At 40.9% G+C, this 140,120-nt stretch overlaps 16 protein-coding genes across 19 annotated transcripts in view; 4 read left to right on the top strand and 12 right to left on the bottom strand.

The window, feature by feature from the left end:
* Nucleotides 1-17,823, top strand: part of dock10 (dedicator of cytokinesis 10) — a 55,419-nt gene extending 37,596 nt beyond the window's left edge. The window contains exons 32-54 of the mRNA XM_030778697.1: nt 420-536; nt 927-1,047; nt 1,187-1,308; nt 1,608-1,722; nt 2,301-2,367; nt 2,658-2,705; nt 7,284-7,388; nt 8,164-8,319; nt 8,556-8,640; nt 8,991-9,128; nt 9,359-9,541; nt 10,083-10,193; nt 10,368-10,583; nt 10,841-10,898; nt 13,096-13,202; nt 13,357-13,479; nt 13,600-13,713; nt 14,916-15,062; nt 15,248-15,458; nt 15,628-15,818; nt 15,966-16,066; nt 16,396-16,534; nt 17,756-17,823. Coding sequence (XP_030634557.1) covers nt 420-536; nt 927-1,047; nt 1,187-1,308; nt 1,608-1,722; nt 2,301-2,367; nt 2,658-2,705; nt 7,284-7,388; nt 8,164-8,319; nt 8,556-8,640; nt 8,991-9,128; nt 9,359-9,541; nt 10,083-10,193; nt 10,368-10,583; nt 10,841-10,898; nt 13,096-13,202; nt 13,357-13,479; nt 13,600-13,713; nt 14,916-15,062; nt 15,248-15,458; nt 15,628-15,818; nt 15,966-16,066; nt 16,396-16,534; nt 17,756-17,803 — 2,823 coding nt within the window. The 3' untranslated portion in view covers nt 17,804-17,823. The remainder of the gene's footprint in view (nt 1-419; nt 537-926; nt 1,048-1,186; nt 1,309-1,607; nt 1,723-2,300; nt 2,368-2,657; nt 2,706-7,283; nt 7,389-8,163; nt 8,320-8,555; nt 8,641-8,990; nt 9,129-9,358; nt 9,542-10,082; nt 10,194-10,367; nt 10,584-10,840; nt 10,899-13,095; nt 13,203-13,356; nt 13,480-13,599; nt 13,714-14,915; nt 15,063-15,247; nt 15,459-15,627; nt 15,819-15,965; nt 16,067-16,395; nt 16,535-17,755) is intronic.
* A 10,631-nt stretch (nt 17,824-28,454) lies between these two features.
* Nucleotides 28,455-36,686, bottom strand: LOC115815051 (guanylate cyclase soluble subunit beta-2-like). The gene is made up of 16 exons (XM_030778021.1): nt 36,678-36,686; nt 36,279-36,352; nt 35,981-36,075; nt 35,415-35,575; nt 34,886-34,985; nt 34,230-34,421; nt 33,890-33,964; nt 33,622-33,725; nt 33,260-33,476; nt 32,619-32,939; nt 31,592-31,740; nt 31,178-31,324; nt 30,822-30,976; nt 30,300-30,517; nt 28,961-29,086; nt 28,455-28,624 (listed from the first exon to the last, which is right to left on the bottom strand). The coding sequence occupies exons 1-16, from the start codon at nt 36,684-36,686 to the stop codon at nt 28,455-28,457; spliced, it is 2,313 nt and encodes a 770-aa protein (XP_030633881.1).
* A 1,839-nt stretch (nt 36,687-38,525) lies between these two features.
* cul3b (cullin 3b) lies at nt 38,526-48,005 on the top strand. Of its 2 annotated transcripts, XM_030776626.1 has the most exons (15): nt 38,526-38,749; nt 41,956-42,153; nt 42,599-42,712; nt 43,108-43,268; nt 43,361-43,475; nt 43,621-43,849; nt 44,123-44,268; nt 44,472-44,648; nt 45,260-45,430; nt 45,548-45,655; nt 45,829-46,050; nt 46,335-46,469; nt 46,701-46,887; nt 46,991-47,136; nt 47,400-48,005. In XM_030776626.1, the coding sequence occupies exons 1-15, from the start codon at nt 38,687-38,689 to the stop codon at nt 47,529-47,531; spliced, it is 2,304 nt and encodes a 767-aa protein (XP_030632486.1). In that variant the 5' UTR covers nt 38,526-38,686; the 3' UTR covers nt 47,532-48,005. The 2 variants fall into 2 exon arrangements, with proteins under 2 accessions (XP_030632486.1, XP_030632487.1); XM_030776627.1 differs by lacking the exon at nt 41,956-42,153.
* Nucleotides 48,006-49,791: 1,786 nt separating this feature from the next.
* On the top strand, nt 49,792-53,925 carry fam124b (family with sequence similarity 124B). Its single transcript, XM_030778019.1, has 4 exons — nt 49,792-49,865; nt 50,653-50,684; nt 50,935-51,728; nt 53,191-53,925. Exons 1-4 carry the CDS (start codon nt 49,792-49,794, stop codon nt 53,923-53,925), a joined length of 1,635 nt encoding a protein of 544 aa, XP_030633879.1.
* Nucleotides 53,926-56,477: 2,552 nt separating this feature from the next.
* mmp28 (matrix metallopeptidase 28) lies at nt 56,478-69,530 on the bottom strand. The gene is made up of 8 exons (XM_030778018.1): nt 69,486-69,530; nt 69,081-69,157; nt 65,499-65,695; nt 61,816-62,037; nt 60,578-60,823; nt 57,536-57,685; nt 57,063-57,230; nt 56,478-56,885 (listed from the first exon to the last, which is right to left on the bottom strand). Exons 1-8 carry the CDS (start codon nt 69,528-69,530, stop codon nt 56,485-56,487), a joined length of 1,506 nt encoding a protein of 501 aa, XP_030633878.1. The 3' UTR covers nt 56,478-56,484.
* Nucleotides 69,531-72,571: 3,041 nt separating this feature from the next.
* Nucleotides 72,572-80,251, bottom strand: taf15 (TAF15 RNA polymerase II, TATA box binding protein (TBP)-associated factor). Of its 3 annotated transcripts, none has more exons than XM_030777603.1 (16): nt 80,159-80,251; nt 79,565-79,598; nt 79,259-79,307; nt 79,087-79,153; nt 78,870-78,975; nt 77,722-77,840; nt 77,418-77,556; nt 75,683-75,717; nt 75,030-75,062; nt 74,749-74,858; nt 74,454-74,583; nt 74,246-74,335; nt 73,868-73,943; nt 73,664-73,746; nt 73,274-73,418; nt 72,572-73,093 (listed from the first exon to the last, which is right to left on the bottom strand). In XM_030777603.1, the coding sequence occupies exons 1-16, from the start codon at nt 80,166-80,168 to the stop codon at nt 73,054-73,056; spliced, it is 1,266 nt and encodes a 421-aa protein (XP_030633463.1). In that variant the 5' UTR covers nt 80,169-80,251; the 3' UTR covers nt 72,572-73,053. The 3 variants fall into 3 exon arrangements, with proteins under 3 accessions (XP_030633463.1, XP_030633464.1, XP_030633465.1); XM_030777604.1 differs by having other exon boundaries at nt 77,418-77,553; XM_030777605.1 differs by having other exon boundaries at nt 73,274-73,405; nt 73,660-73,746; nt 77,418-77,553; nt 78,870-78,969.
* A 959-nt stretch (nt 80,252-81,210) lies between these two features.
* porb (P450 (cytochrome) oxidoreductase b) lies at nt 81,211-101,092 on the bottom strand. The gene is made up of 16 exons (XM_030776853.1): nt 101,058-101,092; nt 98,119-98,308; nt 91,647-91,695; nt 91,126-91,254; nt 90,699-90,848; nt 89,036-89,160; nt 88,632-88,721; nt 88,104-88,202; nt 87,494-87,610; nt 86,670-86,788; nt 86,189-86,370; nt 85,603-85,752; nt 85,199-85,466; nt 83,203-83,348; nt 82,970-83,055; nt 81,211-82,822 (listed from the first exon to the last, which is right to left on the bottom strand). Exons 2-16 carry the CDS (start codon nt 98,292-98,294, stop codon nt 82,678-82,680), a joined length of 2,031 nt encoding a protein of 676 aa, XP_030632713.1. The 5' UTR covers nt 98,295-98,308; nt 101,058-101,092; the 3' UTR covers nt 81,211-82,677.
* A 3,305-nt stretch (nt 101,093-104,397) lies between these two features.
* On the top strand, nt 104,398-107,017 carry sbds (SBDS ribosome maturation factor). The gene is made up of 5 exons (XM_030777191.1): nt 104,398-104,576; nt 104,936-105,065; nt 105,290-105,490; nt 105,802-105,966; nt 106,354-107,017. Exons 1-5 carry the CDS (start codon nt 104,449-104,451, stop codon nt 106,480-106,482), a joined length of 753 nt encoding a protein of 250 aa, XP_030633051.1. The 5' UTR covers nt 104,398-104,448; the 3' UTR covers nt 106,483-107,017.
* Nucleotides 107,018-107,836: 819 nt separating this feature from the next.
* Nucleotides 107,837-108,493, bottom strand: LOC115815048 (claudin-4-like). Its single transcript, XM_030778017.1, has one exon. It carries the CDS (start codon nt 108,491-108,493, stop codon nt 107,837-107,839), a length of 657 nt encoding a protein of 218 aa, XP_030633877.1.
* Nucleotides 108,494-109,434: 941 nt separating this feature from the next.
* On the bottom strand, nt 109,435-110,067 carry cldnj (claudin j). Its single transcript, XM_030776637.1, has one exon. The coding sequence runs from the start codon at nt 110,065-110,067 to the stop codon at nt 109,435-109,437; it is 633 nt and encodes a 210-aa protein (XP_030632497.1).
* A 2,389-nt stretch (nt 110,068-112,456) lies between these two features.
* LOC115813661 (claudin-4-like) lies at nt 112,457-113,128 on the bottom strand. The gene has a single exon (XM_030776189.1). It carries the CDS (start codon nt 113,117-113,119, stop codon nt 112,457-112,459), a length of 663 nt encoding a protein of 220 aa, XP_030632049.1. The 5' UTR covers nt 113,120-113,128.
* Nucleotides 113,129-121,466: 8,338 nt separating this feature from the next.
* Nucleotides 121,467-121,994, bottom strand: LOC115815046 (claudin-like protein ZF-A89). The gene has a single exon (XM_030778016.1). The coding sequence runs from the start codon at nt 121,992-121,994 to the stop codon at nt 121,467-121,469; it is 528 nt and encodes a 175-aa protein (XP_030633876.1).
* A 4,628-nt stretch (nt 121,995-126,622) lies between these two features.
* Nucleotides 126,623-127,255, bottom strand: LOC115813622 (claudin-4-like). Its single transcript, XM_030776139.1, has one exon. The coding sequence runs from the start codon at nt 127,253-127,255 to the stop codon at nt 126,623-126,625; it is 633 nt and encodes a 210-aa protein (XP_030631999.1).
* A 1,749-nt stretch (nt 127,256-129,004) lies between these two features.
* On the bottom strand, nt 129,005-129,766 carry cldnf (claudin f). The gene has a single exon (XM_030778015.1). The coding sequence runs from the start codon at nt 129,764-129,766 to the stop codon at nt 129,005-129,007; it is 762 nt and encodes a 253-aa protein (XP_030633875.1).
* A 1,779-nt stretch (nt 129,767-131,545) lies between these two features.
* On the bottom strand, nt 131,546-132,181 carry LOC115813689 (claudin-4-like). The gene has a single exon (XM_030776237.1). The coding sequence runs from the start codon at nt 132,179-132,181 to the stop codon at nt 131,546-131,548; it is 636 nt and encodes a 211-aa protein (XP_030632097.1).
* A 2,298-nt stretch (nt 132,182-134,479) lies between these two features.
* On the bottom strand, nt 134,480-135,100 carry LOC115813643 (claudin-4-like). Its single transcript, XM_030776167.1, has one exon. The coding sequence runs from the start codon at nt 135,095-135,097 to the stop codon at nt 134,480-134,482; it is 618 nt and encodes a 205-aa protein (XP_030632027.1). The 5' UTR covers nt 135,098-135,100.
* Nucleotides 135,101-140,120: the final 5,020 nt, after the last annotated feature.

The raw sequence follows: 140,120 nt of genomic DNA, 5'->3' as shown, positions 1-140,120 counted from the left end.
TGTGTTTTTGTGCATATTTGTGTGTGTGTGTGTGTGTGTGTGTGTTTGTGTGTGTTTTTGTGCATATTTGTGTGTGTCTATGTGTGTGTGTGTGCATGTGTGTGTTTGTGTGTGTGTCAGAGATAGAGAGAGAGGCCGAAGGGAATGGGAGGAGAGAACTGGTGCTGAGTTGAGAACACTCTGAATGATCGCCCAAAGATTAAGGCTCTGCCAAAGCCAACACTGTATAAAGCTGTGTGTGTGTGTGTGTGTGTATCAACATTTTCTCTGTTTCCTTTTCCCTGTCTCCCTTAATATTGCTCACAAAGTAAGTTACCCTTTCATAATGCAAACCAATGTGGCTTCATCACTCTCTGTCTGTCTCTCTCCCTCTCTCTCTCTCTCTCTCGTCTGGACGTCTGTGTCACATATGTGTATAGGAGAAGCAGGCGCGGATTGCCTCTCTCTACCTGCCTCTGTATGGCCTCATTCTGGACAACATGCCACGTTTCTTCCTCAGAGATCTCTTCCACATTTACCTTCCCTCCAGTGACCAGGTAACCAACACTCTCAACCTCCGCAGTTTCCTCCGAGCCTCACTCAGAATAGCTCAACAACAGGGCACCACTGAGTGGGGAAAAAAAAAAAAAAAACGACTCAAGCCTTAACAATCCATATCCGTCTCAGAACTGGAAATAAAATTAGCTGTCACTCCGACATCGCCCCAAAACGTCTCATTTTGACGGCGGTTATATTTAATCCAGGCCTCAGACTCTCTTGAGGAAAGTTTTCCAGACGCACCTCCTGAAACACGCTTCATTCTGATCCATTTCTCAAACTCTAGCCAGTTTGACACTGAATAGAGTTGTCTCTTTTCCCTGGTTTGGTATGAAACTTTGTTCTCTTGGCTGAGACGTGTTGTGCTGAGCTTTGCTCTGGGTTTACAGGGTTCTAGAGATGACGTGAGCGTGGGAGGGGGCGTGGCCACAGGTCAGGTCCCCCACATACTTCGCCATGGTAACTCTGTGGATGCCTCCTTCTCCAAAGAGGTGCTCAACTCCATCACAGGTACAGAACCATATGTGTGAGTGTGTGTGTGTGTGTGTGTGTGTGCGTGCGCACGGACATTATTGTGTGTTCGTATGTATGTACGTTGGTATAAATAACTGCTTCACCTGACTCTCTGTGTCTTCTCTAATTTTCTTAGCCTTTTCATCCTTAGCCATCTCCACGGCGAATCACACTGACTCACGTGGCTCTCTGATCAGCATTGAATCCAATCCCAGCAACAGTGACAGGAACAGTGAGAAGATGGATGGATGTGAAAAGGTGAGACCCCCCCCCCCCCCCCCCAAAAAAAGTATTGTCTCCCTCTGTCTTTTTTTGTCTCTCTCTCTCTTTTTCTTTTTCCCCAAAAATGAAAAGTAAAAAATCTAATCAAAAAAGCAAAAATTCAATTTCATTTTGTGATTCCAACAACAAAATAATTTAGAGGAGTATCGCTCATAATGGTAATGAATCCTCAGAGAGGTCTACGACAATTTTCTTGGGGTGTTGTCTGTTGGTGTAACCTCAATGCACATTTTAAATGTAAAGTACAATAACATTGGGTTTTTTTCCAATCCCAGTTTGCCAGACCGCAGTCTCTTATTGGCTACGGCTCACGTTTCGATAAACTGGACCAGGCAGAGACTCGCAGCTTGCTCATGTGTTTCCTTCACATCATGAAGACCATATCAGAGGGTGAGTCTTCAGGGCCTGCCCTGGTCAGGTCCAGTACATGACTGCCAACAGCTGTCCTCTAGAGTCCACATCAATCCACTATAGTAAACCACATGGGCTACTATCTACGTTAGCACACTGTAACTTCCCACAATCCTCCTGCACCCTCTGTGGTTAACTATACTCATCTACTGTCCTCTCCAATTCACAGTAAAGCAGCACTTTCACGACATTCTGCTTTTATTGACCATAATCCACTGCTCTTCACTGCAGGAGCCTAAAGCCTATTACAACTCCCTTCAGAATAACATATTTTTACTCTGTAATTTCCTATAATGCTCTTGAGCGATGATGTTCACGTTGAGTCCTGGAGACACTTAGAGAAATGATTAGGACTTCAGCTGAAGCTGAAAGCAGCAGGGTGCATAGTCCATAAGGTTAGCTCTGATAAACACTGCTTTAAAGGGATCTTCATAACTCAAATACTGTATAGCACTGGCTGTTTAAAAGGAGGTAGCTTGGGAACTCAGTGTTGGATACGACCTTGCGCTGTTGAGTGCTTTAAGTGACGATAATGCTGGTTTTCTCTGGCCTTCCAGATGTCTTGCTCTCCTACTGGCACCGTGCGGTCCATCAGGAAATCTCTGACTTCTTCAATATTCTAGAGTGAGTAACCCCCTTCTTCCGTGTGATAGATGGGTAACGGATTGTTTGTGTGCGTGCGTGCGTGTGTGTGTGTACACCTGTGTGTGTGTGTGTGTGTGTGTGTGTGTGTGTGTGTGTGTATTTATCGGTCTACTCTGCCAGACAAACAATAATTAAAAAGAGATCATGTAGATTTGTGCTCACACATGGACACACACACATATAAACAAACACAGAGAGAGAGGGGGGGGGGGGGGAGAGCAGTCCTTTATGTGTGTTACTTACAAACTAATCCCTCGACATTTCCACAGGCTGTGTCTGCAGCACTTCAGATTTCTGGGAAAGCGTCAGATAGCCAGGTAAGTTTTTGCTGTGTCATTGTTCAACACTGTTTTTAGTGTGTATGGTGTGTGTATGCGTGCATGTGCGTGTGTGTGGGCGCCGGTATATGCGTATACAAAGCTATGAAGAGTGTCCAACGGGATCTCTTCCAGCTGTCTCCCAGTTTGCATTTCTCATGGAGAAGGAGACAGAGAGGGAAGGAGGGAGAGCACTGTAAGTGAGAAAGAAATAGGCAGAGGGATTTCGGAACTCTTGCCAAGCTTGGAAAAAGAAGAAAGAGAGGGAGAGAGAGAGAGAGAGAGAGGGAGAGAGAGATCCCCTGCTGTCTGGACCGAGGGGCTAGAGGGAGGAGGAGGAGGGTGCGGGGGAACTTTTTGATTCATAGCACGTACGCGCAAATACACACACGCATACGCATACACACACGCACACTCACGCACACACACATATGCTTTTCACATATGAAGATTTTCACATAGCCAGCAGACACTGAGGGATACAGTTGTCTGTGAACTGCTTGTTTGTGTTTGTTCATTCTGTTCTTTGGATTCTTCATCAGCTGCACAGAACTCCACAGTCAATGTCATTAGTCTGGCACCTCAAAGATCAACAGTAGGAACAGAAATACAGAGGAGAGAGAGAGAGAGAGAGAGAGCGAGAGAGAGCAAAACAGAGACAGAAAGAGTTAGAGAGAATTTCTGCAGATTAATGTATCATCACAATATCATATAAAACAGAAATCTTTCAACTACACCCATTTCAATGCATCAAAAAAAAAAAGCTAATTCATTACCACTGGCTGCACTGTTTCCCAAGGTCTCTCATGGCTTTGAAGTCATTCAATTCAAACAGTAATTTTGATTTAATAAGACATTTAAGAACTGGCCCAGCTTTCAGACCAGGCCTCTCCTCCGTTCTGTTCCTCCCCATCAGGTTGGAATGATCCAAAAGAAAAATTCATTTATTATTATTTATTCTTATATTGCTGAACTATATTTAAAAATAAGAATGGAGCCATGGATGTTAAACAACTCTCTGAGCAGATGAAACTATGACAACAGTCTTTTTACAGTCCAAACAGTGAAATATGCTTTTCTTCTGATCATAGTGCGCACATTGCTGCAAAAGAAAATTGCTGTGGGATTTTAAACAGATGCGAAAGCATCAATAGAAGCTGGCCTATATAAAGCTCGCCGCTGGAGATAAGCACAGTACAGCCAGATAAGAGGTGACGAGAGCGTGTGTTCAGTAGGCCAAACTCAGCCTAGTCTGTAGCGTTCAGACGTTTGATTGCCCTCCTAACACAGGGAAGCTCTGTGAGGACACCTCTGGCCTCCGGTCATGTTTCACGAACTACCAGCTTCGAACTACCAGTAAACAGTTCTCAGGAGCCTTTTTCCTATTTTTAGGTCTGGTCCCCGCACTCTCCTTAAAGTGTCAAACTGTCCCCGCTCTTAAAAAGGGCACAAAAACCAAAGTGTAGCCTCTTTAGTGTCCGTCAGGAATAAAGCTCTTGTTATTCAGTGAGGAGTGACATTGAAAGAGTCTCTCTGTGTCAGGCATTTGGATCTAAGCAGCTTTCTCATCAGAAACTGGAAACAAAATGTAAGCCCTTTGCTTGTTCGGTATGTTGGACCTTGCACCACCGCCACCTTTTCTGAATCGGAATAACATGAGCCAAGTAAACCCCCAAGTATTTTATCCTGTTTGACTTTCTTCTCCATGTTAAACTGCCAGGTTTTGCCCCCCCACCCCCCCTCCAAACATTGCTTTCCCCACACACTCGGTCTTTAAGCAACAAAGTATCACTCTGTCACTAGTTTATTTGTGATTTGGCACTGCTTAAATATGTTTAGCTGTAATAAACATGGGCAAGCCTTGCCAAATCACAGGCCCCTCTCTCTCTCTCTCTCGCGTGTGCCCTGACGCGCTGCCAGGGATGTTTGTTTATTCATATACGTCCAGAAATCACATAAGTCATGCAATTTAGTGCTTAGTTCATTTAATGTCAGGCCTTCATTAGGGAAGTGTGTATTTCTGAATGAATGCTCTTCAATGTGTCATTCTCTGTGCAATGCAATTCTCCCCGCTATGAAAAGTCACTCCTTAGGGCCATTCAGTTTTATTCAAAGAGAGAGCGAGAGACAGAGAGAGAGAGAGAGAGAGAAGGGGAGAGAAAGAAAAACTGGTTTGGCAAGTCTGATAAAAGAGTGTTTTTTCCTCAGTCTGTCTGTCTGTCTCTCTCTCTCTCTCTCTCTCTCTCTCTCTCTCTCTTTAGCTAATTAAATTAGCTCCCATATCCTCTTGCTCTGAATGAGTGGGATTATTTCTCTTTTTTGTGTCTGCCAACAAAAGGCAGAGATGGCAGGCTGTAGTACTATGTCAGGCATTAGCAGAATAAAGACCATCGGGTTTCTCAAACGACACCAAGGCCACTGCTTAACATGCATTTCTAATACCAGCCAGAGAAGGATTAGCATACTCTACCCCCCCCCTCCTCTCTCTCCCTCTCTTTCACTTCCTCCATCTCTCTCTCTCTCTCTCTCTCTGTCTCTCTCCCCGTCTCTTGGAGGTATGAAAATGAGGGCTTTGATGCTAGGCTTCGGTCTGTATGGGTTTTATTTTTGAAGTGAGGCAGTGACTTTTGCTCAGCATCCTCTACTGTTTGAAGGTTACTCTGAGACTTACTCCAAGAGCATATTCTGTTCCAAAGGAAGCTGCTCTTTTTGCTCTCTCTCTCTCTCTCTCTCTCTCTCTCTCTCTCTCTCTCTCTCTCTCTCTCTCTCTCTCTCCCCCTCTCTGCCTCTCTCTCTCTCTCTCTCTCTCTCTCTCTCTCCCTCTCTGCCTCTGTCTCTCTCTCTCTTTCTCTCTCTCTCTCCCTCTCCCTCTCCCTCTTTCTCTCTCTCTCTCTGTCTCCCCCTCTCTGCCTCTGTCTCTCTTTCTCTCTCTCTCTCCTTCTGTCTCTGCCTCTGTCTCTCTCCCTCTCCCTCTCCCTCTCTCTCTCTCTCTCTCTCTCTCTCTGTCTCTCTGCCTGTCTCTCTCTCTCTCTCTCGTTTTACCTCTGTGAACTGTACATGTTTCCAGCAGAGTGATATATGTTCCTTCATAAGGCAGAGACAGTACGTAATATCTACATGACACAGTAATGATACTGAACGATACAGAGGATAGAATTATACGCTACGTTTCATCCACATACAGTTTCAATGTGGTATATATTTCATATGTATCACATGCAGCTGTTGTTCTGATCTAGTCCATGTACCGACTTTACGCGCATCAGTTTATCTCCACTATGCTTGAGTCAGACTTCACTCTGTTATACACGTCTACGAGCGGAGCCCTGACATTAATCAGTATACAGTATGTCCGTATGTGTGTACACGCACGCGTGTGTGCGTGTGTTAAATGTCCTCTGTTCTCTTCTCTTTCCACTATGCATGTTATTCACTCATTTATTGACCAGTTAATGGCCCCCTCTCTCTCTTTTTCTATCTCTCTTTCTCTCTCTCTTTTTCTCTCTCTCTCTCTTTCTCTCTCCCATTTTTCTCACTAATGTAGTCTATTGACTGATCCGTTTTTTTGTTTTTTTTTTCCTGCCTGTTTCATGTGTGAGAAAGCGTGATGCAACAAATGTAATACTGCTACGTCCTGACTCACACTCACACATTTTCCATCAGCCGCTCATAAAGGATCCACTGTCAGCTCTTAGTGACTACATTAAGCACATTTATTACTTTCTTTGTTTATAGCTTCCATATGTACACATGGTATCGTTTTTATTATCAGATCTGATGCTGAATTACCTGTGAGTTTCACATAAAGTGGTCTTGCAATATTTCATACTCTTATGGTGTATTATGTAGATGATCTACAGAGTTATGTAACCGTATACTGGTTATTATTGCTCATAATGTTTGGCAAAAGTCCCAGAGGAAATCAGTCCTTCCTTAACTTGGTTTCGTTCTTTACTGAGTATAATGTATTTTTATCGTATTGCCTCATATCAAGTGTATTGCCTCGCTGTATTGTGTTACGTGTGTGTTTTTATGTGTTTGTATTTTTTTCGTGTGTGTGTGTGTGTGTGTGTGCGTGTGTGTGCAAATACCCTGCGTTGTTTTGCTTTCTTTCATTTTCTTCTCATACACTCAGTCATTTGTTTCTGTACTCATTCTTTTCATCCCTCCTTCTGCACACTGCAACTTTCTCTTATAAACACGCGTTACTGCCTCAGACGCTCACTGAAACCATATCTAGACCTTTACGAAACGTAGCCTCCAAACGAACGCTCAACACATTAGACATCACATAAGGCACTTAACCCCTCCATTCTATAAGCTAACATCTGTTAATGCTTCAGCCTAACGTTAAATGAACGTCAAATTAACCAACCTCGAACCTGATCTTGCCTGCACTTGGTTGCTTGAGTCTCAGCTCTTCGTCCGACAGTCCGGCCCCGCCCCTTTGCTGCGGTATCAATGGGGATGAGGGGGATAAAGAGTGTGGGGAAAACTGATGATAATGATAATGATAGTGATAACGAGGAATGTTGGGGCGTGTCTTAACCCTGCTGTCATTGGCTCCGTTGTACACAGGAAGCTAGCGGCCGCCCTAAAGCTGGCGCAAGCCACGCAGAACAATGGCACCCTGAAAGGTTCTAACACATCCTCCCAGTCTTCCACAGGGCTCCTCCCACAATGGTAAACACTCCACAGCCCGCAACCAATAGCAGCTTCTTTAACAATGATATATACGCTTTATACGGTAGTACAATCATTTCCCTTACAGTCATAGCAGAAGACCACAGTTATGTTTTTATGAATAGAATTGGGAATGGTGAAACGTGTTTTATGTTGTAATATGAGCTATTTAGACACTGAGAGGGAATATGTACCACTGTCTAGTTCTTACATACACACGCATACACACACACACACACACACACACACACACACACACACACATGCAGACCATGTGTCCTTGTGGTAGTCAGAAGTTCATCATTTTTCATCGTAGTTGTCACCATTGTGTTGAAGAAGGCCCAGAAGTGTGTCCCATGACACAGTGTGGCTGCCATTTTGTCTAACCAACACATCCCTTACTGTTTTGTCTTATGTGTAGTGTGTTTTGGTTTTTTTGTGAATGACAAGTCTCTTGTCTTCTTTATTCTCCCTTTGTGGAAATGAAACCCTGATATGAAAAGTTATCTAATATCCTAAGTCTATAACCCTTGTCAATACTGTCACAAGAGCGTAGGAAATGATTAAGACAAAAGCACAAAATGAAAAGAATCGGTACCGTTTAAAATCAGTATTGGACTTTTTTTATCTTTTCTTCACACACTGAGGTGTAGCACACACATTCAATAGAACTGAGAGGAGTCTATGAAATGAAAGTGATTTGTAATGAAATGCCTTCTCCTGTTAAACGCATTACACAACGTTGCCTCTTCCTCCTCATCCTTACCTTACCCAGGATGCTGTCAAGCCAAGATGGGCACAGACATGCTCGTTCCCAGACCATGCCCATCATTAGGGGCAAGAACGCTCTGACCAACCCCAAACTGCTGCAGATGATGGAGACAGGTAATGCCACAGCCAGCATGAACACTAAATCAGACCCCAGTGTTCAGTCTTTTCCTTCAACACTGCCTGTCCCACAATACCCTTAACACGGTCTGTAAGAATTTAAGCTGATGAGGAAATAACTGAATTGATTCACCTGTGTGTGTGTGTGTGTATGTGTGTGTGTGTGTGTGTGTGTGCGTGTGTGCGCGCGTGCATGTGTCTGGGTGTACGTGTGTGTGTGTGTGTGTGTGTGTTTATGTGTGTGTCAGATGGAAACGTTCCTGAGGGAGACACCTTGAGCCCGGCTGACATTGAGGCTAATCTGTCCACTGAAGTAGCCCTTACAGTGCTGGATGTATTAGGACTCTTTGTTCATCACCATAAGGTCAGTACTGACCCACTCTCTTGCATGTAAATGTCAGTAAGTGTGTAATGAAGGTGAAAAAAAAACCAGATGAAATCTTTTTAGGGAAAGCAATGACTGTACAAGAATAGCTGGGCTGAAATTTCATTTTGAGGCATGCTGCTGAAAATGAAATCAAATCAATCTGACTGAGCCCTATGCTAATCATATACTGCCCCCTGGTGGAAAGTGAAGTGAATGATGATGGTTTCCAAACGAAGTATCAGTACGGTCAAATTACTGTTGACATAATGAGTGTATTTGGATGTTTTGGATGTGTGTGTGTGTGTGTTTCATAATGCCTGACGTGTACTGCGTTTTCTCTCTTTCAGAAACAGCTACAGCAGGATGAAGGCCAGAACCCTCTGATGAAGAAAGTGTTTGACACGTACCTGCTCTTCTTCCAGATTAATCAGTCCACCACCACTCTCAGACATGTCTTTGCCGCCCTACGACTCTTCATTCAGAAGGTAACAATACGCTGCCTTCGCCAAGGCACCCAGTCACACTGCCTGTGCCGGAAGACATTTTGTGAAGCTTGTACTGCTGCTCCTCAGAACTGAAATTCAGCCTTTACTTCAGACACCGTTTTCTCTGAAAATCTTTTCCTGTTCCTTGAGGGCTTCACTTCCTCCACCAATTTGTTGGTTTTTTTTATATTCTCCTCTCTCTCTCTCTGTCTGTTTCTCTCTGTTTCCAGTTCCCCTCGGTGTTTTTCCAGGGAAAAGCAGACATGTGTGGCTGTCTGTGTTATGAGATTCTAAAGTGCTGTAACCATCGCTCCAGCTCCACTCAGACCGAGGCCTCCGCCCTTCTCTACTTCTTCATGAGAAAAAACTTTGAGTTCACCAAGGGCAAATCTATCGTCCGCTCCCATCTGCAGGTCTGTGTGTGTGTGTGTGTTTGTGTGTGTTTCAATATATTCAGCAGAAGGCTAGGTTTGTTTTAGTATAGCATGTCTTCCATCGTGAATTCTACAATAAAAAATCTTCAGTAACCATCCTTTTACGGGACCCCTGCATACAGACTTTCATTCAGAAATACATTTATATGCTTGAATCACCTTTTAAAATAACTGTCCATGATCCCTGTTTTATGAGGCCATTCATCATCTGTTTCACCTCACTGATTGGCTTTGCAAATGCATGTCACATATTTCATGCCGATTGGCTAAGTGCCAAGGTGAGACCAAGGCTCCTCCAGCTGTCAGCTTGGCCGTGGACCAGCATTCGGACGGCTCATGCACTTCTGTAGTTGTGTCTTCTCCCTTTAGAAGAGAAAACTGACAAACTACAGAGCCCCCCTCCCCCCAAAAAAGAGATGAGAAAACCAAACAATCCTTTCACACAGCCTGTTTCTGTCAGACTTTGTAAATGGTTATTAATTCATTCCCTTTTTTTCCCCCTACTCCTCTGTTCCTGTAGCTCATTAAGGCAGTTAGCCAGCTGATTGCAGATGCGGGAATTGGTGGCTCGCGCTTCCAACAGTCCCTGGCTATTATCAACAACTTCGCCAATGGTGATGCTCCGCTCAAAGTAAGAATCTCGTCCTGCTCCAACACTCCAGACATAAACCTAGCCATTGGCTGACACTCGCTCAGTCATATGCGTAATACACGTCCATACATGTTACATTATATATTACATACGTTACATTCGTCTGTCGTGTTATGTGGTGTCAGAAGTGGGATTTCTGCTCTGTCTCCTTAGAGCACATCCTTCCCGGCGGAGGTGAAGGACCTTACGAAGCGGATCCGCACGGTTCTGATGGCCACGTCTCAGATGAAGGAGCACGAGAAGGACCCGGAGATGCTGGTGGACCTGCAGTACAGCCTGGCTAACTCCTACGCCAGTACACCTGAGCTCAGACGCACCTGGCTGGAGAGCATGGCCAAGATCCACGTCCGCAACGGAGACCTGTCAGAGGTATGGCTCTTTATCCTCGATGGGTAAATAAGGACTTAGACAAGATAAGACAAATAGGCACTAAAATGGCACTAAAAAATATTGAAACATTTTATTTAATTTCTAAATCTAGGTTAGGATATTATCTCACTGTGTTATGTGAGCAGCCTAACCAAATGGCTATTGTCGAGAAAAGACAAGTTTTTTTTTTGTTTTCACTCAGATGTTTATCTCACTCAAGCATCTGCCTAAATTTTCCACCCTGTTCTCTGTTCCAGGCCGCCATGTGCTATATCCACATCTCTGCCCTCATAGCAGAGTCACTGAAGAGGAGAGGTGAGCGCCCCCTGCTGTCCGTAAACGTTTCCGCATCTGCATAGTGCCTGCCACATCGCTCTTTCTCGCTGTTTGTGTTTACGTGCCTACACGTGCGTGTTGTCGCGTCCGCTCGATTTCGATCGCTCGGCTAACGTTGCAGACGCGTGCTGGGCGAGCTTGCTTGGGTGTGCTGGTTAGTTAGTGCTGGCTGTTTTTCTGCCGCTCCGCGTCCTACTCTACTGGGTGCCTTTTACTAGCAGAGAGACAAACAAGATTACACCCTGGTATCTATGTTTTTTTCTCTCTGTTGTTTCCCTTATGGATTGTTGTCAATAACATAGTTGTTGTTGTTTTTAACATATCACCTTTCGATATTGTGATATGCTTTTAACTGATCCGTACTAAGTAGGATGCAATGTAAATTTAGTTCTCAGTATAGAGATATGAAGAAAACAGATCACAACTGTAAACAAGCTTTTAAAGTAAATTAGATGTATAAAGGGAAAAGATTTCTTAATGAAGAGTAATCTTCAGAAAACAGATCCTAATTAAATGATATTCTGTTATCTTATTTAGCAGTGCAGTCAATGCAGTCGTCCGCATGTAACTGTACAATATGTTTGATTTTTATGTGTTTTTTCTATACTTACACCGATTTGCTGTGATATGGTAGAGTGTGTGTGTTGCTGTAGCTGGGTGTTGGTCTGTAGCATCTCAGTTTACCAGCATGTGCATGACTAAGCATGAGATGTATGGCTGTCCAAGAGCATTCTCTCTCTCTCTTTCTCTCTCTCTCTCTCTCTCTCTCTCTCTCTCTTTCTCTCTCTCTCTCTGTCTGTCTTTGTCTCTCTCTCTCTCTCCCTCTCTCTCTCTCTCTCTCTCTCTCTGCCTGTGGCGTTGTGTAGCATGTGTTTGTGGCATGCGCTCATACGTAGAGCTGAGAGCTGAAAGGCAAGTCTGTAGAAGAAGTTTGAAATGTGTTTTATTTTTAAACGAATCTCCTACACCTTTACAACCACAGGTTACTGGAAGCCTGACAAGGCCAGGATGTCAGCAGTAGGCACGGAGGAGGCCAATGTAATTAACTGTAGCCCCTTACTAACCCCACAAGACGGAGAAAGTGAGTGCCCCTCTGCCACGCCCCGCTGCTTCCCCCCAAAGGATGACCATGGTGCACTAGTTACTGGTTATACTGGAGTGAATATTGCTCATGGTTGAAGCAGGTCTTACCATGTCTTTTCTGTAGGTCAGAGAGGGTAATGTTGTAAGCTGACTCTATAGAGTGAGGTCGTTTATGGTCTTTAGAGCCATTCCTTTGGGGGTTGTGCTTCATAGAATTTTCCAGAAAAAATCATAGATGAATAAATTCTCTTTTTTTAATGTAAGCAGACATATTATCATTGTTTTTGCTCATATTTTGGTTGACTGCATAAGGCATTGGATTTATCTCCTACAGACAGGTACCTCCACAGACACTCTCTTTACTGCACTTGTGTAAACTATATCTATAAATCACTCTTTTAATAGCTTTTTCAAAAAAGAAAAAGCTATGTGCACCTTTGTTTCTGTTTTGTTTAGTTTGATATTGTTCACATTGTGGTCCAGAGGATGTGTTAGTTGATGTGAATAGGTGTGTGTGTGTGTGTGTGTGTGTCTGGCTCTGTGTTTGTGAGAGAAGGTATGCCCACCAAGACACTGAATCACTGTTCTGTCCACTGGCCCCAGTTCACTGTGCTGTAATACTTGTGTTTGGCTACAGTAAGATTACTGCATGTCTCTGTGACTCACACTGTCACAGTGTCAGTGGTGTTGCTCCATGTTAATGTAACACAGTTATTAGTTCAGTTACACTTTGTGAGCTGATTAAAGAAGAGAATGGATAAATGAAGAATGAAGTCATTAAATAGTAATGATAGTGCAAATGGTGATGGTAATACATTTTTTACCTTTCCTTTCAAAAAGTAGCCATAGTCATAGTGTATTAAAATGTAAAAACATGAAATGAGGATAAAAACAGCTTACGAAACGAATAAATAAATGAATGAGTAGTTGGAGGGAAGGATGGATGGATGGATGGATGGATGGATGGATGGATGGATGGATGGATGGAAGGCTAAAGAACTGTGTTGATGAATGAATGTAAAGTTTGCCCGTTAATGAACATTAGTGTAGAGACGTGATGTGCTGTTCTCTCTCCCTCCGTGTGAATGCTCAGCTTCTTTCTGCATGGGCTGGGCTGCATTCATGAACATCTCACCCAACGTGAAGGAAGAAGGAGCCATGAAAGAGGACACAGGCACGCAAGACACTCCTTACACAGAGGTAATTACCTACTCATCCCAGGTCCAATTAGGACTTCTTTTCTACTCCACCAATTAATCACAGGAGCTTAATGAATTATGCATTCTTCATTGAGTCGTTCATTCCATCACTCTCTTTCTCTCTCTCTCTCTCTCTCTCTCTCTCTGGTATGTAGGACACACTGGTGGAGCAGTTGGAACTCTGTGTAGATTACCTATGGAAATCGGAGAGATACGAGCTTATTGCAGATATCAACAAACCCGTCATCGCTGTCTTTGAGAAGAGACGAGACTTCAAGGTGAATTGATTTTACTGAAAAGAAAAAAAAAACAGATATACTATGTACTTTTTGCTTTCCGTTACTGTACAAATTTCCCAATGCGGACATGAACTCGTATATTTTCCAATGTTTCCACAGCGCTTGTCTGAGTTGTACTACGACATCCACCGCTCCTACCTGAAGGTCACAGAGGTCGTGAACTCCGAGAAGAGGCTCTTTGGCCGATATTACCGCGTCGCTTTCTACGGACAGGTGAGAGAAATACCACTTCACACATACACCATAATTATTAATGGTCGTGTTTGTGTGTTAGTTTGACAGAAAACATGTTATGGATGTATATCCACACGCTCCACCAGCACATTGCTGTGAACAGGCGTATTCTAAGGTGAATTATTAGTGTTTCTTTAATGTTCGATGATGTTTTTTGTCGAAGTAGTTCTGGAGCGGTGCTGTTCACAGTGAATGAGAGAACAGTGATGCAGTGTTTCAGCAGAGCTGGAAAAAATGTACGCTTTCAAAGCGCCAATGACGTGTCAAACGCCAGAGGGAAAAAAAAAAAGAGGAGTTTCTGTGTCTGTTAGGAGAGACAGTTCCACTGGTCGTTTTTATCGGGCTTTTTTAAAGAAAAAAAAAAAAATACCCCTCAGCCTCTCTCAGTCTCTTTAATTGCTCCGTCTGTTCTTTTCTTCTTTCGGTGATCTATGTCAGGCCGCGGTAAGTTTTCTTTTCTTTCGTTCAATTTCAGTTTCCAGGCTCCCCCTTCCCCCCCTCTTTTTTCCCACTTTCTAAATCCCTTAACTCCTCTAACCTCCCTTTAAACGGCATAGCTAATGACCGTCTACACCTCAGCGTATACATATCAATACATGTTCTTGTATGATATGCTATACCTCCTTCTCTTGGCCCCTACAGATTCCTTAAATATGAGATGAACCTATAGAAATAGGCGACAGGCAGAATCCTATTTTTTTTTGGCCAAATTCAGTCAACTAATCCTCATCGTAATCAGAGAAGTGTCCTAAAGGTTTGATCTTAACCTTTTCATTGTCCTGGTCTTTGATCTGTGGTGCTTTCAGAACGGCTGCTGTGACATCAATAATGAAACGGTGTAATAATGTTAGCTTGTAACGGGGAGGTTTGTTTTAACAGCCAGCTTTTGTGTCGGCTTACCTCGCTTTAATGAAGTGTGGTCCATTATGAGGTCAGAATAGAGTGAGGCATACACACACGCGTGCACACACACACACACACACACACACTCACACAAACATGTCTCCTTATGTCTTTCTCTCTGCTACCACTTGAGGACACTGTAGATAAGGTCTTGAAGACAACACCAAAGCTGCACATCTAACTCAGCAATGCACACACACACACACACACACACACACACACACACGCACACACACGTACATAGACACGGAGTGATTTTGGGTTTGTGTGTTCGTCAGGGCTTTTTTGAGGAGGAGGAGAGTAAAGAGTTCATCTATAAGGAGCCCAAGCTGACAGGCCTCTCCGAGATCTCCCAGAGACTCCTCAAACTCTACTCCGACAAGTTTGGAGCCGACAATGTCAAGATGATCCAGGACTCCAACAAAGTGAGTCTTACGCTCCTCTTTCTTTCTCATTCCATCTTTCTCTACCTCCTTCCATCTCTCTTCTAATCCTGCCTTTCTCTCACTGTCTTTTCTCATTCTAGCATCAGAGTTTTATTCCGTTTCTTCTACCTCACTGTAGACTCTTTGAAGATTACTCGCTAATGCTTTGCTGTTTTTTTGCTCAGGTCAATCCCAAAGATTTGGACCCCAGGTTTGCGTACATTCAGGTAACGTACGTGGTACCCTACTTCGACGAGAAAGAACAACAGGAGAAGAAGACGGACTTTGAGCATCATCACAACATCAGTCGCTTTGTCTTTGAGACGCCCTTCACGCTGTCTGGGAAGAAACACGGGGACGTGGAGGAGCAATGCAAGAGACGAACCATACTGACCAGTAAGTCAAACATGGACCAGTCAAGCCCTCTGTAATCCGTCAGTCTCTACTGGTCAGGTAACGGGCAGTTAGAATTACATTTCTCTCTCTCTCTCCCTTTCTCTCTCTCTGTCTCTCTCTCTCTCTCTCTCTCTCTGTCTCTCTCTCTCTGTTTCTCTGTCTCTCTCAGCGAGCTCTTCCTTCCCGTATCTGAAGAAGCGTATTCAGGTGGTGGAACAGCAGAGCACAGAGATGAACCCCATTGAGGTGGCTATCGATGAAATGAGTCGGAAAGTTTCTGAACTCAACCAGCTCTGCAGTATGGATGAGGTCGACATGATCCGTCTTCAGCTCAAACTGCAGGGCAGCGTCAGCGTCAAGGCACGGACACACACACACACACACATACATGCACACGCACCAACACACACACACACACACACAATCCATCGTCTGTAATTGCTCCCTCACTGTACTGAAAATGATACAGGCCATCAGATGACCTGACCATGTGGTTCCTCTCTCCAGGTGAATGCAGGGCCCATGGCTTACGCCCGAGCCTTCCTGGAGGAAAAGAATGCCAAAAAATACCCCGACAACCAAGTCAAACTCCTCAAGGAAATATTCAGGTACTCGTCTCACTGATTTTCTGTTTTTATTCTCCCTCCACGTGTTTTCTTCCTCTTCTACCCTGTGTCCTTCATTCTTCCTTTCCCTTTTCTCATCCACACTGGTATGACAAGCACTACAAACAGTGTGACCGACCATCAGCCTCTAAACAGCCCCAACCAAACAAACAGATGCCCACAAACCATCAGTCTACCCAGTGTCCTCTCACTTTGCACACTGATCACAGGCTTTGAGTCAGACAGATTCTAAAGGACGTCTCTCTCCCTTTCTCTTCTCTCTGTCTCTCTCTCTCTCTCTCTCTCTCTTTCTGTTTGCGGTGGGGTTGCAGGCGCTTTGCGGAGGCATGCGGCCAGGCTCTGGATGTGAATGAGAGGCTGATAAAGGAGGATCAGCTGGAGTATCAGGAGGAGATGAGAGCGCACTACAGGGACATGTTGACTGAGCTCTCTGCCATCATGAACGAGCAGGTAAGCAGGCAGCACAAAACACTGTTTCGCACACAAACACACACACACTCTCACACATACGCACACAACGCATACGCACGCGCATCACGCATACGCACACAAATGCACGCACGCACGCGCACGCACACACACACACACCCCACACTCACACACAAGGCAACGGCTTGCAGTTTAGGTCATACTTCATCTATCTGACATTATGAATAAGAATTTATGTGTTCTGTTTTTCTGTGTCATCCCCTGTCTGCTCTGCTCGTAGAAATGACATCATTTTTTTGTCATGTGTTACAACACAATGGTGTCTTTTGTTCAAAGGCATGTGTGTGCACATTTTGTGTGAGTATATGTATGTGTGTGGTAGGGTTTTTGTGGGGATGGCTATGAATCTGTTTTTTTGTTTTTTTTACCACACTTGTTTGCTTATATTTCCTCTTCCTGGTCCTCTACATGCCTTCTTTATGAAGTGTCTTTTTTTCTCAGCCCAGCCATTCTTTTGACCTGTCATTCTCTGACACGCACAATAAACATGACCACAGATCAAATAGTTCTCTTTTCTCATTTGTCTGTGTGTGTGTGTGTGTGTTGTCTCTTTGTCTCCTCATTCATGTCTGTCTCTGTGGCCTCAGCTCTCTTATAGCAAACACTCCTCCAGTATCAACACCTCCCTTTCTCCCACCTCACTCTCTGCCACAGCAGCAAAATCTGGTATGTCTCATCTTCGGCCAATCACTGCCCTTCAGATATTCTCCAACCAATGGCCTTTCTCCTGTTTTCTCTGTTTGTTTGCTCAGTCTGCTTTTGGAAGACTTTAAGCTATGGTCTTCTGTGCTGCACCAGTCTGTTGTGCTTGCCGTTATCATTAGCTTTTATTATTATTTTCAGTTCATAACTTAGCATTGTTCTGCTATTTTAGGTCATATTGTATTCACTATATTATATGACTTTGCTCTTCTCACATTATGGTAAATTATTTTTCATTTTGCCGAACACCACACTGATTATAAGTAGTACTGAGTGGATGTTCTGGTACGATAAAAAGTTTGCAGTTAGCAGAGAGCACATAGATAATTATGAAATCCTATTGATACTACTATTTCAGTTTCAATAAGCCCCTCCCACAGTGTTTTAAGGCCCCTCCCACATTGTGTTTCAAGCTCCTCCCACATTGTGTCTGCTGACATGGTTCATCAAACCGCCTCTGTTTCTTTCTAACCTTCACAGATCCCTCATACAAAACAGCCAGGAACGGACCGATCCAGCGCCTGCTGATTAGCCAGTAAGGAATGCTGAAAACTGCCAATATCCTCCAGGACATTTGACATTTGGCCCAAAAAAGCGGCTGCCAAATCCCCATTTCAGTGTTAATGTCAATATGAGAGAGCGTAAGCTTAGAAACTGTGACTTTGTGTGAACTGGAAAAAAAAAAAAAGGGAAGCTGATGGAAAAATTTCAGAGGTTTTTTTGGAACTGTCAGTGTCAAAGTTTGCAGCCCCGCGGATGAACCAGGATTCTGCACTGATCTGCATTTTGATTTTGAAGGCAGTGTCCTTATGTGCACTCCCCTGATTCCTGCAGTCTCCTACACACACACATACACACACACACACGCACACACACACACACATAGTCTCACACTCACATGCAGTATGCCTTCTCTCCTAGACCCTGTCCCTCTAGAAAACAGTGACCTTAATTAGCTTGGGGTGTGTTCAACTAAGCAGTTGTTGTTGTTTTTTTTTCTCGTGGTAAGTTTTTCAGTACTGCAACTATAGGTGAAACTTTTAAGGATACTTTGAGACTGTTTTAGAAATTTTAAGGGCATAATTATCTTTTTTTCATTACATGTACTACAAATAGTCTTGTTGAACACACCTCTAGTTCTTGTATGAATGTAGAACAGTTCCACGTTACCACATTGTATCCTAACATTTTGAAAGTCCCAGCTTATAGATTTTGCAAAAGGAAAATTGCTGTTTTATACCATTTTTACGACTGATAATGTGTTGTTATTATTTCATGTACTGTTTTAAATTGTAAATAAGAATAATTAATATTTAAAATGTTTCTTTTTATATAAAAATATATAAAACAATATATGAAATTTTGTTAGATAAATTAAAAAAAAAAAGATTGAATGAACTAAAATTTTATGTATAACATTCAAATAAAATTTGTTAATGTCCATAAATGAGACCAGAAAACCTTTTCTCCGAACACAATTTTGAACAAAGAGAAACACCATTCAAATAACGGCCATTATCTAAATGGTGTCTTTCTTTAGAGTGAACTACAGATAAACACAGGGTGCAACAATGAAATTAAACATGAATTATACATAACTTACATATAACTTGAGATTTGTCAGTAATTCTGTGTAATTTAACTTAAACATAAAAGTATAAGTAATGGTTTCCCACAATGGTACAGTTACTAAAGGATTTAGTAGAGCAGAGACAGACTGTGACAGATTATGCTAGTCGTTCCATTCATACATTCATTTTTGTCTGAACTGCTCCTTTGAAAAACACCATTGACTCAAAACAAGATATTTTAGGATGATTATATGAGCTTCATTTAAGATAAAAAGGCACAGCATTTTGTAGGTTTAGTTTAAAACCTCGCCTTTTCCTGGTAACAAACTATTTACATCTGGCCATCCAGCGATCTAATGATGGCTAGACTTCTTAATTAGATAAGTATGAAATTAATTTTACGAAATCTATTAGCGGAGAGAAACCTTGGTACTTTACCAAAACCACTCTTCCCAAAACAGAGCTAGACAGACCACAGAATCACTCATTTCAATACTAAACATCATTTGCATTCATATTATCTAAAGCAACTTTTTTTTTTTTTTTTTTTACCATTTTGGTAATGAGAAGCTTTGCCAGTCGCAATTACCCAGCTGTGTGCGGTTAATTTCCTACTGCGTCCTTTTGTGAGACGACACGGCGTGGTAATTATAGATAATTGCTGAGCTCTTCACCCGCTCAGTGAAAAGATGTGTGTGAAGTGGTAACGCGTGATCAGAGTCTTCCTTTATATGATCTGTCAGAGCCTTTGGGAAACGAGGAAACAAAGGCCTTTTTTACTTTGGAGCTCCTATCTGACGATCCCTCAGCAAAAAAAAAAAAAAAAAAAACAACAACAAAAAAAACCAACACAGACTCGTCTCCGTTCTTTGAACGATTTCATCGGGGAGGTCGTGTTTTGACAGAGCGTAATTTTCGCCCCGGTCCGTGTTGTCATAGCATCGGGGTGCGTCATGATCCCGTTTATTCCAGTTGCGCCGGGAATACGCTTTTGTGGATTTTGACTTGTAGATTATGAAAATTGCGTGTTTATCATTTTCCCACAGCCACATTCACATGATATTTAAACAGAGAACAGTAATCAAACAGGCCTGTGCCAGGAGTGGCTGTAAGGAAGACGCGTGCCTTGGGCCTAAGTGCATTGTTTGAGGGTTTTGCTCGCAGTAGTCAGGGAAAGTACTAGAACTACGGAACCACCCAGCCTTCAGATAACGAGTCGTCAACATCTGTCTCTCTCTGGGACTTGGACCGACCCAACAACCCTCCGGTTTCTGGTGCGGCACCACGTCAATTTTTAAAAAAAAATACGTTCTCAAATATTCCCCATGAACATTTATGCGGAGGCTGATAAATCACCCTTCTGAGAAGTTTTGTGGAACCTGTAACAAAAGCCAGCGGTGAACTACATGCTTCAGATATACTAGCATGCAGTGACCTTACCGTAACGTGTTTTGGACATTTCTCCTTTTAACAGGAGTTGACTTGCTGACCTTTTGTCCTTCAAGAAGTGACATCATTCTGAGGTTCTTTCATTTCTGTATTGAGCAGGATACCTCAAGGAGTGCTTCACTGAAACAGTGACTTCAAAGCAGGCTTTATCAAAGGGGTCAGACTGGCTTTGATCCAAAGGCCTTTCTGACTCCAAAGGTAAAACTGAATCTACTAGGTCAGACTTGTGAGGCCCTCCATCTTTCTTAAAGAAGAAATCCATATTTTTTTTATACCGGAGAATATTTGTTCAAGCTTTGACTGTTTTCCTAATGACTGCTCCATTTCAGCTTTGGTCTTTTGTCATTTAGATGTTTCAAGGCATCTGTGGCTGTCTTCCAGCAATGCTCATAAAATCTGTGCAAATATACTCTGAGAGCAACCGGCACCAGCTTATATTCACGAACGGAACGGTGTTTCATTTTTTTTAGCCCTGAATATTTAGGCAAATATTTCTGTAAAAATCGAAATAACGAAGAAACATACTCTAACAATGCGGGAAGCAATCCAAAACGATACAAACATATGAGAAACTCATGAAAAGCAGAAAACAAGTTAAAACCTCCTTGACTGTTAAACGTGTGCTTGGTTAAAGTTCCCACAGTAATGTTTGTTGATGGGGGCTAGGGCAGAATCATGCTTATTGTCAAATGAGTTTACTTAAGCCGACAGTTGTTTACATTGGCTCACCAGCCAGACAGACAGTTTTAAATCACCTGATGTGGTTCGCTATGTACACACTTGAAAAGTAATCTGTGAGGTTTGTTCTTACAGTGCATATCATCCTCAACAGTCTACCCTATCAGTTTAAGTATAGGGCAATTCTATACCTCCACTGTCTGTCTTCCTCTCTCTCTCTCTCTCTCTCTGTCCGTGTGTGTTTCAGCTACTGTAGCAGTACGACTGCATTTGAGCACTTGGCTCTGATGAAATGTAAATGTGGAGGACTTACAAACATACATGGGCTCAAAAGTCTGTAAGTGTGGATAAATCCACCGGCGTGCTCTTCTGAAATAGGATTGAGAGAAGGAGCCTGCTGAGACTCTGATTTCCACTTCAAAGTCAGAGAGATGCAGAACAAAGTCAGTGGCCATATTCAATTAAGACTCCGAAATATAGGAGACCCCAGAGGCATCTCTCTCTCTCTCTCTCTCTCTTTCTCTCTCTCTACCGTCATCTTCCCTCTCAACTTCCCTCTCAGTTTCTCCCTCTCTCTCAAACAGCCACATACACACACACACACACACTTATTCACTCTTTCTCTCTCAATTAGTCTTTCGATTTCACACAATATATCTCTGTTGCTTTGGCAGCCAATTTATTCCCACTGTCCGTTTACGACCGGCGGCTCTGACATTCCCGTCCCGTCACTCATTTTCCAATTCACTTCTTGAATCTCTCATCACAATCAAAGCCCCATCAGTGGAAAAAAAAAAGACAAAAAAAGAAAAAAAATAAAGGAGAGGAGTGCTTGAGACAGCACCGTCAGGTCTCATTGGCACCACACTGAGGGAATCAGTAGGGGAGTTTTAATGAAGAGAGAGGTACTCCCTTTGATACACTTCTCTCTCTCTCTTCTGATCTGACTCGCACGCTTTGTCACTCTTTTCAACTCTTCCCTGACTTTTTATCTTTTCAGCCTGTCCGTTAAAATTGCCTGCGCCCGCCGTACGGATGAATGTCTGCGGATGAAGCCAGAAAGGGAAAGACCCATCTGTTTTTCAACCGTTTGAATAAATTATAGCCTCTAGAAAATGAATTCATCAACCAGAATATTTAAAAAAAAAAAAAAAAAAAAAACAGTCCTCTATAACTGAATGCGTCAGTCTTTTATTAAATGTTTTATAATCACTGGGACGTAGAGTGCGTGATAGAGTAATGAAATATGTGGTAGATAAAAAATAAGTCAATCTTAGTCTTTATCGCTAGTTTTATATTCTCCAGTATTTTTGATACAGCTCTGTGAGATTCAGTACATTAAGATCAGCCCACTCTAGGTAGCAAATCAAGGTTATGAAGTGTTTCCTCAGGGTTTCTGCCATGTTATAACTACATTTGCCCTGGAGGTGTAAACCTATAGTGTAGTCTATCCTAAACTCTTTTTCCATCTCACTGGTATAATTACAGCCCGTGGAGAAGATGGGAACAGAGTACCTCTTTATTAATTCATGCTAAACCCTGTGCAGCAGAACCTCACATAGAAACAGGTTAAGTGGACCCAACATCAACAAAAACAATGCACATGGTCTTTGTGTACACGGGCTGTGCAACTGCTGCACCTTCTCTTTAGGTTTGTGTTTACATGTATGCACGTGATCATGGTCTGCATTCACGTCAGTATGTATGACTACATTTGATGAAAGTTTTGATGAAATATTATAAAGATATTATGTATGTATAGAGGGGTATGACACTCTGCCTTAATTATAAAGTTCTGTGAGCCATCTTTAGTCGGGTGAGGAGGGGAACAGAGGAAGGGGACGAAATCTACACACATACTGATCCCCCAAACTTACCCCACTCCCATACACTCCTCTCCAACTATGGGCCTCATAGCATGAGGGTGATAGAGTTTCTATCCCACACAGACAGACTCATGCATGATTCACACTCATTGAGACACAGGGGGGAGAATCAAGTTGCTCCCTGTGCCAACAGCACCGTGGCCTGGATTCAACACACACGCACAGTTAGCCATGGTAGCACCAAAACAGTGATGGCACTGGAATGTATGATTTATTTTCACCTTTTTAAAATAATATTTATGCACTTTTGATGACACTGAGGAGATGGTCTGAAACCTCTTACCCTAAAAGGAAATAATAATTAAATAAAAACAAAACAAAACAGAGCAAACTGAACAATCATAATTGCAGTGTAATCTAACTTTAATGACTGCAGTTTTAATATAATCTGCACTTATCACAATTACATGTTCAACAGAATTGAATAGAATCAGTATGTTAATAAAACCCCAATTCAAATACTGTCTACAATTAACAGTCACTATTGAAACACAAATAAACCAATAAGCTAATTACGCAGAGTGTTCCAAGTGCTCCCTGTTCCAAGTGCTCTAAGGCTTTGTTGTGCAATATAGAGACAGTATTTATACAAGCCTAAAAATTAACAATCTGAGTCTAACACTACACCACCGATAGGCCTGTGAAGTTTTTGCTGGCAATACATTATTCATACCTCCAAATATAAATTAATATGTCATAATAGTACGCCACCCACACTCCTAAAAGACAGGTTGGCGGCGATGATCACATGACCATTCAACTTTTATCTTGGCTGATGTATTCACTGCATATGTATGTCAGGGTAATTTGATGTAATTTTCTCCATTGAGGGTTTAGTTGGGCCCTTTTGTTTGATGTTTATTTGTGGAGGTGTGTTTATTGTGTGAATCAAAAGACACTGATTCTTTCGGGGGATTTATTAACATGTGTCTGCAGTGTCATAGCTCTGCAAGGCTCTTCACTGTGGTTTCACGGTCTAGCGTCAGATTGTGTGTTCCGCGGATAAGATCACATTGTTATTGGCTATGAAGGAGAAAGCCCCTCTCCAGTGATTTTATAGAGGACATGACTGCATAAAAAACAAAGTAATATTCACTCAGTGTCATACAAAATTTTATTCTCACTCGTAGTAATATTTAGACCAATATATTTACATTTAGCTTTAGACCAACAGTTTTCTTAATTGATTGACCATGTCTCTTTGAAACAATATTCACAAGAAAAAAAAAAATTATGTAAAAACATAAATGTGTTTGACTGAACGCAGAATGCAGAATACATGACAAGAAGCTTCAGATACATGGAACAAAAATAAATGCATCCATTAAAAACAGCTGTATATAGCAAACACTTCAAAATGGCACAAGAGATCAACAGGTCAAAATGACATATTTTATAGTGCATTGGTACCATATTACAGCAAATACTTTTTCATATTTATGTTGCCACATCAAGTCCAGTCTATGCCGTGTGTTGGGACTCATGCTATCACAGGCAGTAGAATTTACTGGTCTGCTAAAGACATTGCTGTTTTGTTTGATTTGGTTCGATACATTATGAACATTACGTATATTATGAGTTGTATATTATATGTTATTTTGTTTTTCTTTCAGTCCACGTATAAATATACGTAAAAGGCTGTACGTAACTATGTTACAGATCAGACTCGGAGACAGGTATGTTTGCAGGAGACAGATTTGTTTGTGTCTGTGTTTTGTAGCAGCTGGATTATTTGTTGTGGCACCTGAGGATTGTTCGGTTATTGTCATAGTGTCGCGACAGAGTGCTTTTCATGAGGCCGTGAAAGAGGATGAGAAATGAGAGGAAGAGTGTAGGCTTGATGAGTCAGGCGTTCTCTGGTGACCTGCACTTCTAAGGACAGGAACAATAAAACCAGGGACAGCGGTGACAACACTGATGCGTGGACCGTGTGCGTGCCAAAAGATCCAGGAAGTGTCTGTTTAATTATTTATACGTCAGAGAAATTAACCCAAGCCATTTTGCTTATAATTTCCTAAAGTGGATGAACCACAAATAATCATCTTATAACATGTGAAATCCTCTTGTCAGAAGTTAATCCGCTGCATGGATTGCTCACAAATAATAACGCTCCATGTATCCAGCAAAACATATGTGCTGCCCTGTTCATCCTTATTAAAAACACATTAAATTGAATTAGAAATCTGTTCGATTTGAGTTTGTATGGAATGCTTTAATACCATCCTGTCCTGATGTTCAGACCTCTACAACTGGTGACATGTCGACCATTGTTTACTTTGTTTCTAAATCAGTCACCCCAACTGTGTGACCGATGTACAGTATCGCATCGCGTAACAACGGCGCTTGATACTTTTACAGATGAACAGATGAAATATAGGCTGCATCGAGAACATTTTAGGACACATGCGCGCTGAGATGTTGCTCTGGAGTTTTCTGAACACAACTACTGTTTGGGGGGAAAAAAACAGCAAAGCACATTGTTTTCAACAGCTTATTTTGCCCTTCTGATTTATTGTTGCTTTACGTTGACTGAGTTAATAAATTATTGATAAGCTCGAGGAGGTGAGACTGCGCATCGTTTGTCTTGTCTGCCTCTCCGAAAATTTGATGAACTTTTCTTTTCATGGGGATCCAAAATAAATGATGATCAGACCTAATTTACTTGTCATGTATCCCCTCAGTCTGATAGCTACAAGAATGCTGCGTCTCTATGGTTCGTTCTAAACAAAGCAAGTCCTGAAACTATACACCTGTCGGCCGTTAATAAAACATCGCTATGTGTCCCGAAGGGCCGATCACCCGAACCCTTCCAGCTGTATAAGTGGTGAAAGGCGACATAATCTCCCCGGGACAAGATCTCGACTGAGATTGAAAGATACAAACACAGAGAGCCAGGACAAGGGGGAGGCAAGTGGACGGGGCTCCGTGTTAAAACCGTTCTCAAGCGCGCTGCACTCGCATGAGTTATAGCAGGAGAGTGGGATCAACAGACACTACTGGAAGACTTTCAGTACCATGGATAGCAGCCGGAGCCTTGCGCAGGTCATCTTCGAAATGCAGAATGAAATCAAGAAGTTGGAATTAGAAAACAAAACACTTCGTGGAGAACTACACTGCACGCCCTCGCCTTCTGAACATGCAGAGCAGAATGCGTTGGCACCGGAGATCCAACAGAGAGATGAATCGCTCGATTCTTTGGCCCATGCTAGTTTAAGGCGAAACGTATCTGCACCTGCACTTGAGGGGCAATACAAAGGTAAAAATTTGTTTGGAGGTGACCGTACTGCAGGCTTTTAAACGGTTTATTTTTAAACGGTTTAAACGGTTTATGGAAATGATGCATATTCAGAAGAGATTAACTAATTGAATTCAATTTAGCCACCAGTCCTGTTTTAAATGAGCATATCGTAAAAGCCACGCGACTAAGTACGTATGCTATTTGTTACCTTGAGTAACTATGTGCAAATTCATGTCTGTTGACAAACACATATGATTTAACTGAGGTTCTGCCTTTCGTGTCCTTTAGAAAACATTATAATGACTGTCCGGAGGTATTCCATATCCTCCAACACGCTGAACGCCTCCCGTAAGAGAGAAAACCTGAGCAAGCCACAGAGGGATAGCGAGGCTTCGGCAGAGAGCAACAGTAAATGGGCCAGACTACATGACAGTGTTCATGGACGTCCGTCCAGCACTTTCAGTAACCAGGTTACAGAGGACCATAACAGCGTCAAAGAAAGACTAAGCAACAGGCGCTCCCTCCAGGAGTATGTCAACAAAAACAGGTGAGTGTCGCGTAATAGAATATATAAAAGCTAATGACACAACTGAGATATGCTTTAATAAGACCAAATGGGATGTAGCCTATAAAAAGCTTCCTAAATATCCATAATTTGTTTTAAAAGGTTAATAGTTTTGGTTAGTGTTGCTAAATCCTCTTATATGAAAAATTTGTTATCTTTTTACTAACTTTTTACATTGTAGGGCCAAAGTCAAGACTGTCACCTTTCTTCTACCTGTGGACGACATTTACACCAACAGACCTGTTTTAGGCAGTTGTTTGCCTGACCGGAGCTCAAGTCTCAACGTGATAGCGGAAAAAGACTCCTGAACTGAAAACACGCAGGCTACAAAGAGAATGTTGTATCCCTGTACGAGTGAAAATAAGGCAGGGAGAGATGAATGGGATGGTGGCAAAGCTAAGGAGTTGGTCAGGTTGATTTAACTCCCTCGCTTGGCTGGCAGCTTTGTATTTTTTAGGTCAGCCTGACGCCTGATTGTTATCATACCTGACCTCCACGTAGTGACTCCGATTACAGATTTTGTTTCGAACGTCCATCCGGGCGCAGCAACTCTACTCTGCTCACGGTCTTGCTCCATGCGCCGTCAACTCCAGCCTCCCGCGAGTATCGGATATCCAGCGGATTGCCCTAGTGTCAAATCCTGACGAGACCATGCGGACACCGCAGGTGACGACCGCTGAATGATACTTAGGTATCACTGGCAGGTGATGGCATCCAGAACTATAAATCAGAGACATTACTTATTCACGTTTGCTTGTTTCTTCGAGGCTCGCATCTCTAAGAAATTAAATTACAGCTTGGCCTACTTGTCCATCTTCTTCAACGATACTGTGGCTATTTGTTCTTTAAGTTGGTTAGAATAAAATTTATTTAGAAAAGTGCTTTTGAAAACTGCAGTGTCCTGTTTTAGCTGAGACTGGTGTGATTAGTTTAAAAAACAGGCTACATATGGGCTTAAACTAAACCTGGATGGAGTAAAAGTGTGTAAAGAAAAAACCCAAGAAACACATTCAAGATGCACTGAACTCATTTTACTGTTTTAATTTAACATATTAAATTAGAAGTGACCAACATTTTTAAGTCAATTTGTCAAAATATGTAGTCAGTCATTACAGTCTGAACAAACATTTAAACAGAAATCATCAGGACAGCAAATGGACACCAAGTATGAGCACGAAATATGTTTGTTCAATCACAAATACACAAATACACTATTACATACATTACACTGAAGCAGAATATTCCTGAATATTTGCTGTGCAGTCTGAAATAAATTTCAGAATGTAGATTCCATTACTGTATTCCCAAGTTTGTGCAATACGAAAAGTGGAGTTTGCCTCGTAAAAACGTATTTCGTAACATATGCCAGAAGGTCTCAGACCCTTTTCTTATGTTTTGCCTTTTGTTTCAGCAAAGAGCAGGAGTTCATGCTTAATGTCTCTATTCCTTGGAGACTGTATCAACAATATTGCCCCCCCCCCCCCCCCATATACAATGTACACATGTGCTTGACTCATTCTCCAGTGCATCTGACTGGATGGAATAATACAAGGAAAACTGCTACATTTGAAGTCACTGTTCAGTACCATCAACATTATCGGTAAGCTGAAAGTAGTGACAATCGTCTCCGTAGCGCTAGGTAACCTTTTCAGACACTACGGCAGTCTTTGATAATCAGATAATCAGCTGCTGAGCATACAGCATTGTACATGTATCACTGGGATAGAGTGTCACAGAGGGCAAGTTAATCTTTTCAGAGTCCGCCGAAAAGAATCCGCGTTCACGCCACAATTCAAAGCAGGGAGCAGAATCCACTCCTAATGCGCTTGTGCCGACTAGGAACAGGGAGCTGAGACTCCGTAACCTCACGGGATGCTATCTCTCCCATCAGCTTATACTCGTCATCCTCTGAGCGTTTTTCACTGTGCAGACTTCCATAACTCGCAGAGTCCCGAGGTTTACCTGTCAGTCAGAACAACCCAGATCTATATGAACTAGTAGTAATAGAAGTTTTTTTTTTAAATGTAAACTTTAATAATTGTTACCATTTTCACATCTCAAGATATAGCTGAAGAGATAATCAAGCCAGTCTTATAGGATGTCCTGATCAAAAAAAGTATATTAAACAACGGTTCTATATATTTTCCACAAATTCATGTAGGAGGCTGAATGCAAATGTTGGATGAAAAAGTTATGAAAATGAAATTAACTACGTATCAGAGGCTTATTACTAACAGGGCAATATTTTCTTTTAATTTTGTAATTTAACCCTAATACATGAAAGGAAGACAGCACTACCTGTCAAATTGTTAGCACTTGGCTGGGATTCAGTGAACTGGGCAGGAGGTCTGTTGTCAGTTAAACTGTCTCCGTATCTCATGGGTACTGTAGGACGGCTGTCTTCACTCTGTATTCTTTGAATGGCTAGAGATATAGAGATATCACAGAGAGATCAAAATACAAAAAGGGGAGAGAGAGACCGAGAGAGAGAGAGAGAGAGAAAGAGACAGAGACAAAGAGACAAAGAGAGAGGAAGAAAGAGAGAGATAGAGCAAAAAACATAAGACGTGGATATTTGTGAGGAAAAAAGAGAAGGAGAGTTTGTTTGTGAAGCAGCTGATGAAAGAGAGCAATTGAAGAATAGGGAGAGGAAATACAAATAGAGTAGGTATTCAGTAAAGTACATTTGTTCAAATAGCAACCACATAACTGAATAAAGGGATTCATATATTTTTCTTAATGAAAAATGCTCTTAGGTAGAAAGAGAAGAGAAAAAAAGGCACAATGATAAATTCTGATAGCGTAAAAAACAGGAAGCTCTGAACAAGGAGCCACTTCACTGGCCTTCCCTCACTGAAGTCAGACAGAAATGTCGGGCATCATTCAGAAATGAAAAGTCCGTCTGATTCTGTCTTGTTTTCAGCAAGCAAGTCTGTTATTCTGTCATTCTGTCGTCATGCGTTATGCATTACAGGAAGTTCCTCAGCCCTTGCATAAACAGCCTATGGGTAACCACATCTGCTACTGCACCAAAATTTGACTCAGTCACTCTTCAAACAGATTTACAATCCCTTATGTCTCATTCACTCAGATAATAACCGAAAGACTTTCATGGCCATTCTATTCAAACCAGATCGCCTGAGATCGCCCTCAAACGGCAGCGTAAGCCTGAGTGTCGCAGACAGTGCAGATGGTGCATGGATTAAAATAAACTGACAAGGATGACAACAGAGCATAACAGAACAGTTTTATAACAGAAGATTATGTGCCAGGTCATTAGTTTTATCTGACCCTGTTTAGGTTTAAATTGCATGGTTAGGCTGATGATTAGTATTAGATGTTGAACAGTATTCATAAAATTAATTTGGGCCTAAGGAAGCAAATGTAGGATATTTATCACCATACATTTATATGTTCGTTTCATGCTTAATACAAAAACATCCAGTGCTTTAGCTGCCAATTCATTTTGTCTGTAATCCCCCACTGTGGAATCAAACCAAAAATTCACAGTATTTCAGCCTGTCCTCTTAGTCTCCAATCCATTTGAGATTAGGGCATGCTTAATCTCTTCATTTCATACTCATGACTGTAAATAGAGGGTATTTAATCACTGAACCCAGTCAGAACGCAGGCACACCTGGTACACCGGGCCTGTAGCGGGCTGGCTCAGCGCCGGCATCACGGCTGGACTGGACCGACTCTCGACCCGAGTCGGCCTCTCGGACAGAGCGACCCATAATCTGGCTCTCTGTGGCCCTCAGGTTCCTCCGAAGAAAATAAGTATGCATCTTCCCTTTTCCCTTCACCTCAATCTCCCCTCTCTCCTCCATCTCAAAGCCCTTGTCCCTCAAAGCCCTGTGAAAAAAGGTAGAGGGTTCATTTTGCTTGGAATTTTCACAGAATTTGTGACATTTTTTTGTGTCTCAAAACTGAAACTAAATAAGTAATTAAAAAAATATATTTTCAGACGTGTTACAAGCCAGACGCCACTGAAATGATCATATTTGAAATCTGAGCATACAATGTTATATTTTATATATGCTGCATTCTTTCTAGCTATGACACGTTAATTCAAACAGTCCATAAGAAATAGTCTCTTAAAGGTGCCCCATTAAAAAAGATGTTGGATTCTGAATTCTAAAGACATGTTCATACTCACTCGTAGGCAGTTGGGCTGAGATGTATTTTGTCAGGGAGTCCATGACTCTCCATACGGGAGGCTGTGTTAACCGTGTCTCCAAACAAACAGTAGCGCGGCATCTTCTCCCCCACCACACCAGCCAACACAGGTCCACAATGCAAGCCCACCCTGATCTGGAACACAGCGGAACCAACACAGGTAAAAAACAAACAAACATACAAGTACATTATCTAAACAAAACTCATCAAATCAAGTGTTACCACACAGGATTTGGTTGGTGTTAATATATGATAACGTTGCTAGCAGAAGTAACAGGCTTAGAAGTCAGAATTCAAAGCTTTGTTCCCACTCGGTTGAGCAGACCTGAGGTTTACCTGAATGGGACCGCCTGTGACAGGGTTGGTAACTTCTTTAGCAGCTATAATCATGCCCAGGGCAAAGTTAGCCACACGCTCAGCATGGCTACAAACAGGAATCGGTACACCACCCACTACCATGTATGCATCACCTATTGTCTCCACCTTTGATATGTGAGCAAGGAGAGACACACCATCACTGTGTAAAAGAATGTGAAGAGATAAACTTGCACAGTTGAATGTGTGGCATAACTGTAATTTATTGCGTACTGTTTGTGATCTTTTAACTGATAAGTAGTAAAAACTTCCACCTCTGCATTTGCAGAAAAGGTTCAATCAGTTCAACACTGTAGCTAACCAAGAGAGCAACTACATTCTCCTGCATCTCAGAATGCATGTAGGCATCTAAAAGAAAAGAAAACGTTGTCTTACCTTATAAACATTGTGCACAGTGGTGAGGCGGTCGAACTTGAGGTACATGGAGTTTAGCATGAAGACAATCTGAATAGGTTCACACTCAGAGCAGATGTTAGTGAATGTCACCACATCACTGAAGAGGATGGTGCATTCCTTAAACTCTCCTACACAGAAAGAACAACTTTTCAATCAAATACTGCTGGAGTGTCATCCAAAGACACTTAATTCCTTTAGGGACACTTTGGAAGACCGTTCAGTTAAATTGGCGACTCAAATCATGGCTGCTCTTGGAAGAAGAAAAAGAACGGATTTGTGGACACATTTTAGCCATAATATAACTGAAAATAAAACACACTACAAACAATGTGGGTGCAAAATCGGTGGCAAAAATGCCACAAACCTCATTTGACTAAAATTTGACTAAAATTTGTACAGTTTTCATTGACTAAAACTAGACTAAAACTAATAATGATAAAAAGACTAAAATATGACAAAAAACGAATATGACTGACAAAATCCACTGAACGTTTTCAAATTTTTGAGTGTCTAATATTTGTTTGCAAAATAACATTTAACACATTTGTGTGTGTGAGTGTGTGTATGTGTGTGCGCACGGGTGTGTGTTTCAGTCATTGTTTGAAGTGTTTATGTTTTGCATTCTGGGCTTCAAAGAGCCATGGGTAGCTAACTATGTGGTAGTGCATCAGTAATCTGCTGCCTCTGTCTTCATTAAATATGAAACATGTTACAGCCCAGCCTGTGGAACAGTCAGGCACACTCCTTCTGATCTCTCTCCAGTCTGTCTCCACAGCACTGACAAGTGAAAGGACTGGAATCAAACTCATTTTATCAACTAAGTAGATTCCTGTTCATGCCTGACTTTTACAACAGTATATGAATACATCACAGATGATTCACCATATTAACTTTATCCTCTTTCGCTTGTTAACGTTACATTTGTGCATCACTTTGGAGGCCAACATTTTCACTCTCTCTCCCTCTCATCACTGCATCCAACTGTCCTCTCCTCCTTTTTATTCACCTGCCTCCACTCTCTTGCCCTCCTTCAGCTGGTTGGCCACGTGTTTAGGGAGCATGGCATAGAGGAGGTTCTCTGTCTTCTGCTTCTCCTCCTCTAGGTGCTGAGAAAGGTGACGGAGCTGCTCCTTCTTGCGCTCCAGCTGGTTTGAAAGCTCTATCTCTGCCAGTCTCTGCTGGTTGAGCAAGATAAGGTCACGGGTGGCATCGTGGGGAGCGATGTCTGACAGATGCATGTGCCGCTCCTCCAGCTCCAGCAGGCTGCGCAGCAGAGGGGAGGCCTGGTACAGCATACACTGCAGAGAGTCCATCCACAGCATCTGACCTGCCCCAGGACACAGAGAGAGGGAGAGAGAGAGAGAGAGAGAGAGAGAGAGAGAGAGAGATTATTTGATAGAGGTAAAAAGGAGGGGCAGACAAAAGATGGCACAGTTGGTTTAAACAGTTGGTTTAATTTAGAATTTCTCCATCAGGGTTTGAAGGAACTATAGGGATAAGGTGAACAGTATCCGTATTTTGCTCTATATTGAATATGGTGTGTGTGCGTGTGTTTTAAATGTTTCTGTGAGAATCTGTATTTTAAAGTGTCTGTGTGTTGAAGCATGGATGTAGGAATGCATATCTCCCTGTCTCTTTAGCATGCACCTCTCAGCTCCAACATGGGTCGGTCCTTCCAGAACTCGGGCATCATGTCACGGCGTGTCCGCAGCACGAAATGGCTGTTGATGAACTTCCTAATGCTGGAGATAGTGAAGGTAACCTCTGGGTGCTGGATAGTGAAATACTCATCTAAATGGATGTTCATGGTCTGAAGCCCAGGGACAATCTTCTGGATTGTCACCCCTGCCTGCCTCACCCGCAACTGAACGAAAAGCATCCACAATATATGTTTCCAAGGAATTTTCTTTAATGCTCTACATTTTTAAAATTCGTTACCAACGATTGCTTGAATAGTAAACAAACTCATTGTGTTCCATGTAAGTATCTCATAAAACTGTTTCACTTACTTTCTGATCAAAGACAATATGGAAAGGGAAAGCATTGCAGAACGTCTTTAAGTCGATGCAGATGTTGTCAGGGTAAACAGGTTCAAATCCCCTCAAGAGTTTGCCTAAACAGAGTGAAAATGAATCAGAATGGAAAACCTTAAACTTGGCTCTTAGTTTTGGGCTTTTTGCCATTCAGATATTTTTTTTATTGTTTTAAAATCTGAACATAAGTAGTAGTTCAGATGAAATACATACAAAATGAAAATTTACATGCACTCTATATTACCCTTTCCCAGTCTGACCAAGCCTCTCACAGTTTCCCAGTGGTTTCGACCTTGATGCCTCTTCTGCAGTGAACTTACTTCCTACAGGGTGAATGGATACAACAACAACAACAACATCAACAACAAACTATACTGAAGTTATAACTTCACATAATGCTGCACGGTTCTCAAAACACCAAAAAATATCTCCTGTAGATCATCACTGAGGACTTGATTTGTTTTGGTTCAGCTCAGCTATTATTTTTTATCATGTTAACGGAAAGTGTTGGATGAGATATGAAGTATAGCAATTTGCAATCCTTTTTACCTCTGTGTTTGGGTGAATTGCGTTGCGTCTGCAACCCCTGGCTAGATTGCGCTGAGTCGGTGATGAAATAGATTTGAGGCAGACTTTATCGGAGGGGGCTGGTTTCTGGGTAATGAGGAAAACAATGTGTTCTTTCTTTCCCGTCCTCTCCACCTCCTCAATCTGGTTCACAATCTCCATGTTTAATTTGCTGTTGAAGAAATCTTTTGCCACAGCTCCAATAATGCCTAAGGAAGTCACCGTGAACAGTTCCTCATGTTAATTACACACATTATGTCTGGGAATAAAGGGAATGTTATGACAAATCGTATAAAGTGTAAGGCTCCGCTCCTGCAGGTTTGGGTTTGTGTTCAGTACGCGGTATCTTTTCTCATCAGCAACTTCATCTCTTTTTCATGGGGCTTGAGCCACGTGTTAGCCATTAGCTGTTGAGAATTCAAAAATCTAAGAGGGTCACTCCTCTGGCAAAACCATATGGGTTAAATTGAATCCAATTCTTAAAGGTGCCGTTCAGTTTTGACCAAACTTTGGATATCTACTCAGCAACAGCGGTAGTAATAGTAGTGGGGGTTATCATTAGAAGTGGGCAAATAGTAAAAGCAATAGTAAATGCAACAACAAAACTAATTTACGGCCAAAACTCATTTTTGGTCTAGACTGCACAGCAAGTATGGTATGCGAGCTTGCTCACCAGGGACAATATGACAGAGTCCCCTGCGATCTGAGTAGTAGTGTAGAAGCATTGTGTCATCACTGTTCTTCTCCACACGGAAAGACGGTGCATTCATTTCCTGCAATAAAATCAGTCTCTCAACACCCACACGCTTATTAAAAACATACATTATTCGAAAATACTGTAAATGAAATTAGAATGAGGAATAAACATATGCATTGTCATGCTAACTCTGTTTCAGTGTGGGATCTCCTTAAAACCCTCTAAAAATCTACATGTGTTGTACTTAGGTATATTTGATGAAAGGAAACAATATTTGTTTTTATCTCATTGTGTTTAATGTTGTTGACTACAAATCAGTTTATAAAACTGTGAAAAGGAAGGAAGAAGTGTATTTTCCTTTAGTGGTTCATCTCGCAGCCCATTATTCATTTTCCACCCAAAGAGATCATATTAAACATGGTCTTTGATTGAAATTCTCCTTGAGAACCACACATCTGAATATTAATGACTATTCCCACACCTGTGGGCAGATTTCTCACTGTACCTTATAGGAGAGAGAGAGGTAGCCATGGAGCGCATCCAGATTCTCAATGAACTCAAACAAGGTTCCCCCCAGAGTTCGTAACATGTGGTCATATCCAGATCTTTTACAAAACTCAAAGAAATACTCCCCAAATTGTCTCAGCACCACATCTGGTTCAACATCTTTGAACAAACAAATTCACACATAAATGTTACACAAATATTCATATAAATATAAACAGAGATAAAAACATAAATAAACACACAAAAAGCAATCAAATAATACAAACCATTCACATGTAGTTTTGTCATCATTTGATTTTGTGTTGTTCTGTAACTGGTATAATTATGGTGGGTAATAACAAAAGTGATTGTATGGCTAGTTATCTGTTTTTAACAAGTGCTATGTCAAGGCATCAAAACATGTCAAAGTAATGTAACATTTACTATATTTATTTATATATCATTCTTTCATTATTAAAGATATTTCAAAACATTTCTAACAATTTCTTTGAGCAACTTTTTTCCTTGTTTAGTTTTTTATTTCTTTTTCTTTCTTTCTTTTTTCTTTTCTTTTTTTTTTTTTACCCAAGAGCTTGCAAGCCTCTGTCACCAGCCGCATAGTGATATCATCTTTGTACACTTCATAGGTCATAAAAGTATCTTGAACTCCTGCTTCGTCTCTGTAAAAGCAAACATATGAAAAAAAAAACATACAAACTAACCAACATGTTTATAATCAATTTGGAGGTGGAGAAATGAGTCTGCGACGTACATTTTAATCCATTCCACGGCCATCAACGCCACCTCTAGGATAACGTGTGCATCCATTAAAAGAGCAATCAATTTAAGCCAAGAGTGTAAAACTGACCTACAGAATAGTTACCTGAGTTTCTCCCATGTTTCTTCTCCAAATTTATCAATGACCAGTGACTTCAGACACGTGTTGATAAAGCCATACTACCAAAGATGGAAAAATTGTAGAATTCAGAATGAAAACTCGCGTGATTTTAAACATTGATTTTAAACATGTTTGTACATTTGATTTGATGTACAACAACGTAAATCACACGCTATGGGACAATAACCCGATACTGATCTGCACAAAACTATTCAGACATAACCAAAAGGCTGTGGTTTTAAACAAACTGCAGTGCTTGTGGATCCGCGGGTCTTACCATTCTTTGCCCTCGTTTCCGAAATATTCTTGTTGCACACCTCAAAAAAACTGGTTTCCCGTTTTTCTCTTAACAGCTGTATGGATTAATATCATATAATCAAACACCTGCGCCATAACTCGAGTTACCGAATGATGCGCAAAATAAACAGTCCTCAAATGAACTCGCAAGGCAAATGTGTCTAGGTCTTATCCAGCGTCTTTATAAAAAAAAGGAATCAAACAAGACGATCGATTCCGCTGAATCAAGAAAAGATATTTTACATCTTCAAGCGTGAAATTCCCAATCCAGATTTGAACGATCTCCTCTGTTTGTGCAAAGGCGCGGGAAAAGAAATATTAAGCAAGAGCTGACCGGACATTCGAGGTGCTGAAATGGTTTTTGGAGTGAGAGAACCTCATCACTAGCTCTACTCCCAGTTTCAGTTTTTTATTCTCAGCAGATTGCAAACAAGAACATTGAGGTAACCACTGTCACTGAATGAACATGGTAATGCTTAAAATGGTATTTTTTATAAGGAGAAACTTATATATATATAGGTTAATGTAAATGTATGATATGGGCTATATTTGTGTTCTCCATATATGTCTGTGGACATGTAAATTAATGGGGTGTGTGTAACTGTTAGGCATTTGAGGCTACCGTCGCGGCGGGATACGAACACACACACATATACATATGTATATATATATATATATATTATCACAAAAATACAATTAGCATATTAACCGGGTCTTCTCTTGGCCAAATATTACGACAACGTCCCAAAAAGATTCACCCTCTCCATCGTGATGAAATACTGGTCTGAGCATAATCACACATTATTTTCAGTCTCTCCTCCAGATAAAATGCATGTTTGCTTGGACTCGTCCCGACAGTCCTGTGGCTGCAAACATCTAATAAAACGGGTCAGTAATGCAATAAATATGTTCAATCAAGGTTTAACCCAGTAAGCCATGTAAGGGGGAGACAGCAAAGACGTAAGTAGGACTATGTTATAAGTCTCTGAGTAGATCTTCTTGATTGATTGATTGATTGACTGACTGACTGACTGACTGATTGATTGATTGATTGATATTGCTCACAACTTCACTACATTTACTGTCGTCAGTCATTTTGCAGCTGTCTCTATACTACCCATACCGCATGTATCATAGGGGTACAAAATATTCAAGTAGTGAATCATGAAAGAGTTCGGTGTGCCCTTTGTACATAGACCCATACTAGGGAGGGGACCTGGGGAAGCAGCCAGTGGTGGGTAATTTTCAGTCAGGGCAGTTTCTATCCATTGCTACAGATTGCTTCACCACTCCCCAACATTTGAGAATGGGAATACTTTTGGTTTCAATCTTAGTGACAAAACAGTGGACGAAAACGTAGTTTGCTATGTATATGATTAAAACAAATACAAAGTGCTTTTTTGTTTAAAAAAACTGAACTGAATTAATATTTTGGGAGTTTTCAGATGAAGTCTGGAACGACCTAACGTCTTGGTTTTTGTACAAAGATAAATAACTCACCTTAATACATTTTGATTTGATTACTCATGAGCCTACAGCTGATTATATATTGTTATCGGTCCCCTCTTATTTTCAAGTAAAGGCATGAATTGAAATTTTCTATCAAAAGCCCAATTTTCTAAACTAATTTTGGAATTCTTAAAAATTTAGGAAAAACTGGAAGGTTGATAGAACTCATTTATTTATTTATTTATTTATTTATTTATTTATTTATTCATTAAAGTTTACCTAAAACTCTAACGAAAATGAATCCCTGAGATTTGTATATGATATGTGTTGGCCTCCTTCTCTCGTGCTGTTGCTGTGCTTTTCTACGTGCTATTTGTATATTGCTAAAAATCCTTCTCCATAATGTGTTCTCGCGTGATGTGCAGAGAGTAAACCGTGTTCGGTGAGATCTGCTCCTCCGCCATCATTGAGTGGATAGCCTAAGTAGCTAAAGTGAGAGGTGGCAGTGGATTGTCAACAAGTCCTAAGAGAGGGGACGCAATCTAGTAAAGAAGGTCAAGTGGAAGCTGATCAACGGCTCAGTCCCCTGTCCTTATCTCGAGAAGACTTTCATGTGAAGACAGTGAACACCGGAGACCTAGCTAAACATGCCCAATCTCAATCAAGGCGGCGCCAAGAAGGACACCAAGATGAGGATACGAGCTTTTCCTGTGAGTATTAACCGCAGACAGGACTCTTCAGTCGGTGAGCCCATTACTCGAGCGCTGGGGATTTTCCTAGGGGAGTCAGACATAGTAGGCCTGTAACGCTCTGAACAAAGTACACAAACACTAACGGTTAGAAGATGCTCCCAATATTCACATTGTGTTTACAGTATTATTACATTTGCAGTTATGAAATCATCGTGAATCTGGCCATGTGACAAATTTAATGTCGCACCTTTGTCCAGGCCCCCATGACACTTGTTTTTAGGTCAGTTTTTAACGGATGGCATCTGCTAAACTGGCTAAGTTAGCAAGGCTCAAGTTTTTAAATTACAGCAGATTGTCGGTTAACCGTGGTTTAATGCAAATGACAGAGTTAGCTATGCATTAAAAGGCTGCGTTCTTTTTGTTTTACGTTGCAGTTAATTGTGGATTGTGTTTAGGTTGTCTGTATGAACCCAACGACTTTGTTGTCGTTGATAGGCTAGAACACTGCTCTGCAAATCCGAGACTGACATTTTAGTTCTGCACGAGTTGTTTGGTAAAGGGTAGTTGGATAGTTAGTTATGACTGTATGCTTGCCTAGTTGATGTGTAGTGCCATCAAATTTCAGGTAGATACCGTAACATAAAACATAGCACCACGCATTTCATGTTTAAGTCACAGTTAACATTGCTTCAGGAGCTCCGACCAGTATTTGAAACCGCTTGTCTTATTTTGTCGCAGACTGTGCGGAAGCGTATGTTGGTATCATCAGAAGAAGCTCCAAAACAAATTATGTAGATGTAGCCACCCTTAGAAATGTGGAGAAAGTGGAGCATTGGCTAACCATGTTACCACCCATAACAGCGCTTCTGACGCCAACAATTTGAGTCAACCGAGTTAACGTTAGAATACTATTGAGCAACCCGTTATTGGGACAATAGCTGTGCACAGCTGATGCTACTTTGGCATAATTTATTTATTTCAAGAATCGTACGTGGCAGTTTGGTATTGTTATGACTTAAAGCTTGTCTGATAAGAAGGTTTGCAACCTGTATCTTGTGACAGTGAGCTTCAGTAATACCTTGCACAAATCCCATCTGAATTTCTCCAGACGCCAGTGTGATATTGATTTTGTAACTTCATTTAACATCAGATATCGGTTGTAACACCGCCTTCTCTAAGTTAATAAATCCGTATAATTTAGTGCAAAATAATTGATATGAACTGATGAAATAGTGTAAAGGCCTTACATTTGTACTTACCATTAATTTAGGACGTCAAACCATTAAAAAACTGAACCAGGCAGATATAAATGTGTGCCTGGTTTGTGTATGTTCAGCTGATACGTGAGTGGGCTCTAAAATATGAGGTCAGAATGTTTTTTTGTGATTAAACTTAGCACATAAGCATGATGCTGAAGTATTGCTTGGTATCTCGTTGCTTACTTGTATTACAAATATATGAATGTGTCTTGATGAAGTAAGAAAGTTTCTTCCAACTTCATGAATCAAAAGTAATCCAGATTTTGAAGGTTGTCATGATTTTTTTTGTTCATTTGATTATCATTATTAATATAATGTATCTCATGCTCTTAGTAATGATTGCACTTCTGCGATGGCGGTGCAGGTCAGCTCACGTTGAAGGCTTCTAAATGTTCTCCGGTTCTCTTAGTGTGATCACCCTAAAAAAAAAAACCACAGCCAGATGCTCTTGACTTAAGTGAACATTTGACTTAGGCTATACGTGGAGCAACAAGTCAGAAAACAATTGCCTGTATAGGCTGTCTCAAGGGACCAGTTGTTTCTAAGAGAAATAGGCCTGGTTTGCCCCACCCCAGTTTAATCTGCAACTGACAAGATCATGCTAGATTGAAAGGAAGTGCAGTACCTTCAGTAACTATACCAGGGCTGTCTTTGCTCAACAAGATCTTAAACAAAATTTCCCATAATTGCTAAGTTTTAATTAAAAACTGACTTACCATCAGGGTGCTGTAGGTGATGGTAGAGTTAATGAAATGAAGCTCAAAGACAGAGTTGGAAGGTTTTTTTTTTTTTTTTGGCTGTCACAATCTGAAAAGGCCAATAGAAACAAATGATCTCTGTTGATTTATGTATGCATCCTCTCCCACATTGTTCACTCAGGCTCTGTCCTCATTCATGGAACTTCATTTTGTGTAATCGCACTTGCCGCCTCTTTATCCAGTTTTCCTTTTGAGGACACTTAATTGACAGCGGCACTTGTCACAGATATGGGCAAGAGGCCACTTGTTGTCACCTCTGAAGATTGTTCTTGTTATGCTCAATTGTCTGAGAGCTGATGCAATTTTCTCAGAAACAGTTGGGGTTAAAATGGAACCAGGCATGAACACTGTCGGTTGTCTTCATTTTTTTGCATGATTTGATGATGGGTATGGAAGGAAATTTGCTATTTGTTGCATGTGAAATTGATGTATTCCATTTTATTAGTTATAATAACATCTAGTTAGTACTTGCAAACAACTTGGGCAATACATTACACAGTAATTGAAAACATTAGCGAAAGGTACACATTTATACTTGCCATTTGATAAAACATTGTTACCTATATACTTACAGAGAAAAGTAGAGTTACTTAATTTACAGTGCTACTTAACTCGGCTACACAGTAAATATCCAAAGTCTCTCTACTGCGGTCGAATGTAAATCTCAGTGTGAGCTTAGCTTATAGAGAATCAATAACGGTTCTGTGTCTCCACCCCTCTGTATAGGATATTACACTTGAATGTAGGACTGTTGCATCATAAAAATATAGAACAATGAGATACAGTATGTAATCACAACCACCCCCTTACCCCTTTTTACAGCACACGTATACAGTACCACCATTTTAGCGTCAGTGTTTTTTGTGATAATGCAAGCTTGCAACATTTTCCAGCAAATCACAATTCACTGTAACATGCTATTTGTTGTTCATTTATTTTTTAACTAAACAGATTCACTGGAACAAAATTAACAGTTCAGCATTTAGATGTTTTTTTGTCAATTGGAAAAAAATACTTGTTACCTCATGGACCGCTCTTTCCTCGCGCTCTCTTTGTATCAGCCTTTTCACTCCAAGGTACAGTTTAGCAAAACTGCATCAATAATGTGTGGATTTATTTCGTCCTTTGGAAATCAAGGTAAACTTTGGCACTGTGTTTCCCTCTTGCTCACTTACTTACTCAGTCAGTCTCTCTCTTACCCTGTCAGATGACCATGGATGAGAAGTATGTGAACAACATCTGGGACCTTCTGAAGAACGCCATCCAGGAGATCCAGAGGAAGAACAACAGTGGGCTTAGTTTTGAAGAGCTATACAGGAACGCATACACCATGGTGCTGCACAAACACGGCGAGAAGCTATACACAGGCCTACGAGAGGTCGTCACCGAACACCTCATTAACAAAGTAAGAGCCGCATCTCACGGGACCTCATTAAAACGCCACCGCTCTCAGCTTTAGGTTAAATATAGAGGGTTGAGGGCTGTATCTTTACATGGAAGCTGAATGTTACCACTCTGTCATACTTGCTTGATGTGAGTTTTCAAATGAGTTTACATGCTGTTAAATTGCTTACTAGCTGTGTCTCTTGTAAAAAAAAAAAAAAAAAGGTAGCATTAAACAAAAGTTAATCGAGTACCTCATCAGTCGTCAGCCGAAGTAGCTTCACTCACTGGCCACTTGTCTTTTGACCCTGAGTTCCCAGAGATTGGGCTTGTTCTCATTTTTGTTTTAGATGTTTCAGTAACATGCTTCAGTACAGAGACCTTGAAGTCACTTTGTGTAATAACGTCTGCTAAACGGATAAATGTAAATGTAACTTTTCCTTTATTCAACCTCTTGCCTTTTAAAGGTACGAGAAGATGTCCTCAACTCTTTAAACAATAACTTCCTCCAAACGCTAAACCAGGCCTGGAATGATCACCAGACAGCCATGGTGATGATCAGAGACATCTTAATGTACATGGTGAGTTGTTACTGCCGTACATGTTCTTATAAACGTTTCACTTTGATCAACTGATTGAAGGATTTAAAATTTTCAGTGGTTCAAATTTCGACTCAAACGGTACGTGGCATGCATGCAAAGTAAAAAGTAAAAAAAGATCTCAAGGATTATGTGAATGTTCGTTCATTTTTAAACCAAACATTTCATCTTTAACTAAATTATAGAATCCGAGCTTGTCGACGAATCCTGGTATGATTACGTCCTCAAGTTTTATGTCATCCAGCGTCTTTTGTTACTCCATCACTCTGCCCACAACCATTCAGTTGTTGACCCGGAGGTTAAAGGCGGACTGCTTCGACCGACGTGGTCGTTGTTGGTCTGGTAATGACGGTCATCTGATTCCTCTTGTCTCATAGGACCGAGTGTACGTTCAACAGAACAACGTCGAGAACGTCTACAACCTGGGTCTCATCATCTTCAGAGACCAGGTGGTCCGCTACGGCTGCATCCGGGACCACCTGAGGCAGACCTTGCTGGACATGATAGCTCGCGAGAGGAAGGGAGAGGTGGTGGACAGGTGGGGGTTTTGGGCTCCTAGTACCATGGGTCTAATGCTGCATCCTGGTGTCCTGCACAAGACTGTTGATACTGAAAACTTTCGTGTTACAGGGGCGCCATCCGTAACGCCTGTCAGATGTTAATGATCTTAGGCCTCGAAGGACGGTCAGTTTACGAGGAGGATTTTGAGGCACCATTCTTAGAGATGTCCGCTGAGTTTTTCCAGGTCTGTGAGAAGAACTGGCATTGGTTTATATTTGAACATCAGGAATTACAACTGAAATTGGCTTCTCATTAATGTTGAATATGTAAAAACCTTCGGTGACGTTTCTTTAGGACCAAAACATTATTCTGTCTTTGTGTCTTATCAGATGGAGAGTCAGAAGTTCTTAGCAGAGAACAGCGCCAGCGTGTATATAAAGAAAGTTGAGGCACGGATAAATGAGGAGATTGAACGAGTGATGCACTGTCTGGACAAATCCACAGAAGAGCCTATTGTAAAGGTGGTGGAGAGGGAACTCATCTCGAAGCACATGAAAACCATTGTGGAAATGGAGAATTCCGGACTAGTCCATATGCTCAAGAACGGAAAAACAGAGGGTACTGTCAGACTTAGAGAATCATTTGTAACAAGATTCAAGACTCCTTTTATTGTTACATCTCATCATACAAGTATAAGAGAAACAAATTCTTGGGTTTCGGCTGACATTAGATTGGGTGTCGGCTAACGTTAGACATCTGTGAACCTGCATTTGTCCTAGTCTGAGATAGTGAAGTTAGCTTTTATATCTTGGTTTGCATATGGTTTGCTTAGTTTATTAATCATATCTGCTATTTGTGTGTGTGTGTGTGTGTGCGTGTGTGTGACTGCAGATCTGGCGTGTATGTATAAACTCTTCAGCAGAGTGCCAAACGGACTGAAGACCATGTGTGAGTGTATGAGCTCATACCTGAGAGAACAGGGCAAGGCTCTGGTGTCCGAGGAGGGCGAGGGCAAAAACCCTGTCGACTACATTCAGGTATTTACAGGTTCATACTGAGTTATATGTGGGTCGTGCCTCATCGTAAGTTTCATTAAACTGGGCACTTTTTTGTATGAAAGATTTATTCGGTTTGTTACCCCAGCCCACCCATACCATACCCTCTTTCCTTTACCTGGATATACACGCTGTTTGTCACGTCGTGACATTTTTCTTTTCCATTTTCACTCTCTCTCTTTAAGGGTCTGCTGGATCTGAAGTCCCGGTTTGACCGCTTCCTGCAGGAGTCCTTTAATAATGACCGGCTGTTCAAACAGACCATCGCCGGAGATTTCGAGTTTTTCCTGAACCTGAACTCCCGCTCGCCCGAGTACCTGTCCTTGTTTATCGACGACAAACTGAAGAAAGGAGTGAAAGGAGTGAGTCAGCTCTCTCTACAGCATTTCTCTGGCTCTCCCCCCCCCTCAGGGACTCTCTTAGGTACACTGTGAGTGCGAGGATTTGGAAAGCGGAAAATCACTGCTATGGACGTTGGCTGTGGTGACCAAGCATTTTATGATGTGTCACCTCTGAGCCACTGGGCACAATGAGGACAGAGAAACTCCCTCTTTTCTTTTGTCTTATCTTCTTCCTGGTTCACTCCATCATACACACCTTGGTTTACTCCTATGAAAGCCTACCCTGATAGTACGCTGCGTCTGTCATTATATTTTGTGTTGGTGTGAAATCATAGTATCGTGTTACAGTAGAAAGCAGCTTGTCCAGCATTCATGCTTCATTGTGTGATGATCATTGCATTAATGAGGAACTGGGTTGTGATTACATCAGGAGACAGTCCCTGATACCACACCAGTTAGAATATAATGACCAAATTCATTTTAATGGCACAGCTGGTATTTATGCACTTATTTGTTCAGAATTTGCATGCCCGAGCTGTATTTTGTCATCTTAACATTCCTGCTCTTATTCTCTTTTTTTCCTCTCTCTCTCTCTCTCTCTCTCTCTTTCTTTCAATCCTTCCTCCACGTAGCTGACGGAGCAAGAGGTGGAGTCCATTCTGGACAAGGCCATGGTGCTGTTTAGGTTCATGCAGGAGAAAGACGTGTTTGAACGCTACTACAAACAGCACCTTGCCAGGAGACTTCTCACCAACAAGAGTGTGTCTGATGACTCGGAGAAAAATATGATCTCCAAACTAAAGGTGAGGGCCAGTGTGTTAATTCAGCTAAGCTGCTACGAGTACATAGCTTCAGAATTACTGCCCGTCAACAATTTTTTTTGTTTGTGTTTGTGTACTTACATGTGTTTTTCTGTGCAGACGGAGTGTGGGTGTCAGTTCACATCTAAACTGGAAGGCATGTTCAGAGACATGAGCATCTCAAACACAACCATGGACGAGTTTCGCCAGCATCTACAAACGACCGGGGTGAGAGAATACTTCATCTTCTTCTTCAGTTAGCCTACTGATATTTATTGGAAATCGAGCAATTGAATCTTCATGTGAATATCCTAAAAATATGTCTTATTGTTTATCGATTGAGGGAAACTTGAATGTCGCTAGACGATCTCTTAGATGTGTTTGAACTCTGCTCTTTACAGGTGTCTTTGGGTGGTGTTGATCTTACCGTGAGGGTCCTGACAACAGGTTACTGGCCCACACAATCAGCAACGCCCAAATGCAACATCCCACCTTCGCCAAGACACGCCTTTGAGGTCTTTAGGAGGTTTTACTTGGCCAAGCACAGTGGCAGGCAGCTCACACTACAGCACCACATGGGCTCTGCAGACCTAAACGCCACCTTCTACGGACCAATCAAAAAGGTACATGCTCTTTCATGTGTTCATACAGAGCAGTGAGCAGCAAGGCTCATGGCCAACTGCACACAAGAGACAGATCAATAACTTCTCTTTTACTGTGCATCTGATGGGTCTTTTTTGTTCGTTTATTTGTTTCTTGGTTTGTTTGGGGTTTAAGAAGTGGGGAAAATCCATTGCAGCCTAACATCTTTGTCGTTTGTAAATGAGCACTGCATTGTGACTGTGTCGAGGCCAGATGTTTTTCACACACCATTTTTTTTTCCTGACCCCTCCTTCACTTTCTTCAGGAGGATGGCTCAGACATGGGGGTTGGGGGTGCCCAGGTAACAGGCTCTAACACCAGGAAGCACATTTTACAAGTCTCCACTTTCCAGATGACCATACTCATGCTCTTCAACAACAGAGACAAGTCCACTTTTGAGGTACAGCTCCTTATCTCTAGACACTGCACATTTCAGCCCAAGCAACTATGAGATTAATAAGAACCCCTTTTTAACGATACTTCTCATAAACACGCATAAGTTTTACAGCTGATGTGTCTCCACGCTATCTTCTCCCTCACAATTCCCCTTCTGTCTTCTCTGTCTCCTTTTCTCTCTTTATCCCTCTGTCTTTCTGCCTGTCTCTCTCTCTCTCTCTCTCTCTCTCTGTAGGAGATCCAGCAGGAAACAGATATCCCAGAGCGGGAACTGGTGAGGGCGCTGCAGTCACTGGCCTGTGGAAAGCCAACCCAGCGCGTGCTCACCAAAGAACCCAAATCCAAGGAGATCGAGAACGGGCATGTGTTTACAGTCAACGATCAGTTCACTTCCAAACTGCACAGAGTAAAGATTCAGACAGGTACGCGCCTCCACTTACTGAAGGGCTTCTCTTAAGTGGATATTGAGTGTATGACACCATATGTCTGATGTTGTCTTTTGTCTCTTTGGCCTGCCTCGTCCAGTCGCCGCTAAGCAGGGCGAGTCGGATCCTGAGAGGAAAGAGACGCGTCAGAAAGTGGACGACGACAGAAAGCACGAGATTGAAGCAGCTATCGTCCGCATAATGAAGTCCAGGAAGAAGATGCAGCACAATGTACTAGTAGCAGAGGTGAGTAAGAACAGAGGCGTCTACAGAGGAACGTACAGAAAGCGATTATAGCGTGGTTCATAATAGGCAGTTCTCCATAAGACCTTGAGGGAGAGTGGGAAATTCCTTCCCCCACTGATAAAGCTGTGTGAAATATGTAACACTTCATTAGCTGATTAGCCCAACCGCTGACGTAGCTAAAGTAAATATTGGCAGTCTTATGGGTCCCAGGCTGCTATAAATCGCTTTAATTTAATTTTTTTTTTTTCTTTTTTTGTCTCCAGGTTACCCAGCAGTTGCGGGCCCGGTTCCTCCCGAGTCCTGTGGTCATTAAAAAGCGCATTGAAGGACTTATTGAGAGGGAGTACTTGGCAAGAACGCCAGAGGATCGCAAAGTGTACACATATGTAGCATAAAGGAAGAAAAAAAAAAAAGAATGAATTCAGTGAAAATCTTACAAGGAGTGCAAGAAAGAGTATTATTTCGGGACTATGTTACCGCATGAACTGGGACGACTTGTTTTTCTTTTTCTTTTTTTTCCTTTTTTTTTTAATTTCTAAAAGATACTGGGAAACACTGAGAATCAACATTTTTTTTTTCCTTCTACACACAGACTCGTTCTGAATTCTTAGTGATTCACGTAAGGCCTTCCAAAGCCTTCAAATAAGCTGGATCAGATCCAGAGCCGGGCTTATTCAGAGGGCTGCCGTCTCTATGAGAGAACTGAGTGTGAATGCACTACACTGTTACACTCCAACCTTGTAAACAAGACATAGAAACAAAAATAAAATGCACAAACACACAAAAAAAGGGGTAACTATTGGCTAACGCTGGTTGGTTCTCTGAAGACCGTTCACTTCATTACTGACAAATGCCTTCCCAGATTTTTTTGTTTGCTTGTTTGTTTGTTTGTTTGTTCTTCCCCCTTTTTTTTTTTTTTTTAAATGTCAGTGTAAATGTGTTTGTAGTCACCACGATGGTTGTACAGGTTGTCTGACTCTATTGGACATGCGTTTGTATCCGAAGGTTTTTGGGTTGGAGCAGTTTGAGGTGTTTCTAAGGGTTGCTGGTGTAGCTTCAGCGCATGCTTTTTCTGAAGATGGATGGAGTAGCACTTAGAGCTTTGGTTTCACAGACGACAAATAGGTGTTGTTCAAAATCAGAGGAACCAAGAGTTCTCAGTTAGCTCGGTAATATTAAACCAAAAGTCAAGACTATCCCAGTGGAATGTTCTTACCTTATATGTTGGATAGTCTTGACTTTTGGCTGAATATTTTTTCAGCTAGGTGAGAACTCCTGCTCCATAGTGTAATCCCCAGAGCTTGACTATATTCTGAACTGAGGTTCCCCATTCAGAGTATAGTTTGGCCCTGGAGCAGTCTTAACCCTTGTTTTGGAATTTCACCCAGAGAGTTTGAATATGATGGGGGTTTGGTTGTCTCTTTTCTTTGTTTTTATTTTATTATTATTTTTTTTTTGGTCATGTTTGGCATGGCCATTTGTAAAATTTAATTATTAGCTTTTTTGGGTAGGTTCCTTCAAATGCAGTTCAGACAAAAGAGGTTGGGTTTTTTTTTTCAGCATTACAAGAAGGAACTTCTGGAGCACCATGTTTTAATGTGTATAAATTGTAAAATAATTGTTATTGTACTCACTGCTGAAGTGGACTGTACAGGGCCTTGTTTTCAACATATTAAATGTAGAGAAAAAAAAGAAAAAAAAATCCAGAATAAATGGATTTGCTGCTTTGGGTTTGCCCTTTTGCACTGTTCCTTGTTCTCACCAACCAGAGAGGAATTCTGTATCCGCACTGTTTTAGTTTCACAATATTTGCTTTGCAAAAGAACACCCAAATAAGCATAGATTGCCTCTGCAAGAATTAATCTAAGAAGCACTTTGTAAGCAACGTCTTAAATTTTATGAACCCTAATAGCAATTTCAGATGCTATTTCTGTGGCTCCTTCAATCTTATAAAAGTTTGAACTTTATTTCTGGAAATGCATTTTTTTTACTCCTGTATGTCTCATTTGAACATTTGCAACACACACTTATTTTTCAGTATGATTCAGTACCGTTTATAACTTATGACGATCATAAGACTTGAATATGTCACAATTCCTTTGGGCTGATATGAAGAAACTACGTCGTCTTGCGTGTTTATGGTATTAAGGATTTGCTCGTGTCTGTAGTCTTAAATTAACAATCCTCCGCTTGTCAGATTCGTAATGCCAGGGATGGCACGCCATTTGTTCTTATAAATCTTTGCAGACCGTCTGGTGCTTTACCTTTTGTCCAATGGTGTGACAAAAGCCATCTGCCGTAACACAAATGCAAGTAATTCCAAGATCAGGAGCTTGGGGGTACCCTTGCCCATTTGGAGAGTCTGCTCCGTTCTGGGAAGCATTGTTTGAAATTGCATGAACAACTTCAGTTGTTTTTCTCTATTAGAGTAAGGGTTTAATTAAACTCGGCTTAACATGTCTGCAACCTCACCGTTTTAAGCATAACGGTGCCTGTCATTCATTATAGCTGAGTGACGTCAGTGAAACCGATGCTTGCCAAACAAGGAGCCAGTTCAGTCGGATGCTGAATTTCTACTCCACTATGGAAAGTTATTATGCAAGTTGATGGGACATTTTGATGGAAAGGAATAGGTGCAGATTGGTCAGTCACACAATGCTACGCAAACCGTTTCTACTCAGCACCAGAACTGATGATGAAAACGTGGATTCTGGAGCTGAGACTGCGGGGTAAGTTAGCTGCTAATGCTAGCCATCTGTTGCTAGCTGCAAGCCACTTTGTTGGTTACTTTGTTTGTGGTATCCAAGTGGGCGACGTACAAAGCCAGAGCTTATCCAGTGCGCGTTGTCACTTTATTAATAAATTTCACGTCTGTTTTAATACGCATGGCTCTCCGTGGTGTATACAGAGTGTTTATTCAGAACAGTCTCATATTTTCGCAATGCAACAAGTTCTTTTAGAGTAGATGATCCATTACTTTTGCTGAGCTTGCGGATTAAGATTGCTAAAACAATAGGATTAAAATCTGAAGAGTTGATAAGATTAAAGTTACTTTCTGATTGGACCCTCCCGATTAAAACGCTGCGTTTAAACACTGTTATTCTCACTTGTCTGATATATATGGTGAATATATATATATATATAAAAGAAGGCTAAATAAAGAAAAATGTGGAGTGTCCAAACATAACACGTCAGTCCAAACATAATAACGTTCCAAGCAAATCTGTTTGTCGTGAATTAACTGCGGCAATTTCTAAAATGTATGTGTTTGGAATGTTCTGCCCTCCTCGCTGATTAATTGACTGATTAATTGATCAGCAATGTTGACGACTACCGCACATCATATATTTGGATATCATTTTATTAAGATGACAGGAGTGTTTGAAAACAGGTAATGCTAATTAAACTGAAAGGGCTTTGAACCACAGGTGTTTTGGCTCTTTAAGGCTTTGAAATGCTTATGTTTTAGTGGGGGGAAAAAAATCACAGAATTTTTTTCTTATGTTTGTCTTGTAGATCTGACTGCAGCAAAATGTCATCTAGTAGCAGTAAGTAAAAGACTAACACAAACTGTATCACAAAAACATACAAACATATTACATTTCTCAGAAAGTAATTGGTTAAGAAATAATGTTCTTTGTAACAGCTATGATCATGTCAGTACTGTGGTATACTGTGATGAAATCTTGAAAGCATTTTATTTTTAATGGCAGCTCATACAGATGCCCCTTGTTTCTTTCGACATGTGTCCATAATACTGCATCTCCAATCCACCCTCTTTTGGTTCCCTGTATTTAGCTGATCATATGTCAGCTCCAGGCCAGGAACCTCTTCTGGTGACAATGCATCTACTGGCCAATCCTGGAGAGTCCCTCCTCCTTCAGCACACACTCGATCGCCTGCTAAAGTGGATCTGTCCCGGCCTGCGCCTCTTTCACGTGTCCGAGCGTGCGTGCCCGCTGCGTGACTACTCCCGTGCCCACCTCTCCCCCGTGGCTGGATACCCTTCCCTCGCTGTGACGCTGTTCTTGCACGAATCCTACGGCGAGGAACGTATCCTCAGAGTCCTCGACTTCCTTCAGTGCCCACCGTGGCAGTATCACCACACCGAGAGCTGTGGGGGGAAGGCGGGAGGCATTCACATCAGCTCCACCACCTCCCCGTCTAACGCCCTGCTCAGGCCGTACCTTCTGCCCAGCCGGGACTTCTACAGCCTGGGCACGGGGATGCCGGTGTGGGGGGTCCGGCCGGTGCACATCGGAGGTGAGGTGGTGAGGGTGACGCTCCACAGCGGCTACGATAACTACGAGGACACGGTGCGGCTCTATGAGACGGTGCTGCAGAAGAGAGCGGAGGAGCAAAAGACGGGTTTCTGTTGGTTCGTCCTGTATACGGAGAGAGGCCTGAGCTTACAGCTGGCTCTCAAACAGCTGTCGCCCGGCGTCAGGGTCGAGCCGTGCCATTCCGCCGTGCTGCAGTTCCGCGTGGGTGAGATCGGCCAGCTGGTGCCCCTGCTGCCCAACCCCTGCTCACCTATCAGTCCCACCCGCTGGCAGACGGAAGACCTCGATGGCAACAAGATCCTATTCCAGGTATGGTGTCTCAACATGTCATTGTCTGTTAATAGTTTATAAGGTTGGGCTTTGGACAGCATGAGGGATATTAGATTTTGGTATGATAGTGCACCTCTTCTGCATTTAGAAAAAAAAAAATCAGAGAGATTTGGAAAGTTCCTCATATAAAAGATGAGTTAATTTCATCATGGGACAGCCGTGTTGGCCAGAAACTGGATTTGGCTTTGTTTTCTCCTACATCAGCTGTGTAAATGTTTATCTTTTGCTAAACAAGGCTGCATAGAAAAATTATCAGTGTAAAATGCACTTGTAGTAAAACTTATTCACTATTAGTGTAAATCAACATTCACTAGAGTAAATGTGTTCATAAAAAAACGTGTTCTTTCACAAGTAACGGTGCACCTGAAGTTGTTTTTAGATGTCAAATTACTCTGAAATGAACTTTGTGCAACTCCAGTAAATTACAATTAGTCAACAACACTTCACTGAAATTCGCTGAATTGTGTGAGACGTTTAGTGTAGAATAGTTCCTGATGTTGATACAGTTCTCTAAACGTCAAACTGAAACCTTCTTGAAATGCTTGGCTTTGGTGTGGCCCTTTACACGACAGTTATCGTGATCTTTTGTGTTTCTCCCATAATTTTTGTGCATTGATACAGAATGTGCCTTGTTACCATGTCCTTGGTTTGGTTAATGCAAACTCATGACATTTCTGAGATGAGGCGAGAAAGCCTGGCAGTGTGTGCATGTAAATACAGTAAATACGCAGTCTTGTGGCAATGAGATTTATGCTCAGTGGTCTGCCATGTGAGGCCATGATAGTTTCTGACCCGGTTAAGCTGCCAAAAACAATCCTCAATGACTGGAAAAACACGTAGAGCTGGAGACATTAGTCTGTAATTACCTCCCAACCACAGCCAGACTACAGAGATGAGCCTCTCAATGTTTGAATTTAGCTCTGTTTGTCTCATCAGAAGTGTTCTGCTGAGGTCTGGTGAAAAAGATGGAAAAGTTATGTGTGTGTGTGTGTGTGTGTGAGAGAGAGAGAGAGTGTGTGTGTGTTACAACGTACTAGAGAGTGTTCTCTAGAAGTATTGTTTTCTTTCTCTAGAAGTATTGTACTTTGCATTTTCACACATAGGAGTAGTTGAAATGTAGAAGAGAGAGAAATGTATGCCTTTTTTGGGCTCTAATCTTTGGCTATGTTACTGTGTCAAAGTTTATTTTATGTTAAATCTGTGGTTACCAAACTCTTCTGCATGTTTTCTAATAAGTGACATTTAGAACTTGATGCATTAAAGCTATCTACACGGTCAGTTTTAGTCTGCATAAAACCCTCCTAGTTTTTATTGGTGAATCATAGAATCACGGTATTGGTTTTACACATACAATTAAATGCTAATGATGTAAGCAATAAGGGCTCTTAATGTGTAATGTGTTTTCAAACTAAGGTGAGTATACTTTTCTTCTTCCCCCAAGGTAAAAGTACCAGCACAGCCTTCACGACCTTTGACATCTGCCTTCCAACTGACCTGCCCTAGTCTACCTACCAGATCCCTGTTAAAGGGCACCACAACCTTACAGCCCCAATCCATGTCTCCTAGCAACAGGCTGTCTCAGCTTAAAGAACGGACTCTAGGTCGCCCCCGTGTGGAGGTTCCTGCGGACCGCTCTCCTGGGGGGCAGAAATTTTGTGTCGTTGGTGTAGATGCTATAGGTTCTGAGAGCACTTGCAGCACCCCTCCTGGCAGCTCCTGCTACTCCTCCCAGCGCAGCAGCCCGGCCGCCTTGTCCGTCAACGCTCACGAGCCAACGCCGTCCTCCGAGCAATCCTCATCCCACCTCTTTCTGGAGGAGGAGGGGGAGGAGGCGGAGACAAACGTGGACACGGGATGTACGGTCACTCCTCGATCTGACAGGCCTGCTGCTGTGGGGGCTTCCTCCCTGGAGACCCTGGCCGGGGATTTGAAAGGTTGCCTTCCTGAGACAAATATACCTGAGGCGCTGAGGACGTGGGCGGGGCCTTCAGCCGGCCTGGAGCACAGAACAGGATGCAGCCCCAGAGTTTTCAAAGGGAGCAGTCTGGAGGCTGCGGGTAACCTCAGGATCTCGGATCAGAGAGGGATTGAGAATAAGACTCAACTGGCACAGACTCTTCCTTCATTCAGTCAGAGTGAGCAACATACAGGACAAGTGGATGAGTTTTTCATTTAACTGTAAAAATGCTGCTCTACCCCAAACAGCGTTCAAGGTTTTCCATCGCACTGTATGCAAATGGTCCATAACCACTTAACCAAAAAAATACAAATAGGATTCATTCCTGTTCACATTCAAAGTGATGAATTTGAGCGAAGTTCCACATCGAGACTTTCTGATTTAGATGCCTCTTGTATCAGACCCTTTAAATAAGTTGATAAAGACACGGCAAATTCCTTTTCTCTTTGGATGTACAGAGAAAAATCTCCCTGCCACTTCTAATCCTAAAGAGAGATTAGAATGATGTCTTCCCACATCGCTGTGCATGTGTCAAAAACAGGCAAAACACAGTCATTGTGTTGTGTTCAAGCAATGTCTCATGCCATTACCACTTTTTAATGAGGGAGAAAGTAGTTCAGTGCTTTCTGTGTGAAAAAAAAAATCATTGTTTGTATTAGGGTAAGAAGGGATTTTATCGAGTTTCTGTTCTTTTCATCCCACAGGTTTGAACAAGCCTTTTTACATCTAAATCATCATGAGTCAGTTTCATTACCAGTTGAAAGGAGAAACGATACTGTAAGATGCAGTATGTAAGTTAGAAGTCAAACGGTAGTGCTTTTTTGTATCGTGTATATATAGCGACTTCCAAAGCTGAAAAGCGCTGATCTGTTCCTTGAGTAAATCTGATGAATGTATGATAAAACATCGCTTCCATGCTGATGTATGTTGTCTTGATATCTTTTATGTCTCAAATCAACATATTAGATGTGATATTTTTATTTGTGAAAGGCTTGTTCAGATCTTGGTCTCATATGCTCCTACCTTTCCAGCTAAGGAGGCTAATGTTAGCATCTTTAAAAACCCTGCTATCACACTCAGTTAAATGCATCAAACTACCACGCAAAGAGCTGTTTTACAGAAAAAGCACAAAGATAAAAGGAGTTAGTGAACTTTTCCTTCAATGCAACATAGCACTGTATCTGACAAAGTCTGACCACTTTAGAATCGTTACTGTGTATAGTTTATGAAATGCAAACTAGATATTTTTATAGACTTACCGATCACTGTACATAAAGGAGAATGACTCATTATATATGAATGTGGAATGAGCATTTATGATTTTCTTAAATATTGTACTAAAACTGTACCATACGACTGCATTAATTTGACATTGCCAAACAAAGGTACCTGTGGTATCAAGCTTAAATTAATAATTGATTTAAGATTTATTTGACAAAACACAAAAATGTTTTGTAGAACTTTTTTTTTTTTTTTTTTTTTAAAGAAAGTAGGCTATTTAGTATTAGCATGTGGCTATCAACCTGGGTCAAGAGAGTTTTCAGGTATTTTATTCAATGAGAGAGCATTATGTCACATACATTAAAACATGTACCTTAAAACAATGTTTTAGTATTCAAAGATAAACTCTTGTTTATCAGTATTAAGTTTAAAACAAACAAACAAACAAACAAAAAAAAAACACAGATCTGATATTTAACACACATAGAGAGACACAAAAAGAAGACTTGGTGCTCAGTTTATTTCCCAAGAAGAAAAAACAGAACTGTAAACAAAACTGTCTTGAACTTCATTCTCAGATATATTAGACCCACCATAGAAATCCATACAAATGACTGATGCTTGGCTCCAGAAGTATTATGCTCAGTACTACAACACAAAAATCAAAGGTGTTCATAACCACTAGGCACGGCTGTCTGTTCTTGTTTCTGACAGTCCAAAACCTAAGGTAAAAATATATGTTAGATCTCAGATATGAGGTATAGTACTTGTATCTGCATAGCCTGAAAATAAATCGATCTTCTTTAACAGTGATGATGGTATGTTCATTAGATATATTCATGTATTCACTAAATTAAATTTACATGTGTGTCTTATATTAAATTATTTCTATCACCGCAAACTGCAGTTGTGTCACTTTGTCTCCCATGCACTACTGCAGTGTGAACTGAGCTGTGGGTTTCACTCGCTGCAGTGTAACACATAACATGAAACTCCCTGTGTAAACATGTAATACGCTTCATCAAGTGTAATTAGATTATCAGATCAGTTTTGTGCATGCTATTCTCATTGTTTTTATATTGGTAATTACACATGGATATTCAGTGATGTATGACTGTTTCACAACTGTCTGTAAGCTGAACTAGCTCTGAAAGGCTTTTGAGAAAACATTCATACCTTAACAAACATGTTGTAGCTGGCATAATATTTTGGTTGGACTGTCGTTTTAGGTCAACGCTGGGTTTTCTGTCTCTCAAATCCATCACAGGAATCAAGAGACTGGTATTCATCTTGACTAGACCACAAGGCCAGTTTTTGGGGATTACAATGAGCACGGTTGGGGTTAAACATGTTTTATAGTCCTATAAAACAAGCTAGACATTACCCTTTGGATTAGTTTCTTGCAACTCCCAATATTAATATAATCTCTCTTTTCAGACAACAGGAAAAAAAAAAATTGTTGATCTGTGCTATGGGTCAAATCTATGTCAAAACTTTTCATTTCAATTGCACACAGACCCTCCTCCCTTTGGTTCATGGTTCTGCTCCCCCTGCTGGTCAGAGTATATCATTACTCTCCAGTGGAGATACCTTATGGCATCCTGTCCACTGCAGCTTGCCTGCCCACTGGCCTGTCCCAGTCACACGCACCTTCCCTGGGTCAAACGTCCAGTACCGCCTCTCTCTGAAGAAGTACAGCCTGCCGTCTGTGTGAGTCAGGGCCCCATTGGCTCCCTGTGGGACCCCCTTCCAGTCAGCCAAGCGTCGAGGGTAATAAGGCTCAGAGTGAAGGGTCTGTAGGTTCAGCACAAAATAGCGGGAACCCTTGAAGACAATCATGTGACCCAGGGGGCCGTAGAAAAAGGCACAGTCCGGCTGTCGGGGCAGGCCTAGTTCCCTGGTCTTCTTGGGGAAGTCAGGGTCCAGATCCGTACCAGTGTATCGCCATATTCGTTTTCCTGTGCCGAGAGGGAAAAGTTGGAATGACAGATATGTGATTATGAAAATGGGTGATAGGTTTTTACCGACTGCTCTCGTTTTACTGAATGCTCTCGTACCACAGAAAAATGAGCACATCCGTAAAGAATGCTTTGTGAAGTTCTAACATTAAAACTTCACTACTTTTTGACGCAGACCTTTGAAAAAGTATAACTTTTTGTCCAGAGGGGAGAAGGCGGCCGCGTCTATGGCGAAGGGGAGGTGAGGCCAACGCTGCTGGAGAGGGATGGATGAGCTCACATTCCCTTCAGATGACACAGTCCAGAAAAGACCTCCACGAAAAATCAACACTGTTTGGTTTTGGTCTATCAATCAAACAGAGACACATAAAACAAGTGACTTTATTTCCCAAATATTCATCCTCAGCTGTTTTCAAGAGCCACAACAGCAGAATTGCTCCACAAGGGGGCGCTCTCGGCTGATAAGGAACTCAGAACAAAATGTGAACAAAACTATTCTTTAATGTCCAGTTAGTCTTCGATTCAATATTCAAAAAACTCTTTAATGTCTGTCTCAGGGAATGATGAGATGGTAACTTCTTCCAATGCACTAATTTACATAACTTTGCACTAATTTTACATAACCTCTGTAGTTTTGTTGTGTGTCTCACCCATGGTGATGGCATCAAACAGACCCTGACAGTAGAGAGGCAAGGCAGTTCCAGAACCTTCTGTGGAGTCCTGACTCATCTCCCAGTCATGCATGGCCCATCTCAGGGCCTGGCCTGGCATCTGCACCACTGACCCCCTGGATGGCTTACCTGCACATGTAAACAAACCTTATGACAGCTACAGAGGTAAAAATAAGAACAGATGGAAAACTGTAAATCCCACCTAAGTGCCTCAGGGAAAAAGAATGTCTATCTCAGCCTAGAAACCTCTAGAAAGCAGGAAGTCCCAATTAACAACTGGGTTTTCACTGTACGTATTGTGAAGGCACACTGGAAATCGCAAATTTTTTGCAAAATTTCATGATCTCAGAAATGAAAACAGTTATCCACTACAGCACAATAAACAACAGGCAAACAGAGAAAAAAATACATTTAAACAATGCTGTGATGCATACTTCATTTTCACAGTCAGAATATGGGAAAATTGTGAGTGAATTTCAGTTTTTCAGTGGGAGGACAATGCCCATGAATATCGTAAAATATTATTACAAAACACGTGATATAAAGGATAAGAATGTAAAATACAGCACAATGTTTCCTCTGATAAGGCTCGGAGAGAGATACACGCCCATTTTGTTTGAAAAAGACAGAGCAAACATTTGTTTCAGTCGCCCATAATATGGGCCTTCCCTGAGGGGAGGGGAGGGGAGGGGGAGGGGGGGGACACTGGGAATACGCTCCATAAAAGCCGGAGTTTTGCTCGGAATGAGTAATCCACAGGGGGACATCATATGATTTCTCATGGTTTGCTCTGAGCGATTTAAAGAAGAATCATCGAGGTTGAGGGTATGTTTTTTAAACACAGGATGTGGTTTCTTAAAACTACTGGTAACACTCACGTCTTTGAGAATCATCGTATGGGAATTTGACCGCTACATCTCCTTGGAAACAATATATATATAAACGGCAACTCAACTAACTAAGTGCACATACATTAACTGCGCAAATGAATAAAACTTTAAACGCATACACAAATGAATAAATGTAGACAAGTTTTTAACTTTTACTTTCAGTTCAATTTACAAACTACCACAAGCATGACTGATTTATTAAGTACAATGCCATGACCTCCAAATTAGGACTCGACTCCTCTAACGAGGCACTCAAGCCGTTTAAGTGGTTGTGGTCCGGCGTCTGGCTTGGGAAGCGGAGTACCACTGATATACAGTGTGTGTCTAGGTCAGGAGAGGTGAGATTGAGCGGAGTGGCCGTGGAATGGTATCCAGGCCGTTCCGGTGTCTGGTTCTCATCAAACAGAACGGGCTCTATCAGCAAAGCCTCAGAGCGGGCCAGGTTTAAGAGGGTAAGGATCGATGCCAGTCCACCAGCCTTAAACGTGGACGCGTTTCTAAAAAAGGCTTATGCGTGTTTGACAATGAGCAGAACTCTTACTGGATTTATGACGGCGTTATAAATACTCGCGGAACGGTTTTTTTGTTTCACAAACTTTTTTTTTCTTTTTTTTTTTACAGTTAGCACTTAACGTTAAGCCTCGGATTTTTTTTTAAACAAAAAATGTTTTATCGCAACATTTTCAGCTAACCTGAAGTTCAGCAATAGAATCACCTGAGTCTTCCAGGCCAGTCTGCACTATTTCAGTCACTGTTCACATCCGAATCCTCTGGCATGAGGACGCATGCCTCCATATTATCAATAAAAAAAACATCACAGCACAAAAGTATCTACAGAAAACATATCATGTTATCTAGATAGAGAAATGCTGTGTAACAGGTCCAGAGAACAAACATGGCTCTTGAAACACCGTTCTAAAGAAAGACATAATCCAGATTATAACTTTGACGTTGATCAGTTAAGCTGTGTTTGAAGTCATCAGACGGCATGTTTCTCTGTAGGGAAAAAAAACCCCAAAACAACTTACGCTCTGTCTCTAATGATATTGTCTGACCACAGAAAACAACTATCCAAAGGAGAAAGACGAGCTTTTGTCTTCTGGGGCTGATGAAAGGAGAAACATGTCAGGTTGCCAACCCCTTAAAAAAAATATTTGAATAAATTCCTCTGTGAGCAGGACGCTGAATTCAGGGGAGCCAGGTTCGCATTCCTACATAACTGCCGGAGGATGGATGGATGGGTGTATTCTCTCCAGCACACGACAGTGCGTGTGGAGGCCTGTCTGACACACGTCTGAAAACAGCTGAGGATCTAACTTTCCACAAAATACTGTTATTTCATTTTCCATGACCTTGAAAGTAGTTAAATGAGCACCAGAGCACAAATCTCTTATTCGTCCTCTGCTCATCCCTGTGTCTCTCACCCGGAGCCCAAATAAAACATTCACAAAAGTCAGTATCTTTTACAACCGAGCTGCTGAGAACAAAAAAAAAAAAATCGAGAAGAGAAGTTCAAGAAAATTGACATAAGTGCGTGTCATTGTGTGTCTATGCTTTGTGTTTACACAGCCAAGGGGATTAGTTATGTAAAATGTGGGGGTTTTTTTTCCCGGTCTTGCAGTTTGTTGATGGTTTTCACAGCCTAAAAGCGCGACGGTGTGGAAGTTGACACGAGCCCAGAACAGTAGACTACACTGTCTCCTCTGGTTTCTGCTTTGTTTGACTTGACGCTCAGCTCATATCTTTTCACAAGCTGTATGAAAAGACACGGTCAGATTTAAGGAACCTGTCCTCACTCAACCAGTCACAGTGCTCACCAAGATCACACAGACACATTCAGTCTGCCCATCAACAACTGCTCTGGGTTATAAATTTATACCGTTTGAACAAAACTTTCACTGACTGAACAATGTTTTGTTGCAACCACTAGCTTGAGGCAATTTTAATTAAAACACATACTGGAAACCAAACCCAGTATTTACTGAGAAACCTCACTCCTAAAACATTGTATGTGACATCACATAAGACACTCAGAGCTTATGTAGATCAGTCCAACAACTAATTATCATCCATAAGTAATGAGAATGAGAATGATAAAGGGGGAATTAAAAAGAGAGAGCGAATGCTGTACCATATAGCTTCTGAATGGCCGCGATATCGTCCCAGCTCAGCAGTAGAGAGCGGCCCAGTTTTTTGTAATAGGGTGACATGAGGGCGTGACGCACTGGAGAATGTTCCAGTCCCAGCGTGTGGCCGATCTCGTGTGCTGTCACCAGAAACAGGTTATGTCCTTTATGTCCATTCAGAGTCCACCGCTCTGCCATGTCAAAGTGAGCCTCACCACGACACGGGAAGAAGGCATGTGCCAGAGCACCGCCTGAGACAGAGAGAGACAGGCAGACAGACAGACAGACACACAGAGAGAGACAGAGACAGAGAGAGGGAGAGAGAGAGAGAGACCGACACACAGACAGAGAGAGACAGAGAGAGAGAGACAGACACACAGACAGAGAGAGACAGAGAGGGAGAGAGAGACAGACAGACAGAGAAAGAGAGAGAGAGAGAGAGAAAGAAAGAGACAGGCAGACAGACAGACAGACGGACAGACAGAGAGAGAGAGGGAGAGAGAGACAGAGAGAAAGAGAGAGAGAAAGAGAAAGAAAGAGAGAGACAGACAGACAGACAGACAGACAGAGAGAGTGAGACAGACAGACAGACAGACACACACACACACACACACACACACAGAGAGAGAGAGAGAGAGAGAGAGAGAGAGAGAAAGTCAGATGTTTGCATTGCAAAAACAACTCTCAGAAATTATCCAAAACATCTCAGTTTTCTCTGAAAATGACTCCAGAGGATTCCATGAATTATGCCTGCATCTTAAAAGACCATTGCCATTCGAAGAACAAAGATGACAATCTTTGTTCTTCGAAAGACTAAAACAATACATCTTCGAAACTATATTTTGGTCTCAGATTGATTTCAGGTTTGATGACTTTGAATCAAGCAAGATTTGATATTAAAATTATGATTATGGTATAAATCATATACAGATTAGATCTTAAATCTGTCTGGCTGTTTGGGACATATAGAAAAAACAAAGAATCTGCTATCAGACAATGAAGACCAAGTAAAGAACACAATATCTAAAGTAATTATCAGTGTGTGCATGTGTGTGTGTGTGTGTGTGTAGTGGGGGGAGAGTGTAATATTCCAGGGCGCAATGTATCTTCAAGAATGTCAGGATAAGAATCCCCACATAAGTCCAATAATCACATTTCCTTGTCTATCACAACAACCCTAATCTTCCAGGAAATTCGGATGGATTTCCTCAATCCAGAGAAATCCAAACCTTAAAAATCCCACCTGGGCCGTCGAAGGCGTTGCCGATTCCGTCGTTGTGCTCTCCCTCGTAGAAGGCCAGCCGGATATCAGCCGGACCCTCGCCGGCCTCCTCAAACACCAGACCCGACACGTTACTCCACAGTTCAAAGGCCGTGCGCACCGCCAGCCTCACGGGACCCTGGGAAAGGTGCCGAGGCCAGTTCATGACGCGGTAGGTCAGGTGACGCTTGTACCATTTCTCCCCTGCACAGGTCCAGATACAGGTTATATGAGTATTAACATGACCAAAAGTCAGTGGTTCCTCCTTTTTGTTTAATCCGGGAGGTTAACTGTAGTTGTTCGAGATTTTCATGACATGAGGAAAGAAGTTGGAGTAATGCCTGACAAAATATATGATGACAATCAGCTATAAAATAAATATATCATACAATATTTGTGTGAAATGTTCTTAACAAGTTCGGCCTGGCGCCAAACTTGTGTAAGCGTCCTATGTGAGCGTGAAGAAATCAGAGTGAAGCGTCTCTAAGGATTTGAACCACATACATACAGCGGGTCATCGATGACTTTATAAGGATATTACGCTTATTCTGCTGATTTTCAGATATCTGTGTGTAAAAAAATGAAAAATCCATTGTATACATTTGGAAGGAAGTGTCTGAATTGCAGGAAACCCTGAGAGTCATCAGTGAATAAACTAACAAGCACTGTGTGTAAAGCGCTCTGTAAACAATTTGCTTAACATGCACTCGTGGTTACGAGACTTGGAAGTAATTACATACTTCTCAAACAGAAAAAAAACCCACGCTTGGTGAAGGTACTGCAGGGTTATGCCTCTTTCAAACAGACTATAATCCTAGGCTAACATACAGCATCTCATACCACACAAAATGTAGAATCTGATAAGGATTGGCAAACAAAACAACCACACCCACACACACAAACACACACACACACACACACACACACACACGTATGCACACACATGAACACATATGTACACAAACACAGATACATAGACACAAACACACACGCGCGCGCACAAACGCGCACACACATGCACACACATGCACACACACACTTTTGTCAATTTTGTGTTCATATACAGACACTTTCTTGTGTCTGAACGCAAATTTTACACTGTTCTGTCCAACATTCTGACACTGACAGTCAACACATGTCATGTACAATACAGGACAATGAATAAAACATACAATACAATTTAGCATTAAATGCACTGACTTCTTTTACAGCAATCTTTACTTTTCTCTCTCTCTCTCACACACACACACACACACACACACACACAGAGACACACATGGGAATGGTAAAGGACACTGTGAGCGCTGCTGACTGGGAGTTTCTGACAAACAGCTGCTAGGTTTGGGCTTAGAGCTGTCCACATCCTGAGAACTGATTGAGAGATACAGCAGGAGGGCAGAGAGGAGGTGGGACGGGGCCCCGAGGAGCCCCTGACGAGGGCTGGAGATGGAGGGGATGGAGGGAGAGTGGAGAGAGGGTATATGTAAAAAGGACCCAGGGGACATATCCTGACGAAAGACTGGAGCCAGCTGTGTTACTGTAGAACCACAAAAATGCGAATCAGTGATGCTTTACACCAGAGGCCACCAAAACAGCTGTCTGTGCAGTGCTGGAGAAGGAGGAGTTTCCACACTGGTGCTTGGATAACAGACTGACTTCTTTCCTAAAACTCTTAAAGCTGTTTAGCTACAACCTCAACATTGCATTTCATCATGTTCCTTTGGATATGAAGTGAAAGCGGATTTGGCATGTAAAGACATTTCTTGACTTTCCACGTGGAAACAGTTATAACAAAAGACTAATGGGAGAAAGACTAATGAGGAAAAAAAGAGAGTTCAGGAAGGGTGAGGTAAACAGATAAAAGAGAGACAGTTAACTAAACTGCACTGTGACACGAGGCGGACCATGCCGTGGACACGCCAAAGAAGAGTTCAGTTTTGATGTGTGTCTACGTACAAATCAGCATATTCTTATAAAAGCATATTTTATAATTATATCCTATAAATCCTCAAACACCCAGACAGTTCTTCCAATTTGTTATACACTCACACAAGCAGACATACACATACACACAAACACCTCTAAAAGGCTGCCCCTGCTTATCTCTGACAAGGGTGATGGAATGTACGCTTTTTGTAAATACAAATGGGAGTGATGGTCGAATTCCCACAACACGTGGGAAATTCTTTGGCGATAACACAAGGTGAGCTTTGTGTTTGCCGCTCACTTACTCCAGCTGCTGAAGTAAATAACAAGATTTATGCGCTTTGGCGTGAATCGCTCTTCCACGAATCAGCTGCCACCGTCGGTTGAGCGCCCTAACTAAATGACAATCCGATGGAATGCGTTTTTTTTTTGGATACAGAGGTACATTTAACTGACATTGAGAATTTTTAAACCAGGGGATTGAAGTAAGAGACGAGAGAGGACACTGAGAATGTTAAGAGAGTTGTATTTCCTCATATGAGGTCATCCTATCAGTCATTTGCTGTCTAATGCTTGTTTGTGTGGGGAAACCAGATGGCTAGCATCAGGTACTGACTTGAATGTTGACAAACCCATTATGACATCCTCGCATTCCTAGAGCATAACAAATCCCTCGGGTGACAGTTTGGAATTTACAGTTTTTTCAGCAAATCGTCTCTCACGCTAAAACCAGAAGCGAGATCCTTATGCTGGCCGGTCACCTCGTCTACACCGTACAAACACGCTGAGAGTCGAACCGTGTTCTCACATGTAGGACCGTGAAAACACTCTGCCAAGCTACATGGAATGACCCCAGCATTTTAAAAACTACATGAATTCGGTTTAAAGAAGAGAAGACATTCTACCCAATTACTGTCAGGATACCATTACACGTGCTTGTTGTGAGTAATTCAGTGGCTTAAGGCCGTAGGGCATCACTGCAGAGAACAGTGGGTCTTTTCCAAACCCCTCCTCCTCAGGTCAGTTCAGTCCAGGTGACCTGAGGTAAACATTAGCGAATGGGTGTAGCTTTGTTAGGTCTGGGGGGAGGGAGTTAGCAGATTCCGTATGGTCAGTAATTACACCTCCCAGTGCTATTAATCACTGGCTTTTACAAGGTGAGACACACCCAGCACATGGCGCTTCAAGGAGCCTTCATCAAACTGAAAAAAATAGTTGCGTTGGGCAAAGGTCGTGCAGCAACTATCATTTCCTTCTGTAGGTCTGGGGTTTTAGTAGTGGTTCAAGTTCATAAATGCTATATTTAAAAGCAATGTGCAGAGAGCTAGTTTTGAGTTAGTGTGTGGATTCAAATGTGGTGAATCCTAATATATTGAGTTAGTTAACAATGAGTCGCTATTTGAGTTTGAATATTGTGAGTTATCGTATAAGGACTTAGTTGGTACTGAATTATGCATTACTGTTGGTTCATAGTGATCTAAAGTTCAATGATAATGATCTAAACTTCCACGATGCTGAGGAATAAAATTACAGATTTTTCCATTCAGTCGCACAATGACATGTGCATCAAGCAAAAAAAATGCTTCTTAAAACACTACAAATAAACTATGTTTTGTCACATCTTCATATTAAGTCTACCACCTCATGTATGGGAGAGACACCATTCGTGCAGCTCATACAATATTTCAGATATTAACAGTGCATGCCGATGTTATGGAAAGGCCTAAGACGGAACTAACCTGTCTGAGCGTAGCGTTTCTTTCGAAGGTGGTGCCCACCCTTGCCAAGGTTTCCAGTGAAGACAGCATTGACTCTGTGCGCCCAGGCATCATGACCACCCTCATCTTTCACCCCACAGCGAGGTGACGCCATCTTGTCCAAGGTGTCACTGTCCAGCCTCCCAGTGACAGGCAGGTGGGAGAGCCACTGAAAATCCCTGGGTGAGGAGCAGAGGGACAAAGCTGGCGAGTTCACCCAATAAGCATGCTCATGTCCCATCAGTGCTGCATGCGTGCAATGAATCACATGTGTGAATACTGCCGTTTGGTAGAATTGCTTTGAGCAGTTTCTCACAGTGGAGCACATTATGAAAATGACAATGCAGTCACCACGGTTATTAGTAGGCATGCATGTTCCTATATGGATTGTAAAGAATGAAGTGAAAAGTAATTCTGAAACATTTTTACACGTCTATATAAAAAGGCACAGACAGTATTAATATTAAACAGGTTAAGACGGCTTATTTAAAACAGTGTATTATTAAATGTACTGTTGATATGAGAGGAGTCTCAGGGAATGGCATTATCAACGTTGTTCCATATGGTCGGTCTAACTTAAAAAAAACCCCAAAAAAACACAGCAGTGATCACATTTCCATGACAACATATATAATGATCTCCTGCTGTGACAGCTCTCAGTCTTATTGGAAACAGCCATTCCTGTTCAGACACACGAGTCAAGGCAATCATTAGGAACTAAACTCAAACCAAACAAACTCAAATACTTTATTCAGTGTTAAACTGTGACGTTTTAATGGCATGGGAGATTGCGGGACTGTAAGTCACCAAGAGGACACAAAAACATAATCACCATCAGACAACGTATTTCATAAATATATCAGAACCATGAAGGAGTGACTGATCGTTATCAGTTTGTTGATATAAATGGTGACTTCTCTGGACATACTGAGGTAAAGTTTGGAGTCCTAAAAGGTTCTGTTTTAGGCCCACTGCTTTTCTCTTTATATATGCTAGCTCTAGGTAATATTATTCGTAAACACGGTATTAGCTTCCACTGCTATGCTGATGACACACAGTTGTATGTCTCAGCGAAGCCAGATGAGAGACACCAGCTTAACAAAATTGAGGAATGTCTAAAGGATATTAGGCATTGGATGCTTACTAACTTCCTCTCACTTAACTCTGAAAAAACAGAAGTACTTGTACTAGGATCACATGCAGCTAGGAGTAAGCTTTCCGATCACATAGTTACTCTGGATGGCCTTTCTCTTTCATCAGGTGCAGCAGTAAAAGACCTTGGTGTAATTATTGACCCCAGTCTTTCATTTGAAGCTCATGTAGATAACATTACCAGGATAGCCTTCTTTCATCTTAGAAATATTAACAGGATAAGAAATGCATTATCATTTCAAGATGCTGAAAAATTGGTTCGTGCTTTCATTACCTCTAGGTTAGACTATTGTAATGCCTTACTGTCTGGATGTTCTAATATGTGTATAAATAAGCTACAGTTAGTTCAGAATGCAGCAGCCAGAGTTCTTACTAGAACCGAAAGATATGATCACATCACTTATCCACACTGCACTGGCTCCCAGTCAAATCTCGTATTGATTATAAAATCTTACTACTAACCTATAGACCACTAAATGGTCTTGCGCCACAGTACCTGCGCGAACTCCTGGTCTTTTATGATCCACCACGCCTACTTAGATCAAAACGTGCAGGCTATCTGTTGGTACCTCAAGTTGTGATGGCTACAGCAGGGGGCAGAGCCTTCTCTTACAGAGCCCCACAGTTATGGAACAGCCTCCTAATTAATGTTCGAGACTCAGATACAGTCTCTATGTTTCAGTCAAAGCTGAAAACTTATCTGTTTAGCCAAGCCTTTTGCTAACAGCTCTTTACTAGGCAAAGGAGCAGATCTGGAGGGTTCTCGGGCATAGAATGTTTGGTGAACTGGGATGTTTGGATGCTGTCGCCCCACCACTCGAACTTATTCACTCAGGTTTGTTGACGGTGGAGTGGGTGGCCGCCTTGTGTTGCAGAGTGCCATCATGTCCGTATTACCTTCTAGCTCTCCCCTTTAACTATGCTGTAATAGCTAGTCTTGCTGGAGTCTCTGCCTGCACTCGGCACACGATGTATATTTTCCCTTAACCATTAGGCCTATGTGGAAATGAACATCTAACAATGTGTCTCTCTCTCTCTCTGTCGAGCCACACATGCTACTCGCCATACATGCGACTCCTGAGATACCAGTGATCCTGACTCCTCCCGGCCTGTGGACCAATCCATCCTGGTCTTATCATCTTTCATCCCCCTGTCAGCATCGCCATCCCCTTTGTTCATGCTCGAATTTACTTTCAATTGTAACTGCCCACGTGGTCGGCACCTATTGCACACCTGTCTGGCCAAGGAGGGGTCTCCTCTCTCTGTGGTCCTTCTCAAGATTTCTCCCATTTTCCCACTTCCCTTTTGGGTTTTTGGGGAGTTTTTTCTTGCCTGTCATGAGGATTAAGTCAGGGGGTGCCGTCCTGTCTTGATTTGACTGTTGTGGCCTGTAAAGCCCTTTGAGACTGTAAACAGTGATATTGGGCTCTAAATAAACTTGAAGCTTGAAACTTGAGTGCAGAGTGTATTTCACAATTCTACAACAGCAGAATTTGGAAATGGGGGAGAAGGTGGTCTCTGATTGGCTGAGCATTGACTTCACCGTCAACTGTAAAGAGACCACTGGGATCTCCTGTGTAGACTGCTGCGGTTCCAGGGCTGGCTGACTCAGATTAATTGCCCGTAACCACCAACAATCAGAACACACAAATCTTTTGTAAGTGTAAACTCCATCATAAATAATGATCGTTAGATTATGATTCTGTGAGCCAACCCAAATATTTAAACTCTGGTGACTCTGGGCATCTTTCTGACTGTGCTTCGCTGTGAGACTAAATGAGAATGAGGACAGACACAGTGTGTTACTTTTGCTGCTGCTGCTGTTGTGTTGTCTTGTCAGTTTGATAACTAGCTTTGTAGCAAGAGCAGTGGTGGCTAAGCTAAATAGAGACCACAGAATCACAGCTGCTAAAACTCAGTGATGGGGAAATTGATTGAAGCATGAAAACAGGGAAAGAATTCATTCCAGCAGAACCACATTACTGAAATATTGGTTTAAACTGGCAAGTTTATGAATCTAGAGTACAGGTTTTCAGTCCATTCCATCCATCCATCCATCCATCCATTCAATCCAAGGGTCACCTGCCCTCGATTATCCAAGCTGATTGAACTAATTAAGAGTGTGATGATTAGTGGATCAGTGAAAGTTGATCTGCGGTGGTAATGCAGGGCTAAACAGATATGTATAGGTCATGGAGGTCCTGGGGAGCAGGCTTAAAAGCACTGATCGTGAGAAGGGTGAATTTATTTAGATGGAGTTTCAATATATAAGTTTTTTTTAATGAATCAACCTAGTGACACACAATTTCTCTCAGATGGAAAGCTTCAGCAAATCCATACTCATTCAATTTTTTAATCACTAACAGACAGAGCAGAGAAAGAGACAAACAGATGTTGTTTTAACGGCAGTACCTGACAGCCGCCTTGACTTCCGCCTCATTGTGCGTGTGATGGTCCTGGTCCAGGTAACCGTACTTTACCAAAAACCCCTGTACATGCAAACACAATGTCAACTCCTGTCAGCCCTCTGACATGAATAATAACCCCAGTCATGGTCAAGTATAACCATCATTCACCAAGGGTCAGTGTATAGAATTACACAAGATTTATGTTGCACCCTGAGTCCCAAATGTAAGCATGTTTTGCCTCTAAAAAACGTTTTCTTTTTTTTTTTGTTATTAGGATTACATCATTCACAGCTTATGATAAATGCTCAACACACACTAATACACACTGGCAAGTGATGAGAGCAACTGTGCTGTAATTTATAGTAAGCAATTCCATTTATGGCAAAAGCAGAGAATTCACTGGTTTCACCATTTCAATGCAGTCCTTTGCATTTTTCTCTCTGGAGTCTGACATACTGTAAGTGATTTCTTACTTCTTACCCATATAAAATGATGAAAGCGAGGCATTTGTAAGTCTCTCAGTTGAGTTTTAAACACAAGGATAAAACATTGCCACCATAGGCTCCATGAATTTATTTATTTTTTGGATAATGTTGATGGTATAAAGGAAGAAACCATGCAAATCTCAAATGTCAATTTTGTATCGGTAAACATTTTCTGGTTTAAAACTCTCTTTTTTTTCCTAGCTCTTGTGTTTTTTCCCTAGATCTACTTTATGAGAGAAAGAGTTTCATTTTTCCACTCTTTTTCGTGTGTTGACAAGTCTCTATCTTTCAGGTATAGGTAAGCAAGCCTGTTGCTGATGGCCCTAGGTGAATGGGGTGCTTGGGATTTCCGACCACCCATCTGTCCTTGGTAGCATCTGTTGGGCAGGCAGTGAGATGGCCTTTGGGCATTACATATAGAGATAAGCTGTAAAACAGTCCATGATTACAGATGTGGAAAACACACAGAGGAAATGAAACATTCCAGTACCTAAAGCCTCTATCCTATAAACCCTACCATTGTTATTTGAGCGGTGAATGGAAAGGCATCAGCAAAACATATGCCTGTTTCACCGTGATCTCGTCGATTAGTAGTAATAAATAAATTCATGTAAAAAACCCCAATTTATTGGCCAATCCATGTTTTGACGCCTGCGAGAAAGTCATAAACCTTGACCATAATGATTTTACTAAATAATTCAGTACATACAAATAAACGGGACTGCGACTGTAGTTACATTTTTAAATTATGAATAAAAGCCTGTGCTTCCAACTTGTAAATGTCAAACCATAACCACGCTTACAGTAGATCTCTTTCACTTTTTAGTATAGTTAATCAGTCATCAGTAAAGTTTGAACCGTATGTTTACAATAGATAAAAGTCCCAGTTGTAAACCTTAATTTTTTCCTGTATGTGTTCTCTCTGAAGTTAAATGTGCCACACACAAAACAGCCAACGAAACAAAACCATTTTACAATGACTGTTTTAACACAAACACTCCCCTCCCCAGTTTTTCATGCAAACACACATACACATGCCCATACACTTACCCATTTCATCCCTCCCCCCGCACCACCACCACTAATCTCGGTGAAGGGTTACTTTTTAACTAAAACATAAAAGGGACAATAGTGCATAGCTTTGAAGTGGTGGGGTAGATGTAAATAACTATTAACAACACAATAACTGTTCCCTCTGGATAAAAATAAAGTATTGAGGCTCCATTACTGTAACCACAATAAAAAAAAAAAAAAGGACTGGCATAGTGGAGACTAAAATACAAGCTGTTTTGAAATTTTATAGTTCTTACAGCTATGCATTGTCTATGACTATGAGAGCTGTTAACAATTCCCTTCACACTGTTTTTGCCTTCTCTAACTGGAAGGCAAAGCAGGACAATACTTGTCTAGAGAGATATGCGCCATACAATGTTTCGTGTTGCTGAATAACTAGCCTTTTCAGCTACTCTAAACCTACTGACGAAGACAAATCAATGGACAAATTGTAGAAGGAAAAATAGAATGATCAATCCCATGTCAAAGGTACAAAGAGGGGCGTCCTGATGTGGGCCAAACGTAAAAGCTGCCAAATCTACGTTCCCACGAACCATAATGCGTGTGGGATGGCGTTTACAAAGCAGTTATGAAATACTGTCTATTCACGTCACTGACGCAAAACGCGTTTCTATCTAATTTTTCGTAGAGAATGAAAAAAAGGAAAAGAAAAATTAAAATATATGATCAAACCATCAAGCAGACCATATTCATGATATGAGTCAAAGGTGAGTGTGTTAAAATCTCACTGAGGATTTCAAGATCTGAAATGTAAAAAAAAGGTAAAAAAAAAAAAAAAAAAAGGTAAAAAAAAAAAAAAAGTTTATGGTGACATGGATAACGCATAAGTGCCACACTTAAAATGTGCCTAAATGGTCATAGTATCCACCGGTGACTATCATTAAGTAATTTTGAAAAGGAGCTCAGGTACGACATTTAATTGCATTAAAAGGTATCTAGGATAATTTGCCAGTAAATAATAACATACCCACAGAAAACCACCAATGCAATGTTCACATTGGTGTTCTTCCTTACCTGAGTTTAAGGTATTTTTTTCCTGTAATTGCAGCCTTTAGGGAAGACATTGACTGCTGCGATGGGCGTAAACCACCAAGCTCTATTAAAACGACTTACAGTGTGTATAATTTATGACCTTGAATTCATCAGGCAAGCAAAGTTATAAGGCATTACTTAATCCTGTGGTTCACCAAACCTCTGCTGTTATATATGTTAATGTTGACATGTTTTCCCCATTTTGCAGTGTCTGCGTTCAGTTAATTGAATGATTATTTCTCGGCACCAAACTTAAGCAAATCCAAAAAGCCGATTAAGTTTTCATTTTATCATAAAACACATTCACACAGCTTCAACAAATTTAGGAGTGGTGACTTCACCTCAGCATCTGCTGCTCGCCTTCTCCACTCCGCTGACACCGGTGAGTTTAATGTCGTCTTTGTAAAAATGAGAAGTGACAGGAGCAGTCCGACAAATGAAACGACCGCCGACTGATTCGACCGAGTATTACCATTTAAACTGCTCGCCAACAGTTGAGCGCACATTGTATGTGAAGACCGGTACCATCAAATTTACGGAGAATGCAAGAAGCACGTCACTAAACAAGCCATGTTCACACGCACCATCCTCAACAATAAAACCTTCACTCTCCACTCTCAGCGGCATCAAAATACCGGGTTCCTTAACTATTTCGCCCCGGCTCGAAGCGTCCTATGCTCATATCTGGGACTATGGAATTCCCAAGGATTTAAGGCGGGGAGTGAAGGGTCCGCCTCCCAAAGTGCATGGGTGTGAGCACAGCGCTCTATGGCATGTGCTAATTAAATGATGAACAATCCAACACAACCAGGGCAACTTTTCGAGACCCCCCGCATCCAGACCACATGCAAAACAGTTTAACAGGGTTAACGAACCCACCATGAAGAGTAAAGATCAGCATCGGTGAATTCTTTTAATATTAAACAAACATTTTAAGATCAGAATGGTGTTTAATATCATTTGCAAAAAAAAAAGAGAAAAAAAAAAGAAAGTAAAACAGTTCATTTCAACTTACAAAACAATGATATGAAGGCGTTGACAAGTCTACTGCACATTAACTGTGGAAAAATCTACTAGTCAGGGGAAATTAAAGGAAGAAACAAAGAAAACAACCTCTCAACCCTGCCCACCCTTTCACCTTGCCCACTCTCTACACCCAACAGTTCCCTCACAGTAGATGCACATCAATGCTTCGTGGTCGTAAGAGCCAGCTGAAGCGGCACGCAGGACACTCTGGCGATGAAAAGGTTTGCAGACTGCAGACACTGACCTAACCCAAATCCCCCCTCACAACCTTCCCAGCAACTGAATCTTCACCCCCCCACACCACCTCCCTCCCCCACCCTCCATTAAGCCCAGGGCTGGAATGGTGTCTACATGAATCTTTTAGTATGGCCGGTCCCTTCTGTCTGCTCTGTGGTCTCCTCTGTCAGAACAAATAAAGAGAAGTGTATTAACACAACAGGCACTATGAGAACAAACCAAGCAAAAATGTGTTACGAAGATGCAATATATGCCGCGTGACAAGCACGCCCCCTGCTGGTCAGGCAGAGTACATCAGAATGAGTGTTAGTCTGGGGGGGGAGAAGTGGTTAAGGGTCATTACCTTCCTCCCATTTTGTATCCTCCTCCGTAGCTATCACCTCCACCGCCGCCGCCACCGTAGCTTCCGCGATCGCCACCACGGAATCCGCCGCGGCCCCTGAAACCACCGCGGTCTCCGCCTCCAAACCCTCCTCTGCCGCCACGATCTGAAAGAGACAAACCACGGTTATGAACAAGCCAACGGGACATTCCTCTCCTCCCCTCCCCCCCCCCCCCCCCCCCCAAAAAAAACAGTTCACTGATCATCTCCTGGACCATTAATTAGATAATCAAGATACAGGGCTTAAAGACTGATGATCAAAGCTTCATTTGGATACTGACATTCAAGGTTCTGAAGCTACAAAGACGAAAAATGCATCGCAACAGAGGAGAGAGAGAGAACTTCACAAACCTCCTCCAAAGCTGTCTCCTGGCTTTGGTGCACCACATTTGTTGCACTCATATCGCCGAGCAAAATTTATATTGCCACAAGAGCTGAAAAGAGGGAAGGAAAAAAAAAAAAAAAAAAAATCAAATATAAGTACTAAAACATGAAAACAAATTTTTGAACACTTGAAATAAGAGAGCTGGTATTTTAAAGTTTAGCTCCACCTACCTGTTAGGGCAGGGCCAATCACCGCCTTTCACATCAAAAGAGGGACCTCCGCCATAACCTCCACGACCTCTGAAACCTACGGCGGCAAGAAAACATGAAGCAGACAACGATATTAGTTCAAGCTAATTAAAACGTTCTTAAATTTAAGTCTTGACAAGATCATATCAAGATATCAAAAGAGCAAGATCCAAGGCAACCCTCAAAGCTAATGCGTACAATTAAAAGCCCATTTCACTCAGAGAACATGAGGCTCATAAGCTCTGCATCTACACGTCAACCCTTCAAATCTTACTGTGCCTTCATTAGATTAAACTCAGTCCATTACAGGCAGGAGATGACTGTGTGTTAAATTCAAATTAGCATTGTCAAATGACATACCTCCACGTCCCCTGCCGCCCCCTCTCTGTGTAAACTCTGCTCGTCTGGTGGCAAACGACACCTTAATAGGTTTCCCATTGAAATCTTTTCCTGTTGATGACAAGCACACATACAAATTAAGAAACCTATTCATCATAAAACACCTACACACACACACTATACAACATATATACACATACATACACATACACACACACTTTCCTCTTACCATCAAACCAGTCAATGGCAGCTTTGGCCGAGGGAGGATCATCAAATGAGACTGTGGCTTCACCCTTAAGCCTCCCTGTGGCTTTGTCAGTGTACAGGTTAATCATGGGCTTGCCAGTCTTCTTATTCACCTGTTTAGGGAAAAGAGGGAACATTTCCGGAGAGAGGACAGCTGACTTAATTACCAAGGTCTTACACATGACTCAGCAAAAACTACCACAAGTAGGATTAGCTATTCAACCCATTAGAAAAAAAAAAAAAAAAAAAAAAAAAAAAAAAAAAAAAACACAACTTACCTTTATGATGCCAATCTGCTTGAAGAAATTTCCTACTTCGTCAGTGGTAACATCCTCTCCAAGACCTTGGACAAAGATGGTGTTATTGTCCGAGTTGTCCTGTTCTCCACCTATATAAAATAAAAAAGGAAAAAACATTCAAAACCTAGAAACCACGGTTTATACTTACAGAAACAGCCAAATCATGACAAATGGAAAAAGTATAAAACATTTTATTTCTGGAAGTGCGCCACAAATGAAGAGGAAATGAATAACACGAAAGGGAAACGGTGGACAGTTACCTGCATCATCCCTTTGGCCATAGTCTCTGGGTCCTGAAAAACAGTAAAACACGAGAGGCAGAAAAAAATTGTGAGCCACTGAATAGAAGTCAGTCGGTCTAACATAAAATAAACACCATCTGAACTAGACAGATCTCTCTTTCAAAAAATATACTGTCCACATAATGTCCATTTACAGCCTGACAGTTTACAGCTATGCACCAGTGTGTCTGAAACAGTTGCATGTCTTGCCAACAAGTTTCAACACCAGCACAATGTCTGTGAGTGTTTTAGTAAATGAAAACAAAACAAAAAACAAAAACAAAAAAAAAAAAAAACCACCAAGTACTCTTCAACTACAGCACTGTGTCCCTTCTTCACCATAGGCATCAGTTGTCATCCAGAACGTATGGCATTAAATTCAAAATGTCCTCATGCAAGAAATACCATTTCTAATAAGCTGAGCACGAGTTACAGAGGTTTTAAGCCTTCAAGAGTATTAGCAGAGAGGAAAAGCCCTAAGAACAAAAAGGTGGAGTTCCTTGGATTGGTCAGACAAATGGTGGCTGGCAGAGTTCAATGTTTTGTTTTTTTTTTCTTTTCCCTAGTAAGTTTTTCTTTTTTTTTTTTTTCCTCTTTCCCCCACTGAGACAGTTCTGATGCTCGTCACTTACCACCGTAATTTTTGTAGCCACCACGGTCACCATCACTGCAGAGGAAAAATTGAAGATATGATGGCTTTCCTTTGTTGAAACCTGGGAGCCCATAGCTCCCCCTACAGTGCAGGCTTATGTTCGCACCTGCCATGGATTACTCATAACGAAGGAAATGTCTCATTTTACATTTAAAAAAACAAAAAACAAAAAAGAAGAGAGAGTTGGGCCAACTTTGAGAGACATTTCAAAATTAAATTGAGAAACAAAGGCTGAATTGGCCTTCATTCATTTCCAATCAAATTATGGGATTTTCTCTGAGGTCGAGTCTCCAGAGAAGTTAACTTTTAAACCAGAGCTGAGCCTGGAGGCTTGGCCCCCCCCCCGGCCCACTCTTAATCATTGGCTCTAGATTTAAATATGTCTAAATTGTGGTTGCACTCTCAAGAGGTCAACTGCACATTCAGATTTTTCTTCCATTGAGTGCTTTTATGAGCTCCAATGGCTGAGGTCCAAGTTTAAATTCATTCACTTTGATACCTGTAGTATAAAATGTAGACCATGTTAACACAAAACATATGACTCCATGTGAAATAACACAACACTTCAATGATACCGTTTCATGTGGAGCAAACTGAGAATGTTCCCTTGCGATTGAGTTTAAAGCTTCTGAGGCGATAATCCAGAAAACACATTTCTTGTAGGAACAAATCTGAAAACACTGGGGGTCTCCTAGCAACAATGGGGAAGGCTGCTAACTAAATGATTGAGACCAAGGTTTGAAGAAGTCTTAACATTTAAAATCCAATTCTCCCTATAAATAGTAATATCTAACAGACTTAAACAAAAACACTTCAGGTGTTTACAAAAACAAATAATGGAGACCAAGTTGGTGCCCAAACTACTTACTGAAATAAAGAGTCAATTATGGCCAGTACTGCCAAAAGCAGTTTCACTCCGTACTAAATGTTTTTGTGGTTTCTTTTAGCCCGAGTTAGCTGGATATTTTAGTTAGGGACATGTCATATCTTGTTAAAATGGGAAGTTTGAAAAAGAAATCACTCTGAATTAAAAAAAACGATTAGTCTGTCGTAGGGAGTCGACTAATTTGATAAATTACTAGACATAATGAAGTCTACTGTCCAACTTAAAATTAAAAAAAAGACACACCAACAGAACACTTGGGACTTATCGCATCAAGTTTTGACTTGAGATCCTACATTCACCTCCATCCTCATATACTATGACACCAAGGGTTCCCTGAGGTTCCTTCTTTCCTTGAGAAAGAAAGGTCAAACCAGAGGCAAAAAATGCATTTGAGGAGAACAAAAACAAAAAGGGAAAAAAAAAACAAAAAAACAAAGATATGGATGACAATTTCTATACGGCTAGGCACACTCGGCTCCACTGCACTGAAAGAGGGCGGGGCTCTGATGCCCCATTGAACTTCGTTGGCCTCTAACGGCTGGCAATTACTCCATTGTAATTCAGTGAAAACCAGGGCTTCGTAAATGTCTTTTAGCATATGCTAAATGGCAGCACTAGTCAGTCATCTTTCATTCACTTGTAAAATACTCACAAAGCAAGCCTCAGATGAAGAGGGGCGGGTTGTAAAGGGACTAAAATGAGATGAGTGATCGACTGTGTGTATGCATGGAGGTGTGTGTTATGGAGAGGTGAGAAATCATGCAGCTCTATGGATCACAACAAATGATATGCAGCAGTACCTGTCAACTGGGCAAGGTGTGCGACTTACCCCATACCAGAGTGTTGGCCACCTCTTCCACCCCGGTCGTAGCCCCCCCGATCGTAGCCGCCACGCCCTCTGCCCCTGTAGCTCTCTGACCTGTCAGACCCTCCATCATCACCACCACCATATCTCCTGCTCTCGCCTGCTGGGGGGTGGAACTAAAGCTCACTGACAGTTTTCTTTTCAGAGAGGACATTGAGATACAAGTCCACAAAAAAAAAAAAATTACTTTACGCTTAATGCTGTCAAAGTCTTCAATGCCCTGGCAGTAATCGGGTATGTTTAGCGACCTCGTTCTGTTTGATATTACCTTCCGTGCGTCTTGCGTAGCCTCCCTGAGATCCCCCATACGAGCCCTGCTGTCCATACCCTCCTGACTGCTGTCCGTAGGAGCCCTGTTGACTGTAGGAGGACGACCTGTCGCCGTACCTTTGAGAGTGACATGGGAAGACGCTTTGAAACGTAAACATGAACGCGACAAAAACGTTCCTAGCAAAGAGTCCGCTTGCAAGAGCAAATGGCTAGATGCCAAAATCTCTCCAGCAGACAGACAGACAACACTGCCACCTTAAACTCACTCAAGAATAAAACTCTGCATTTCTAGTGGCCGTTGTTACAAAACTAAAATTAAAAAAAAAAAAATTTGACCGCAGGGTACGTGTACACTGTGTTCATTCATTTTTCATTCTTAAACTGAAATCTTTTTTGTTTTTATATTTGTATTAGAATACAAACAAGGTGTTAAAAACAGTATTTGACTTAAAAACAATCACTAGTACAAAATGGCCAAGGATTTGCCTTTTGCATTATTTCACTTTCATTTTGGGGGTGAAATGAATGTACATCAGCAATGTTATAAAGTTCTGTGTAGTAGCTAACGTTAGCACTGTCGTCAGACCTATATCCTCCATGTTCTGCTGAGCACAGAATTCCACACTTATGGACCATCCTTGTCCAGCACCTCACTGCAAGAGACTCTTGGCTATTTCTACATATTCTGATGTAGCTTTTAACATCTCTTTTTAAATCATCATAAGATGACTTCTCTGGAACCTTAATCAGAGAAAAGGGCCTGTAGGCTGGTCCTACTAGTACCTTCCAGGTCTGTTTTTCTCACATGGAAATGGGCATTTTTTCACGTTCAGTTTCATGAATATTTGTTTACTACATTGCGAGCTGAAATCAACAAAAAAAAAACAAGACAAAAATATTGTGTTTCATATATATATATATATAAAAAACACACACACACACACACACACACACACACACACACACACACACACCATTAAAATAAAAGGCTATTTGCTTGCGTCATGATTTCAAAACGAAAAACGAATGAATGCAACATACATAGACCTCAGTCACCCCAGTGGTGGTGTCTGAATTACAATAGGCAAGTCCCTGGGGATGGGGACACTACTGTCATTGCACACAAAGAACATCCAGAGGATTTACCCGGAGGAGGAGTCCGAGCCCTGCTGGCCATAACTATCGTATCCCGATTGTTGCTGGCCGTAGCTGCCGGAGGAAAAACCCTGTGAAGACTGGCCATAGCCTTCATCTACAGGAGACAAGACAACAGAGCACAAAACAAAAGTAAAACTGAACAACTGTTAAAATCGCATTACGCAACTTATTGCTGACTTGTGCAAATATTGTCACATAGACAAACCTGACTGTCCGAATCCTCCATAACTCTGTCCGCCATATGATCCTCCCCCATTGCCCTGACCGTAACCCTGGCAACATCCAAAGACATAAAATTTAAACAACTTGTACAGTACAATGGGCCACAACAGCTCCATGTGAGATGCCTGAAAGTCATAGACAAGCACAGCACTCACCTGTCCACCCTGTTGATAGCCTTGAGAAGTCCCACCATAAGATCCATAGCTAGAAAATGGAGAGTATTAAATTTCGACAAAAAACAGTAACCTACTGCGTGATAACGCATCAGATGAGCTGGTTAGATTTAACCAAGTACTCTGTGAGTCTACAAGTTCCAAAAACAAAAAAAAGCAAAAAAACCCAAAACAAACAAAAGCCTGAATAACAATGTGAACAATACGCAAAATTTGTATATATATGTATATTAAAAAAAAAAAAGGAATAATAATAATAAAACTTGAGGGAAAGCGATGATGACGTGCCTTTGTTGAGCTCCAGGCTGCCCGTAGCCCGAATCTGGAAATGAAAAAAAAAAAAAATATCAAAATAGTTTTCGGTGGTAGTTTTCACCGGCATGTTAACACATTCAGTTGACCTGAAAATAAAATTAATTCTTGTCGATTGTGTATGTACTACTGTAGCACATAATATCAAGCGCGCGACGACAGATAAGGCCTAGTTCAAGAAGCAAGCAACTTGTCTTAGCCTCTTAGCGTAGCAAAACAAGCTAATTCTACCACGCTGTTTCACAAAAATGGCGGTGGATCAACGATCACCAAAATGAAGACATCATTTAACGCAAAACCACTTTAACACAACTGTAAATAACGATTTTGTTCATAATATATTTTCTCTCTTTGGAAAACGGTTCTTCGTTTTCATATGGATCGTCGACCTAGTTTATCTATTTGACCCATTTAGCCAGCAAGCTAGGTTATGGCTAAGCTTGCTTCTTCACTTTGTGCTGCTTCCGCCAGTTAGCTCTAGCTGGTCAACGAACCAAAAAGATATAATAATAAAGATATAGAAATGTTATACTATAGCATCAAAACATCAATATTTAAGTTATATCTTACCCGAAGCCATCCTTAATCGTCAAGATAAAACAATTTTTCCACCTTTCTCGATAAATTTAAAAACCCGGCAACAATCATACGCACACTGCAGCACTTATGAACTCTGACCTACTGCTGGACCATACCAACTGTGTATATCAGTTAGTTACAGTGAAGCACATTAATAATAAAGTACAATCTAAAATTAGGATACTAATAGTGACATTATGAGTTAACTATGCATTATATAAACTATGTATTAGTTCATCATAAAATGGCAGATACCATATTTATTTCTGCTATGTGCTTTATCAGCACCCCTATTCTCAAAGAAAGTGGAACGTTCATTGCGCCCTTTTCTGAGGGTATGTCACATGATTCTTTAAGAACAGTTGTGGCAGCGTGAACGTGTGTGAATAAAACCGATCGATATTACAGTTTTCAGCATTACATACAAGACAAGCAGTGTGATTGTAAAGTGTCGTATCGCTGTTTAATCCAATACTGTCAACATCATAGATTGATCCTAAATGATTATGAATCTGTAAGAATGAAAAGATGAAAGTAATGAAGCCGAGACCTCTCACCCTCTTACTAAATGCTTTCGACTTTTTGTCGTACAACAAAAGACAGCGGATACAAAATGGTTCGAGTTTGCCTGTCTAGTGTTTGGGATTGACTTTATCGATTGGGATTGGGACTGGGACTGGGACTGGGACTGGGACTGGGAATGGGAATGGGATTAGGAAGCACCCCCGCGGTCCCCCGGAAACACACACACAAACAAAATAATTCAAACTTTCTCCAGTGTTTCTGTAATTATTCATGAAATGTTTTCTTCAAGTCTTTGTTGTTTACGCATTCCCTAAATTGAGGAGCTACCCATTATATACATGTATCAGATAATGCAAGAGGTTATAGGGCTCTCTTGTATTGAACTTTTCTTTTTGTGGTTTTTCAATGTCTGTGTGGCAAATTGGAAAAATACCCCCTCCCACTTTCCTCTCAATGGTTTTATCACTGCCAGGTAGAAATGTGTGTGCATGTACCCACAAATGCAAAGGAACAAGGTGACAAGTTAATTTCAAATTTTATTCATTAACAAATTACATGTCTACATACAGTATTAACATAAAGGAAATGGTTATTGCATATAAAACCAGATGATGCTGACAATAAAAGTAACAACAACGTACCAATATACATCCTCAGTTTTTGCAAAAATAATGCTTTCATTACTAGCAATGCTGTTATGAAAAATATCATCATTAAATGTTGTGGAAAGCTACACTTAAATAAGGCACTAGTTAACCAATCTTACAAATGGATTTAAAGGGCCAGTGGTATCTAGATAATTGTCAACTGGCCTTATTCAAATGATAAGGAGAACGGATGTAGGTTCAACCCTCTCCACATCTCTTTGAAACGAAACAGAGGAAGAACACACAGTGATTTTGGGCAAACTTGCATTTGAGTTAAAAAAAAAAAAAAGAAGAGGTTAGTGGAATGTGAATGTGCTTTAAACATAAGGCCGACTCATTTCATCCTTAAAATCAGTTACAAATACATAGCCATACTCATCTGTGCTACAATGTATAGCTGTCCAAAGTCTATTGCTTCCTTCCCATATGCACTGTGTGTGTGTGTGTGTGTGTGTGTGTGTGTGTGTGAGCATGTGGGGGTGTGTGTGTGTGGTCTTGATCCCCTTGTAAAAAGAAAGGTTAGGAATGTCTAACGGACACCTGCTAAGAAGAAGTTTATGAGCCACATGAAGGTTCACACACAGGATCAAACAAAGTCAACAAAGCGCAGATTCTCTCTGCAGGCGCAGTACAATCTATATCAAGTGCATAGCAATAACTAACTGGGCCTAAAAAGTCTCCTGCCATTTCTGCAAGGTAGTCTTTCAGACGTTCTCTCAAGATGAGATGTTTTATTACTAACTACTGATTGTATGAGGTGTAGCCTATCCTGTCATTTGCTGCATTACTTAATGTGTCCTTGATTAAAAATATATATATAGTCACAATTAATGCATAATGTGAAAAAGGCTACATTCAAAATCCCTTTCTAATTGCATGAACGACTGTTCCATAATATCGATGTTAAGTTACCGACTTGACACAAAAATATTCTGTATTCTACATGTTATTCTTATTATTTTTTTTACACGTTTGCTAGAACAGATCTCAGGAATAAGTGCTTGTGACACTGTATGACAGCCATGTATTTTTGTCCATACTTTTTGTCACAGCACACCAATACACAAACATAATAAGAATCCTCATTACAAAAGTTCTAGAGTCTATCCACCAACTACAAGTACAAGGAATCACTTAAGTTCTGGAAGCTGGAAACTGCTTTGTGCCTATTTGGTCACCTTTACTAGGAAAAAAACAACAACAAACTAACAAAAAAAAAAAAAACAAAAAACAAAAACAGTCCACCAATGATTACATCAAATACATTTAAACTTCTTCTCCAGAACAGACTGGAATAAGAATGGTTAAAAGAACTCTTGAGGATACTCTGAGGACGTTTTAACTCCAGACGTCTTGCGAGTAGCGTCCCTTGGTCATCAATTTCTTGATGTACTCTGTGGCTTGAGTGCTCGTCATACCTCCCAGCTCCTGGGCGATGTCGCAGAAAGCAGCCTGCACATCCCTCGCCATGTTACGAGCATCACTTGAGGAAAAAAACAAACAAACAAAAAAAATCAAGCACATGTTTCACATCACCAAAAACCTGAGGAAAAATCCAAAGTCTCTCAAATCACAGTTGAGACCTACTACGACTATGTTGTGTTTCTGCCAACCGTAGAGGGTAACTCACCCGCAAATGTAGATATGCGCATTGTCTGTATGAATCTTCTTCCAAATATCCTCTTTCTTCTCCTTCAAAAGATGCTGAACATACACCTAATTAAGAGAAAGAGAGAGATTTCGGGGAAAATAATTAGCTAATGAATGATGTCTCCAGTATACTTGAAAGAGGAAAGGTCAGTAATGGAGTGCATAGACACCATTTTGCATCTGCACCGAAACTTTGGCCCTTAAATGGGGTACCTTGTGCTCCTGGTCTCGTGAGAAGGCAACGTTAAGCTGAGTTAGAACTCCTTGCTTCTCGAACTCTTCCAGCTCCTCTTGGTACAGGTAATCTTCATTCTTGTGACGGCAGCCGAAATACAGCGCTGTCTCTCCCACTTCCTTACCTGGAGAGTAACATTTGGAACACTCCTTATGTCATGTTTGAAGCCCCCTAATCTGAAGTGTTATTGGTCTCAGTTTAAATATAATTAAGAGTGTAGAAACCGCAGCCCTGTAAGGCAGTTCCCGTTTGAAAAAATGAACAAAATACTGTTTCATTGTGGTCGGTGGACAACAAAGTTAAGAATAAATGACAATGTTCGACATATAACTGAATAAAATATGCAGGGGGTTTGTGAGGATGTGGGTCAACTTTTACATATGATATGTAAAATGGGTAGTTACTGTATTAAATGGGCTTTGAAATAAATAACTCGCTGACATGCGCAGTATATTTATGAACTTGCACACACGGGCAAAAAACAGAACAGTCTGTACCGGTAATGCTCAGACCGTCTTTATGTTTACAAAGGCCCAAGATGAATTAACTTCTTACAATATGGGTAGGCTCTTACATTATTGGCCCGGTGTAAATACCAAAAATTTAATAATGACAATGTAAACAATAGTGTAATAAAACTACCAGTAGTGTAATAAAATGTAATACAATAAAGGCAATATTGTAATAACATATTACATTATTGGCAGGTTTTCCATTATTTGCTTGGTAACTTTTTTTTTTTTTTATGAATAGTATAATAACCTAAACTCAAAATGTCATACTGCTTAGCTAAAACAGATGCAATGCCTCTAACTTACTTTCACTTTAATTTCTAAACTCACTACAAACACAGAAAATGTCTGTGTTTGCTTTTAGCATAGAGTTCTGGACAGAGATTCCTATGCGGTCATACTGTTAGGTTTCCCTTGTGAACCTCCATATCTTTTCACGCATCAGCTACACAATATCAAACACAATAAACTAATAAACACTAGGAGATCGAAATGAATGAAGTAGTTGAAAGAATTAGATACTGAACTAAATGTAATGGGTGTCAGGGCCACAGAAATACCACTGGTTTAAATGTGGCACATGGTCTGAACATGACCATCCAGGCCTCCTTACCCACTGCTCACTTTCCATCTGGGATTGGTCATATTCAATTTTCTTTTTATTGAGTTAGAGTTAACTCTGACCCCAGAAAATATCAAAATCAATTCTTTTAGTTCATTCAGTAAATCAACGAAACAACCAGCCAATCTGCTGGCGAATCAAATCCCAAGCAAGAGAGAAATAATGATGCTGTCCCATATCCTGCCTTGAGAAATCCTGGGATCTATCATCACATTCACACTTGGTATGGAAATAACAACAATTCTAACGTTTAACAGAGTTTGGAACCTTCTTCTGCGACCAACAGAGCCAATGTAAAATTAGATTTAAATAGCCGTTCACACACAATGTAATATACTTTTTCACCTAGCGTTACTCTTACTTTATCAAACCTGAAGTGTTTGATCTGTTTTACCTGGTTGTTATTACAGTATGGGTTTCTGTTATTATGTTACTCATTAAAAAAAAATGGTCACCAAGCCAATGATGTAGAAGCCTACCGATAATGTAATCCCCTATCAGTATTGGCCAAAATGTTACTACTTCAGTGGTTCATGATTTTATTGAATTTTATTTAAGTCAAGTATTACATTGCTGGCTTTATTACACTACGTTTTATTAGATTATAGACAGTTACTGGGCTATTGGTCTTTATTACATTTTGGGCCAATAAAACAAATCAATAATGTGATTATCTGCCTATAACTTAATGAGTTACTGCATTCTGCGCCTCTGCACCCAAGCCCAAATGTAATAACCTGCCCACGATGTAATAAGTTACTTTGGGCATTTACAATGTCTTTAACATTATGTCATTTGTGGAGTGAACACTGATCAATACAAGCTGCGGCAATATCTAACCTTGCTCTTTCAGCCACGCTCTCTCCTGGATGAAGCCCATAAAGGGGGCGATGCCTGTCCCAGGTCCGATCATGATCACAGGGTTGCTGGCCTTGAAGGGCAGGCGGAACTGTGACTTGCGGATGTACATGGGTACGGTGGCCTTGTGCCCGTTGTCGGTAGGCATTTTGTTTTTCAGCCAGTGGGTGGCGACGCCCTTGTTGGTGCGACCTGTCTTTGTTTGGTACTCCACCACCACGGCGCAGATGTGGATGCTATTGGGATGAACCTGTCACAAAAGGGGGCGCACATTAACCAGGCGAACAACCGTGTACTTTCCCTAGAGCGAATACAGCACAGAACTGCAAATATTCACCGAGGGAGAAATAAAAAGAGTTTAGGACAAGCTGATTTTACTCCCTCACCTTTGACGAGGAGGCAATAGAGTAGTAGCGGGCCTGAAGGCGTGGCAGTAGTTCGCACAGGTGGTCTATGGGTGGTCTGAGAGAGGGAAAGTCCTCCAGGATAGCTAGAATATTCCTGCAGGAGTCCAGCACCCAGCTCTGGTACAGCGCCTGGGAACGAGTAAAAAGAAGCGGAATGGGACTAGGTTTCGAAGAACTTACAGGCTGCGTTTTGTTTTTCAGGCATTTCATATTTCTATCTCTGAGGGAGACATGCACATGGAGAAAGAAGCCATGTATTTTACTGTTAACTACACCTAACTCTTCTATTGAACTCCCTTAAATTAAGTCTCAAATGAATCATAGCAAATGTAATTACTTTCGTCAAATAAAATGATACGAATTTCATTTATATCTTTTATTAATCAAGTCATGTGCATGTGGCCCTCTTTTTTCAAATGGACAGGAGAACAAACTGCACCAAAGCTCAAAGAGATTTTTTTTTTCTTTTTCTTATTTTGATTGGGATTTTTACACATTGATAGTCGGGCCATCTGAAGCTCTCTGCTCTTCTGTAATAGATGGGATAAGAGGTAACAGTGCTCACCTTGCCCTCAGGGGAGGAGGAAGCCATCTTACGCATGTTCTCTTGTTCCTTGGGGTCTGTGGCATACTGGGCCAGTTCATAGAGGACGTTGGTGCGAGGGGGGTTGGTTACGTCCAGATAATGGGAAAGAGCCGTACGGTATGTGGTGGGGCAGGGGAACGGATGCTTCTTATTGGACTCCTCTGAAAAGTAACGACCGGTAAAAGTGAGTGCGTGCTTAAAACTGTGCGTCTATTTCAAAAAGGAAAACTTAATCTAAGTCACCATTTTTTTTCTTTTAACATATCTAGCAAAATGACTGCAGTCTATTGGTTATATCATTTCCATGGTAAGCATTTACGCATCTAAGATTTTGCAAATTTCTTTCCAAACTACTTTGTGAATGAGAGTCTGTGTTATCATTGACAGAATGCTGAGAAAACAGCCACTAGGACAAGAGCAATTAATGCTCTAGACTAAATCCACAAGGTCATGGCCATACCATCAAGGTTATTGAGGGAGATAACGGTATCAAGGTCCACTCCAAGGATCTCTCCGATCTTGTTGACGATAGCGCTGTCATTAATGGGATAAACAGCCACATGGTCTCCTGATTCATACCTGCAAAGATGAATTAGTACACATCAGTTTCAGTTTTATCTTCAGTTGGACTATCTAATGTTCGAGCCCACTTATAGATTTTCTACCAGTACATTACATTTACCTTTAGGTCTCATAAAATTCAGTTTTCTGGGACAACAGTAAGTCAGCTGTATAATTACCAGAGGGGAGTAACACTGCTAGAGAGCAGTGTTTCCCTTAGGCTGACTCATGCTTAACAGTTAACTTTAACCTGAATGAAATACAAACAGTGACATCAGAACTTCATATCTGGTTTACTCGGCTCACGGCACAATCAGTCACTGAGAGAGGCCAACAAAGCTAACAGCAGTAAGCTCACCGCTAACATTGGTCTTCTCTAATATATTTCCGTCTTTGGTCATCTGGACTGTCTGGTCACGCCTATTTGTGACTAATACTGTGACATCGTGTGTGACTAACCCGAAAAGAAATGTAACCAGGTAACTATTAAAGTCTGAGACAAGTCATTAAAAAGCAACTGATCTGAAATGTAACGACAGATGGCACGTTTCGTCGATATGAGCAGCATGACAATGTTTTTTTTTTTTTTTTACAGCTGAAAATGAAATTGCATTTGACACACCTCATGTCTGAACAGGTGTGGAAAACCTGAACTGCCAGGTACAGTACCACTGTAACATAAAACCACAAAACAGCATTTGCTTCATACTCTAAACTTGTTACCTGATCTTGGAGCCTGTAATGTCCAGCTCTAGGTGCATCAGGTGTCGGTCGCCTCCTTTGTTCAGCTTGCGGTTCAAAGTGACCGGTGCCAGGAAAGGGTTTTTTGCATCAAAAGGTCTGAAAAAAAAAAAAATGAATAAGAATGGGAAGGCATGAATAGACCAGGTTTATTCCTAAATTAGCATCTCATGTTAGCTCCAACGGTGCAGATTTTATACAACCGGACTGTGGTCCCTCAGAAAAGGGATTATTCATTTCTAAAACGATTTACATTTAAAAGTTGGCCGTGGAACAAAAAAAAAAAAGAAAAAAGAAAAGGCTGCATAACAAAGAAATGGTCAGAATACGTCTTTGTCAAAAACAAAACAAAAACAAAAAAACAGACAAGCTCTACATGAGCTTGGGGAGGGTCTGAGCTAAGTGAAAACTAACGCTCAGATCACAAACGTAGATCAAACCAACCAGGTAACTGGCGTTTCACTGCGTATGGGTCTTTTATTGGGGCTGGGATGAGAGAGATGGGTAAAGCGGTAGAGGGGATTGAAGAAAGACAGAAAGAAAGAACCGGAGGGGAAGATGAGAGAATGTTTGCGTGGGGGGTCTCACTCACGGTTTCTGGTTCTCAAAGCTCTTCAGTCTGCCCAGCTCGCCGGTGTAAACCTTATTCATGTTAACGTCCTCGTGCACCTTCAGCTCGTACTGACGGATACTAATGACAACAAGAACAGGTGATTAGCAGCCAGAACATTTTAGGGCCGTGTGTGTGTGTGTGTGTGTGTGCGTGTCTGTATCCACGTCAAGTATGCATTGTCTTGAACATTATTTGTTATAAAAATGTGTCTAATCTATTTCGTTACTAAACCAGTAGCAGAATTCAGGCAGCACTGTGTCAGTTACTCTAGCAGTCTTTGGATTTCTCCAGTGGAGATGAGGCATTGAAAGCTAGACTGAAAAGCTTGTTACATTCAAATACCGAACACAAGGCAGCCAGACCAGAACAACAGAGCAGTTACGGTGGAAGCGACAGCTTCAGGTCACCGTGCCCTACACGCAATGCCAGCTGAGGACGAGTGTCCAAAATGAAAGCTTTTTCTGTCCGCGTTTACGAATGAAGCGTGTGAAAGACAGAGCTTCAGACCTGGACTCCTCGCCAGTGGCCTCCACGCCGAAATGCTCACAGACAGCCGGCCAGAACTGCTCTCTCCACGAGACAAAGTCCTCCTCCAAACTGCAGAGAGACACACACAAAAAACCCAGACCTGTTGAGTGCAGTATTTCAAGTATATGAAGAGTGACCTTGGCCGTGTTACTTGTAAGTTTGTGGCTATATGTGAACTTTATTGATAATATAAGCTGAACAGATTTTGATTAAATCTAAAATACATACATATACAAACACATAAATGTATGTACAGCTGGGTTCAGTTTAACGATGAAATTTAAACAAATGTCATCACAAAAGACATTTGAATGAGAAATTAAGTTCTTTGATAACCAATAAAACCAGTGTCGTCAGACAAACAGTTCCAGTTCATAACGTACTTTCCATCATCGTCTCCCATGCCCAGATCGAAGATCCTCTGGGCTCCCAGCTCTGCCAGTCTCTTATCCACATATTTGCCCATGGCGTTGTAGTGTTCATATGTCTTATTACCCAAGGCAAACACCTGAAAAGGGGCCACACACAAAACAAACAAATTCAATCATCGTTCAGATCAGATGGGCTGAAAAACTCCAATTATCAATTTCACAATTTTATGTTTGCCTCTCGCAACAGCGTTACTGTACAAAAGTATTTGATGGTGGGACTATGGTTCCGTGAGGGGGAAAAAAAAAAATTAACGACAGTGCGGTTCAAACCGTTTCACAATGAACCGCGTCACAGAGAGTGTTCAGCATTTGAGTTTGAAGAATAGTGACAGAGTGGCCTCACGGAATGATTCCATCAACTCTAACTGCGTGTGATTAATGTGTTCATTCCAGTCTAGAACCGAAGGACAATATGAAGCACTAAAGAAGCACAAAGACAGCGCCGCCACACTGAACTGCTCTTCAGTCAGAAGTTAAACTCTCCGCTGACACATCACAAGGTCGGCAGCAGTTTGCCGCCAGGAGGAGGCACGAAAAAAGACGCTGTGCGCCTCTTTAGTCTCTGACTTCAATTAACTGAACAGACACACAATAATAATAATCATCTCCAATGCTGATAAATAAAATCGAACGCATGATTTCATCTCACGTAAAATGAGGACCCAGGTTTAATTAAACTCAGGGATTGCTCTGCTTTTTTTTCCCCCACTCCATCAACATTTTCTGTTCAATTTTCTATTGGCTTCGATAAAATTGTAGCCAAAGGGCAATGAGAGACAAATTCATTTCTACGCATAGGTAAAACAACTGTCTACAATTAGCAATTTCTCCAGGTTACAACATAGTCTAATTTAGCAACCTCTGATGACAGAGATTCAAAGGTTATTCTGAAAAGCTGGCATAAAGCCATCTCTGAGCAGAGGTATACAGCAGAACCTGATGTCCTCACACTTTCATCACATGATGTTGTTGACAGATAACAAAGTGTGGCTGTTTGGCTTTAAATCCGTCAATTCATACAAAATTTAGCAATATGCGCACACACACACAGAGAAAATCCCCACTCTACTTGATTCCTCATTTTAGAGAGCTTAGTCACGGGGGTCAAGTGTTGCTTTGTCATTATGCTCTTAAAATATTCTGCTGTGTTACCACTGATTGTGAATCAGAAATCTTAAAAAAAAAAAAAAAGAATTTGCTGTGTAATGTTGAAGGAGGATGTGGCGTAAGACCGGCTGGGTTTTTGACACATGCCTCTTTATTTCGTTGGAATATGACTCATAAGGACACAAGGCAGGGGAGATTCTGCTCACCAACGATTCTCGTGAGGCACTATCTCTAGATTGTGAACTGTTTGGTATAGGGGAAAGGACATGGTAGGTGAAGGTTACTCCAGGTTCCAGGTCTCTGACTCAGTCCCAAGTGACTCATTAATGCACTGTACGAATCTCATAGACCTTCCCATACTCTGTACAGGGTTCAGTTCTCAGATTCAGGTTTGATGACGTTGAGAATGTTCACTATCTAGTGGGATTTCTTTTTTCTTTTGATATGATGTTTTAGGTGACATCTAGAGCAACAGAGTTAAAAGTAAGACACAGAGAGATAAACATACTGTGTATTTGATGCCACCCAGCTCAGCATCGCCCTCCTGCAGCCAATCGTAGAAGTCCTGAGCATTATCAGTGGGGTCACCCTCACCGTAGGTGGCCATGCAGAAAATGGCCAGAGAGTTGTCTATCTCACTCAGACGAGAAAGCTCTCCCTTAAGAATGAACAGACAAAATGTACAATTAATTCACTGTTCACTCAGTAATAACCAGTCAGTGGCGTCTACTGGACACAGATTTCATAAAATATAGAGAAAATAAATAATTAGTAAAAAAAAAAAAAAAAAGCTTGGATGGATGAAAGTATGAATTTTGACTGAACCGATTCTGATGAGAAACAGAATCCAGTTTACAGGGGATATTATTTCATGCGGCAGGAAGGTAGTTTGTGGTTTCTAAAGGCTTAACAGCGAGCGTTCGGTGATGTTTTACCATGTCGTACTCCTCTGGATCTGCTGCCATGCCTTTCATACCGTAACGCTGGGCATCTTTAGAGAGCCTGTTGGCAAATTCCTCAGCCGTGCCCGTCTGAGAGCCGTAGAACACCACAATGTTCCGTCCCTACAACAGAAAACACACACACACACACAAAAAAAAGACTTTCTGTGATGTTGCGATAGTACAAGCTAAGTGGATTTAAAGGGACAGTGTGAACTAAGACATAATTATCTGAGCAAAACAAGAGAGTAAAAATTAAAAACTGTATTGTGAGCCATAGACTCACAATAAGTAACTCATTTTCACTGAATATTTATCAACATTAAAAAAAATAGAAGAAGAAACAAGACTCCACTCATTATGGAGCCTCTTGTTCCTGTTACTACGACGACATTTTGTGTTACCCCACTAAAGAATACACACTACAGCCGTAGACTAAACATGAATATAATATGAATGTTACATAACCCAAATATCTGCAGATACATCCAGTCAAAACATTTAAATAATCTTACCGTCTTCTTCATTTTCTCAATAAAACTAGTCTCCCGTGCTGTTGGCGCCCTGCACACAGAAAGGGAAAAACATCAGCATGACAATCCCACCCCCCCCCCCCCCCCCCAAAACAGAGCAGAAGAGAGTGTAAAAGGGAAGACCAAACATGAAAAGACAAGGTTGCATGCCAATTCATTTTATGAATCACAAGGTTAAGAAGGCATTGAAATGAACTTCATCCACATTAATTATCGTCAGAGATAGCTGCACAGAATGCTGAACCATCGTCTTTACAGTGTTTTTACTGACGGCTCTTCCAGAATGAACCAGCCTCACACGCAACAACAATTACAAAACAACAGGCATACCCTCAAATAGTTTCTTTATGTCAACCTATGAAGCGAATATACAGCTTACTTCTGTATGAGAGCAGTAAGAATAAATGAACGTTAGAGCACCATCCTCACTAAGATCCACTCATTTATACACTGTGGTTCAGTAAAGCTATAAGAGAAAACACATGTGAGAGGAAAGTACGGTTTGGTAACTAAAAGAACAGTTATATAGCTGAGCGAGGCAGCAGATTCTACAGGACTTCCTGAAGATAACACTATCAAAACCTCAGTCTCGACTGGCAGGGCCGGTTTATCTATCAGAAAAGGGACAAACCATGAAGTAAACCCCCCCCCCCCCCCCAAAAAAAAACAAAAACAAAACAAATTAGTAACCTAACCTAAACCGTCAAACAATCTCTAGCTCCCATGGAACACCTGTGTAATCCGTCCCCATTTAAAAACCCCCGACATAAGCACTTTCTTTCCAAATCCAACCCCCAAGGAACTCACACTGTTCAATGAGCAGTGACACACCGTGACTTCGGGTCCGTGTGCTGAAATGGGTAACATCGGGACAAATAAAACTGAAAGGGACCCATGGAATGAATGGCTTGATGCATTAAAGAGCAAAGGGAAATTTAAATGAGGCAAAGACAATGTCGTATTGTGCCAGGGAGGTGACCGAAAATGCGGTCTACAAGACTCTTCCTTCCATACTTCTCTATAGGATTACATACACCCCTCCACACAAAAAATGTTAATGTTTACAGCAAAAAGCAAGAGAGAGCGAGCAAGAGAGGGAGGGGAGGGGGGCGCGAGAGAGAGAGAGAGAGAGAGAGAGAGAAAGAGTGAGAGAGAGACTGAGACTTTTTACTTTACAAATGCTCTGGGCACACAGCCAACTGTTGCACAAGGATCTGAATAATGTTATTTAATGACCTTAAATTGCAGCTGAACACGTTGCGTGGGGGTGGGTCTGATTCAAAAATTCACTGGTGGAGTACTGGAATTCTTTCGATTCATTCCCGTTTCAAAATTTCAAAGCAACAACAAAAGTTTGTGTGTGCATTCTATGCAGACAAGCTATTTTTTTTCAAACCTGCTTCACCTAAAACAAGAGAAACGCAGGATTGGGAGGAAGATTGGGAAAAAGTTGGCTAGTTTTTCCATCATTCACACCATTCTTACCACACATAAAAGCCGGGGCAAACACAAAAGCTATTCACACAGGTCCAAAAGCAAATCATTAACATGAGTTTGAATAGTCAAACAGCTGCCCTCAAACACATAAACTGGCTACATGTATTTTCCATATGCTCTCATGCCCACTGAGATCTTACAACAACATATGCAGCAGAACATATTGGCAGAGAGACATTGTTTGGATGTATAAGAGTCCACATTGAAAACTAAACTTACTAACAGACTGAACCAATCTGATACTACCCTTTTTTTTTTTTTTTAACGGTTGGTACCTACTTTCACGCTACATCTGTAAAGCTAAGCCAATGGGCTAATAACATTTGCCTTCAAGGTTCAAGTCAAGATAGGATGAACTTTTAGCTCACTGCATATTCATAGACCCCAGTTATGAATCAAGGAGACGACCACTAACCTGCTGGCAGCAGCCTGTCTATCCTCAGGCAGGGAGAACACACAGCCCATGGTAGAGGATACTGAGCCTTAAGGGCCCACCACCATCAGTGAGCTGACAAAGCAAATGGACAAGTTCAGCCGGACACAGACCACCATCAGGCACCAAAGGAGGAGAAGGAGGAGGAGGAGGAGGAGGAGGAGGTGCCTCTTCACGACGACGAGATAAAAAACGTCATCTGTTCCGTGTTGCAGCTTTCTCCTCACACTCACATGCACAGTGAGCGTGAACCAAATAGCCAAGAGCCTTCGATCCAGAGCATCGCGCCAGATATGCTAGCGGTCTCGCATTCATGTATGGACGTTTGAAAGGAGGATACTTCATACGCCGCTTGAGCAGGAAAACTCGCGTGCTTAAGAGTCCTTAACGACGGTGGTTTCTTCATTCAGAGAAGAAAGTTTCTTCGCTCTGGCTTCGCAAAACAGAGCAGAACACACGGAACTTCCTCCAAATCAAAACGGATAGAAAGCTCCAGTTGTCTGCTGCAGTGTCTGAGCGTGTTCAGTAACAATTCCATGTGCTGCTGTAGTGAAAGGCTGCAGGAACAGCCACTGTGCTTTACACACACACACACACACACACACACCATCCACAGGCACCAGCAGCATCTGGCAACCAAAAAAGACAACTATGGTGGGAAAGAGACCGAGAAATCTCCCATAAAATCTAGCAGCGGACCCACACAGATTCACACTCGCATAAACAAACTCGTACTGAAGCCCTAAAATTCAAATTTTAAGCAAAGCAGCCCTCTCCCGCCCACTTTTTCTTCCAATCTACGTGCTGTGAGGCACACACAAAGAGGGGGGAAAAAAAAGCGCCACAGTTCTGTTACCCTGGTGACAAGTTATCAGAAATACAACGACGTGGTTTATTCAAGAGAGATAAAATGACTGAATTACCCTCACTGAGTCATACCCCTTACACACACACACACACACACACACACACACACACGAGCCCCTACCCCACTGAAGGCCGGAGGGACTACCATTACCATGGCAACCTCGTCCATCATAAAAGGATTCTCTTGTGACAAGCCAAGCCTTTCCCCATTCGGGGGAGCAGCAAGGCAAATTAGAGATGCTTATGACAAGAAAAGGAGGGAGGGGGAAAAAAAAAAAAAACGAGGAAAAACAGAAAGGAGTGCTTGTCTTTCACCTCAACTTTCCACCTTTCCCTGAGCTTGTAGAAAGCACTGGCTGCCCTTTTACTCTCACGCCGTCCAGGGAATGTTCGAATGAGACTTTTGGTCACCTAAACAAAAGCTGCTTCATCCTGGGCTGCATCCAGAGATGTGCACTTTCATAATCGCAGTTAAATAACAAGAGCGGAAGCTTTTAAGGAGGAGAACGGGGTGGGATCAACTGTATAGCCAAAGTTCCCCCCCCCCCACCGAGACTATATGTTTTTGCTTTTTGTTTTTTTGTTTTTTCTCGCTGCAAATTCTTCACTGCGGCCAAACAAAGACTGTCCTAAAAGAGGAAGTTAAAAAAAAAATCGCTTCCTGAGGCTACGCTCGTTCTCCATTTTTTGTTGCCCTGCTGACCCCGTGTGCGTGCATTTTCAGACACGGCTGAGGGCCTCGAAAAACCATCACACTTTAACAATAATGTTCCTTCACTCTCCACATGGGGGAGGAGGGGGGGGGGGGCAGGAAGGTAGAGGTGGAAAAAAAAACCCAAACAAACAAGGAGGTGGGACTAACTCATCAATGTTCAAACGTCAATACTGATCGTCCACCAGTTGTTCTGAGGGAGAACTAGGTCTCTCCACATGGACACTTAACTGTTACTTATTGCTTAAAAACAGGGATAGAGAGATAGGACAGTGTGTATGAGCTCTACTGGAGTCAGGAGAGAGGTGGGGCTGAAGAACAGAGACCAGACACGCTTACATGAGAGAACACAGGCAGAACACTCCTGACTGGAACAGTTACAAAACTGCTCCCTTCAGGGCAATCACCCTGACCCCACCCCCAATCCCTCAAAAGGCTTAGTGTTACTGCCTCTGGACGTTAAACAATGAAACAGACTAACAGATTTTGTTTTTTTTTTGCTCGGAATGTAAAACTAAGACATTTACTACATTAAGGGTACGCTCACCATTAAATTGTGACGCTGTTCTTGTTTCTGAGGAAACACACATGTTGATGTGAAACTTTAGTGCTCATGATTTACACCAAAAAGAAAGGCTACGTCTCAAGGTAAAACGGGCATCTGGTATCAACGGCCAGTAAGCGAATCCAGAAAATACTAATCATAGCCTAAGCGGTCCCACAGTTGACCTCACACCATCTGCCTTGATATCCTTGAATAAAAATGCCCCCAATCTCTGCTAGTCAACACTGAGTCATTGTCATAGCCTATGTCCTGACGCTCAGCACTTACTGGAATACGAGAACACAGAAACTTATTCCACAAATTCTAGCGTTAAAAACCAAAGGGGTTTCCAAATGGTGGTTCTTGATTCATAGAATTACTGGATTTTCTGCCCATTTCTCACCACAAATGTCTTTACACACATCACAGCTGGACTTAGTTAACAGCCCCATCGCTGTACATAGATTCAACAGTGCTGGATTTTTTGTGATAATATTTGGACCTTTTTTTTTTTTATCAGACAAAGACTGGAAAATCCATCTCAGTTGTCCGTTACTAGTCTTTTCAACCTTTAAAAGAAACTAACAAACTCAAACAGCTCTGTTTATGTCTGGTCCCAGTTATAGAACTGTATGCTAAAACAGGCTTTAAAATCCCATCCTCTCTCTCTTCAGTGACTGTATTGTTCCTCTGTCACACTAATGCAACAGGCAGAAACACGGCAAACCATAAAATGGTTGTGCAATAATTTAAACCAAGAGTGAAACTGCATTGTCAAATGTATGATTCAGTTATATTCCCAGAAAAGACAATCGAGGTCCGCAATTCATGGAATGGAGAAAAATGTGACCTCCTCGTCGACGCGCGCCCAAATGAACTGCTGTTTCAGACTATAAATGTATGGTGCTAGGTTTACACAAGACGAGCAGTGGTTTAACTCAGAATTTGCTTGTTAGGGGTCAAGCTACCCTCTATACTTTTGTTAAATCTGGAAAAGTCCCAAACCACACAAAAAACAGATTTTCAGCTTTCAATCATCAACTCAAGGCAGACACACGCTGCGTGGAGCGAGTGTCAAGGCAGACATATGCTCCACAAACTTAACTCGACACTGAATTGAAGCCTCAATGCTCTATGTAGCTTTGAAACACTAGCTAAAAAGACACTGATTCTCCCAAATTAGTTCTCACAGAGTATTATGTTTAGGATGTCCCATTAACACACTGGAGTATTTTGAAGGAACACCAGTTTCATATTGAAGTGTACTGGAGAAGTCTTGGCAGTTATGTTCAGTGGAAGTTAAAGAGGAAAAAGTGTCATGAGACTGTCACATAAATGTCACGGTGTGGCCACAATCTGAAATGCTATTACTAAATGTCTCTTAGCAAATGGTACACACTGTACCCTGAGAGGGACCTGCGATATTTGTAATGACAAGAAAAGAGTCAGTGTGTGAAAACTAGCGATGAATACACAGGGCTCGAGACTGCGACCAAAACAGTCGCATATGCAACCAGTTTTTGAGAGTGCGAGTTACAATGTGACGTGGTTGCATTCGTGCGGGTGCATGATGATCACTGGGCAAATGAGACCCACGCGACAACCAATCAGTTGAGCGTGTGATGCGTTTGGTACATGAGGTTCTCTAGAGGGGTGGGAGTAACAAAAAAAAGTCTGACCAAGATGGCAGAGGCCAAAGGCTACATGTAGCATGAACACACGTATATGATTAAACGATGTATGGGAAACCGTTTGCGTCTACATCAATATGGGTTACAGTCGGGGCCAGAGCAGTAGTAAAAACTCTCTCAATGGCTCTGGTTGGGGCAAACAGACTACTGTGGACCTTCATTTAAGCACCCAAACTTTTGATCTAGTTGAGAGGCTTGCTGTTTTCATGACCACACCCCCAGAGCAAAAAGTGCGAAGTTGAAATTTGCGAGGTGACCAAATCATGTGCTGGTGCAACCAACTGAGATAGTTGGTCACACCAGTGCAACTAGCGGAAAAGTTAGTCTGGAGCCCTGATATACAGGCAGTTTAAAAGGAACTTATATAAACTCCTGAAGAATTTCTAGCACACATAAGAAACAATATGCTATTATGCTTCTGTTGCGGCAGACAAAGTACTCAGCATCTGCCTAGCCTGCTTTATTTTAGTGTTTGGTTTCTCACATTATATTCAATTATTCTCAAGCCAGATAACATTATATTATTATTAAAGAAGCATTTCAAACACAGAAAGCACTGAACACAAACTCAGAGAATGAAAGATAAAACAACCTCCACTAAATTTTCTGTCTTGAGAGGAAGGTCGGTGTTCTTTTTCCTCATCATCGTCATTTTTTTCATGCGTTTCTTCACATGCAAAAAGCCGACTATGTGAACGTTAGGTACTCACGGTGCGTCAAGCTTCTTAAACTCTGGGATGGGCTCGGCCTTCTTGCGGAAAATAAGCCAGTAAATGAGTAGTCCTGCGATGAGGGAGAAGAGAAAGATGTCCAGGTTGCTGAGGAGAGGCTCCTGTTCATCCATCAGTTCAGGCTGGGTAGATGTCTCAGCCTGAGCGTCTGCCATGGTTACACTAAACTCTGACCAATCAAGAAAATGACACAGCAGTCAATAGTTAGACACTTTTCACATATGGCTACAAAAACTCTGTTACATTTTCTAAGCCTCATAGGAGGCTGTCATATAGACGATGTGTGTGAAATTTGGTTTTGACTATTTCGAAACATTTTTCTTGACATGCAAGCACAAAAAGTTTGACTTCTGATTAACATATGGTCCCTGGGATATCTAGAGTTATTATTATATATCAAATGTTAAATGTTAAGAATGCTGATCTAGGAGCAGTTTGTGCTCTTTGTATTCAAAATAAATAAAATTATATTGTCCAAGGGAGAGTGGATCCTAACTCAGCAATCATACTCTGAGACATATGATACACACAGGCTTTGTTCGAGTCTTCTTAAAATACCAGCCTGTTAATCGCCTTAACTGCAAGACATTACCTTTTGCAAAACAAAGTGAAAAGAAAAAGCCAGAGAGTACTGAATGTCTCTCCTCCAACAATCAATTTCCCTCCTCCCCAGCCTGGAAACATTATGTTCTCAACAGGTTCCCTTCATGAGTCAGCTAAACCAATCAGAGCAAGGGTGAGGACGTGTCACAGATGTTCAGTATTTCTGAATGGTGGTTAAGTCCCACTGCTACAGAGCATGTGACAAGTCATCATGGAGCTACTATAGGAGACACCCTTTCAAATCTTTACAAAGCACAAACTCTTGGCAGAAACTAGGACAGAAGTTAAACCAGCTTTCTCAGCTGTCTGTATGGACACTCATGGGGCAACAGGGCTTGAGCTGATAAAAGACACATTACCTCAGGTTAAAGAGTAATTACATCAAGGACTGAACAGGAGTGGGTTTGCTTAGGAGAGATAGAGACTTTGTTGAGACATGTTAACTAACAGGCAATGGATCATATAGGCTTGGTCATATCTGATCTTCAAGCCAACAAACAAAGAAAACCAGCGATTAGTACAAATCTGCTCTTAAACTGTAACAGTGTTGGTTCCCGATTTTGACTCTATATGCATTTACAAAAAAAGAGACAAGCTAGTACATACATGGGCACATTCCTAAACGGTACAAACGACTGCCCCGAGTAATTTCTTCATGTTGCGTAAATATCAATTCACTTTGATTTGTTCCTAATTGCTGCGTGAAAAATGAGTGTGCAAAGTGAGAACGAATTATGTTAGTCTTTAATCAAAACAGACTGCTCTCGCCAAAAACTGACGATTTCCTTTAGCTTTATCCACAGGCTGACGAGGTGCTAAACAATAACCTTATGCAACAACCCTGTAAGACTTTTCATAGCAGAATTCCTCCTTAATCAACAGGAATCTGCGACACAAGTACTTAGGCTGTGTCGCGCTCAATCTCATTGTCAACAACTTTACGTAAAATTCCGTTCCCATGCAACCAGTCATACGCTTCCCAAAGTGCCATCTTTATTGGTCCCCAGAGTGCAAATTAGTTAGCTTATACCAACGGTGGGCTGCTTAATTTTACGCTAAGTTGCAACAAAATTACTTGAAATCAGATGTAGAGATGACAAAATGGAAGGGAAACAGGGGAACTTACTAAACAATTGACTGATTATGCTTCAAATATGCTAAGTCAGCACTGACATAACTGCTTGCTGCTTCCACATGCTAAAATCTTGGTGAGTACAACTGGCATTCAACACCTCAAATAAGACACGATTTAGCACAAATTACATTTTAATAACTTCATGCAATGTGAGTGTTTTGGTGAGACAACAATACACGTGGGTAAAGGGAGGACAACTATCACATCCTTGTAAGTCTGAAAGTGGGATCGATTTTGGACAAAGATCACTGCAGCGTGCTACTCTGGGGCAAAAGGGACTCATCTTCGATGCAACATTAACAAAGTGCTCTATAAAAGATCAAGTTGTTCTTTGGGACGTTAAGAGCTGATCGCTTCGCTTTTTAACGGTAACTAATTAGGGAACAAAAATAAAAACCCTACAGACGACTCTAATTCAGGAAAAGTTCTTACACTAAGCCGAATAACATAAAGAAATATTTCTGCCGACACCGCGAAGTCCAATCGGAGTTCTCCGAATCTTTCCACCTACTGGACATACCAAACATTTAACATCATGTTTAACTGCACGTATTCAGCTAAGTTATAACGCGTCTAATGTACAACATTTAAACTAAATGGCAAAGACCATGTTCAACGTCTTATAGGAGGTTGTTGTTGCTCGTGGTGGTTCATGAGTGCCCTTTCGTAGGAATAATAGTATACTGGTTTGAGAAATTTATAACAAACTTATACGTAACACCAAACTGTTGTTTGGCTTTGTGAATTCTTACACCGGAGACTGTTAAGCAGCAGTTTCGAGCCTTATTATAGGCAGCTAGCTGATTACATATCATACCACACTAACAGAACTTTTATATACGGTTCCATATAAACTCACGGTTCAGAACTTAATCATAAACACTGCACGTTCGCCTTAGTGTTAAACTAATATGCACTGACCAGGGTGAGCAAAGCGGTCGATACTTAAACCAGTGTTTTCAAACTGTCCATTAAATCAACTAACCGACGAGTGAGATGAGTTTTCTCAGTAGCATAACTATTGTTGCACAACAACGTTGATTCGTATTTCGAAAAGAAAAGAGTAGGGTATGTCGACTCTGTCCATCATTTTTACCACCCATTGAAAAAAATATATATATTAGTTATTTCAATGTACATACAGGCATTTCCAGACAAGACAAAAACTTCTCTAACTTACCTGCTCACTTCCACTCTGTCAAGCTAATTGCAAGATGCGGAAATCTGACGTCATGTCTTCATAATGTAGCCTCGGCCCAGACCAACTCACGAGAGGGGTGAGGGTTTCATTTTTTTTTTAGTAATGGTGATATTTCACCCCTAAGAAATTTGTTTTGAACGTTATTTGTAATTTGTTTAATTTAGAACATATTTTTATCCATTGTTTGGTATCGTTTCTCTTATTTGTACTTATTTTTATTAAGCATGCTCGGTGCTACCCTGTACGAAAAAGTATATAATCTCATGACGTTGTAGCGCACATGTCATGTAACAAGGAATAGTAAATCACAAAGTGCAGTGGGAGAGGGTTCAGGGTTATATAATCCAATTGTCGGTACGAACTGTCTGCACGTCCCTGAAACTCAATCACCTCCCCCAATACTAAGAGAGAATTTGCCGTTTAGGGTTAAGATAGTAGCAAGGGCAGAGGTAACTCAGCACGAATACGGTACCTTTCTCACAGTTTTGTAAGCGTCACGCGTGTCAAAGAGGGTTTATTTTTTCTGAGGGTCACTTCACAAAGAAAGTTATACTGTAGTTCATTCTATTCCTATGTGTTTGATACATTAACTCATGAAATGTTACAGAAGAACATAACATTGGACACGTGACCTGCAGTTCTTCATATGTTTGGTGTCAGCCATCATGGCTAAATATTCGTAGGCAATAATACATAACTAATCTAACTGATTGCATTGTCCGTGAAATGTATTCTTGCTGTGAAGATCAGCATAGTTGGGGCTGGTTTCCATATATCTGGGTGATGATGCATAAATATGATAATAATATTACCGTCGGTAAACACATCAGTGTCTGTATGATGGGGGCTTATCCAGGCCTCACAATGGCAAAATTACATATCAGGATAACATGGGGTTACGTATGTATCAGTAACATGTTTGGTACATATAGAAACAGGGGTATTCAAGACAGATAACAGAAATAGGTTGTCTGAATATTAACTACAAAGATAACTCATCAGTGGCAGCTGACATATTACCACATGCTTGTAATGTATACATGTTACTAAGACTAAAACTTTTATGACAAAAGATATTTCTAATTAGATTATAATTATTCATTATTACTACATTCCTTTGAGTGTAGCGGTACACAAAGCCAACTTTTTTCTCTATTGTGGTAAAGTAAATGATGCTGTTTCGTAGCTGTTAAAGTGATTGAAGTTCTCATTGGATTTGACAGAAATTCATGAAATGAAAATGTGTCTGACTTTAAAAGTTTCCACATGACTTAAAAGGGTAATGAAGTGACAGTATTATTCTCTCTTTTGTACAAGATTTTAGCCTCTTAAAGCGAACAACGAGTTTTTGCCTCCAAACTTCAACAAAATAGTCCATCAGGACACACACTGTACCATAGTGACTTAATTCACATTTTGACTGACTAGTCTGACCAGCTTTGCTCTGAGAAATTTCTTATTTCAGAGTCTGAAAATCTTGCATGAATTGCACGGTAATTATCATCAACAAGTTAAAAAAAAGAAAATCTTGTCTTTACATGTGTATGTAGCTGGAGAGTCCTGTTTTAAGGGTACATCAACAGTTGCATATTCCATGTTTTACATTTTTGTCTGTATATTTTATTACAGTCAGTTTAGGAATACACCAATGTAGCAAATGTCTTTTGATTGGGTGTCAGCTCTGTTGCAAAACTTGTGGGGGCTATTACAGTGTTATTAACTAAGCTAGAGTTTAGAATTTAAAACAAGGGATAAACTGGAATAAGTCACGAGGTTCCCAAAACCCTTAAACTTGATTGTTGTGTCTTTGGAACCTGCAGTGTAGAGTGCACCTGGATTTTAAACTAAATTTTAGAGATCACCTAACTGCCACTAGAGGTCAGTTTTCCTGATGTTTGTCTTTAACCTGGTGTAAATATGGTTTAGCTGATGTTAAATAGGAAATGGCTGTGATTTAAACATGTCTCCCTCTCATATTTGCAGATACTGCAAATATTTAAAACTTAAATAGCTTTCACAATGCATGGTGTCATGTGAGCAACTCTGACACAAGTTTAAACTAAATGCATTAAAATATAATTAAATAAGCTACATTTAAAATTGTTAATTATTAAAGCCAGAGAGAGGCTGATATTGCGCTTTATTATATTTATTTATTTATTTTTCTCTCAGAGTGCCACGCTCTGAGGAACTGAATAGGTCCTATGGATAAGATAAGATAAGTTACGATGAGATAAGATGAGATAGCACTTGATTAATCCCCAGGCGGGGAAATTTGGGTGTTCACAGCAGCAGGAAAAAAGGAAAGACAGGCGAAAACGTATAGATAAAAATACGAGGGAAAAAGGCATTGGCTAGGGGGTCTCAGGCGCTGCTGAACAGCCTGATGGCTGTCGGTGCAAAGGAGCACCTATTGTATCCCTCATCCTCCTCTCCACCACTGCCTCCACTTTTTGACCAACAACAGAGCTGGCCTTCCTCACCAGCTTGTTAAGTCTGTTGGTCTCCCCAGCACACCACAGAAAAGAATAGTGTGCTGGCTAGCACAGACTGGCACAGCATCTGCAGCAGTCTGCTGCACACATCGAAGGAACTGAGCCTCCTAAGAAAGAGCAGTCTGTTCTGTCCTTCCCCTATGAGGGAAAGAGGGCCTCGGTGTTGTCCGTCCAGTCCAGTTTATTGGTTCTGTGCACTCCCAGGAACCTGTCCGAGACTCGGACTCGGACCATGTATTAGCGGATGCATCATGGCGTACCGTGTACGGAAAGAGGACCTGTGTTTTCCCTCTATTTCTGGCATGAAGTTAAACTGACACAACTCTTAAGCTAAAACCAACCAACCAACTAACCAACAAACAAACAGAAATCTTTGTTCCCCAACAGAACATATGCATAAAATTAGTATGTATTGATAATTTATGTGTGAGAAATGAAAGGGCTATGAAGTAGCGTGTAGTAGAGACAAAATGTGTCGTTATTATGCGATTTTGCTGTGTTTTGGACAGTTCTGATGTAAACTGATCTTTTTGACCGGTTTAGCTGCAGTATAGCGTGATTGTTTTGATAGGGCAAACACGTTTATTTTGACTTGCAGCTGCATGTTAAACCCATGAAATAATCAGTATACCTACCACCGTCTGAACATGTGGTTAAACAGCGGTTAAACTGCACTGCACCCTAACCCTGTGAAGATTTGTTGTCAAGACATTTCATCAGCCCGTCCTTTAGCCCTCCCTTCCACCAGGCAGCAGTGTTGCTTTTTTAGTTGCCACGGCAACAGTTGACAACGTTATACGAAGAAGTTGCAGGCACGTTTGGGACCTACCTTGACAGTCAACTAGGTAGTTAGGTAGCTAGATAAAACGTTAAAAATGTCTATATTTACTCCAACGAACCAAATTCGATTAACTAATGTAGCGGTGGTGAGGATGAAGAAAGGAGGGAAAAGATTTGAAATTGCCTGTTACAAAAATAAAGTAATGAGTTGGCGATCCGGGGCGTAAGTATGCAATCGGCTAGCACTGTTTGCTATAACTGCTTCGTACTGTTTTTGCGAACTTATTAACTTGTCATAGCTTGACAGACACTATCTTGTTAACAACTTAAGTAATATCCTTATTTAGTCAGGCAGTCAGCGTGAGTATCCAGACCTTCCATCGAACGGAAAATATTGTATTATGTGTCAGAATAAAGCACACCTGCGTTAGTTGAGATGGCTTAGGAATTTGCCATAATACCAGTAGAGTTACCACACAAGTAATCACATCGGTTACTACTGAATTATACAACGATGACGTTTAACGATGTTAAATATGTAAATAATGTTGCTATGCTCTTTTCCCTGTTCGTTCGTGTCAGAGAGAAGGATCTTGATGAGGTCTTACAGACAAGTACGGTGTTTGTAAATGTCTCTAAGGGTCAAGTGGCGAAAAAAGATGACCTGTCAAAAGCTTTTGGAACAGATGATTTGACGGAAATATGCAAACAGGTTTGTGAGCATTTTAGTGTACAAGAAATGTTTTTCTACGACGTGTACAATATTAGTTCAATGCATTTTTAATTGTTGTAGGCTAATAAGCGTCAGGCAAACATTAATGGATATTAGAAATCTTGTCATAAATAAATCTTGGCATAAATGTTCTCACGTAGAGTCATTTAGTAAAAGTTTTAAGACCTTGTTGTTACTGTCATTGTTGGTGTTGTTGTTTTTAGATTTTGGCCAAGGGAGAACTTCAGGTGTCTGATAAGGAACGGCAGAGTCAGCTGGAGCAAATGTTCAGGGACATTGCTACCATTGTGGCAGAGAAGTGTGTGAATCCAGAGACCAAGCGACCCTACACCGTCAGCCTTATAGAAAAAGCCATGAAAGACATTCACTACTCTGTCAAAGCCAACAAGAGTACAAAACAGCAGGTCAGTATCACAGCAATGTGTTGTACGTGGGAGTATCATCTGTCTCATTTGCCACAGAGGGATTAAAATCAGTTTAATGTTTGTGAGGATTTAGGAGTGTCATTGATAATCACTGACATCATCCAGTCAGACATGTTGTACTTTTGCACTCAGGTGTTATGAGATAATCTTGTGGCATAACGCCTCACACGCTCGCCAAGAATGAGTCAATAAATGGGTTCGGTCATCTAAAGTGAGATCAAGGTAATAAGTCATGATGAATGGGGTGGGGGCGGGGGGGGGGGGATTTTTGAACGGTATCGTGTTGCCAGGCCCTGGAGGTGATCCGACAGCTGAAGGAGTCCATCCAGATCCAGAGGGCACACATGCGGCTGCGCTTCGTCCTCCCAGCCAAAGAGGGAAAGAGGCTGAAGGAGAAACTCAAGCCCCTGCTAAAGGTGGTGGAAAGTGAAGACTTTGATGATCAGCTGGAAATGGTGAGAAACTGGCAACGTAAATATCTCAATTTAGTCATAACAGGTCATGTTTTTTTTTTTTTTTTTTTTAATAATAGACAGACAAGAAACGTGTTAGCACTGCACTGCGCTGACATTAACGATGTGTTTTCAAAGACATGATTGGCCAGTAATGTAGATATTTGTTTGACGAAAATATCAGTGCACATCACAGTGACTGGAGTGACTTATTGCAAGTCCAAACGATTGAACAAGAGTTTGAAATAAATGTTTTTTTTTCATCGGTTTGAAGCGCTTTGGACTGCTCAAAACGACAGTTCTACGCAGTCTTGGCCAACATGTCTTTTTTTTTTTTTCCTTAGTTCTCTTTGAGTGCAAAGCCATTACATGTTTCCCTCTCTTGCGCAGGTGTGTTTGATCGATCCTGGCTGTTATCGAGAGATTGACGAGTTGATCCGGTGTGAGACAAAAGGGAAGGGCGCTATCGAGGTGCTCAGTCTGAAAGATGTGGAGGAGGGAGATGAGAAGCTGGAGTAAAGTCTTCGCTGCTTGTGGTTTACACACAGCTCACCAGCCACACTAACCTGAATATGGATTAAAACCACCTGCAATTTATTTTATATGGACAGCATTTTACTTTTAGCCGATTTAAGAGACCAATAGACAGAAATGAATAATAACACAATACTGTTATCTCAAAGATCAACTCAAATTCAGTGAGTGGACTTTATTTTCTGTGAAAATTTCGGTGAATTGAACGCTTTGAGGTAAGCTAAGGGAAAGCTAATGTATGAACATTGTTATGCTTTTTTGTTCAATAAGCATACTGATGTTAGATGTCAACTACATGTAATGATTGATATAGTATTGGATTTTCATTAAATATCAATGTAAGTAAGAACTAAAACAGAATTAACTTATCCCCTATCTTTAATGGGTGCCACACAACTTTTCTGTTGAATGCAAACACGCATATTAAGGCTTGTTTTTATGTATAACTCCCCAAAATGTAAAATGTAACTCATCAGTTTATGTTACAGGATTTGCTTTGAAGATATTAATAAATTATTATGTTTTATGGTGATTCCGAATACTATGCACAGTGAAGAGTAATTTTTTTATGGGCACATAAAAACTATCACAGGCAAGAGTATCTCATTCATCGAGGTAATGTCAGCATCACACAAATAGTATGTTGCATTAATAGTTCTGGAAATATGACCATTGTTAAACTGGTTGTAAATGGAAATGGTGATGATGGGCAAGAGTTCTGTATGTTGCGGTGGTAAAAACAAAAAGTTGGAATTAAATGGCATAGGTGAGGCTGAAATCCAAAAACAGGCACACTGCCAAACTGTCGAAGAATTTGCAAGACAAAATACACAGCACTACATGCTGCTTCAGTTTTGTATATATGTCAAGTCTCTGAAGAGAACTGTGGGTTGATTTTCAAAATGGGGTTTGATCATTATCCAGCACCACATTAAATTCAAGTTTAAGATTCTCCCGTCAAAATGATTTTAACTGACGTTTGGTTAGTTGTAGTTATAGTGTGAGTTTGTGATCTGAGAGAGGTTAAAAAAAGAGGAATCGTAAATAAACTACATAAATAAGATGTAGGTTTTTGTTTTTGTTTTTTTAAAGCTGTGTCTCATTCATTTCTCGTTGTTTCGGGTCTCAGAAGGACTACTTTGGTTGCCATATCTATTACCTCCAAACAGATCGTGACAGAAAAGAAGTGATTATTTTTCGATATATACCGCATTGTCCTAAAAGAGTCTTGATTGTATTGAATTGTTCTTGATGAGATTATGTTGATCAGTACATTTATACACACACATCTGATAACACTGGTGTTCTTTGATTCAACTGAACTGGTGAACACCTGTTTTCAGAACACGGTGGGTATTTCAGGATAAGGGAGACGTCGATCTTGGGTGGCGTAATTCTGGAGAGGATAACTGGCTCCGTCATCGTATCTTTGACCTTCTTGCCTTTGTTCATTGTCCTGCTGTTCTGCTTTACAGCAGTTGATGCAAAGCACTCCTCCGCCCACCATAAGTAGAGCTGTACCTACCCATCCAAAATACAAAGCTATCCCCCACTCTCTCTTTAATGACAGAGCACTGTTAAGTGACTCGGCTGTGCTGTGTGTCGTCCAGGCGCTCACCACCAACAGCAGTAGCCCAGACACCAAAAACGCAGCTCCAGAGGCTGCTTTGACCTGTACACGTTGCGGAAACTTGACCAGTCCCACGACGTAGAGGACGACGGGGGAGAGTCCGACACAAATGGCCGCTGTCAGGAGCGCTTGCCACGAACGGAAGCTTCCAGACAAAGACATCATGGACTGATAGAAACTGCAGTGTAGATTGTTGTGCTCCTCCAGGCTCAACCAAATACCGCCCCAGTACATTGGAACAGAGACCGTGGTGACGTTGTCCGTAGGACCGGTAATGTTCCACATGGGTAAAAACCTGGTGAGGATGGAGCAAAGCCAACCCGTACAGCCGATACCAAAGCCGGCCAGCTCGATGTACCTCTTCATGGTGCTGTCTGACTGAAGTGACTGACGTGAATTGGCTTTTCACAACAGGGAACCTGCTTTTCTAGATTTCTGAGACTGGGTGTGGAGGTGGTGCAACGGCCGGGGAAGCCGGGAGATCCTGGTGAATTTCATGTCACAGTCGCAAAACAATCTCTTTTTCCATTTATTTTCTCTGACAGCAACAATGAGAGTACTGTTTATCCCTTGACTGCCCCCTCTTTGGTCTTCTGAAGCAATCTTTTGTACAAGCCTGTAGTTTTGATCTCTCTGTTTCATTTTTATTTATGATTCAGCTGGGTTAACAGATACGGCAAATCAACCAATTTTTATTGAAACCACTTCCAAATCAAAAGACGGGTAAAGCCTTGGATATTCAGATCATGAAAATGATGTTAAATTCAGACAACATAAAAACAACATATAGCTTTAATGATACGAGTTATTGAGAATGTTTAGAAAGAGATTTGAAAACTTATTTTGTTGAAAACCTTTCAAAGCAAGGAAGTCAAATTGATTTCTTTAATGGTTTATATAAAACAACATCTCTATATAAAACAATATCACCCTATGACCTCACACAGATGAATCATGACATTACTGAACAAAGTAGGTCGCAATCAAAAAAATGGCAGTTAAAAAAACAGAACCATGACACATCAGTCATAAAAAATGTATGAATCAGCCAGACAAATGCTTTCATCATAACTGTTTAGCATTTGAAGTTTTGTTGAAAAGAAAATCATAAACTGATCAACTGAACTAGCTTGCAATTCTTCAAAAGCTTATTAAAAGGAGAATATGACATGGAACAAACATGAAAAACACCATGCAGTGAACAGTCTGTGAAGAATCCTTTTTTAAATGTTTAACACAGATACTTGGTAGCGTCATGTGGTATTAAGAGTAGACGTCATCATTACTTTGGCAGAACGGCATCGATATCAGACATAGTTCTTAATGGCGTAACTATTTGGGGAGCCTGATTTGGCCAGGGTGTACCGTGAGGAGTAGCTCTCCTGTTCTGGTGGACAGTTGGTACAGAGAACTGCCCCTCCGAAAAAGAGAAAACCGGCAGTCACCCAGCCTACATACAGGGCGGCGCCCATCTCCCTTTTCAGGGCCTCATGCACTATGGGATTGTGGAAATCGCGGATGATAGAGTTGGCGGTCCAGGACACGGGAACCACAGTGGTCAGCCCGGAGAGCATGAAGGTGATCCCGGAAGCCACGACGATGCGCGCCTTCACCCGTGGATCACTCAGGCAGTTGGTGCATTCGGCTCCCACCAGGAAGATAAAAAAACCCAGGCAAGCCAGCACCATGGTGATCACCACTAACCCCCGGGCGGCCTGCAACGACGGATCCAGGTCCAGCAGGGCGTCGTAGATCTTACACTGCATCTGGCCCGTGCGCTCGTACACGCACGTCATCCACAGCCCCTCCCAGAAGACCTGCGCCACCACGATGTTCGTGCCAATGAAGGCGGAGACTTTCCACATGGGCAAGGCGCAGATGAGGATGGTGCCAGCCAGCCCGATCATAGACAGGGTGATGCCCAGAACCTGCAGAGCCATGGTTTGGGTCGAACCAGAGATGTACTGAAAGAAAAGAAAGACAAGAGAGAGACAGAGAGAGAGTGATGAGCAAGAGAGGACAAACAACGAATACGTCTGCTTATGGTAGTCAAGGCATGTATTTATGTTTTTTGCTCATTCTTTTAGACAAGGAAAACATTGTCAGATATGTGATGATGACTTTTCATTGAACTCTTTCTTACTGATTATATATTGAAGATTTTTTCACATGATGCCATACATAAAATCCCTGGCACATTGAATCAGACTCTGAAAGATGATACTTTGTCTGATAATAAACAAATAGAAATTTGCTAAGCTGCTGCAGTCTAGTGATTCACACCCTGGACTACCAAAGACTTTCACCAGAAGGGGGCAGGATAGCATCAACATCTCAATCAAGGATTTTTGTTGAACTAATGGAGATGTTGCAGACTTTTTTTCCCATGTGCTTACTGTAAGTCTTCAGACGAAACTGTCTTGGTTGCTGTTACTGCTGTTTTGTATTCTAAAGAAAATATTAAACCAATCTGGAATCAGATATAACAGACACCAGTTCGCTAAACGGTGGATTTCTCTTTGGATTTATCAAAATTTTGTCTTTAAGAGTTTGGGTCAACATGCAATTTTGTGTGAGGCATCACATGACCAAAAAAAAAAAAAAAAATCCTAATTTATCGTGGAATAACTCTCAAAGTCACCGGGATTCCCGGACAAAGCTTTGGTTTCTGTGGTTGCATATGTGGCATAGTTTCATTATCACATAACCTGATAAACAAGGTTTCTCAGAATGAGGTGCTGGCATTGTTTGAGTAGAGTGTTTCTACAACGTGATTATTTACATCATGAATATCCTTAGAAACCATGCCCTAGTGTTTCTACGTTTAGCAGAAGGACTCACAGCTAGATTTTTCCCTTTACAAGATGTAAACATAAACCCCTGAATAGTGAAACTTTAAAGATCAAAACGATACAGTTGTTTAGGGCTTTTTACTTTTTATGCGTGTGAACAATGTAATCTGAGCCATATAGCCAACAAACAAAGTATTAGAGCAAGACTCAGCACTCAGCTGTTCCACATGAAACTTGTCTTTTTTTTTCATAGACACCAGATTTATTGTTATTGTTCAACAAAAATAGTAAAAGTTTTGTGGTCCTCCCACCTCAATTTATTTCACCTCAAAAGTGGGTTATACTTATAAAGCATTGCATATTTGATGTAGCCTAATTGTATTTAGTGAAAGAAAGTTGGATTTGAATGTTGTTCTGACCACAGTCTCTGTCAGTAAACACTCTGTGGGGTATTAGGTAGCTATGTGTATAAAAATTCCTGGAAAACAGGTTTTCATTGTATTGCAAGTTTCCCATGAGGAGGGTAATTGTAAGGCACAAAGAAAGAAGACAGCTAAAGGAACTTAGCTGAGAGGTACACTAATACAGATAAACACAGTCTTAAAATGTGGCAGCATGATTTATTGTAATCAGAAATCAAAAACACAGAAATACATTTCACTTTTTGTACTAGACCATTCACAACAAAAAACATAATTTTTTCTATATTGAAACATAAGCAACAGGCTAACATTCGTCTGTTCTTAAAAACAGTGTTGCGAAGTACATTCATTACAGGAAATTTTACATGCAAATTACATTTTTGTCGTACCTTGGAGGCAACTCAAATCAAATCTGTCAAATGATTTCTGTAGTTATTTCATTTTTGTCATGTCATAGTGTCGCTAATAAGTGAATATCCACTCACAGACCTATTTGTTAATTTTTGTTATCTGTTTATCTACCCATAAAAATTTCTTCTGTCTAATCTTCCATAAATCTATATTAAGTGCATTTCTCAAAGACCTTGCCCACTGATTTTTGTCCCTGTGTGCCTCAGCGGTCCGTCCATCAGATGTCCATTAGTGGATGTATGCCCTCCAACCTTGACTGTTCAAAAGTGATCTCCAGGTGTCCCCCAATAGGAGGACCGTAACAGTGTTAATCATGATTTGTTCTTTACAGTTCTGATACACAAGAATGAAGTCCTAACAGATGTTTTGTTTCTTTGTTACACTTTCTTTATGTAATAGAGTACACATTATGTATCATTCTTTGTAGTGCGTCACTTTCTCAAAGCAGCTTTTGTTAAACAAAATGTATCATTCTTCAGAGCAACTTAAATGTAAGTTAATATCTTCCAGTGTGAAGCAATCAGCAGTCGGTTTCCTACGTTTTCAGAGCAGCGTTCCCAGTGAGAAGATGACAGTCACAGAGGAAAAAAGTAGTCACAACAAAGAATTTTGGCTGAGCGATCAAAGACCAACAAGTGGTTCAGCAATACAGCAATAATTTGTTTTTCAAATCAACTTTGCGAGAGCAACGTCCTCGTCATGTTTCATATATAAGTCTTGGACAGGGAGAGTGAACGACTCGCCACGGATTCTGCTTTGTTTGACCCCTTGGTGTAGTTATATCTGACAGAACTTCCATCCTCTTTTGGGGGACAGGAACTGCAGAGAATCCCCCCACCAAGAAGCAAAAGTGCGCCAGCTCCCCAACCAATATACAGGGAGGCCCCCAGCTCCCGACGTTGGGCGTCAGCGACGAGAGGATTGTAGAATTCGGATATGATGGCACTGGCGGTCCAGGACACAGGGATCAGGCATAGGAGGCCGGTGATGATGAGTAACACTCCGGCTGCAATGCAGACCTTTGCCTTGCTAGAATCCTCTCTGATGAAGTTGGTGCACTTGGCTGAGGCGACCGCCACGAGAAGCCCGAGAACGCCAACCACGATAGAGACCACCATGAGAGCGCGAGCAGCCTGCAGGTCAGGGCTCAGAGCCAACATGGAGTCGTACACTTTGCATTGCATCTGCCCAGTGCTTTCTACCACACAGCTCATCCAGATCCCCTCCCAGTAGATTTGAGCCGTCACGATGCTGCTGCCGATGAACGCCGAGACCCTCCACATTGGCAAAGCACAGACTATAATTGTTCCCACCCAACCCAGTACGGACAGGGTGTAGGCCAGAAGTTGCAATCCCACGGAAACCATTTTAACCCTCTTCGATGTTCTTCAACAGCAACTCTCTTCTTTCCAGCAACAACTCATCCGTGTGAAATGGTCAGGGATATATATGCATGGTACAGGGGAGGTGTTTGCTTTACCTGGAAAAAGTAGTCAGGCTTAGTCGGTGAAATACCAGCTGTACGAGATTCTTTGTGTCGAGGAACAATAAACTATGAGGTTTCGTTTGTTCCTCTTTGCGTGGATTAAGATTGGTTTACAGTGTTGCTGGTTAAATGGTTTGCATGGACACTGGACAGCACTGCTCCTCAAAACAACCACCCCCTTATTAGGTATCCAAGCAGCAAAGCTCCTTGAATCCTCTAGTTTTTGTTATTTGTTTTATATTTTTATTTATTATGATTTTCCTTTCCTAAGACTAACCAGGGAACAAAAACAGGTTATTGTGGAATGAAACTTGGCAAGCGTGTGCCTTGGATTCCCCTTCGTGATACTAATGTCAGCTGCCTGAAAACATCTGGTGGTGAAGCTATAAAACAATCGTTTATGGAGTCTTTTTTGGCCGTAACTAATGGATTGTGTTTTGTAGAGATACATATCGATCAGATTTCCCTGCCCATATTCATTTATGCGGTATTACATTTTTTGGACCATTTTGAGCTTTTCACAAACTTTATTTCTGCACGCAAGACCTAGTCATCGCCATTCGGGCATGAGACAATCTTGGGAGTTGATACACTTGGTTTATATACTAGGTCCTTCTGAATCCTGCCATCTGCAAATTTGGTGGACTCTTCCACTAGGTGGCACTATAACAGGCAAAAAAAAAACCCTCAACTGTTTTGAGCGATCAAGGTGAAACTCCATATTAGGCATTTGTTGAAGGTTCCGACAGTGCTTACAATAATTCATTCTTAATAGGTAATGATATATAGTTGTTTATTTCAAGAATGTGACAAACTTCACACACATCAATATAATTATATAGAAGCATGCATAATCTGATGTATCTTGGTCACTTTCTCTCTACACTTACCAATTACCGTCACAAATGTCTCGAGAGGCTGGATAACTGCGCTAAAAAAAAACCCCAGGTGCTTTCTTTAAGAAACATGAAGTCAGAGATACAAACAGGTAAACTACAACCTCCTAAACTAACAGCACTTAATCTTCACCAGTAACTTACAAGAGTGACAAGGTTCTATTCTAGTCAAAGACTTTGCAGTGAGGAAGTGAAAAGACAGAGGTATACGTGGACAAACTCAAACCAGACTTAATAAACAGAACACAGTTGAAACTAGGCTTAACTGAACAGATTCAGGCGCAACTAATGTTTTAATTATTAACTGATTTAACCAAAGGAAGTAAAGGACTGGCAGAAACAATGAAAACTGAACTCTAAATGGCCAGTAGAGGGCGTAGTGAGAACTAGGGGCCATACAGTAACATATGTTTGGATTTTAGTGCACTCCACCTGAATGAGAGATGCAAACTGAGCTTCTACAGATTCATTGTGCAAAGGTACAACAGAAAAATTTCAGCTTAGTGCATGGGGCCTGGATGCTTCTTATTGTCGCTGGTTGTTTTTAATTTCTGGATAACTGAAAGTCAGAGCAGAGCCCAGCAAATCTGTACAAAAACCTGAACAAACTTCTAATTTGACATATAGCTGGCTGACTTGTAGCTTGCCGCTTTGCACCTTACTCAAAATGTGTGCATAAAAGAGTGGTGCAGACATTTCACGACAAGTGGATTTGCCCAATTCTATTACTTTTCCATGCACTCTTACTTGTGACCTCGATGTATATGTTCTCCCTGGAGAGTGCAAGGGTTTGTGGTGTCCCTGGCCCACTCCTTGTTTTGCATGTTCCAGGGTCACTCAATCGCACTGCTGCTAAGCCATTGAAGTGCACCTTTTATGAGTCTACATCGAACCAGACTTTGCCAAAGCTATTATCTAAAAATCTGTGTGATGTGATGTTATGACTAATACAAATGAGTAGAGATTATTGAGAAAGAGAAAGATGTCGAATAATAAATGAAACAAACCATACCATGTTACAACACAACAGTTAAAATAATCCACATTGGGCCTCATTCACCAACCGTTCTTAAGAGGAAATTTGTTCTTAAAACCCGCTTACGTAGTTTTCACGAAGTTTCTGACACTCACCACTGTTTTCTTATTTGGGATTTGTTCTTGGTTAAGAACAGAATCTAAGCAATTATTTTCATTATTTTACAAAGCAATATGGTCTTTTTAAATAAATGAACACTATACTAACACTTCATGCAACACCCCAAAATGTAGTGCATATTTATTCATACTTTTGTACAATGAACAAAAAGTGCAATATGAGAATATAACAGTTGATAGAGACTGCGATAAGCGAGCAATAGTTTTACATACGCTACTTATGGGTTATCCCATCTGAAACCAGACAAGCTGTAAAGCAGGTGTGTGAGAATCTGTCAGTTTCACTTTTATACATAATTGATAAATATTAGAATACTTGGACAGAGCAGACACAGCCATTGAAGCCTTTGCTCCTGTCTGTGACTGTACGCGCATTAAACTGAATTTCTGAATTTCAGAAGTGATGGCTCAAGTTATTTGTTGGTTATTAGAAAAGAATCCAGAATTACGAGAAATAAAGTCAGAATTGCGAGGGGAAAAAAGCCGGAATTAAGCGTTTGCTTTTTTTCCAGTTTGGCGGAAACTGGATTCCATAGATTTCTGTGTATGCACACGGCCCTGCAGTCTCATGTCCTTTTATGGGGATTGGCAGGGTGTTTGCCTACTGGTACGCACTTTCAATTTAGGAGGACAATGGGTTTCATCATCGTTACAACAACAAAGGCGCGAACGATTCTGCAGTTTAAGAACACGTCCTGAATCTGATGTAGACTTTTCTTAGGACCTTTCTCAAGAACAAATTTAATAAGAAAAAACGTAGGAAGATATTGGTGAATGAGGCCCATTGTTTCTTTACAGAACAAGAAATTCCATTCCAAATGTAATCACAAAACAGCCGGACCCAAGGTCTTTTGTCTGTTTTTTCTTTAAAAAGATCTCTTTCTCTTTTGAAAAAATACAGACATAGATAGCGGACGTATCTCAGAAGCCGTCTGTAGCCCACTAGAGATTCTTAGTTTTGTAAATTACCAGTATTAATACACTGCCAGCTTCCTTCCTACCAAATCACCATGGCAGAGTGAAACAGTCATCAACTCCACAGTAAGAGACGCCTCATATTCTTTGGAAGCAGACATTTTTTATCAACGATCATGCAGTGATTAACTGTAGAGATAGTTTGTGTGTAGTAGAGGGATAAGGGTCACAGTCAGGCGTGACGGAGGTAAAACATCTCCCTCAGCCTGTGTTTCATTCTTTGCTCCACTTTCCTGTAGAGTGTCATCTGACAAAAATGCTGTGGAGCCTGTTACACATGTTAACCCAACCCGCCAAAATAAAGATTCTTAACATGTCAGAAGGCTCCTGTAATCTGTTCATCCCAAAATAGCAAATTCAAATGTCTTCCAGAAAAGAGTGAACAGAATCTTAAATATATATTCAGTTAAACTGAAAGTGGATCTGTAAACCACTGAGTGCTTGTTTGGCACATGGATTTATGGAAGGATTCACATGCTGTGAACTGCCGTACGAGGTCCCCGTTCATCAAGAAGCGGCTTGTGAGGACAACTATTAATTGTCTGATGTTAAATATTACATCTGAATGCACACAGTGAAGGATTTCACAGCTAGACTCCATGTCTAACTTTTCAGAAAGCGTTCACTCCTCTGCACAAGGAAAATAATCCATTGGAATTCATCAGGAAGAGACTGAGTCTAGTCTCTTCCTGCTAGTAACAGGTAGAGGTAGTAACAGGTTTCAAATACCATACCTGAGTCTGAGAAAAGACACGAACACAAACTATAGCTCCACCAAAAGTGCTATCCACCCATTTCACAAGAAAAATCATTCAGAAATTCAAAGTACATAAACATATTGAAATTAAAAACGAATTAAACAAACAAACAAACAGCAACAGTCATCATCACAAAAACACTAAAAGTGCCACTGAGAAATGTGAGTGATACAGAGCATTAGCATAACACACTTTTAGCAAGTTTAGCCAATGGTTTGATATCTGAGCTAGCCTTCCAGCTGCTAAGCTCCTGCAACACTTCAAATAGAATCAGATTTTATAGTAAAGCTGGTACCAGGGAAATTGTTAACATATACGCAGACAGAAAATAAAGATACCCAGTTCTACATTGAAAGGGTAAGTGCAGTCTGTTGTTGGATCTAGACTATGCTGTAAACAGGTTAATAGAGATTAGGCCACTGGTGTGACCCAGTTGTACCAACCTGATTTGCTGAAACACTTGTCAGGTTTCAGATCTCGAGCAAAATTACTAGAAAATAGTTCAATAGTGGGTGGCGCAGTGGGTAGCACTGTCGCCTCACAGCAAGAAGGTCTTGGGTTTGATTCCCGGGCAAGTGGCCAGGGTCCTTTCTGTGTGGAGTCTGCGTGGGTTTCCTCCCACAGTCCAAAGACATGCAGGTGTGGTGAATTGGAGACACTAAATTGCCCCTAGGTATGAATGTGTGTTTGTCTGTGTGTCTGCCCTGCGATGGACTGGTGACCTGTCCAGGGTGTTTCCCTGCCTTTCGCCCTATGAGCGCTGGGATAGGCTCCAGCACCCCCTGTGACCCAAGTCAGGATAAGTGGCTTAGATAATGAGTGAGTGATGAGTAGGTCAATAGTTTGTAGCATGATTTGGGACCAATTCCAACTCTTTTACGCATGGGGTATGAAAAACACTTGCTAATATGATTTGCAAGTGCTTCTTAAATGACGACGCTTCTGAGATACACTTTGCAGATGCTGTCTAAGGTGAATTCCACTTTCATTTTAGGTTTAAGATGCGTTTGGGAGGTGAGGCTCTCTCTGTAAAATAAAAGGGAATAGAACAGCTGCAGGCCATTGGGAAGCTCGGGTATTTCCCCGGTTGACCAGTCCTCTGAGGGCTGATCTCCCCCCAACCCCAGCATTATATAGCCTATATACAGATATTTTATAGGTCATTTTCGCTGCAACGACACGGCAGCGGCAAAAGGAGAAAAAGCTTTGCTGGCTGGCGCTGCAAAGTGTGCTAAGATAATGAATTAATTTAAGTAGTCAGCAGGAGATGATGAGGACAGTGGCGAAGACGCAGAAACATCAAAGAGAGGTGAGCAGGGTGCAGGTGCTTTGTCATGCCTACATGCTATGTGCTATGAACTAGCTAAATGAACGTACTAAAGAACAAAATGTTTTTGTCAGAGTTTCAATGCTAGAGTCCTCCTGCAGGTTTGACCATTTCTGAGGCTTAACTAGTCAGACACAGTGCATAAATGTTTAGAGAAGTTTCTGCTAAATTTCTCTAAAGTGTTTAAAAATGGTCATCAACTTTGACTGTAAATGGGTAAAATAAACATGTAAATTTGATCGTTTTCTTCTAGACTGTTCATCAGTTCTTTTTTTACACGCATGAAATCATTCTCCAACAGCAAATGAAATGTTCCGCAGTTAGGAATAAACGTAGGACCTTTGGAAGGGTATGCAAAGTCAGACCTTGAAGGTGATTACAGCTCTTTTTAATTGGCACATTTGCGTATGTCTGATTGGTAAAAGACTAAGTTTATAGATGTGCACCTTTTGTCTAACTTAATGAATGGAAATATGTACGGAAAAGAGCACCTCAGCTTGCATCGGCTCAGCCAAATTTTGGACTTCTTCTCCAACTAATAAAATATATGTTTGCATCATACAGGATATACCACGTTGATATGTGCGTAAGTGTATCATCACCCTGCTTATGGAGATCTATTCACATTGGTGGCTTGTAATTGATTGACAGGTTTGCTGTGTTACTTTTAGACAGTCCTAGTCCGACATACTTATAATTTTTCAGTTGCACACTGGACAAGGAAAAGTGGAAATACACAAAGAAATCAGGAATGAATGAATCTGTAAAAATGTATGCATAAATATCAAAATTCTGACTTTATTCTGACTTTAAATATATATATATATATATATGTATATATATGTATATATATATATATATATATATATATATATATATATATATATATATATATATATAAACATTTTTGAATGATTCTTTTATTTATTGATTGATTTATTTGTGCAAATCAGGATGACATATATTGATTTACTAGAAATGAAGGTTAAGTGTCTTTTCACGTGATATTGCAGTGCCTCCAATGAGGAATGAGTCAGCCAGTGTTCCATCTCGCTCACGTGCTAATAAATACAAAACAAATACATAATAGTAAACAAACAGAATCTATGTATCACATGATTGATAAAAGCATACTGATGCACTCTTTATAATTTCACTGTTTATCATATTATCATTATAAAGCAGCTGTACAAATAGTAACCAGAAACATTTCTGCCAAGAGGTCAACTACAATCAGGCATAGACTTATGTTTCCATAATGTCCTAGTTCAGTTTGAGTCCTGGAGGATAACCTCAGTATGTTGGGTGGCATGTGGTCCAACCGTAATAGGACTAATAGTTGGATTTTGAAGGATGCTGGTATCAGAGCTTTCTATCAGTGTCTGTACTTGCATGCTCTGAACCCCTTTAATGTGTGGATGACTGGTATAGCTGATGACTATGATTCCAGTCTTGAGTGTGCAAAACAAAGCCCAGATCGTTACCGGATGTGAGCTCTGAGCTGAGGGTTGTTCAACATGCATGGATTTAAGTGTCACATGTGAGATGGTGGCCCATTCTGCAATTTGACTTGAAAAACTCAGGAGAACCAACCAACCAAACAAACAAAAAAAAAACCCCCCCGTCAAAAGTGCATGAGTTATGGTGTCAGTTCCCAGAATACAACAACGAACAAAGGCAGTACAAAATGGTAAAAATGATTTTGCAGTGCATGAGGTATAGGGATTACAAGTTAAACTGACAACTTTACAATACATCTAGATCCATGAAAGACTTCATGGTATATTGTGTGCTATTTCTTCCAGTGAATGAATTCATGAAACGGCCCTAGTTAATGACTTGGATTGAGATTGTTTGCTTTGCCAGCAACAGTAAAACCACAGGACTCGAAATAAGATGACAGCTGAAATAATCCATCGTGCACTTTAGTCCTCTCCACCTCTGCATGACCTGCAGGGTAATAGGGGAAGAAGCACGGCATAGACCAGTTCAAGTCTTTGCACATTTCTGTCCATGTTCGCTCTGTTGACAGCCAGTCTCATTCATCATACCACATGAGTCAGTAGGGAAATAAGGAAGAAAGCAATGCATTGGTGTTCAGCTACAAAAGGGATCAAAATTAATATCTTTTAAGTAAAGCCTTTTAACACCTTAGGACCTCCTATGTGTTAGTGGGCTGTACAGTCGTACAAGATGAAGTTTTTGTTTTAGCAAAGAGCAGGTGAAAAAAAAAAAAGGTCTGAAAGAACTACATACCACAGAAACTAAATCAGCTAGAAACTGTAGTCCAATTGGAAATTTTTGCCCTTTCGAAATACTGCCAGCTCTGTGCCAAACCATGAACACGACAAATGTCAAATGTCCACATCCTTAAGTCCTTTGGATGAAGACATTTTTATCAGTAATGACTTGAACATATCTTTTGGTAGGATAGTTTGATCCTATTTGATCTGATGTCACTGTGACAGTGTTCCAGTCTCTTAAATGCAGAGACATTCATGAGTTGTCCAAAGCTAAAGGTCACAAACAAGAGTGTCAGAGGTAAACCATTGTATTCATTCTGAGTCTCTGTTTGTGATCCTAAAAGTACAACGTTTCACGTGATAGAAATGCTGTAGAGCCTGATACACATGTTAACCCAACCTGCTAAAATAAAGATCCCAAACATGTCAGAGGGCTCCTGCAATCTGTTCATCTCGAAATAGTTCATTTAGAAGTCTTCTAAAAATGGGAAAGCAGCATTTTAAATGACACATTACTTCACTATCTCTTCACTTTACCGATATTAATTATAGCCATGAAACATAATAAGTTCATAAACACAGCAAACCATAAAACTGGTCAATTTATCAGAAAGCGCTGGCCGAAACAAACAAACAAACAAACAAACAAACAAACAAACAAACAATAAGTTAAAATACAGTAAGGAGACTAGCACATTTCTTTACATCAAAGATACACATTTTGATCAATACTTTCAGTAAAAAAGTGCTTCCTATCTAAAGACAGGTTTCACCGAAAAAAATCATGTCTGCCATTATCCGTGTATCCTGATTTCCTCAAAGTATTTTCAACATCTTAGAAAGAGTGAGTACACGGCAGTCCTCGCTTGTTTCCTTAAATGTATGTCACGTTAATGATTGTATAGCTCGGCTGTATGTACTTGATTTCCGTGATAATTTCCTTAGGTGGGCAAGAGCCACAGGAGAGCACAGCTCCCCCAAGAAGCAGCAGCGCAGAGGTGCAAAAGCCAATTAAGACTGTGAGCCCCATGTCCCATTGCTTGTTTTTAAAGATTGGGTTAGACTCAAAGAAGATGCTGACAGCGGTCCAGCAAAGCGGCACAAGGCACAGTATTCCAGCAGAGATGAGGGTCATGCCACCAGCCATAGCGATTTTTGATTTGATTTTCTTCTCTCTCACGCATTTTGAGCACTTCCCACCGGTGATTCCCAGGATCACTCCAAACACTGAAACGATGACTGAAATGACGAGAAGTACGCAGGCAGCTTTTAGGTAGGGTGGCAGGTGATCAAAGTCATTGTCCTTACATTGCATCTGATCCATACCCTGAACCACACATGTCTTCCAAAGACCCTCAAAAATGATCTTTGTTTCGTGAATGTTTGCCTCAATACTGACCATCGTCCTCCAGCTCTTGGAAGCACACACATAAATTGTTCCACAGATTCCAGAACTAGCCAGGATCAATCCAAGGATCTGCAAGCATGGTAGCACCATGTTGTTTCACTTGTTGAGCAGACAGGGTGAAACAAAATGTGCTTTGTTGTTGAGAGAGAAAAGCCTAAACTGGCCGAATGGTTTTACAGCTGTAAGAATTTTTTGGGGAAGGGAGGAGTTAATCTCCTGTCATTCAGTCAGGCGTGTGTCTTGTTTGACTGGATTTCTCAGTGTGAAGCCCTTGACAACTCAAACATTTTACCTTTGCCTCTAATGCTTACAACCACCTCCAATGATTACCAAGCCGAATCATGTAAAATATCAAAATGTTATGTTGCCCTGTCCTCTTTCTCTCTAGTGATTGCTTTAAAAAAGAGGTCACACATCAGAATCATCTATGTGTATTAACTGTGAGTGTTTATATTGTTACACAAGGGTCCAGATTGGGGCAATTACAAGCCCTGTCAGAGTTAAAGTATTATTGGTGTGTTTGCTGTGTGTGACCTATTGAGGAAATATGGGAAGTTAGAAGTAAGACTTTCTGGAATGTCCCATATGATTATTTTATCATTACTTACGCGTGACCTTAACATCTTATCTGATCCTAACCGTGGTTTCAATGAAGACAGTATACACACCCATCTCTTAAGCGTAGTACTATTTGTTTGTAGAACAAACCTAAAGGTCACAGAAAAGAGTGTCATGGGTACCTCATCATCCTCATCCTGACTTGGAAATCATCTCACATAATGCCCCCTTTGTTTGTCTGTCCTTACACAGTTTCACCCAATAGAAATGCTGTAGAGCCTGATACACGTGTTAACCCAACCAGCAAAGACAAAGATTCCAAACATGTGGGTAGAAACTAGATCATTCCAAAATTGTGAACTCAGAGGGGTTTGTTACCTTAGCATTGTTTCACTTGAGAGGTATGAAAAACAAAAACGTACAAACAAACAAACAAACAAAACGCAATGAGACTTCAGTATTATCCAAAGCATGTCATGTTGCTGTGCAAAGGAACATCTGCATGACAGGCTAATTTATTACAGTTATTAAAAAGCCATAAATCAAAATACAGTAAGTCTTTTACGTCAATGACAGATATTGTAATCTGTCAGTAATATGAAAAAACATGCTGAAATACAGAGGGAAGTCTCATATTACTTATGTTTTATATTAATTATATTAGTTAGATACTTTGACCAATAAATTGAAAAAAGAACAAAGATGTCACTGGGAAGAGAAGAAAAAAAGATTCTACTGGAAGAACACTTCGATGAATCTGCTTTCATTTACGCCTCTCTACGTTCTCGCCCTGTTTTCGTCATGGAATGAAAGAGTAAGTCACATGCCTTCACTGATTCAAAGATTCGCAAATTCCCGTATTCTCACTTGTCTGCTCAGATCTATGTTACTGTGTGGATTGTCGACCTTGCCTGTAAATGCATGACTTCACTGGTGTTCTCCTCAAGTGGCCCAGAGCCACAGCAGAACGTGGTTCCCCCAAGAAGAGACATTTCAGAGGTGCTGAAACCAACGCAGAACACAGCTTTCATGTCCTCCAGATTCACTTCATTAAAGGGTTTCATCAGCCTTATGGATGATGCTTTTTGGGGCATGTTGGACTGAAATGAGACACATGACTCCAGCAATAATGAAACCGATATCACCAGCCCTGAAAACCTTAGCTCTGGTTTTCTCTACTGTCACACATGTGGAACATTTGCCCCCCAGTGATGCTCAGGGTTATGCCAGACATTGACACGATCATTGAGATGACAATGTGTAGGCAGTCAGTCTGGAGGACGTTGGGTAGCATCTAAAGAGAATCATAGCCTTTACATTCTGTCTTCTTAGTGTTCTCTATCACACATCCACAAGCCTTCCCAAATAATCCTCATCCTTTCCACCATACGGACAGTAAACCTCAACATAGAAAGAACACAAGCAATACAGCTCATTACCTGTCTGCACAGTAACAGAATTTTCTTTCATTTATTAGCTAGAGCCTGTGAAACCATATCTGCTTTGTACCTGTAGAGGAAAGTGACATCCTGGCTGTGCAATGTCATGTTTACTTTCAAGGAAGGGCAGAGTCCAATAACGCAAGTCACGTCTCATCATACAACACACGGAGGTATGTGTGTAGTTGGACAAGATCTGTCCTGCGCTCATGGAACAAACAGCACATTTGCAAACATAATAAAACGTCATAATGTAGGAAAACTTAAAAACAGGAAAACATTGAATTTTAACCATTCTTTGCCCTTTATGAAAACATTTGACTCTGTTCTCTGCCTCTTAAATGTGCTGTAGGCAACCATGCTAAAAACTGGTGTAGGTGTTGATGAGTCAATGTGAACTTAGTATATTTTATTTTATTTTATCTATTTTTTTTTTAAGTAAGGTGTGGTTTGTTTTTCTCATGCTGAGATTAGAGGTTGGACATTTGGGAGAGCACACGTAGCCAAACCTTTAAGGTGATTCAAGCACCTGTGATGAACACAGATTACGGATGGTATACTTTTTACTGTTTTTTTGTGGATAATAAACCTCAGTTTATGGAGACAGATTAAATGCCATTGTAGAGTCCTTTAATTTGCATTGTCCTGGTCAAAAAGGAGTTTCGCTGAAATTTAAAAACACTAGACTTTGTGGGACAAAGCAAAGCTTGGCTATGATCATGGCAAAGGAAAGTCAGGGTACTTGCCAAGTATACCTCCAGGAATTTTTCATTTCCCAGTCAGTGGGGTGGCAGAGAATTCCACCTGCAGGACATATACAGCCAGACTGTATTAGTGTTTTCTCTAACACTAACAAAGTATGTCTAAACCTATGCTTCCATGCATCTTAAAAAAGAAACACAGAACAGGAAAGCCAAAAAGCTTCACTTATCATTTTTTCACCTTTAACATTAAAAAAAAAGTACACATTCATGCTCGTGCACTTTTGAAATTGTTCATTTCAACCTCTGTGAGTTGGAGAATGGAAAATTACAGTGTTTCCCAGGTCTCTAGTTTGAATGACTAGAAACTGACAACAGAGTTTAAAAAAAAGGGTGGGGACATTTCCCATGACATGGAGGCATTTGATGGATGACAGCAAAATATCAAATTCTCTGTCCATCCGCACAAACAATAGAGCGGAAGTCTGACCAAGTGTTCTTAGTACTAATGTAAATCAGCTGTATTTTACATGACAAATGAAGCTGGTGTTTATATTTGTAGCACAGAATTCAATAATTACTATTCTGTTATATCTTTTTTCTGTCAGAAACAATAATAATAATAATAATAATAATAATAATAATAATAATAATAATAAAAGAATCCAATTGCAGATTTCTATAGATAAGTGTAACACACCTACTAATATTGCCTGTAAACAATTTTCCAAGGGAGTGTTTTTTAAATTAAGAGTGGAAATGAAATTATCATGATTTATGCCACAATTACCACATTTACCTAAAGTTACCCACTGGTCACTAAGAGAGACTGTTTCAGCATGTTTTGAGTAGAAACTAAATGAAATTATTTTCTGAACTGAGAATATTGCTGGAAGAAACTAAGTAGTTATTTGATTTTTAAAAAAAGAAGACTGAACTAACCAAAAGATTATTTTAGTAACTATTGAACAACTATCGAATAGGAATGATATGCATGAATTCAGTTCTGACAGCTAGAGATGTGTAGATTTTGGAGTCACCAGAGTGGTTGTTTGTGAGATTCCGAATGGTGCTTCAGTGTTGTAAGTACCAAAGCGTAAGGCTAAGTAGCATGCTGGAGTGCAGTAGCAATGACCTTGAATTATCGTATGTTTTTTAACATTCAGACTCCCGGTAGAAAAAATAGGTGTTAGGGTTAGGGTTAGGGATGAAACTGAGTTTTAAGAAAAATAAAGTTCAAACTAATGCTCCACTTAACAGATGAAAGGTCTTCCAATGAGAAAGCAATTAAACCTGATATACCAGCCTGACCAGGAAGGTCACACTGTTTAAGGAACAACATTCCAAAAGCAAAGGTTCTGAACAGATTACGCATGTAAAAAATCATTTCATACCTAAACGTCCTCCCTGTGTCTCCTAAAATGTGTTTTAAAGGTGTATATGTTATTTTACCTTTGTTTCTGTCAAATGACTGCTTTGATCGTGTAAGAAAATGCAATGAGACCAAGAATACTGTATAAGAACTTTTTAATGTACAAAGTATTACATATGGAATATTTGCTCCACAGCAAATTATATACATAGACATTACACCATCATTAAACAGAAACACATGTTTCAAGAGAACAATTGTATTTAAAAGTTTAGTCTTTTTTTTTGTAACCATTATTTCTTCCCTTAATTACTTAAATAGTACTTTATTACTTGGAGTGAAGAATTGAATTATATGTAAAACAAACTGTAAGTAAAACATCTTTTCATCCAGTGTTTCACTTTCACATTATACAGAGATTGTTGATAGAAAATAGGATATTGGTAACTTAAAGCCTGAGGTCAAATCTCCAATTTTGTCTCTTAAAGATGTCAAACATAGACAGTAAAACATTTTAAAAGCATTAAGTGTCTTTGTTTGCAGTCTTTCCACTCAAACGTATGCTTTGCTGTTGGCCACGGACCTCGCTTGAGAGTACTTGTATCCGTAATCTGTCTCATCTCTGGGTGGGCAGGAGCTGCAGAGCAAACCTCCTCCAAGGAGCAGCAATGCGGCTGATCCCCATCCTATGTACAACGCTGCTCCAAGCTCTCTCCTCTGGCCTGTGGGAACAAGGGGGTTGTAGAATTCTCTGATGATGGTGTTGGCAGACCAGCAGACTGGAACGAGGCACAGTACTCCAGCGATGATGAAGAGGATACCAGCTGCAATGGCAACCTTAGCCTTGCGTTCCTCTCCCTCGATGAAGTTGGTACACTTTCCTCCAGCAATTCCCACGATCACAGCAAACACTGCCACAACAATGGCGATGACCACCAGAGCACGGGCTGCCTGCAGGTCTTGGGGCAGGGCGAGAAGAGAATCGTAGATCTTGCACTGCATCTGCCCAGTACTCTGCACTACACAGTTCATCCACAGCCCTTCCCATATGATCTGTGCTGTCACAATGTTGGCTCCAACAAAGGCAGACACTTTCCACTGAGGAAGACCACAAATAATGATGGTTCCCAAAAATCCAACGATAGCCAGGACAAAGCCCAGCATCTGTCTGCATGTTGAGACCATTTTGTTTTAGCTTGTTCACTGGTCAATCTGAAGTAACTGCTTTGCGTTGGTGTGGTAGAATGGTCTGCTTTCAGAACAGTTGGACGGTTTTAAGTCTTTTCGGGGTGGGGTTAACACCTCATTAAGGTTAACTGAAACCAGGTCTCTACATTTCTTGTTTGATGAGATTCCTAAGATGATGCAAAAACCAGTTTCGACGAGATGCGCATCAATCTCAAGCCATTTAAAAGAAAACAATCTTTGAAAGAGCTGTGAATGGCTGCATTTGAAAAAATTCCCCAACGGCGAGCAAAACCTTAGCCGAAAGTCCTGTCTGCCTTCTTGATGAGGTGATAGAGATAATGCCATGAACAAAGGAAATGCCAGGAATGATATTTTCCTTAGTCATGACAGGAAGTCACCGAAATACACGAAACATCACTTTGTGTTTCGTTATTTGTTAGTTTTTGATCAATATACAAAGACAGAAAAAAATAGTGTTGGCCAAACTCCAGCATTTTAGAAGTTATGGACCAATGAGTTATTTATATGGTTCAAACAAAAAGAGGGAATAACTGCAATCACAGAGAGAGATACAGTTTATGTCCTGAGCTACAGTGAAACCATCAGCCTGTTTTGGCTCTCGGTCTTCGTTTATGTGCTTTCATTTTTTTTTTTCACTTCAGGAATGAAATACTATTGAAATTCTTTCGATGCTTAGTAGCAGCCAAATCACAAATGCATTTTCACTTTTGCTTTCTGCCTTTTCAGAGGTTATTTCAGAAATAAATTGTTTTTATTGTTGTACTAACCGACAACCACCACTGGCTTTCATCAGTATTTTGGGGGAAAAAATTTTACTTAATATGAGTAGTAGCAGCCAAACTACATAAATGGTTGATTTTGCCGATGCTACGTGTCAAAAGTTCAGATATATTTCAAATGAAAAGATATGTTAAATATTACATATGTTACATTATTTCTGCATTATTACTAAAAATGGATAGGATATTTATGAAATAGTTTTGTGTCGAACTATGAGAGAAAGATAATTAAGGCCATAAAAAGTTTTACTACAAAGGAAATTTGAGTGAATCTTCTTTTTCTTCTTATAATTACTATTGTAATTCAAACATGACAGTAATTTTACTTGTGCACTGCAACAAAACTGGATAATATTATTTTGAAAGTTAAGATATTTTGAGTCCACGTAAAAGTTGCTCATAACAGAAAGGGAGGAGCTAAGGTAGATGATGACAGAAAACTGTAAAGTTTTAGAAAATTACAATGATTTCAAAATGTGAGACATGATACACAGGGATATAACAAAAAAATTTTATTTTCAAATGTTGGATATCCAACCATTTCCTCTGTACAAACAATTTACAACCCATTTTTACACTGAGGAGTTAGATTACTGACTCATTACACAGTGGTACATAAATTTATATGATCTATCTGGGTCAAACGATCTATCCAGCTATCGTTCAAGCAGATGTTTTTGCCGTGATGAGAAAAAAAACTAAGAAATTAAAGGTGTACAGCTCTCAGTGTGCAAATATTAACAAACAAGAGAGCTAGAAACCAGAAAAAAAAGCAAGACGTTGAATTCATGTCAGCCTAAATGATCACACACTGTATACAGACCAGTTTGGTCTCACAAAATTGAAGAATGCAACTGAAAGCATATGTGACACACAGAACAAGCTGAAATATATTCAACAAGGAAATATCAGTCCATAGGAAAATTCCTTTTCGTTCCTGTTTCGGTTAAAGGTATTGTCCTGGCACAGCTGAGTAAGCTCTCGGCATGGCTGAGTAAGCTCTCGGGGCTGCATATGGTTTGGTGGGAATATACGTTCCTGTTGGTGTGTAGACAGCACTAGGAGCATATGTTCCAGCAGGTACATACGGTCCTGCACGCACAGGAGGCCCCTGGTAAGGGTACATGCTATTGTACACGTCATCTTTAGGTGGACATGAAGTACACAGAATGATCCCCCCTAGTAACAGAAGCCCTGAAGAAGCCCAGCCTATATAGATCGATGCTCCAATCTCTCTTTTCTGGGGCTGTGAGACAAGAGAGCTGTTGAAGTCTGAAATGGTGAACGCAGCCGACCAACAGACGGGGATGAGACAGACCACGCCAGCCACGATGCAGAGGATACCACCAATGATCACCACTTTGGACATGGAAGATTCATTCTTCAGACAACTGCTGCATCTGCCTCCCACGAAGGTCAGGAGCATCCCAACAAAGCTCAGCAATATGGCGATAATAACCAAAGCACGAGCGGTTTGCAAATCCTGAGTCAAAGTCATTATGGAATCTTGGATCCTACACTGCATCTGACCTGTGCTCTGCATCACACACTTCATCCACAGTCCATCCCAGATTACCTGACCGCTCACGATGTTGGCACCGATGAACGTGGACACGCGCCACATGGGGACCCCACAGGTAACACACACCCCCACAAAGCCAATGAAACACAGGGTTTGGCCAGATACTTCCTTGGCGATCCTACCCATTTTGAACCTGCCCGTGCTGTCTAATCCGTGGAGCAGACTGTCACCGAAGCCCTCAGCTAGTTGTTTCTGAAACCCAACCGGGAAGTGACAACCTGTTACATGAAGAATTTCGCTGGGAGGAGTTTGTTTTCTGCATGTGAGAGATCAAATGTAGCTGTTCCAGTCAAACAAGATTCTTTGCAAGGCCCTAGAGTGTCCCTCCTGAAAAACATTTACACATCCCTCTTTCCTTGTGTCTATATGCACCATGGCTGTAGTCACAAGGGACATGTTCACTCTCGGGTTGATTGGTTATCTGAAACGATGTAGAAACTAGCATTGTCATGCAAATAATGATACGTGACCAACCTCCTGGATCAGTGTTAATGTCTAAGCATCCACATGCTTCTCGGACCATTTCTGCCTCTACAGTGTGTAAAAATATCTTTTGGAATAGATTAGGTGATTTTGTGGTGTTTTAGGGAAAATCTGAATGTTCTTCAAAGAACTGGTTGATATTTCAGATCAAGAATCAGGGCAGACACTGTACATTAGTGATACAGTGATGATGTATTTGCATACCGCATATGTACTCACAGCGACCATGCAGAAAAACAAGGAGTAACATAGAGGCATTATGTCACCTCCATTATATGAATGAAGTCCCAATCTTTTGAGATAAATACTTTTCAAAGAGGAAGGCACATGAAAGCCTCAAGATGCAAATGTGCCACTCCTAATTTAACGTAAATCAATCGTAGGTTTTATTTTAGAATTCATATAGTACTTCATACATCTCCTTAGGTGGCTATTGTCAGTCTAAACAATGAGCAACAAAATTTGGTCATGATGATGGGTAAAAGACACAGCCAGTATTGACATCAACACTTTTCTGAGGGACTGGATCAGTCTGACACAAGATCCCAGTCGCTGTTTGAGTTTACTGCTTATGCAAACAAACAGAAAACAGGTTTTTCTGCGTCAGCACAATGACCTTCACAACAGACAGACCATCATCTGTAGGCGTTTCTCACCCTTTTACCACAAACAAAGCTTTTCCATGTACAGAGCTGGTAGAGAACTGAACAGAATTATTAGCATACTTATGGTGAAATGGTTAGTATCAATACCAACAGAATTTGCTCAAATGATGGAATAACCATTTTATGTTGACCTGTGTCACTAAGCATACCTATGCCTAAGATGTCTACATTTGGATATGTAGTGGATTTAACTTTACCTTACAGACTGTTCAAAAACCACTTGAAAATGCTCTACAGACAAATGAACTGATAATAGAACTGGATAATAAAACTGGCTTTTATTGTTTTCCGTGATGGCTGATTCTTACAACACTAAGTTACTGTTATATTTTATTGCAACATAATCAAATTTATACAAGAAGAAAAGAATACAATTCATTTTAATTGGATTTATAGGGTATATACAGGTCCATTACATGTCTCTGAATGTGAGTATACAATGCCTCGACATTTTTGATATTTCCATTTAGGTTTATATAAGAAAGAAAACTCAAGACCCAGACTAGCAATGTGATAAAATACCACTGAAACTGAAAAAGAACATAAATGTGCGTAATGTTTCTCTGTTCAGATATGTAATTATATAATTATACAAACATACATTACCAGAGCGAAAAGTTTCAAAGGCAAAACAACATACATACACAGAACTCAAAATGAAAATGAGTCACCTATATAGGGTTTGGACTCAAAGTTCTTTCACTTTCTGAATATTTGTTTGAGTTCAGAATTTTGGGGTGTGCAGAGTCCTGGTCCTTCAGACATATTCCCTGGACATGGAGCTTGATCTTGGTGGTGAGAACTTAGTGATATAGTTGCGATCGCTCTCTTTTGGGGGGCAGTTCCAGCAGAGCAGGCCTCCACCCAGCAGGAGCAGTCCTGTAGATCCCCAGCCGATATAGAGCGAAGCCCCCAACTCCCACTTCTGAGCCTCGACTAACATGGGGTTGTAGAAGTTTGAGATGATGGTGTTGGCTGTCCATGAGACAGGGATCAGGATAAGCATTCCTGAAATTAGGAAGATGACGCCAGCAGCGATGCACGCCTTTGCCTTGGAGCGCTCGTCGTCGATACAATTAGTGCACTTTCCTCCGGCAATGGACAGCACGATTCCAAAGATACCGGTCACAATGGAGACGATGATCATGGCCCGAGCTCCCTGCAGATCAGAGCTCAAGGCTAGCATGGAGTCATAGACCTTACACTGCATCTGCCCGGTGCTCTGTACCACACAAGACATCCAAAGACCCTCCCAGACGGTCTGTGCTGTAACTATGTTGGCACCGATGAAGGCTGAAACCCGCCATTGGGGCAAGCCGCAAGAAATTATAGTCCCTAACCAGCCAATCAGAGCTGAGACAATGCCCAGGATCTGAACCCCTTGGGATACCATGTTTTTTGATGTTCAGTTCAGTGTTCTCAGTTGACTGTCATGCAGAAGACTCTTTAACCAGAAAAGTGGAGGAAGCTGTGTTTATACCACCGCCATGATATTTATAGAGCATCTTGTAAAGGGTGGAGTTTGGATGCCTATCGCCCTATCGCATCCATTAGAAACTGTATACAGTACAAATAAAGGCTAAGTGACCTCTAGGAGTGCTGACATACAGAATGTACCTCAAGGTCAACCAGCTTTGAAAAACAGATGCTCTCCATGCAAGCTCATTACTCTTGATACTTAGGTTATCAACCTTGGTTGAATGTAGAAAGAAAGAGAAGGCAAGATTCTGAAGAGAATTTTGCATGCTGAGAAAATGCCTCCCATTATTACATTCAAAACACTCTAAAATACACTGAAAAACAAAGAGCCACATACTAATAGTCGTTAGGTCATACCAGTCAGGGGAGGTCAATCAAGTTTACATTATGAATGTGCCAATATTGCATCTACTATTCTACAATGCACTGGACACCACAAAAATGTATAAGCCCATGTGGGACTTCACCGTTTGTCATGTAAAAAGTATTTTAAAATCTCTGTATTTATCCCATCCTATACACATTGGTAGTGAGCGCACACACACACACACACACACACACACACCAGGAGTAGGAGCAGTGGACAGTTGGGGGTTAAGAGCCTTGCACTTCAGCCGCGGATGTTGGAAAGCGTGGAAGTTGGAAAGCCCACTCCCCTCCGCCCACATTTTTCCTGCTGGTCCCGGAGACTTAACCGGCCACCCTCTGGTCGCAAGCCCGTTTCTCTAACCATTAGGCCACAGCTGCCCCTACGGTTAGTTAGCAGAGGATTGTTTCAGTCCATTAACCTCTGGGTTATGGGCCTGGCATGCTTCCGTTCTGCTTCTCTTATCTTGCCCATCCTGAATTCATAAAATAATGGAAATTAAACTCACTGGTCAAAATTAACCAATGTATGTGATTTTAACTATAATTTTATCACATGGTTGTACTGTACAAAAACACGCAGTCACTGACTATCAGAAGTTTGCATAGCAAGTGAGTGTCCTCATTATTTTACTGCAGGGGGCAGCAGTAAACAGTGGTGAAGTTCTTGGAACAAGTTTTGTAAAAGGCTTGGCATTTTTCAACTATATAAGTGACGTAACATAAGCACGTGTCATCTTCGAAGAATGGGAAATTGGATTAAAGATTAAAGTTGTCCATTACAAATGTTTGTTTACTCTACAAAAGTATTTACTCATATTTGCACACAGGGTGTGTCACCCCTTCGGGTCTGATTATTGTCTTTGGGGAAAAAACAAAATAGAACCTATTTTCTTATTTGTAAATTACCAAACATTCATATGTCAGGTCTTATGCCAAGTGTAATACTCATTACACAACTTCACTAATCTTCACAAATGAAGAGACACACAGAAATGTCAGAACACTCCAATGAAATGACTGACACCTCAGTTTAACACCTTCCTCCTGATCTACTTAAATAAACAGCATTAAAGATAGAGATTACTTCTCTCATTGTGTGCGACCCATTAAAAGATATATTAAACATTCTTGATTTTTGTCTCAACACAAAACAATAAGTAACAATTTGAGGAGTGACTTTCCTTTAAACCCCTCAGTCTTTGAGACAAAGTAATCTGAGATGTTGGAGCACAGCGTGGGTAATGACTTATGTTAACTGTATTTGAATATTTGAACACACCACACCCTGTGAATTGTTTCGACCTATTAGGCGTACATACATACACATATATCACACAAAGAGGGGATTCTCATGATGTTATGCACAAAAATTTTTATTTCCAGTTGAAATGCTCAAACTTACAATTGCAGTATTACAGTCTAAAAATAGAACATAAGATATGTATGATAACACAAATAAACTGCACTGTGAGAGTATAAATGTCAATAAAAAATGTAAAAAAAAAGTTATAGTTAAAAAAAAGGTTTAAAACATACACAGAATGAGCATAGCATCAGCTTGTGGGACAAATACTAGCACTGACAGTTAACAGTTCTTCAGCAACGCTGTTGAATACCAAATATTTTTTTCCATTCCACGCTGGTTACACCAAGGCAGCATGCCATCCTGAACATTCAGTAGTTCACAACTTTTCAATCCAGCTGTACAGTAACAGAAGTAATTAACACCATTTAAACAACATAACTAAACTGTATCAGTAACACGAGCTGATGAAAGTATGTTGTTTTTTGGTTATATGTAACAGAAGTCTTTTTTCTGCAGCTCTCCATGGTGGTTCTCTCCTCACACGTAACCCTTGGATGGGGTGGACCGAGCTGCACTGTATTTGGCTGGGTAGTCGTCTTTGGGTGGGCAGTTAGCACAAAGCAGGGCTCCCCCCAGGATCAGCAAAGCAGAGGCACCCCATCCAATAAAAAGAGAAGCTCCCAGCTCCCTCTTCTGTGCAGCCAGTGGATTGTAGAAGTCCCTGATGATGGTGTTGGCGGTCCAGCAGACAGGAATCAGACACAGCACTCCGGCGATGATGAAGACCACACCTGAGGCGATGGCAACCTTGGCTTTGGCGCTCTCTTCCTCCACACAGTTGGTGCACTTGCCCCCTGCGATCGCCAGAATTATCCCGAAGATGCCAATCAAAATAGAAATGATACAAAGAGCACGGGCAGCTTGCAGGTCAGAGCTCAAGGCCAGCATTGAATCGTAGACCTTACACTGCATCTGCCCTGTGCTCTGGATCACACAGCTCATCCAGATACCTTCCCAGGTGGTCTGAGCAGTCACTATGTTTTGACCAATAAAAGCTGTAACTTTCCACATAGGGAGAGCGCACACTACAATAACCCCAATCCATCCAATGATGCCCAAGGCAATGCCTAGTATCTGAAGACTAGCAGACACCATTCTTCTTAAGGTCCTTTGGAAAGTTCTTGTTCTCTGAAAAAAAATAGCGTATGCTCCGAATAAGTTTTTTTGTGTCTTGCCAAACAGACAGGTATGATTGAGAATGAGTGAGAGGAGGCCCTTTTATTTACCTCAGACAAGGTGGGGCAAAACACATGAGTCTTCGTCATGACTCCCCCCCAGCTATGACTTGGTCAAGGTTTTTTTTTTTTTTTTTGCTCTGTTGAAATGGTACAAAATGACTCTATCATTAGTCATCTTTTGAGGCTTTTTAATATCCTAAGAATCTTTGAGAATGTCTCTCGCTAATGTTTGTTAATCCTACAAAAGCATACGCTCATGTTTTTATATGGGATGAGTCACACTTTCAGGATTTTTTTTTAAAAAAATGGTTTAAGTTGTTTATTTAGTTTGCTTGTTTCATGAAAACTGTTTAGTTTAGTCTTATCTGTTATAAACTCACACATTGTGATTATCTAACAATTCTACCCTGAATCATATGATCCCATGTCATGTTTAAAAGTAAAAATTACAACCATTTAACTATTTATGGAAAATTCAAGGAAAGCTGTTAAAAAACCTTCAAAACAAAACAGATTTTCTCACTCATGGTAAATCACATTTCAAATGTGAGGTCTAAGAATGAAGATACAGCTTGGTGTAAAATGTTATTCATTGAGTCTGAAATGGTACAGAAAAAATAGCTTTATTTAATGCTTATGTTAATAACTACAACATAATAAGAACAAATTATGCCCAGTGTGTCGCACATGTTCACCAATAAAATCACTTAACAGATGAGGAGACATAGAGAAATCTCAGAACACCCCCATAAAATGAATGACACCTCAGCTTAACTCTTTCCTCCTTTGCTACTGAAATAAACAGCACTGAAGTTAGAGATTCTCCACTCATTGTGTATGATCCATCAAAAGGTACATTAAACACTCTTGATATTTGTCTCAACACGAAGCAATAAAAACAGTTTGAGGAGTGACTTGCCTTTCGACCCCTCGGTCTTTGAAACTGAGTATGCAATGTCATGTGACATGACATCAGACCCGGGTGTTATAAATGATCCATGATATATTTCTCATTAAGAGGGCACCAAACGTTGAAATATCATTTTAAATTACAATAAATGTATGTTGCAATCGGACATCATTTCTATGTATACCTTTGTACATATCACAAGAGAGATGTAGGAAAGCAGGGTGTGGCAAGGCAGCAAAATGAGTGGGTTTTCTTAAGACATTCATTGTGAATGGGTTAAAACGTCACAAAGGCAACCAATGGTATGAGAGCTACAGTGACCTTGCTATGGGCAGTGCTTTTGAGTAATTCAACAGACACACTGAGAAGCTTTCAGCGGCAATTAAGCGTAAAGCGCCAAACATGGAAATACATGGCAAGATTTCTGTCTCTCTCTCTCTCTCATTCTCCCTAAGTGGGACATACTCTATCAAAGATGCACAAAAAAGCAGAGTACCAACTCACAAAGCATCAATGAGAAACAATGGCGACAACAAGAAAGCATAGCCGGATTATTCCGTGAACACCTTAACAGAACACACGAAAGCAAACCAAGCCTTTAACCTGTTCTGCCAAATTTCAAACGAACAAGCAGTCACTCTGGCCTCCACTCTAGACTGAGAGAGTGAATGTTTATGACGGCTCTTACAGCAAAACGTAGCCAGCTTGACCACAAACAGGTAGCAACCCGTGATATTTACAAGCATTAAACATCTTAAAAGTTCTTCCTCAGCATTTACCTGACACGGTGACTTTTCTGTGGAAGGAAAAAAAAACCACAGAATGCTGACCTTGTTCTGTGTGTCCTCAGTGACAGAGATGGAGCCTTTTCTGTAAAAACCTGAGAAGAATTTTTTTTTTACTGGTCTTATATGTTCACTTTGCGGTGGTCTGAAAAGGAAAGGCATGAGCAGGACAAGGAAAAGGGGTTGATAAACAAAACCAAGGTGGTAGTAGCAGTTCTTGGCCTCACTGGACAGAGGGAGAGAGAGAGAGAGAGAGAGAGGGAAAGAGAGGGATAGACAGAGAAAGAGAGACAGATTGTCTCATAAATGAAAGGGAGTACTGTTAGGAAGCCAAAACTGCTGTTAGGACAATAAAGGGTCTATTTAACAAGGTAGGTCATTAAAAACTCCTTGGCAAAGGGCATTGGATAGAGTTCCACACGCAGGTACACGGGGAAGGAATTTCCACAATTAAGGGATCGAGGAAAGATGGTTTGTTGCATACTGCCCTCTTAATGGGATTATTCAGGGCACTCCAACTGAAGAGAGCTTCTGTTCTAGCAACAGACGCATCAAAGACAATCTACAATAAACTCGTAATCATACACCTATGCAGAAGACACAGAATAATTAAAAAACGTATCCAAGAAATTAAACAACAGATGGCCCTCACTTTGTGTAAGAGATAGAGATTCTTTCTTTTTTTTTCCATATTATTTTTGTTTTGTTTTTTTTGTTTTGTTTTGTTTTGACAAAGGCACTTGAAGAAAGCTGAGGACTTTCCGTGGTGCGACGCAGAAGGGCGTGTTTTGACAGGCGTGAGTTTCATGGGAACATATTAAACAGTCACATGACTGCTGTAAGAGGCTAGGGAAGGGAATGACATTTCTTAGAACCCACCGAACATCTTCTTCGGCGTAAGAAAAACAGACTGACAGAGAAGCGTCACAGGAAAACACGACAAGTTACGACAACCAGTTGTCACAAACCTCAAAATACCTCGAGGCGTACCTGAACGACAGACCTAGGGAACTAACGACGCAGGTTAAGCCACCGTGTTGGAAAGTACATTTTGGACTAGATTTTTAAAAAAATGAAATACGAAAACAAAAATATGAAAACAAAAATATTCTCGAAATATTCTCCATCATAAATATTTTAGGTAGGTGCCTGATGACTCGTGTATGACAGAGTTCCTTCAAAAAGGGGGGGGGGGGGGGGTGTTTCGGCGGATGGTTAGTTTCGCGTGTGTGATGTCACTGTTTCCCGATGACACAGCAGGGCAGAGTTTCAGGGGATAATCACAGAGAGATAATGATCTCAGACTATGGAAAGGTGACTCATGAATATCCTCATTGTTTACTCCCAAAAATAGATATCCATGTTCTACGTATCCAAGCAGTTTTGTTTTTTTGTCTTATGATATATGGGTAAACAATGTGAATTTTATGTCGTACATCACTGTCTGAAAATATATAGACTCTAGTTCCCGACAGTGATATACTGCTTATAATTACAGAGAACTAGGACGTAAATAGTACATAATATTTAAATTTACATCAGATTGTACAATAGTTGTTCCCATTCACATTATTGATTAGCACAGTGAAATATGTAAACTTTTAATCAACTGAAAGAAACAGTTGGTAATTAAAGGGCATGTGAACTATACTTTGCTGTTCTTCTAGTGAATATCTTTAGTTTTTTTTTTCTATTTGATATACATAATGACATAAACAGGTTTGAGATGTGGGATTAATAAAGATTCATTGAAACTGTCTTTTAAGGAAGGAATGAGTGTGTTTAAGTTTATCAGGCAGAATCTCAGTGACGGGCAGGAGGAAAAGGAGTGCCAACAGACTGTTTTTCATTCTGTATTCAGAACAAACAGACCTAACACTAGAGAGAGACGCCTTCATCCCATTATTCACCTCACGTTTGACCTCTGACTTTTTTTTCTGGAATGTACAGACTGTTTTTCTTCTCTGTTTTCCTATGGTTAATGATTATGTTTCATCCATCTGTATAGCTTCCTGAACCGCAAGGATCGGCAACCTTGAATTGAACTTAATCAGAGCAAAACTTCTGGTTTAATTTGGACTTAAAACTCAGTAAGTAACACATAACATTTTGACAAAAAAGGTGCTTTAGCTCTTGAATGCGAAAGAAAAATTAGGTTGTCCTTTATTCAGGTTTATACGAGCAATATATGCTACATAACACCCTATACACTGCTAATTATTAAGAAAAAAATTATCCAGAAAAATACCTCCACTGCACCTGTTGTCTCCCACCCTACCAAAATAACTGTCTCCAAAATGCAGGTTTGTACTTGTTACTCATTAATGCACAGTGTGTGCAAATGCTAGGAGGGGAAGACAGGTTAAACGGGCTTCCATTCCCACGCTTGACATACACAAACACTGGGTGTGCATTAGACAAGTTTATACTTGTACAGCACATGAGAAATCAGTCAAAACCTGGACCAATCCCGAGAGCCTGTCTGAGAGCGTTTTCTGTTATTGTGAAGCCCTTTGGTAGACAGTGTTTAAACACGAGTGACCTAAATTCTTTATTTTAGAGTGTCCTCGTTGTAGAAGCTGTCTTATTTTCATAACAAATATGTAAAGGAACTGTATTATTTAAATTGATGTAAAATACCTACCGGTTCACTTCATACTTGGCTGAACGTACTTGAATTTATTCAAATTCTGAGGGAAAAAAATAAAATCATCTTTTCCCCCCCAGAGATTACCCCAAAGCAACATCTATAATATGTTTTTCACAACCAATTAATTAGCCAACTTCGCGCAACCAGTAAACCTTTTCTTTTTCTTTTTCTGCAAAACAGTCCTTACTGAGGTTTAAGCCGTTGGATCCAAATATTACAAATTCACATGTAAACCCCAAATGTTTGACTTTAGATTGACTGCAGGCCTCAGCTGTTTGGTATGAATAAAAGAGATCAAAGAATGACTCATTATTTGCTCAAACTTGTCACAGTACAACTTTCACTGTTATGGTCTGTATTCCATGTCTGGTGGAACAGTAGTATCAGGAAACTGTAGTATCTGTATCAGTTTTTTGTGTGTACGTGAGTGTGTGTGTATGTGTGTGTGTGTGTGCTTAATACTTAATTTACTTATATAATACTTATTTGTGTGCAATTCCAGTCATTAATTTGGTTTTAAGGGATGTGTCTACGTTTTAGTAGTCATTATTGAATCTTCCCCTGGATGAATGATGTTTTGAGGATTAATCTAAGA

The sequence above is a fragment of the Chanos chanos genome, chromosome 6 (assembly GCF_902362185.1).
Source record: "Chanos chanos chromosome 6, fChaCha1.1, whole genome shotgun sequence".
NCBI lineage: Eukaryota > Metazoa > Chordata > Actinopteri > Gonorynchiformes > Chanidae > Chanos > Chanos chanos.
The sequence above is the reverse complement of the archived record's forward strand: the minus strand, read 5'-3'. Positions and strand labels throughout refer to the sequence as shown.

What these genes read in the sequence shown, in the direction of transcription:
- LOC115815051 (XM_030778021.1), bottom strand. An exon ending in ACTCTGTCATATTGTCCCTG is followed by an intron (nt 34,422 to 34,885) that starts GTGAGCAAGCTC and finishes TGACTTCCTTAG; the next exon opens with GCATTATTGGAGCTGTGGCA. An exon ending in TCACAGGCGGTCCCATTCAG is followed by an intron (nt 30,977 to 31,177) that starts GTAAACCTCAGG and finishes GCTGTGTTCCAG; the next exon opens with ATCAGGGTGGGCTTGCATTG.
- cul3b (XM_030776626.1), top strand. Translation starts at nt 38,687, where the DNA reads ATGCCCAATCTCAATCAAGGCGGCGCCAAGAAGGACACCAAGATGAGG. An exon ending in TGAGGATACGAGCTTTTCCT is followed by an intron (nt 38,750 to 41,955) that starts GTGAGTATTAAC and finishes TTACCCTGTCAG; the next exon opens with ATGACCATGGATGAGAAGTA. An exon ending in CCGAACACCTCATTAACAAA is followed by an intron (nt 42,154 to 42,598) that starts GTAAGAGCCGCA and finishes TGCCTTTTAAAG; the next exon opens with GTACGAGAAGATGTCCTCAA.
- fam124b (XM_030778019.1), top strand. Translation starts at nt 49,792, where the DNA reads ATGCTACGCAAACCGTTTCTACTCAGCACCAGAACTGATGATGAAAAC. An exon ending in TCTGGAGCTGAGACTGCGGG is followed by an intron (nt 49,866 to 50,652) that starts GTAAGTTAGCTG and finishes TTTGTCTTGTAG; the next exon opens with ATCTGACTGCAGCAAAATGT. An exon ending in CAAAATGTCATCTAGTAGCA is followed by an intron (nt 50,685 to 50,934) that starts GTAAGTAAAAGA and finishes CCCTGTATTTAG; the next exon opens with CTGATCATATGTCAGCTCCA.
- mmp28 (XM_030778018.1), bottom strand. Translation starts at nt 69,530, where the DNA reads ATGTCAGACTCCAGAGAGAAAAATGCAAAGGACTGCATTGAAATG. An exon ending in CAAAGGACTGCATTGAAATG is followed by an intron (nt 69,158 to 69,485) that starts GTGAAACCAGTG and finishes TTGCATGTACAG; the next exon opens with GGGTTTTTGGTAAAGTACGG. An exon ending in GAAACGCTACGCTCAGACAG is followed by an intron (nt 62,038 to 65,498) that starts GTTAGTTCCGTC and finishes GGACCTGTGCAG; the next exon opens with GGGAGAAATGGTACAAGCGT.
- taf15 (XM_030777603.1), bottom strand. An exon ending in GGCTCGGACTCCTCCTCCGG is followed by an intron (nt 77,841 to 78,869) that starts GTAAATCCTCTG and finishes TCACTCTCAAAG; the next exon opens with GTACGGCGACAGGTCGTCCT. An exon ending in AGCAGATTGGCATCATAAAG is followed by an intron (nt 74,584 to 74,748) that starts GTAAGTTGTGTT and finishes TTCCCTAAACAG; the next exon opens with GTGAATAAGAAGACTGGCAA.
- porb (XM_030776853.1), bottom strand. Translation starts at nt 98,294, where the DNA reads ATGGCAGACGCTCAGGCTGAGACATCTACCCAGCCTGAACTGATGGAT. An exon ending in TTTAAGAAGCTTGACGCACC is followed by an intron (nt 91,696 to 98,118) that starts GTGAGTACCTAA and finishes TTCTGTGTGCAG; the next exon opens with GGCGCCAACAGCACGGGAGA. An exon ending in CACGAGACCAGGAGCACAAG is followed by an intron (nt 83,056 to 83,202) that starts GTACCCCATTTA and finishes TCTCTTAATTAG; the next exon opens with GTGTATGTTCAGCATCTTTT.
- sbds (XM_030777191.1), top strand. Translation starts at nt 104,449, where the DNA reads ATGTCTATATTTACTCCAACGAACCAAATTCGATTAACTAATGTAGCG. An exon ending in TGACGGAAATATGCAAACAG is followed by an intron (nt 105,066 to 105,289) that starts GTTTGTGAGCAT and finishes TGTTGTTTTTAG; the next exon opens with ATTTTGGCCAAGGGAGAACT. An exon ending in TTGATGATCAGCTGGAAATG is followed by an intron (nt 105,967 to 106,353) that starts GTGAGAAACTGG and finishes TCTCTTGCGCAG; the next exon opens with GTGTGTTTGATCGATCCTGG.
- LOC115815048 (XM_030778017.1), bottom strand. Translation starts at nt 108,493, where the DNA reads ATGAAGAGGTACATCGAGCTGGCCGGCTTTGGTATCGGCTGTACGGGT.
- cldnj (XM_030776637.1), bottom strand. Translation starts at nt 110,067, where the DNA reads ATGGCTCTGCAGGTTCTGGGCATCACCCTGTCTATGATCGGGCTGGCT.
- LOC115813661 (XM_030776189.1), bottom strand. Translation starts at nt 113,119, where the DNA reads ATGGTTTCCGTGGGATTGCAACTTCTGGCCTACACCCTGTCCGTACTG.
- LOC115815046 (XM_030778016.1), bottom strand. Translation starts at nt 121,994, where the DNA reads ATGGTCAGTATTGAGGCAAACATTCACGAAACAAAGATCATTTTTGAG.
- LOC115813622 (XM_030776139.1), bottom strand. Translation starts at nt 127,255, where the DNA reads ATGGTCTCAACATGCAGACAGATGCTGGGCTTTGTCCTGGCTATCGTT.
- cldnf (XM_030778015.1), bottom strand. Translation starts at nt 129,766, where the DNA reads ATGGGTAGGATCGCCAAGGAAGTATCTGGCCAAACCCTGTGTTTCATT.
- LOC115813689 (XM_030776237.1), bottom strand. Translation starts at nt 132,181, where the DNA reads ATGGTATCCCAAGGGGTTCAGATCCTGGGCATTGTCTCAGCTCTGATT.
- LOC115813643 (XM_030776167.1), bottom strand. Translation starts at nt 135,097, where the DNA reads ATGGTGTCTGCTAGTCTTCAGATACTAGGCATTGCCTTGGGCATCATT.